Source organism: Ruditapes philippinarum, unplaced genomic scaffold (assembly GCF_026571515.1).
Source record: "Ruditapes philippinarum isolate M1 unplaced genomic scaffold, ASM2657151v2 ctg662_1_1_1_1, whole genome shotgun sequence".
Lineage (NCBI taxonomy): Eukaryota > Metazoa > Mollusca > Bivalvia > Venerida > Veneridae > Ruditapes > Ruditapes philippinarum.
In genome coordinates this window covers 9840-117432 of record NW_026865029.1, presented here as the reverse complement: position 1 = coordinate 117432, position 107593 = coordinate 9840, and the positions used below count along the sequence as shown (strand labels likewise).

The window sequence follows — 107593 nt, the reverse complement described above, 5'->3', positions numbered from 1 at the left end:
GTACAAAGGTTGATCATTATGTCAGCCATTATTGCAATGATTTCGTTGTCATTTCATTGTCAGGTAAACGATTTTAAACTTAAATATAACTTAAAGATCCTGTATGTTGTGATCAAAGTGGTTAACCACACTTAGTGAAATTATATATGTGTACATAATTATGCAAATAAAACAATTTTCAAACATCGAAGAATATAATAAAATATGTACTGTAAATATGTGTGCATATTATGTAATCATTAAAATATATGCATTCATTTCTTAATGCAAAATTTGACTTAAACTTTATAGAAAATAATCGTTTTATTACCTCCCTTTATTTACATGAAATGTTAAATTCGGTAATAACTTTATAAATAATGCTTTTTGAAACCTACAATATTAATTAATCTTAATTTGAGCATCATACTTATGATTTAAAACCATATAAATTGTGTTACAGGATCTTTAAGAATATCTATAATGTTTTTATTATCATTATTTTATGTTTTGACAAAATAAAATAATAAACAAAATAATGGAATAAAAAGCTGTCTTATATATTTCACTTTCTTCGCTATTTTGCAAGGTTTGCTCCATTTTATCACAGTTTAGTAACATTGACATAGTTTCATAATTGGATTGCCAAAACTTGCAGTGGTGGTAACCAGTCTAATAATATGTCAGATGTTGCGGTTCAGATCGATAAATCCGTCCCCAATGGCATCCCATGCCAGATGATACTTCCGGCATGGGTAGAACTAACGGAAAACCCAGTCTGATATTCAAGATTGTGTAAAGAAGAGTTTGTGTTGTAGGTTAAGAAACCTAACAGAGTAAACACTCCAAAACAAAATGGCTGGCTCAAAACCTCAGCAAGCAGCCGTCGAAGAGGTGAAAAACTGTTAATTTACATATTTCTTTCGGAATTCATTGAGTAACCGAGTTTCTGTTCGGTCTTCTCGCTGCTGAGGCACTTGTACATGATATCATTAAAAGAGTTGCAAATAACGTGGACTGGTTAGGTCCATTTGGCAAACTCCGAAAATTTAAGGTTGGAAGCTTGACAGAAAGAACGAGTATAGTTAGCCAGATGAGTTTGATTTACTTATTGTAACTCACCAAAAAAGGGTCAAAGTTGAACGCGTGTGTAAATTGATAGAGGGATTTGCGCATGTGAAAATAATTGATCAACGCATTTAGTCTCTATGGAAACCTTTTCTTCGCGGGGGCTACATGCAGGGATCGTTTAGCCATGATTTTACAGGAAAAGTAAGTGAATTATATGGCTATTCAAAATTAGGAGGCAGAAAATGGCTGCGCAGAGACCCATTACAAAGTGAAAGTTCTCAGAGTCGTTTGAATCCGTTTAACGATAGTCTTGCAAACGCATTTATGTCAGAAGTCGTCGACGTCATTAAATTTTCAGGAGATTTAAAATGTATTAGAACCTTGGTTACTCTTCGTGTAGGCAAGCATGTTGTAAATCACGGCCCAGCACATATGACAACATTTATTTGGGAATCAAAACATAATAGAAAAATGACGATTAATAATGATATGACTTTACCAATAGAAGTAAACATGTCACGACAAGGTAAGGTGGTTGCAGAAAATGAAACATTTCATTCAGGAGTGTGGGAAAAGCTCATCAGGCATATAAAATATAGGCTTATTCCTTGTAATGAGTCAACATTTTGTGATGCAGGCTTTGTTTCCATGTAACATTTACGGAGGCAGAGGTCGAGCTTGTTCGAACCTTAAGCAATAGTCACAATGAATGCTACAAGCTTTTGAAATACATCTTCAACAGCAGAGGAGGATATTAATGAACTCACTCTGTGCAGCTGTCATTGGTATTCTAGTCCAACAGATTCCATTCAAATTCCTATCTCCCATCTAATGCATTCGAAATGCTTGTGATAAAGCATGACTTTAACTGTCGGGGAAAATGCAAATCTGACAGTTGGGTTTAAAAGAATATCTTAGCGTCTTTGCTGTACGAAAGTTCCAAGCTGAAAAGGAAAGAACAAATAGAACCAAGCAGGTTGTTAAGATTATTTATGCCGGAAGAGAAATTCAAAATAAACATCTCCAGTATTTTCATCAGAAAATATACGATAAACAAGATCATCAAGGAAAGGCGGCGTCCAATGAACGCAGCCCCCACCCGACCCAGTAACAAGTGCCAGTGGCAAGGAGCCCAGGAGGACCCCAAACTGTGTACAGATTGCCTTGACAATTATTTCAGGCGATATGGAAGAAGACGGTAAAGCTTAAAGCATGTACGGTATTGATTCTCTACATTGATCGGGAAATTCTAGATATAGAATATGACAAGTCTTATATTTGCTGTTTATGAACTGTTTTTCTGATTCTAAATTTATCCCCCTTTTGACCACATATTGGTGCATTGTATTTAGATACTTGAGGTCAACTTGGTTATACATTAGAAACAGACAAACATTTCACACGTAACTAATACGAGATTTGCCAATAAGAGAAATCCATTTGTGTACATGTCGCAGTGTTGTTTTTTAGAAACTGTGGTGCCCTGTGTTTTGTGTTCTGCATCTATTGTATTTTGTTTGTATTGTAATGTACGTACGTCTATGAAGTATTGCCAATATATCACACCAACATTGTTTGCCAATAAAATGTCATAAATATACATTTAATTTTTATTCAACAAATGCTTTCAATTCTTATGCAGAACATTAACTCTAATTGTAAATATTTACTAACTTACTAATTTTTTTCTTTTGCTTTTCTAGACAACAATTATATCTTAATTCGTTTCTTATATTTTGGTCACGAATTTACCTGTGCACGCAATTTTTGGTCTCTTTCTTTTATTTAATTTATCAGAAACTTTAAGTTACTTACTGGTGCAAATACAGATGCTTTGTAACTCCGATCCGTTCATGTATTTATCTTTGTCAATTTATGTTAAAATAGTGTACTTGACAACTTTGTGCGTTAGCTTGTGCATTGTTCGTCTCCTTTTAAGAAATTTTCAAGTTTGAGAAGTAAAGATCTCCTTTATGCTTAAATGTGTCATTTTGCAAACAGAGAAACAGTCATTTCAATCACGTCTTTCACATGCGTAATCATATTGATCATGATATACATAAGCGTTCATCCTAACTGTTCTACAGGAATCGATTCGTGTACGGGAACAAATAAACTAATATACTTTGTGGAATTATTTGGTTGATAAAATATGCAAAGCATAAGCTAATCATTAAATTAGTGCACGAACAATTAGCTTTCTTGTGTCAGGTTGCTCAATAAGAACACATTGGGAGAAAATGTCGCGCAATATGAACAGACATTTAATTTAACAACAACGACAAGACAACAGACTTGCTTGCGGCCACACAGATATTATACGAGAGTTTATTCCGGAAACCATCCAAAATATCTTCATCTAATTGATAAAAGACTGAGTCAGGAGCGTTTATAGCCTTAGAATAATGCTGCAAATTTTTGATGACAAAACCATTGTACTTATCTATAGGCTTACAGCGTCCATTCTTTTTTGTTTAACTCATCACTTCATACAGACGTTTTTTCACGCCTTTTTACCCCCTCCCCTTTTGAGACCTCAAAAAGTGAGAAAAAAACTCCACCTAGACCCCTAACACTAGTTTTCGTTTGAGAAACTTTGTTAAAAAAGTGATCCGCGCCATCCCCTGCCAAATAGATACATCAATCGGTGCCAGAGGGGAAAAATGCCCCCTTCCGATCGGGGGTTTGAAGAAATCAGCCGACCTCCTCATCTCCAAGAAAATTTTGCACTTGTGAGAAACTAGAATGGCCTTTGGTCGACCTTAAGGTAACGTGTACCCAACGCTGTAAAGCCTTTGACTCTATCTCAATCCATTAATAAGTTGCTCTTCTTTGAAATCAGTGTTGATGGGAAAATCAACGCAAAATAGTGATTTTTGGCAATTTTGAGATTTCCCCGCGTTGCCATGGTAACAGGAAATTTAAGATTGAGTATGCCGTTACAAAGGCTATGATCCAGTCATCGTTTGTGTCACGTTTGAACAGTTGGAAACTTTTATATAGTTTCATAGCAGTTTGAACATGTAACAGAAGGGTTTTCAATGAGAACTTGATTGCTTATTGGTTACAAAAGGCAAAGAACTAAAACAATACGGTACTTCTCCTATCTTTACCAAAGAAAGAAACAAATGGCAGGCTTTTTAAGGCGTGCAATGTCTAATAGACCAGTCGTTATTTTTATAGAAATATATCTTTTCCATATCGGACAAACAATGACTGTGGCTCACTTTTTTATAAATATTAGCAAATTTTGCAGTGCCAATATTTATTTAATTACAGACACACTACAAAATCAGGAAAATGCATCATCTGTGGTTCCGTTCCAGTGTGTTCCTATTTAGGCTTCCTATATAAATTAGCGAATATAACCGAACTTACGGTGATTTTAGACTGTTGTAATATGATAAATATTTAAGTATATTACTGTAAAATGTAAGCTGGTTTGGTTAGGTGTTTAACATATATCAGTCTGAATAAAAGGTAATGCTTTTACTAATTTTACTTAATCCTTACAGCAAGAACATTAATTTTCTTCATTTTTTCTATTTGTAAACATGTGAAAACACACTAACAGTTATTACTTGTACGTGCGCATCACAACATTGTGCACCGCAATTGCGCTTACTTGTCCTTCCCGTATGTAAACATTTATAAACCTGGATTGTTTCGCTATTTTTATGTCACAAGGAACGTTCTACGAAGCATAACTATTTCTATAAAACTTATTTTTACAAAGTAAATGACTTCGTTCGTTCTATAAAGTATAACACTAGCAAACTACAAAATAAATGTTTTTTTTTTGGCCGACAAACAAAGTTGACTACTAATGTTCAAGCAAAACCCAATGTTTCTCCTCTCTTTAAATCGGGTGACCCTTCTTTAGTTAATAATTACAGACCCATATACCTAATTAGTACAGTCAACAAAGTCTTTGAAAGAATTATATTTAAACACACGTTTAATTTTCTGAGATCTAACAACATTATCACATCTCTTCAATCTGGTTTTGTTCCCGGAGACTCCACTGTCAACCAATTAACATATTTATATAATATTTTTGCACAGGCCATTGATTCTGGTAAAGAAGTCAGAACTGTCTTTTGTGATATAAGTAAAGCGTTTGATCGAGTCTGGCACAAAGGACTTATTTTCAAATTAAATTCGATCGGCATATCTGGTCGTCTTTCTTCTTGGTTTTCTTCTTATCTCAAGAACAGAAGACAGAGAGTCGTTCTCCCTGGTTGTAAATCATCTTTTAGTTATATAAACGCTGGTGTGCCGCAAGGGTCTATTCTTGGGCCACTGTTGTTTCTTGTTTATATTAATGATATTGTTATCGATATTAATGCAAATATAAGACTTTTCGCTGACGATACAAATCTCTTTATTGTTGTAGAAGACCCTATCACTGCTTCCACTATCCTAAACACAGATTTGCAAAACATAACTTCTTGGGCCGAAAGGTGGTTGGTAAAATTCAATCCCCTTAAAACAGAATCATTATTAATATCGCGTAAAACAAACAGACTTATAAATCATCCTCCTATTTTTATGCAAAACACACAAATAAAAGAAGTACGTAATCACAAACACTTAGGTATAACTTTTACTCATGATTTACGTTGGTCAACACATATTGAATACATTAAAAATAAAGCTTGGAAAAGAATAAATGTCATGAAAAAACTAAAATTTCAACTCGACAGGAACTCACTACAAATCATATACCTATCATTTATTAGACCGATTATAGAATATGGAGATGTATTATTTGACAATTGTAATCAAAATGATAAAAAAGAGCTCGAACAAATTCACCAAGAAGCAGCTAGAATAATTACCGGAACAACTAAACTTGTGTCTATTGATAAACTCATGAAAGAAGTTGGGTGGGAATCCTTGGAAAAAAGGCGTTACAAACATAAATTGATTCTTTTCTTTAAAATGAAAAAAAGTCTTACCCCTCAATACCTCTCTGACCTTGTCCCTCCGTCTGTTGGTAGTGAGCATCGGTACCCACTCCGGAACTCAAACGACACACAGAATATTCACACAAATACAGATTATTACTATAAATCATTCTTGCCTTCTGTTATCAGAGATTTCAATTCTCTTCCACCTCAAACGCAAAATGCCCCAACCTTAGCTTCTTTTAAGCGCCTTGATTTGCCAAGTGTGCCTGCTTATTTTCTTTCTGGTGATCGCAAACTTCAAATTTTTCACACAAGATTACGCACTCACTGCAGTTCGCTTTCTGCCGATCTATTTGAAAAGAATATTATCGAATCTCTATTTTGCGAATGTGGTCCGAGAGAAAATGCTTATCACTATTTCTTGGAATGCCCTAAATAAACTAACCTTCGACCAGAATTAATAACGGCTATTTCCCAATTTTGTAATCCTTCTTTAAATGTCATTCTTACTGGAAACACTTCTTTATCTTACGAGTCTAATGTAACTATCTTTACAGCTGTTCAAAAATACATCCGAGAAACGAAGCGCTTTTAGCGCGTACCCCAAGTCTTACTTACGCTTGTTCATCTAAACATACATAGTTACTATATAATGCATCTTTGTTTACTCCTGCTGCTTTATTATTGTTCATCCACCACTCCTTTTCTTTCTCAATTTTTTTGTTTTTTTTTGTCAATATTAGCTGGTAGTTTTTTGTTGTTGTTTTTTTCGTAATTACATAATTGTACTTTATAACTATCAATTAAGATTCTTATTACATTCTTTTGTCTCCGTTAATAAACAGTGTCTTTTCGATTGCACATTCCTAGGTGAAAATTAAACGGCGACTTCTAACTAAATTAATCTCTGTCATATAATAATTTATTTTTTCACCTCCATTTTGTTTCATTTTTCTTTTGCTTTTTTTTCTCATGACCATATATTAAGTATTTATTAATTGCAAAATACATATTTTTTGAAAATGTCTTTGATATATTTTCAACTAAATGAATTTTGTGCATGATAATGCCATGAACTGTATATATGTAAATTGTTTAAACTGGGACAGGACACTCATAAGCTTTCATAGCTTTCTGCCCAATCCCAAATGTATTGTGTAAATATTGTTCATCGTAATGTAAATATATAGAATAAAATATGTTTAAACCAAAACCCAAGCGATATAGTTTGTTAATGAATTTATATAAAAACATTTTCAAATGTCAATTCTACAAGTTGGTCAAGAAAACAGATGCATCCGTATCATACCATTGATATGATTTTGCGAGACATATCAATCTGACCTTGTTATTGTTGCAGAAGCTGGTGTATTTAGTTGCCTTCCAGATAAATTATTCATTTCAGCTTTTCCATAATCTTCAACACTATCGTCGCAAGTAACATCGAAGGCATGAGTGGATGTGTATGATAATCTGCTGCTTGCAAGGTATTGCCATATTTCATTATGGATAAAGCCTCATTTTTAGTACAGTAAAGCAAAGAACAAAGTAACCTTCATGACATCAGTAAATAGAAAATAGCACCCGCGCGGTTCAAGTGCACTTAAAACAGGACAAATTGCTTTTAAATGACTCCACTAAAGTGTTTGACATGCACATTAACACGTTCAAAAGTACTGTACAGTTAAACCAAATAAATCATATAATATTTTTAAAAAAAACAACAACAAACAAAAATAAATGAAAACATCAATATTGCCCAAGTCGCAAAGTCAATTCAAATGTAGTTTAAAAAGTTAAAAGGCCTGCATAAAAATTAATTACAGTTAAGACTTAAGAATTAGCTAAATAAGTGAGTTTGAAAGGGACTGTAAATTATTTTTTTAATATTATTGTTTTATCTAATGTAAGTCTGACCAATAACATGTTTCCAAAATAATCATTCGCGCACTACGTTTTTCTAGAATAATTATTCTTATTTTTAAAAGACGACTCAAATTATCGCTTTTTCACACAAAACGATTTTCAATTTATTTGTGATATATATGATTTCTTATTTATCTGTTCTATATTCCTCAGCTGATGTAAGAAATTCAAATCTAATAATTGTGTGCTTTTGACATCAACAGAGTTCCTTTAAATTTGATCAGGAAAAAATCATTTATGACCAACTGTAATTACTCAAAAAGACAATCATTATTTTATCATTTTTTATTCTAATAGACAACCAAAGGTCTTTAAAACTGTAATAAATACATACACAAAATACTTCTATAAGTACAATCACTTCTGTACATTTGTTACAGATTTTGTTATTAAATTTAATAATAGAATATCACTTATTCTTGCATCTCAGACAGGATTATCTACCGTTTACACCGGTGCTAGAAAACTCTGTCTTACACCCCCCCATGTAAGACAAGTTGCGTGCTTTAAATGACGTCATTGACGCGCGCCTTTTATGAATGAATCGTGTTCTTAGGATGACGTCATTTTTCCTTATGAATGAAGTTGTATGTTCCTACGCTACTATAAGAAAAAAGTGCGTAATGAGAATATCAGTTTTCATAATTTCTGTTCCGAAAATAATTGACATACAATATGCAAGAAAAAGAATCAAACACTGGCTGTCGGTACAGACGGGAATATCTAGCTCTCGGGTAACTGTTTAGCGGAAACTCGGCAGAGCCTCGTTACCGCTGTAAACAGTTACCCTCGAGCTAGATATTCCGGTCTGTACCGGCAGCCGGTGTAAGATTCTTATATTCTTGCATCTCAGACAGGATTATCTACCGTTTACACCGGTGCTAGAAAACTCTGTCTTACACCCCCCATGTAAGACAAGTCGCGTGCTTTAAATGACGTCATTGACGCGCGACTTTTATGAATGAATCGCGTTCTTAGGATGACGTCATTTTTCCGTTATGAATGAAGTTGTATGTTCATACGCTACTATAAGAAAAAAGTGCGTAATGAGAATATCAGTTTTCATAATTTCTGTTCCGAAAATAATTGACATGTAATATGCAAGAAAAAGAATCAAACACCGGCAGTTGGTACAGACGGGAATATCTAGCTCTCGGGTAACTGTTTAGCGGAAACTCGGCAGAGCCTCGTTACCGCTGTAAACAGTTACCCTCGAGCTAGATATTCCGGTCTGTACCGGCAGCCGGTGTAAGATTCTTATAGTATTAAAGTTATAATACATGCCTTGTTATAAAAGTGTGGGATATATTCAACGTTTTTTACACCACTGATTAAATACAGAAATGTGTATGATAATGAATTTATGACAAATATGTATTGGTAACATGTTATGGTTGATTGATATTAAGCATATGGAACACAATTATCTTTCCTTCGTATGGAAAATGCAACTTATGCCCATTTTTGCCTCTATAGTTCATTATATAAATAAGTTATTACTTATAGCTCATATTGTCATGTTATACATGGATCGAGTATGAAGAAGCCTTGAAATCTGCACCCCGAACATTTGTCATTAACTGATTAAAAATGCATCCCTTCACAGCTTGTAGAATTTATACAGATAACAAGGTTAATAAAAAAAGAGTTTACAAAAACTAGAAAAACGGCTCTTAACTGTACATTATATATGCCTCAGAAATATATAAAGGTTTCCTTCTCACGAAAGGGCAAACATCAATCTTATAATCATTTATGTTTAAATATCGGTTTCAGGGAATGTTAATATTTTTACTACTTCCGTACGAAAAACGAATTCACTACATGTATGACGGGACTTTTTGCCAAATTTCAACCGATGAAAAAACTTACTGCCAAAGCGCCACCGATTAAAAACATGGTTCAAGTATTTGGCCAATGAGTAACATTTTGGTATTATTATAGAACGTCAAAATAAAAAAGCTTAAGAGAAATAAAAATAAAACAATTGTTGAGGCATTATGGGTATTAAAATTAAAAAGGAAAACAAAAGACATTTTCTATAGCACTCTGAAAAGAATACATTATTCCATATGTTTTGATTGTCGTGACATTTTCATAAAAAAATACATTTCATTTTTTAAATATCATCTTACATTTTTCAGAAATCATATCCCAACTTAAACGTGTGTTTATTAAATACTCCACATTGAATCAGCGCATCAATTTTTATGTAACTGGAAATGAGTATGCATACTAATCACAACTATATCTTTATAATATATTTTCATTGAAGTAGTTCCCGTAGCATTCATAGCATTTTATAAATGTTAATTCTTTTTCCTTTCTGAAAAATGGAAATGTTGATAAGTAAGCCTCAACACCAGTAAATATGCTAGTAACTATATCAAGACTTTCGTCGTCGTCATTGTCCTCTTCCCTATAGCTGATTTTTTCGATCGACTCTAACATAATTTCGATTTCCTGCAAAAACTGTTCGCAAGGAAACTTGTAATTTTTGCTGTATAGGATGTTATGCTCTTTAAAAAAGATGCTTGGGATATTCAGGGAAAATCTTTTTCCTAGCATTAAAGCTCTTGCAAATCTGCTTGGTTCAATCTTTTCTTCCGTTTTTCGGTTAAACAGATAGTGTAAACATGAGGCTACTAACGTTTTGAAACAAACTGCTAGATTCTCTTCCTCTTCACAATGACAGTTATGTTTAAGGACAAGCGTCTTCAGAACATATGAAGGGAGGAATGTGTAGCCACGACCATCATTGAAAATATATTTCAAAAGTTTGTAACATTCTTTATGGTGCTGTCCCATATTCCTCACCAACTCAACTTCGATTTCGGTAAATACCAAACACATGCATAGCTTTGCATCACAAGATGCATTATCACGACAAGAAATCAACATGACTTTTCCATGCTCTTTAACCTTCCTGAAGAAAAGTGGATCAAAAGTATCTGTTTCGGAAATAATGTCAGGTGTAAGTTCTACTTCTATTGCAAGTGTGATATCAACTTCAATAGTAATCTTCTCATCACTATTCTTCGATTTCCAAACAAATTTTGGTGTAAACGCTGGACCGTGCCTTTTAATATCGAGGTTTAAAGACGATTCTGGTTCGATTTTCCCGATTTTAGTTCTATACACAAGATTACTATGTGCGTTATTCATGGCATGGTATATCTCATCTTTAAACGCATTACCTAAGCTGTCAAAATAGCCACTTAAAAAGTCTGATTGTCCACGGGTAAAGTCGCTGGTCAAGTATTGACCGTTCATCCACTTTCCCCAAATCGTTTTCAAATTCGGATCAGCAATTTTAACGTGCGCGTAACCTCTTCTTTTTGCACAAGTGCGTTCCACTTGAACACTACCTGCTTCAATTTTCAGAACTGCTAGATAATCAAATTCATTCGGACGACCAACACTTGTCCCTTCAGCCATACTTCCTACTTTAACAACTCGTGAAAACTGGAGCCATCCAACCTTTGACGAAATAGTAGCCACTAATGTTTCAACTACAAAGTCGACACTGCAAATTATGTCACACAATTCTTCCTTAGTAAGACGAAAATTGATCTCTCTTTTAAGAAGACGACGGAAATATTCGGTCAATTTGATGTTCTGTTCAGGTTCAGACGTTTTGTCAAGATCTTTACATCTTTTAGACTCTGCCATCTTATTTAATAGAATTGCTGTTGTTCTGATTTTACAAACGCGGTATCTGAATTGGAAATAAATGTTTGTTTTTGCAAAGACATAAACGGTGTGACAAAAGAGTAATGCTCATCAAACTAGCAAAGATCACAATATCCTTAACATATTTTGTACATAAAAATATGATTATCTCTGAAATGGTTCTCCTCCTTTACACCCCTAACTACCCCACACCCAGTGTTTTGAAAAGAAATCCTATAAGGTTAAAGATGAAGAAAATACATCAGTCCAGGGGTTATAAAGAAAAACATCAATACAGCATACGGCTGTCTTCCATTGATTATTCTTTTTAGCTGCAAAAATAATCGCTAAGCTTGACTGTTGTTTATGAAACTATGACATACCGGTAAAACGGAAGTGTATTTTTAAGACATTCACTTTTTATACAAATGATTTTTTAAAAGTTAATTTTCGCAATAGTTCTTTAAGACACTTTACCTTTACCGAGTACTAAAAATTTTAAAAGCATTGATATGAGTCCATGAAAATAATGATATTTACTGATAGAAAAAACTTATGAACTTATGCTCAGTTGTACAATACGAGTAATTTCTAAAGAATGTTTACAACAGATTTATGAAATAACTGGTTTTCTAGTTTAATAAGGATGAACAGTTGATATTGTTAATCCGTTCAAATATAATCACATATAAAATATGACTTTGAACGAATAGGATTTATTACGAGCACTTACCACATGAGATATCAAAAGACATCAAAAATTTAAAAGAAGTAAAATTATTATCATGCAATGAAATGAGGCGGTAAACATTGAAAATTTATAAAAAAAATAAAGTTTTCACGCATTCACATAGACCTTTGGCCTTTTGATAAAAATATTGGTGTTACAGGCAGAACTCATTAAAATGCATCAATATATCAGCTTCAGGGTGATAATAAAGTTATTGGCCATAAAAACCAGTTGATCTTTTGACCTGAAAATAGGAAAGTTCCTGTGGCAATGCACATGGTTTAAATGGGGGGAAATGGTTTGATATAACAGATCCCTGTGATTTTGACCGATAATGGGCATGACAGGTACAGTCGCCAAGGGAAATCTTCATTCACAATTTATAATTTATTGAACAGTGATTTAAAAGATCCGTTGTACTTTTATTATTACATGTTCATTTGACCATGACTTTGAACTTTTAATCGCAACTTTTCGGCAATTTAGTATCGACATAAATGTCCAAGAACGAACACTTAACCAGAAAGGTTAATTAAAGCCAACGCCGACAGGTGGGTTACAACAATTCATCCGCTTTTACCTCAAAATTAAAACCAAGTAACAAGTCTAACGGAATGGGTGCATAGGACTATACATATGCCTACTGTTAGCATCTTTTTATAGTGTTTAGCTTTTTATATGTATTCATGGTAGAGTCTAAGTGTTATGTATTTCTTCTTAGATTCATAATTAATTATTCGTTCAAATAATCGGCTAAGTTAATTCTTTTCATTTATCGATGTGTGGATATGTTTTCACAAACACAATTTTCATGACTTACTATAGGCATCCATAAATGGTTATTCAACGCTTGCATTTCTGCCATTGAAAGAAATTGTAGCTGTTTCTATATCAAAAGATACATACAAATATTCTACTAAATTGAATATTTATAGAAAATATATTATCGCAAATAAACGACCGCACGATAGATTCATAACATAAATCACAATTTACTGCTTTACATCACGAGAGCAGGCGGGCATGGCGTATCAGTTCAGAACTCAGGTAAGCTACCCATAATATAAATGTAATGTAATGCAATATAATGGTTTGATGAAAACGTTTTATTAATGCATGTATTTCGGGAATTTCTGTCCTGCGTCAATAATATATCACAACGCGCCATAGAAATAGTGAGTAGGAATAGTATTGTGTATGCGGTATATTAAAAAATAGCGTGCATAGTTTGACGTCAGTTTTATATAACGTTATCTCGGTGACCTTTTTTGCACTATGTTTGTTCTCTCGTGTACCTTCTGTTTAATAGAAAGATATCTGTTTGTAATGTCTATCACATTCATTCTCTACTTTGGCAACATGCCAGAAGACGCAGTTTAATCCTTTGGAGTAGATAAAGTTGTATTTACTTATGTATTATTTATGATGGTTTTGTAATCGTAAAATATTCGCATTTCTGTATCGCATTTCCACGCGATGTATTTGATAAACTAGTTTGATAGGCGAGTCACTCGTTATGTTTTAAAACACATTTTTAACATTTAATATCTTGATCAGTGCTATGTTAAGGGACGGTAAAGGGACATTGTGTCTATAAATAAATATTTTTGTTCTTCTGTAGAAATGGTAAAGATGTTATCTATAATGATTTAATAATAGATTTAGAACATGTGCGATACATGTATTTAACACTTGAAAGAATGAAAATGTTGAATTTGAAAAAGTATTGATTAATGTTGCAAAACAAAAACAAAATGGTATTCTAACTTCCAAATACTAAATCACTTAAATTAGTGTAATTATTTCCAAAATGCAAAAGAATTAAAAGGTGGCTCAGGAAAATGGCTAATGAGTATTTTTTGTACACTGTAATAAGACAACGAAAATAAAAAATGTTTGAAAAAAAATACCTTTTGACATTTTATGTATAAACTGCGATTCGATTTAGAACAAAGTTATGTTTTGGGTTTTCTCTCATTTAGGTTTTCTAAGCCTGGCAACAATGCCGTCTTTTTTTCGTGTTGTGAGACTTGGAAAACGCAGTCCTGTAAACTGTTTTTGAACTGTAAGACCTTACATCCCCTTCAATGAGGTCTAAAGGCCTAAAAACATAAAATTTGAAAATCTTACAAATATCAAGTAAAGAATTAAAGTGGAAAAGATAACAAAGAAATATGTTCATAATTAAATGGAAAATCAATGTGTGTGTTTTTTTAGCCGGAATTAAATGATAAGCGTTGCGTTGCGTTGAGGGTTATTTTAGACAATGCAAAAAAAACGTCAACGTACTGACTTAAACAAATAAAGTTTACAAATTTTGGCCGCTTAATTTTGACATTATATAAATGTCAATACAGTATTGACCTTTATTTCTGTCCTCTTCCTACAACCAGTTTGGCCTACTCAAACATGCCTTAAACATGTTTTTGTTACATTAGAGGGCAATGGTTTTTCCTACAATAAGGCAACACTTTAGTCGATTTCTTTCTTCTGTTATAAATAATATGGATAATTGGTAGAATTTTGAGATTATGCTTAAATTGAAATCATGTAAATTGGACGTTAAAAATTGCCACGCATTCAATTATGTTTTATGTATTCTTTTACTTTTTTGTTCAATCGTCAACATTTTTTGTTTCTGTTACTTATATCTTAAGAAATAACTGTACTGTATATTAAGTTTGACTTACCTTTATTGACAACTTCTAATGTTAATATTTCCACGCTTGAAACTTTAAGCAGTTTGATTATTATTACCTTAAATAACATAAAATGTTTAAGTGTGTTAGCTTTGTCGTAAAAAATGTTTTGCACTAGTCATAATCCTAATAATAATTTATTAAGATAATGATATCATATTTCGGATATTTCAAATTTTATTCAGTGACAATATGTTATTCGTTTTAAATTTTAATGTATAAAATAACTGTGTGATTTACGACGAAAGCAATCTGTGTCAAATCTTTTCTGAATAAGGAAGTAAAATGTATTTCGTTTTATTGGAAAAGAGTCATAAAGTAAGTCACCATAAATATATTCAAATTCTGCATTGCCTCTTAAAGTCAATTATTAATCGCGGTTGTGTAGGGTTGTTTGTTTTGTTTTGTTTTAGGCGGGTTTGTTGTTGTTGTTTTTGTGGGCTTTTTTAATTTATTTTAATTTATTTTAATTTATTTTGCCCTTTACATTTATTTATTCGCATTAAAACCATTTAGGCAGATATTTTTTTTATACCTTAATGACCAAAAAAGACAAAATAAGAAAGATCATTGTTGCTATTTTTTCAAGCGGAGATTATTTCCACTGCCGGTATTCATATTTGGCTGTTCTTTCTCGCACCCATCTGTCGCTAAGGTTATAAACAAAATAAAAAAGTATGTTTTATTTTAAAGGATTATAGATCAGGAAAGACTGTTGTTAACTTTAACATAGTGGAGGAATAGGGATGGTGGTCTGTAAAATTTGTCTTTGTAAACTTACCTTTTCTAGCTTTTGCCTATATCCCTATAAATGACATACATGACGACTCTACATGAGATACGAAGTTTACGAAGTGTGCGAGAACTAGTGACACTAGCTTGTATGCAATGCTTTGAGACCAGCTTCTGTAGCCTACTTATTCTTGTTAACAAAAGGAATTTTCACATACCAGGCTTGTAAGGTTTCGGTTGTCTCTCAAACTTAACAGATTACACGTAAACTTTTTTTGAAAAAAAAAATCTTTTGATGAGAAAGTGAATGTCATGCGTATATTAAAAGGCGCTGATTTTGGAACGAGGTAAAGTAGCATTATATTTCTATATAATCCTTAATGTTCAAAAATAGAGTGGGTTGCACAAATCTATTCTAGTGTTAATAACAATGTTCTTAAAAAACTAGATATTATTCAAATCACTGCCATAAGGGTGGCACTTGGGGACCTGTGGCCTACAGCAACTCGGGACCAAGATGTTGAGGCTGAAATCAAAAACAGACCCTAAAACACCATACCCGGATTAGGTCCAATAGGATAAAAAAAAACAGGTGTATCGCATTCTTTGATTTTGTGGCATTGCTTATTCCAAGTTTAAAGAACCCCCCCCCCCCACTCCCCCTTCGTAGTAAGTTCTAATCTGTTGGTGAAAGACTGAGACGTGAAAGATGTCCCTACTTCCGAACGACGACCAGCTAGAAATATGCCCTCGGCCCTTATGATTCCGGTTGTTGACACATCTTTAACTCATATAACTAATAATTCTGATTTGCCGTACCTCCCCAAATTAATATAACTATTATTTGGTGCCCAGCACACATAGAGATAGCCGGAAACTAAAAAGCAGACATGGTAGCGAAAGCTGTTCTAAATCTCACCGGGTTTCATTGAGCCTGTTTCAAACTCACCCACCGATGCCTTATATATAATAAGACAATATGTAATAGATAAATGGTAAACAAAAATTCAAAATAGCTGCCATCAAATTAGCATAACAATTCTTCAGTGCGTTTTAGCCAATTACTCTCAAAACATTAAGATTGACAAGGCTATTACCTGGCTAAGACTTGGAACAACTTTCTACCAGGGAAAAGGGTTAATGGATTAACCCGGGGTATCCCATTGAAGAGTGAAATTTGACTCAGATCAACCTTTTCTTTATTGCCAACAGTATTATAAACAAAAATATGATTACATCAAAAAAAATTTTGATCCGCTTATATTATTAGTCATAAAGATTTTGACAGGTTTTGTGGCCCTATATAAACGGTTGTATTGCAAATATCTGTTTATATACGGCCATATATTCTGTCAGAAATATTTAAAAAGAATTTATGATACATCATATATATATTTTATTAGCGAGAAAAGTTTAACCCGTTTAACTCACAACGAGTGAAAAATGTCAATCGGTAAAAATGTTGTGAGCAACTTCCGTTCCTCGTTGTGAGCACCCATCTATGACGTGTGACACGATAAACAAGGTGAGTTTTTCATAATTTTTGAAGATTACAGACATTTATGTAAAAATATCGGAATGCAGTTAGCTAGCGATGTGTTTTCCGAGTATGCACATGTAAAGATATTGCCTGTTGGTGGACAATTTGATGGAAATACCGTGCGGTGCAGTCACTCGGGGTAGCTGGAAAACTGGAGACAACTTCTCTTTGGACCTAATTTAACATTGAAAACGTCGATTCTGGTGACGTTTTGTGCATTCTAACATAAAACAGATGCCCACAAGTCTTCAGCGTAAATTATTATCTGAAAGTCTTCGTAGAAACGAAGATATACTCTTTTTTGCTTTAGTCCTCGTTGTGAGCACCATAACCTCGTTGTGAGCAAGACAAGCGCAGTGCTTGTCTGGTTTTAATATGTAATTCAAATGGCAAGAATACAATTTTCAATCTACCAAAAGCAATCAAAACGTTTTTGTACAATAGTTTTTCTTTGCAATAGTTCTTCTTTTTCTTTTTTTGAAAATTATTCTTCCTATTCACAAGTCATCAGATTAACAGAAGAACTAATCAGTGGAGGTAAACCAGGTATTTTATTTCGTATACTTTAGTGTGGCACGAGTGAACATCACGGGGTTTTTATGAATATTTCAACAATTTCACAATCTGTGTGATACACACATACATGTGTTTATCCTGAACTGAAGACTGACAAAGTTATGTAAAACAAGAACTATCACGGTAAGTTGACAATGCCCTTGAAGTGGTGCTTTGTCCTTTGATTTATCACCGTAGGGAACGTGTTACAGTATTGCGTTTTTCGGTTACAGTATAGAATTTTCAAGATGAAGGATTATTTATGGGAAGAGAGGTAGGTGATTTTTATTCCGGTCCATGCGATACTAGTAGTTTAGTTTCTAAAAGATGTTTTTGTGCTTTGCTTGTAAGGAACAGAATCCGGTATTTAGTCATATATTTCTTCAGACCCTGCACCGCAGATTTATTTCTATATTGTCTCATAAATGTGCAGATTTGACGGTTTAAAAATTTGAATCGAGAGACCAACGCATTTTTCTCCCATTCCGACATTATTTATGCATGCCTAGGTAAAGTAAATCTACAAAACTTTAGTCCTTAATGTTTAGAAACGTTTATAAAAGTAAATGACCAGTTGAATCTATTTTCCTGTTGGTAAAATGCGTTTGAAAAAATAAACAATGTTACAGTATATGGCGTGGTTAATTTTGAAGGGTTACAGCATAGACCTAGCGACTTTCATCCAATTTTGTTACAGTTTATACCCAGATTTCTGTTACAGTTTAGATTCTTGCCAAATTGCAAACAAAGTTCGTGTATCCATTATTTTTATGAAATAACTCATAACTTTCTATTAAATACATTCTTGCAAGGTTGTACATGTATTACTTTTTTTCTTCAGCAGAAAAGTTATAGTTTGCTATTTTTCTTACTTTAAGTTTCAGATTGAGACTTTTTGCAGAATAGGTAATGTCCTAATGTGACTGTTTTCACGACAACAACAGTAACTTTTATCGAATTGTATTGAGAGAAGAAAGATTATTGCTTGATATCATTACACATTATAATATTGCCAATTAGTAATAAAATAGAGAAAAAATAATCCTTAACAGAAGTCCAACACGGAAAACATGAATATGTTGCAGGCTCAGCTTGATTAAACCTGTTCATGGACGGTAGTGGTAACTGCAAGCTACCGTCCACGTCTCCTAGCACCGGCTTCAGCAGAATTCACATTACACATGAACTGGTACACTTCAGATTTTTTAACATCTGTGGATGTGTTCATATGGCGGTTATCATGGAACCTTCAATGTTACACGTTATTGCCATTCTATGAAAAGCGGCATATTACCCCCAGGTTAAAAATTGCGAGTGCCCTAAGCGAGAAAACAATGAGTGAAACTAAACAAAATTAAATTTTGAGAGGGAATCGGAGGTCATGAAGCCTGCATACCATAGATAAGCTGTCAAAAGACACAATTAACAGACAGGCAGTACCCTTAGAATGATTAAACAGTATTTAAGTGAGCAATACTGCAACCTTAAATTTTATTTTAAGTTAAAATTTCCATCTACCATAATGTATTTTGTAAGTGTTTAAAAGGGTTTATGAATATTTTCAATTTTGTTGTGTTGGAATTTCTTTAGGGATTATGTTTAACTCTATTTTGTTACGTTTGGCTCTCTTGGATTTTAAGTTTCAACGACACTGAAGTCATGTGAAAACATTCCTGCTTTAGTGTAAAGAAAGACCCCAGATACCCTTTGTGAAACATTAAAGACACGAGCAGGCACCTGACTAGAACCACCGACCTTCCGTAAATTAGCTTGATAGATTCCTCACATACAAAGAATCCAAAGTCATGATTGGATTTCAACTACAGCAGTAAATGAAAGATGATTTGAAGTCGACGGCCTTATCCCGACTCTGCCACTATTATGTACCTCCATCAGACTCACTAGAGAAAATATTGTAATTGTCTGACCTTAATTTATACTCTTTAACTTTCAATATTATTTTCTTTTTCAGAAAATTGAAAACTGCTATACAGGATGTCTGAAATAAAGAAAAACGACTTTTAATTTAATAATGACAAAATAATCGTAACTTCAACAAAGAAGCATTCGAAATGACGCCATGATCATGATTTGATTTGAATGCTTTTGGTTCGAGATGAGAAGGGTCTTTAAACATTGCCTTTTTTCAAAATCTATGTTTTGGGTTTTCGTATCCCCGATTGCAACCGAAACCATTTGAACAACTTAATTGGTAGAAAGTCATGTAAATTTCATCACATTTAGTCAAGTAGTTACTGAGCGGATGAGATTGCACACACATATGTACGACAGACGGACGAATAGCCATCGGGCCAATAAGCTCACAGAGATTTAAAAGTCTATGTAACATTCATACATTTTACCTAGTATATATAGAAAATATCGAAGTCTAAACTGTAACCGAAATCTGGGTATAAACTGTAACAAAATCGGATACAAATCGCTAGGTCTATGCTGTAACCTTGCACAAATTACCTCGCTCTATACTGTAACATTGTTTATTTTTTCAAACGCATTTAACGAACAGGAAAATAGGTTCAACTGGTCATTTACTTTTATAAACGTTTCTAAACATAAAGGACTAACGTTTTGCAGATTTACTTTTTCTAGGCATGCATAAATAATGTCGAAATTGCAGAAAAATGCGTTAGTCTCTCGATTCAAATTTTCAAACTGTCAAATCTGCATATTATTGAGACAATAAAGCGATAAATCTGCGGTGCAGGGTCTAAAGAAATATATGACTAGAAACCGAATTCTGTTCCTTACAAGCAAAGCACAAAAACATATTTTAGAAACTAAACTACTTGTAGTATGGACCGGAATAAAAATCACCTACCTGTCCTCCCAACAAATAATCCTCCATCTTGAAAATTCTATACTGTAACCGAAAAACGCGATACTGTAACACGTTCCCTACGGTGAAGGGGAGTTGTTTCAAAATATGAGTAGAGTCCGTATACTAATAAGGAAGTTATGACCAATTTTTAAGTTTTTGGACAATTTGACCTTCAAGGTGAAGGTCATTCAGGGGTCAAGGTCAAAAGAATATAGGATAGTTGAAAGGCCTTGTCCAAAGATGTGTTGTGCCTAAACATTATGCCAGGACATTATGGCCAATCTTAAATGTTTTTGGACAATTTGACCTTCAAGGTAAAGGCCATTCAGGGGTCAAGGTAAAAAATACAGGTCCGTAGGAAGGTGCTAAGGGATGTTGTGTTCAAATATGAATCAAATCCGTTTACTAATAAGGAAGTTATGGCCAATGTTAAAGTTTTCGGACAGATTGACGGACTGACAGACGGACAGTTCAAAACTAATATGCCTCCCTTTGGGGTATGCACAACGTCTTGCAAAGAAATGCTGCTGTGCAAAAACGTTTTAATTGCTGTGGTAGATTGAAAATTATATTTTCACCATCTGAATTACATATTAAAACCATACACGCACTGCGCTTGTCTTGCTCACAACGAGGTTATGGTGCTCACAACGAGGATTAAAGCAAAAAAGGGTATATCTTCGTTTCTATGAAGACTTTCAGATAATAATTTACGCTGAAGACTTGTGGGAATCTGTTTTAGGTTAGAATGCACAAAACGTCACCAGAATCGACGTTTTCAATGTTAAATTAGGTCCAAAGAGAAGTTGTCTCCAGTTTTCCAGCTACCCCGAGTGACCGCGTCGCACGGTATTTCCATCAAATTGTCCATAATGTAATATCTTGACATGTGCATACTCGGAAAACACATCGCTAGCTAACTGCATTTCGATATTTTTACATAAATGTCTGTAATCTTCAAAAATTATGAAAAACTCACCTTGTTTATCGTGTCACACGTCAAAGATGGGTGCTCACAACGAGGAACGGAAGTTGCTCACAACATTTTTACCGATGGACATTTTTCACTCGTTGTGAGTTAAACGGGCGTGTAATAAATTGTTATTGTCACATTTGTTGTTTTGGATACAGTCATATACATTGTATCTGATTTTAGTATGTATCGTATATTTACTACCCTGCTCCTTTTTAGTATTTGACTCTAAATGAGGCAATGAAACGATGTTGTATATATTTTTAGAATATTATACTTCAGAGATTCAGTTTTAAATAGTAAACAGTCTTACGGTCATCTTGTGGTCATCTTGTGGTCATCTTTATGATTTGGAGGTACATGCTACATGATGCCCATAATGTCTGCAAGACACGATATTGTACATATCTTCAATGCCACCCCATGTGTTCCTTTATCTATCTTATTCCTTGCGAATATACCCCTGAGTTTAGCAGGCTATCTGCAATGTGTACATATATGGAGTAAACTCTAATTTTTGATGCACACATTTTAAAGCATGAGATCTTCTTATACATGTATAAGTTCAGGTCAGTTCTGCAATTCTACAGTATAATTATAATTAAAAGTTTGAAATTCATTCTTCAAACTTTTACCATCAATGATTGCCAAATAAACATCTTGTCTCATGAATCTCTGATATTTATTTTCTAAGACAGAAATAAGAACACATAATTAATGTATATTTTAATAGCAACACATAAGATGCATATTCAACAAAATCAATCCCAGCCGAATTAATAACGATACTTATAAAATTTTATTAAAAACAGATAATTAAACATAATAAACATGGCTGACCTGTAATTCCTTTTAACAGCTAAGTAAACTGATTACCTATCAAACTCTGAACTTTTGTCTTAAGTGGGACATCAGTTTTGTTATTCTCGGAATCGGGTGTTAGTGTTGCAGTGTTAGATCCTTGAAAATAAATCAGGTAAAACTACGGTAAAACGCACACTTACTTGTGTAACCTGTGTATCTTGTCCTATTGGTCACTGGTATATTGCGTTCTCCGTGAAATACTGTGTCTGGTTTGTACGAGTATTTGCTTATTTGTTGTGTCTTCGCTTGTTTGTTTGACTGTACTGGTGACGGAACCGTTGTTAATATAACATAGATCAGTGCACTTCAGATAAGTTTTGTTGTGTGTGTTTGGATAGTATAAAGCTACTTATTGAAAATGGTATTAGCAGTAAGACGTTGTAGTGCAGTGTTATCATACCGATACGGGTTTAAACCCCAGCAGTTCCATTTCTTTAAAATAATTTCTTTTTTATTTCAATGCACGGGTACTTCGTGTTTGTGTCATGTATGTAAATTGCACCTACATACGACATGGGGTTAGCTTTTGATTAAGCCACTTGGTGAAAATTTCACCATTCATTTCTTCTTGGTAATCACCTTTTGAGGTCCTCGCTTGTCACCGTAGACGAACTCGCCACCGCAAGCGCGACTGATAGTGCACTAGAGGTTGAAGACATTGTTTGAATTTCTCAATTGAGTTTTATTGTAACTAATGTAATATGCTATAGCATTGTCGTAAATAAAAAACATGGAAAATATATATGAAATAAGAAAAAATAATAAATAAAGAAATAAAGAAATAAAATAAAAAGTAAAAGTAATAAATAAAATAAAATGGTCAAATAAAAGTATTAAAAGATACACAGATTACACTTTACTTACAAATTCATCAATCTATTAACACAAATATAAATTCTTTCAATTTAGCAAGATATCAGTATTGTCTATTTCTTTATTTGTTGACATTTAATTAAGAAACTCTTATTTAATTTCAGATTCCATCATTTTTCTGATATATATAATGGGATTATATATAGACAACTGGTCGACTGATTTGCATGTAAATATGCATGCTTGCTTTATCAAAAGTATTGTGTATGAGTCCAGCAATATTCCCATATTGTACCTGTTTAATATTATGGAAATACGACTGCTGCGTTCGTTGAACGCCGCCTTTCCTTGGTGATCTTGTTTATCATATTTGATATTGTTATTGTTCGATATTGCATCGCTCCAGTAGAATTCATTCAGGTCCTTTTGTCGTTAACGACTTTTATCATAGACGTTACATGGAAAAGACCAAACGCACTTAACTGACCAATATAGGATAATTACAGCGTCCAATTTTGCTATATATTTGATTGAAAAGTAGTATAAGTTTTTTTTCTTATTTTTAGGGACTGGATTTTAACAATTGATATAGAATAATATGTTCGTGAAGTTTACAGCCTAGCAGCCTAGCTGCCAAACAACTTAAAGAAAACTAAGAATATTACAAACATGAAAGCGGTCGGAAATGCATCTGTAGAACATCCTCAAATCATTCCACGCAAGTTTTCAATATCGTGATCTTTATTTCTTAAACTGCTGAACTTTTTTGTATTCTGAAGCTCCGAAATATGTTAAGTTAGCAGCCTAACAGCCTGGCAGCTTTAAGAAAATTCAGGATATTACAAACATTAAAACGGTCGGAAATGCAGCGGCAGCATTTCCTTAGGTCATTCCATGCCTTTATTCAATGTCGTGATCCTTTTTATAAATGCTGAACTTTTAAGATTAAAAAAGTACGCTATAACTGAAAATTGATATATAATAATTTAAATCTAGTTAATTGGATTATTCTTGGCAAGGTTGCTAGCCTGCTAACTTCACAAATTTCGAAGTGTGTCAGAATGAAAACTTTAAAGTGCAAGATCTTATAAAATAAAGATCGCGAAATTGAAAAAAGGCACGGAATGATCTTAGGTGGTGCTACCAATTCATTTCCGACGGATAAAATGTTTTAAATACCCTTAATTTTCTTCAGGCTGCTAGGCTGTAAACTACACAAATTTCGAAGATGCGTCAGAATGAAAAAAAAACTATAACGTCTTAAATAATAAAGATCACGATACTGACAAAATGCGTAGAATGGTCTAACAAAGTGCTTCTGATTCATTTCCGACGGATATAATAATTAAAGTATCCATAGTTTTCTTATAGCTGACAGGCTGCTAACTTCACAATTTCAAAGCGTCAGAAAATTCAATATCTTAAAAAATAAAGATCACGGTATTTAAAAAGTCATCTAAGGAAGTGCTACTAATGCATTTCCAACGGTTTTAATGTTTGAACTATTCTAAGTTGGGTTGCTAGGCTGTTAGGCTGTTAACGTCACGAACATTGTTAAGAAACATTGTTAAAAAAATATTATTAATATTGAATAATTTTATATTGTTCATGAAATTAACTTTCTTGTGTTTTTAAGAATATTGACAATATTTTATACATGTTTGGTATTTTTATGCACTCGATTTAAAATTAAGCGGCCTTCAGCTTTTTTGTCATTCTGTGTTGTTTCAAATTTAAGAAATTATATCTCGGAAAAGTTGCATCATATCACTGTTAAGCATTCAACCTGAGAGCTATTAATTTAGAGTTCGTTTCTAAAAATAGAAGATCGTGGCTTTACTAATTCACATTTAGAGAGCGGACGGGTAGATTTGAGGTATCGAGGAGTTTCCTTATTGTTTGTGTGTGTTAATCACTTCAAATTTCATTTTCTACCTTTATTCTTTTGACTTGACAATTATATGAAACGATTTATCTAAAAGAATAACATATTTAACATTTAGAAAAGCTAAAGCCGCTTTATCACGTTTAATTTATTTCACATAACATTCCTGATTTAAAATATATCTTAAATTAGTTTTCCAGTGAGTAGTCTTTACATTGTGACTATCAAATAATATATAAATTTCAACCACTTGTTTAAATGTTAAAACAAAAGTATTAATAATACATGTATAGCTTATAAATTTGCATTGTTCATGCAGTAAACTTCTGCTATCAATGAAATAAATAATGTCAATTGTCGATTGAGCTGAAACACTGTAATAAATTCACATAATCGCACAATGACATTGCAACTTTTATTATTATCAGCATATATGATAACTTAATTTTCATGTCACCTTATCTCTTTTCCCGTAAATCTGAATATACTTTACTTCCTTATCAAGATTTGATCTCAAGCCAAACTTTTTAAGTTTGTCTCAATCATACGGACAGGTGATCGATAAATGAACAATACTTAAAAAGTGCGGAACTATTTTATTAATTCTGGTACTCTTTTATTATTTTTTCTTATTATGTTAACCAATATATCAATATTTATAAGTATTACTTTAAATAATAACAAGATAAATATTTAAAACTTGTCAAATATAAGAATAGATAATAAGTTCTAGGATATGAACAATATAACGTTAAGTACACATAACAATTTTCAATATCTTCTTTTAACATTGCTAGCAAGTAATGTATCACATTTAGAAAACAAAACCATTAGCGAAGTCTTTTATTTGAACATTTTGAAAAAAATCTAATAAAATCAAATTATAAATTGAATAGTTTTAACGTGTATTCTCGATTTTAAGGATCCTTAAATTTTAATCATTCCTATAGAGCATGATGAACCGCGAAACGTTTTCTGATAGTTATTTAGTGGTACAATTATTTTGTTTAAATACTTTAAAAGAATTAGTTTGTACATATCTCTTTAATAATGTAGACATTGGGCTACAGGAAAGATTACGGGGATATATTTTTTTTTCAAATAGTTGGAATACAAATATTTTTTAAAAAAGGTAAAAAATACATGGCTAGGTTGTATATATTCTTATTTCATAAACTGAATTAAAAGAAATACAAAAATTGCATTGTACTAATTTATTATTAGATTTATTTATCAAAATGTTTCGCTTATATATATTATATTTTCACAATTAACTTATTTACATATTCATTTATTCAAGAATAAAGCTGTATAATTTAAAAAAACACACACATCTTAAACAAATAAAATGATATCAAATAGGGAAAATAAGAATCCCTAAAGAAAGCTCAACACGGCAAAATTGAAAATGTTCCAGGCTCGGTTTGATTGAGCCTGTTCTGTAATCTAAATTGGTACTGTAACGATTCGTCAAATTAAGCTCTTGAAACTTTCTTTAGGTGGAATACACATAGATAAGATGTGGCATTAAACCATTTGTGACAAGCATAAATATATAAAGCAAGTACGTCAAGTCCGTTATAAATCATGGAAAAGTAAATATTCAATAGGCACTCAAGATAACAGAGATATTTTATTGTACAAACATGAGCTATGTATTTTATGTACTATAAATAGGAACAAAGACGTTAAACTTTGTCAAGAAAAGAATAATTAAAATTGACAAATGTTATAAAAATTAGAACAACTAAATGTTACTGATCATCATGTTGGTTTTTATTGCTATGATTTTGTTGTCATTACAATGAAGTGTCAGGTAAACGATTTTATGTTAATAAGTTAAGAAAATTTACAATGTTTTTAGTTCACCTGTCACAAAGTGACAGGGTGAGCTTTTGTGATCGCTTTTCGTCCGGCGTCCGTCCGTCCGTCCGTCGTCCGTCCGTCCGCACAAACATGTTAGGTATATGAGCTAACTAACAGTACACTGGGACAAAAGAGAACAAAGGATTTCATTCCGTAAATAATAGTTAGCTCATAAGGAAACAATAGTTAGCCCACAAGGAAACAAAAGAAAAGAACAATAGAAATAGCTCATAAACCTGAAAAATTGGTACGTCCGTCCGTCCGTAAACTTTTACTTTAAATGACATCTCCTCATTAACCACTAAGCCAATTTCATCCAAACTTCACAGGAATGTTCCTTTGGTGGTCACCTTTAAAAATTATTCAAAGAATTTAATTCCATGCAGAACTCTGGTTGCCATGGCAACCGAAAGAAAAAATTTAAATATCTTCTTTTAAAAAACCCAAAGAGCTAGAGCTTAGATATTTGGCATGAAACATCTTTTAGTGAGTGTTTACCAAGTTCGTTCAAATAAAAGCCCTGGGGTCAAAATTGGCCCCGCCCCAGGGGGTCATTGATTTTCCCTATATGCATATAGTAAAAACTTAAAAAATCTTCTTTGAAAGAACCCAAAGAGCTAGAGCTAAGATATTTAGCATGAAACATGTTCTAATGGGTGTCTACAAAGTTTGTTCAAATAAAAGCCCTGGGGTCAAAATTGGCCCCGCCCTGATGGTCATTGATTTTCCTTATGTGTGTATAACAAAAACTTAAAAAATCTTTTTTGAAAAAATCCAAATAGCTAGAGTTTAGATATTAAGCATGAAACATCTTCCAGTGAGTGTCTACAAAGTTTGTTCAAATAAAAGTCCTGGGGTCAGAATTGGCCCTGCCCCGGAGGTCATTGATTTTCCTTATATGTGTATAGCAAAAACTTAAAAATCTTCTTTTAAAAAATCCAATGAGCTAGAGGTTAGATGTTTAGCATGAAACATCTTTTTGTGGGTGTCTAAGAAGTTTGTTCAAATAAAAGCCCTTGTGTTAAAATTGGTACTGCCGGGGGTGGGGGCAGAGGTCATTCTTTTTCATTATATGTGTGTAGTAAAAACTTAACATCATGAAACATCTTCTAATGGGTGTCTTCCAAGTTTGTTCAAATAACAGCCCTGGGGTTTAAACTGGCCCCGCTCCGGGGGCCTATATACAGGTGAGCGACCTCAAGGCCATCATGGCCCTTTTGTTATATTATTTTATATGTTTTGACAAAATTAGGGGCGTAAAAAGTAAGGTTTGAACGTTATTATTTTTACTTATTATTTCTATATTATCTTAAAATATTATTGTAAAATACGAAAAAATATTCCTGATGAGGAATAAATTTGTTGACAAAATATTGGACTAAAAATCTGTCTTAAATATTGAGCGCCATTCGCCATTTTGCAAGGTGTGCTCTCTTTTCTCGCATTTTTAGTTACATTCATATATTTTCATGATAGTATTGCCATAATTTGCAGGGATGGTAACCAGACTGTGTAAAAAAAAGCTTGTGTTTTCGGTTAAGAAACCTTACAGTGAGTAGACACTCCACAACAAAATGGCTTGCTCAAAACCTCAGCGATCCGCCGTCGAAGAGGAGAAAAACTGTAAACTTACATATTTCTTTCGGGATTTATTGAGCAACCGTGTTTCTTTTCGGTCTTCTCAGGATGAAACAAAAGACATTGTTCTCGCTGCTGAGACACTTGTACATGATATCGTTAAAAGAGTTGCAAACAATGTAGACTGGTTAGGTCCATATGACAAACTCCGAATACTTAAAGTTGGAAGCATGGCAGAAAGAACGAGTATAGTTAACCCTGATGAGTTTGATTTCCTTATTGTAACTCACCAAAATGGGGTCAAAGTTGAACGCGTGTGTAAGTGGAGAGAGGGATATGCACATGTGAAAGTAACTGATCAACGCCTTCAGTCTCTATGGAAACCTTTTCTTCGCGGGGACTACTTGCAAGGATCTTTTAGCCATGATTTTACTGGAAAGGTTACTGAATTATATGGCTATTTTAAATCAGTAGGCAGAAAATGGCTGCGAAGAGACCCATTACAAAGTGAAAGTTCTCAGAGTCTTTTAAATCCGTATAACGATAGTCTGGCAAATGCATTTATGTCAGAAGTCGAAAAAGTTATTAAACATTCAGGAGATTTAAGATGTAGTAGAAACTCGGGTACGTTAACTGTAGACAAGCATGTTGTTAATCACGGCCCAGCATTTATGCCAACATTTATTTGGGAATCAAAGCATAATAGAAAAATGACGATTAATATAGATATGACTTTAGCAATAGAAGTGAACATGTCACGACACGGTAATGTGATAGCAGAGAATGAAACATTTCATTCACAAGTGTGGGAAAAGCTCATCAGACATGGAAAATATATGCTTATTCCATGTAATGAGTCAACATCATGTGTTGCGGGCTTTTGTTTTCGTTTAACATTTACGGAGACAGAGGTCGAGCTTGTTCGAAACTTAAGCAATCATCACAAAGAATGCTACAAGCTTTTGAAATACATTTTCAACAGTGGGGGAGGATACTCTTATCTTCCGTCTTATGCATTCAAAATGCTTGTGATAAAGCATGACTTTAACTGTCGAGAAAATGCAAATCTGGCAGTTTGCTTTAAAGTCATATTGGCATCATTGCTGTACGAAATTACCAAGGTAAAAAGAGTGGAACAAATAGAACCAAGCAGGTTGTTAAGATTTTTTATGCCGGGAGAGAAATTCAAAATAAACATCTCCAGTATATTCATCAGAAACCACAACATTCTTGATGGCAAAGATTACAAATTTCCATGCGAACAATTTTTATCGTCAATAGAGAGAATGCTAGAATCCTTAGAAGAGATCAATGAACAGGACAGACCCGATGATTTGGTTCTGAATATTGTCAACGGCCATAAAACAGGGGCTCGAGCATATGCAAATCTAATGGTACCATTCATGAGAAAAGACTTCAGACTTTGTCAAAATTGCCTTGACAATTATTTCAGGTCATATGGAAGAAAACGGTAAAGCTTTAAGCATTGACTCTATATTGATCGGGAAATAATAAATCATATTGGTGCATTACACTTGGAAACTTAAGGTCAAAAATTCAGAAAATACTGTTTATAGATTGCTTATATAACATTCGTCAGTAAGAGAAATTCATTTGTGTACATGTCGCAGGCATCTATTGTATTTTGTTAACTATTCTAATGTCAACAATATATCACACCAACACTATTTGTCAATAAAATATCATACCTATACATTTAATTCTTACTCAATAAATGCTTTCAATTCTTGTGCAGAACATCTTACTCTTACTATTTACTTACTTAATAATTTGTTTGTTGTTGTTTTTTGTGTTTTTTATTTTTTTTTGACAAGCATGTTGTTTTTTTTTTTTTTTTTTTTTGGGGGGGGGGGGTTTGTTTAAGTTTGTCTCAATCATGAAGACAGGTTATCAATATTGTTAAAAGGTTTAACTAAGGAGGACTATGTTGAAACATTTAAACATTGGAATAAACGTCTGAAATTTTTGATAAATTTATTAACCATATTGCATGACACCCCACTCCTTACAACTAATTCCCATGTTTTACTCCGATTAAAGCATGAGCATGTGCAGATAAAAAATCAAATTGACTTAAATGTTAAAACAAGAGCTCTGATATCAACTGCAGTTACATTGAATTATACAACGAATATATGCATTGACAAAAACTTCCAGAATAACTTAGTTTCAACTTGAGTTTCGTAAAAACACACATACCAAAGAGAAAAGAAAACGCAATATAAAAACATAGTAAAAATCAAAATTTTAGAATATTATAAGTTCATTCTTTTATTGATTGACATTTAATTGTATTGAAAATATATTGAAAAATAAACGTTGCAATGCGGGGCAATATACGCACGAATGTAAGAGTAATATAAAATGAGTAATTAAAAATAATCTTTCAATTAGGGAGAGACCCAATCAAGAAACTTTTCTGAAAAACGTTTTATCTTAATTATGCCTATGATAATATATGATTTCTAAGGTGGGGTTATATATTTACCCTTGGTGCATGATTAGTAACACTTTCGAAGAAGTCTACTAGGCAATGTCATATGCCAAATATAAGGGCATAGTAGTTATCCACAAAAAGTGAGATTTGTTTTCCTTTTACCTTAACCAAATATTTAGCTCTTGATATTTAAGTTTCATTGTAGTCTATATAGTATATGTCACCCCGGGTGTTGGGCCAATATTGACCCCAAGAGAATGATTTATATCAATTTTAGGGATCAACAAAGACAATGCATCCTTGACAAATATTTAAACTCTTTGCATTGTAGTTCACAAAATAAGACTGAAATGTGATTTCCCTACAAGAGATAATCAACTTAGTGACCCCAGAGGCGGGGCCAATATTTGCCCATAGGGCATAAACAATACCAGTTTTGTAGAGAGTCACAAAGCAATGCGACATGACAAATTTCTAAGCCCTAGGTATTGCAGATTCACAAAATAAGACTTGAATGTGTTTTGCTATACAAAGCTATTATTTTAATGAAGTAACCCTGGGGTCAGAGTTAATATTTACCTAAGGGGTATTATTAATACGATTTATCTTATGGTCCACAAAATGATGTTACATGCAAAATATCTAAGCTTTGGGCATTTTAGTTTCACACAGTAAGTCTTAGATGTGTTTTTCTAATAAAAGTCTTTATAAATCAAGTGACCTCCTTTAGCGGGGCCAATATTGAACCGAGGGGCATGATTCATACCAGTTTTGTAAAGGTCAATAGGGCATTGCTACATGATAAATAGCTAAGCTCTAGACAGAGTTGTTTCACACAGCGAAACTTATATATGCTTTACTATATAATTTTGATCTCAGGAAGCTCAAATTTGTGTTCTGTACATCGTCTCATAAGTAATATTTTCCCAAATAGTTTTAAATTCTTTCAATCGGTTCTAAGTTAAAAGGTTAGCTGAGAAAGGTCAAACCTGCGCTCTGCACACCGTCTCATTATGGTTTACATTTCTGACAAGTGGTATCCATTTCCTTCCACCGATTCAAAAGGTACAGTCCGGACACGAATCTGCTAACAGGCGGACGGACAGGTGCATAATAATGTACGCCGATAATTTTTCGGTCGTATAAAAATGATTTTCATCTTTAATATTAATAAAGAACGAGAATTATATGACAGTATAGAGAAATACAAGCGAAATTTTAGAGAGCTAAAACTTTGAAAAATATGGAAGACTATTACACATCAATTTGCTTTGTTTAGTAAGGAAAGTATCATGTGCACAAGTAATATTTGATTTATTTGAGAACTCGCTATGACAGTCTGATTAGGGAAGTGTTCATTTGATGTCGCCTACCCTTGTTCATCTTACTTTTCATATTACTTATTATGACATTATGCTCTTTATTTTCGCTATCAAGTTGAGCTCAATTGGCTACTATAAAAATCGTTGACCAATAATAGATAATGAAAAATGTTTAGGATAAAATTAAACAACTGTCGTTTTTAACATAAAAAGACTGTTCAACTATTTTTATGGATTGACCATTAACGATACATTCCAAATGATATTTATAAACATTTCTGTGAGTCAACATGGGAGCTGGTATCAGGCATTTCTCTATATATGTCACATTAAAACAATACACTTGAATAAGATGTCTTGAAATCTAAAATTATCTGAGGCTAATAAATCAGGCACAATAAAAACTGTCAAATATAATTATATTACCTTGGTGTAAGGTGTTATTAGTATTTCTTAGTCTGTAAACGGCTTTGTTTACCGTTCAAAGTTCTATCCAGACACAGACCGCCGGAACGCACGCGCCGGGGTATTTACAGTATCAGGGGTCAGATCTACGTCATATAGCCGATGACGTCAGTGCATAAATTTACCCCGAGTCGGCTCTGTGAACGAATAAGATCGTTCAGCACGACATTATTGTTGTGCTGGTAGTATTTTTAGTTTCAACTTTTTGGCATTTTCTAGTTGGGTGGTTCCAATATTCCTACTTGAATAATGTTGAATCACCCTTAGGATATGTTGCCTGCTTTTTAAATTTGTCTTTTGACGTCTTATCTGTGATACGCAGGCTTCATAACCTCTGATCCCCCTTCAAAATTCCATTTTATTTAGTTCTGCCCATTGTTTTTTCGTTTAGGGCGCAAGCTTTTTATTACTTGGGGACCATACGCCGCTTTTCATGGAATTGCACTACTGTGTCACATTGAAGGTTCCATGATAACCGCCGTATGAACACATCTGCGGATGTTTCTAAATTCAAAATTTTACTATTTCATGTTTAAATGTTGAATTCTGCTTAAGCCGGTGCTAGGGGGCGTGGACGGTAACTTGCACTTTCCAGTACCGTCCATGAACAGGCTCAATCAAACCGAGCCTGCAACATTTTCAATTTTGCCGTGTTGGGCTTTCTTTAGGGATTCTGTATTTATCTAATCTATGCTATATTCGCAATAGCTTCAGCCGGCGCTGTTCGAACAATAAAGTCCGTTATGTAGCCTACATTTGGAATCGCTGCAGCCGGGAAACTAACTGATAAATTCAACGTTTTTCTCACGTAGAATATTAAATATCTTATGGATATAAATTGACATTGGTCTATAAAATTTTTCGCATCAAGTACAGTGACATAATTATATATTATGTAAAAGGTATTGATTCATGTTGCCATTAATACGGAGACCGGTGTTCATAGTGTTGTAGTAGTCGGATAAAATTTCTTATTCGAAAATTATCAATGAGCTTGGCGCTTGGTCGTTACAATGTGAATAAAATTAAACAATATTATCGATAATGCGGCACTAGCTTCAAAGGGAAGGATATGGCCTTTAATTTAGTACAAGTGCAGATAAGCATGGTCATTTCATGTAATCATAAGGTTAACACAAACAATGTATGTAACGTTATGACAAATTTTTTTCACTTTGACCTGTGCGCTTACCATTTGCATTTGAATGGGCATATTCTCACTTTAATAGAAATATAGATAAAGGAAAGTATTTCTATGACATAACTTTTCATCGAGGTAATGTGAAAATGATCTATAAACTATAGCACTAATATACGACTAATATCAACACCAAACACGTTTGTAAACGTTAATTTGTAAATGGGAATAAAATTAAACAATTATTGACAATGCGGGATTAGCTTCAAGTATATTGTATTTTACTTCAAATGGGAAGGATTTGCCAAGTGCAGATGATCATGGCCATTTTCATGTTATCATAAGTTAAACAAACAATGTACGTAACATTCCTTTACACTGATGTTAGGGACAATGCAGGGGGTATGATATGTACGTAAACATTCCTTGACAACTTAGGCGATATGATAATTGGGATTCCTACTCTTACGTTATCTGCTTTTTTTTTTGAAATATCAATATGTGACTAAAAACTTTGTTTGAAACTTTTTTATCATTAAAATACTTCTGTTGTTTTGTGTTTTTTTTTTGTTTTTTTTTGTTGTTTTTTTTTTTTGTTGTTGTTTTTTTTTGTAATTCAGCAATTTATATTAAGTAAACAAGACAATCCACTCTTATCATAAAAATGTAGAAATATTTTCGGATAATTATGATATATTGGTAAAAAAGTCGAAAATACGTGTAATAATTTCCTTGAAAATGTATTCATGAAAAAAATGATTAATATAACTAAAAATATCATAGTACAATGATAAAGGTGATGTTTGTACTATTTTTTGTACTATTTAAACTATGAGATTTAAATGTAATTATTTGTAAAGTTCTTATGTTGTGAATATACTTGATGACTTGTATGGCTCTTATCTATATCCTGTAATCTAAAAAATATATTACTATATTTAGAAAGTGATTTAATCATAAGCAAAACTTAGATCATCGCAAACCTTTCTAACATTATGTTTTGACATATTTGTTAAAATCTGCGGAAATATTTGCTGTCTTCAGGTAATATATTGTTTAATTCTGAATCGTTGTTATTAGTACATATGTTAGTAAATGCGAATATGATTAGTTTAAGGGGTATTTTTAAAACAATATAATTCGAATAAACAAAATTTTGAATATGTACGTGATACTGTATAATTTGCACTATCAAGAAATAACCTTTTTATCGGCAAAGATCTTTTACTTGGCTAAATTTCATTCTTACGTTTGTTCTTCCGGAATTATAAAACCGTTACATACTTTAGTTTGAAACTAAAACTAGTTAAAATGTGTCAATAATCAAGTTGACTGTTATAGACAGGATTCATTACAAATCAAGCCAATGAGTTCTATACATCATTATACATGTGGCTTACTATAGAAATGATCTGACTATGAAAGGAATAACTTTCTAACCAGTTAAAATGATTACCTGCAGAGGATACATTTTAATGATTTAAAGACCAGTTTTTAAAAAGCTCTGTTTCTAAATTGTGGAAAAACGTTTTGTATTGAGGGACGCCTCGTATATTTGACAAGAGGCCGATGCAATAGAAAGGTCTTTGAGACTATGGTGACTGTGAGACTGTAGCCTGAAGAAGGCCAGATTAGAAGGATCGACGCGCGTCTTGTATGCAGTCATAGGAATGGGCGTATATTAACGGATGATGGCGTGTTTTGTTAGGTTTTTCTGCATGTTGATAAGATGAAATAAAGAACAATTATTTGCTGTATGAGAGTTAAAATGATTAAAGTGATGGGTGATGAATAAAACAAGCTACGCTATCATAAAGAACGAGCACAAATGTTTTACAAAAGATGTTTGTGATTAGCTATATTTTCGTAGTCTCAATAGCTGATCTTGAGAATACTTTATCGGTATTGCCATGAGTTAAGTCCTGATTTTTTGCGAGACATGACTGATAGCAAATTTCGTGAAATCTTGAACCTGGTTTTATTTCTTCTTTTTTCCTTTTTATATTTTTTATTGTGCTTTGTGTAGGAAGGTGTGGTGGGTTGCTTGTTCTTTCAAAAAACTACTGAATCGTTTTATTTACGAAGAATAGGACCAAGGCTCATTCCCAAATGCTTAGTGAGAACTACGGTGCGCACAGATGATGACCCGGTGCGGCGTATATTTATTATATATGTCGGGTGGTCTACGTGAGTTACTAAGTCACATTAAACTTGCATACAGTGTCTTGTAGGATCAGTGTTTAACGTGATCTCCCAGCCAAGGCTCAATAGATGCAGACTTTAATTTTTGACCTAAGATATGCCTTTGTTGTTAGGATTGAATCAGTATGTACATAACGGCCTGTTAACCCTTGTTCATAACGAGTTAACTTGAGAGGGGTTAATAAGCCCTGGTTTATTTGTAGTGTGTGGTGAAGAGAGCGAGTTGCCCGATTTGCCAGAAGATGACCTTCTGAGGTGTTTGAGGGTGGGTAATTCAGGTCCCAAATGGTCAAGAGTTACCAGTGACTAGCTTGCATGTAAAATTCCATGTCTGATAAACTAGAGAGGAAAATAGGCCATGTTGGTTTATATGAGAGCGCGTAGTATGTGGCATGTGAGGTGTGTCAATTGATCAAGTAGGCTGGCAATTGATAATGTTTGAGCGCATCTGGGTCAAACAATTAAATGTAAAATCATTGTCCAGTCATATAATTTTATATATAATAAGCACTGTGACAGGGCAGGGTGAAGTATGGGTCAGAGATTGGCACATGTTCTAGTTAACTAAAGACAATTCAAATATAAAGTGTTATTTATCTCGTGTGCACGACTAAGTAACTTCGTGTTTACGACATGGTAACTCGTGCAAACCCACTTAATTATCTCGTTCCACGACTAAATAACAGCTGCGTGGCCACGACATAGTATCTCATGCGAACAACTGAGTTACTCTTGTCCTACGACATAGTTATCTCGTGCCACATGACTTAGTAACCTCGTTTTGCCAGATGACATAGTAGCTAGTGTCCACCACTTAGTTGTCTCGTGCGCACGACTTAGTTACTCGTGGCCACGAAATAGTATGTCTGCGAACCACTTAATATCTCGTGCTCACGAGTTAGTAACTGCTGGCCACGAGATAAATAAAAATGCACAAATATCACCACTGTGCCAGTAGAGAACCTAGTAAGGTATATGGTACCTTTGTTATGTTTATTTTTACATGATCACTCTTGTGTTTTACATATTTCACCTTTTGTAACCTTACACACAGTTACTGCTAGAGATTTCCAAATTTCCCTTGGTGTGGTATTCGTTTTTAAAGTTTATTATTTACACAAATTCTCTCGTTTATTGAACCTGTTGGGGCATTTAATGAGGTTTAGCGACCATAAGCCGATTTAAACTAAAGATAAACTTATACTGTGGCCAAGCTTGCCTGACCAATTTCATTTTCGTAAATATACGTACTAATAAACTTTTACCTATACTAATAAACTAATTTGGTTATCTAGTATTGGTAGTACCTAAGATATTATTCTTAAAAACAAAAAGAAAATGGAACAATAAGGCATCTAAATTGTGCACAATACAAAACCCTTTCAAATAGAACGAACGTGCTTTAATTAATAAACTAAAATAAGTTAAATTTACCTAGTTAATTCAATGGGGATTTTTCATACATGAACTGTACAGAATTTTAAAGAAAAAACAATTAGAATCAATTGGGCATCGTTGCTCTACTGCATTTGAAGTTCCGAAATATGAGAAATTGTTCAAAATAGATGTTGCTATGTTTTTAATATTTTAATGCCAATGTGCTATATAAATACTTCGAAACTTTGAATTACGAACATACTTTAGAAAGTATGCAAACAAAATATTTTAGCCAAAATTTATACCTTTAGAACTGTAAGGACAGCTATTTAATCGTAGAAACGTCAATATTTAATCTACAAAAAAATAGATAACCCGTCTTATCTAAAACATTTTTATGTCATTACCAAATTAAAGTTTTTTAACAATGCATACTTGACTAGTGTGCTTGTATATTATTTTGGTAAGTATAGAGGATATGGAATATTTGAATTTGACAAGTTATAAAAATTAACTTGAATTCTCAAATCCAATCTTTTCACGATCATGGCTCAGGGGTTTGGTGCGGTGTTCTGTGTATAGATTATTTCTTTCAAAAGACCTAACAGAGTGGGTCATATATTAGAATAGTAAGAAGAAATAAAAAAGTTGCAAAGTGTGTTATAACGCGAATAAAGCGTTATTACGCGAATCATAAAGGGGCGTGGTAGGGCAAACGCAGAAGGTAAAGGGCAAATTAACGCAAGAGCAGAGTGTTATAACGCGAATTGAAATAGGCATAAGTGTACGCGAGAGATCGAAGGGAAGCGGTAAGGTAAACGCGAAAAAAGGCTTATAATCGCGACTCTAAAGGCCGTAATAACGCCAATATATACAGCGTGTATAATCGGCCGAAGACAAAAGGCGTTCATAAAGAATGGCGAGAATTAAGGGGATAAGTATACCAGGATAACAAAGATAAAGAGAAATGAAAATTAAGTCTTTACTCGTATGAGGCTGACATATGTAAAATCAATGGAGTTGTAGTGCATGGTGATTGCAGACAGTAATACTGTTTTTGAATACAGCCCAAGTGAGCGCGGTGGATTGAGAGTTCGTCGCAAGCACATGTAGAGATGACGAATGAATCAAGAGGTGAGTGTGAGGTGATGACAAAGAAAAGTTGCGATGATACTGCGTGAAATGGAATGATGAGTTAGTAGAATGGATATTTGATAGTTGAGTTCCATGAGCGAGTTGTAAGTGGCTTGAGCGCAGATAGAATTGCCGAGTCAATGATTTTCTTCGCTTGGCGCGGTAAAGTAACGTAGGGGCATTTGATAGTAATGGAGAGGGTATGGCTATGATGAAAGTGTTGCGATGTATAATGCGTTTGTAATTTGCGTTATCAAGCGAATTGGAAAACCTAGCGTTACTATGCCTTTTTCGCGTCACTACTCCTTTTGATTCGCGTTATATCGCCTTGATTCGCGTTATTACGCCTTTGATTCGTTTTATAACTCCTTTATTCGCGATATTAATAACGCCTTTTGATTCGCGTAATTATGCCTTTCAATTCGCTTTATAACGCCTATATTCGCGTTACTTCGCCTTTATTTGCGTTGCTTCGCTTTTTTCACGTTATTACGCCTTTGTTCCACGTAATTACGCCTTTTGATTCGCGTAATAACGCTTTTATTCGCGTTATAACGCCTTTTTTAATTTTATTTGACACTATTAGGCTTTCGTAATTTCTAATAGCTTGTATCTTAATTAAGTTTTTTCTTATCTTAATTAAGTTAATTATTCTTTTTCATATCAAGTATCAACGTCTTGAAAGAAAAAGATCATATCTTCTGTAAGGCACCTGCTACTAAAATATCCACTTCCGAAATGGCGTGTTCGTCTGTCGTTGAAGAAGAGAAGAACTGTAAACTAACGTACTTCTTCCGAGATTTACTGAACAATAAGATTAAGTTTCAAATACCCCCGGATGAAACAAAAGACATTGTTCTTGCTGTAGAGACACTAGTACATGACATTGTTTTGCGAGTGGCAAATAATGTAAAATGGTTAGGTCCATATGACAAACTCCGAATACTTAAAGTTGGAAGCATGGCAGAAAGAACGAGCATAGTTAACCCCGATGAGTTTGATTTTCTTATTGTAACTCATCAGGATGGGGTGAAAGTTAAACGCGATTGCAGCGGAAAAGAAAGAGAAGGATATGCACATGTTAAAGTTTTGGATCAGCGCCTTCGATCTCTTTGGGAACCTTTTCTTCTCGGGGACTACCTGAAGGGATCTTTCAGTCATGATTTTTTCGGAAAGATCACTGAATTAGTTGGTTTTATTAGATCAGTTGGACGGAAAGTGAGAAGAAAAGATCAACGTTTTCAGAGCATTTTGGATCCTTGTAACGACAGTCTGTCAAACGCATTTATGTCAGAGGTCGTAAAAGTCATTCAAAGTTCAGGAGATATAAGATGCAGCAGAAACACGGGTACACTACGGGTCGATAAGGATGTTGTTAATCACGGTCCAGCGTTCATGCATACATTTATATGGGAATCAAAAACCCGGAGAAGGCCGAGACGATAACTATTGATATGACTTTGCAATAGAAGTAAACATGTCACGACACGGAAATGTGATTGCAGAGAATGAAACATTTCATTCAGGAGTATGGAAAAGGCTCGAAAGACACGGTAGATATATGCTAATTCCGTGTAATGAGTCAACGGCATGTGATGATGGCCTTTGCTTTCGTATAACATTTACGGCAGACAGAGGTCGAGCTTGTCCGAAACCTAAGCGATCATCACAAAGAATGCTACAAGCTTTTGAAATACATCTTCAACAGCGGAGGAGGATATTCATATATACCGTCTTATGCATTCAAAATGCTTGTGATAAAGCATGACATTAACTGTCGGGAAAACGCAAATCTGGCAGTTTGCTTTAAAGTCATCGTAGCGTCTTTGCTGTATGAAATTAGCAAGGCTGAAAGGAAAGAACAAATAGAACCAAGTAGATTGGTAAGAATGTTTATGCCGGGATGGAAATTCGGAATTAACGTATCCAGTATTTTCATTAAAACACATAACGTTCTTGTTGGCAAAGATTTCAAATTTACACGTGAACAGTTTGTTTCTTCAATAGAGAGAATGTTAGAATCTTTAGAAGAGATCAATAAGCAGGAGAAACCTGATTACTCGGAACTGAATATTGTAAACGGCCATAAAACAGGGGCTCAAGCATATGCAAATCTAATGGTACCATTTATGAACAAACATTTCAGACTTGTTCAAAATTGCCTTGAAAATTACTTCAGGCAATACAGAGGAAGACATTATATGAAAAATCATCGAACTGGTTTCGATCAAAACATGTATAGCATTTAACTGCCCAGCCATATGGTTTCACATTATATATTATGTAGGCAATACTAGCTTGCATTATCTTTTTAACATGTTTTTTTCTTGTTGTGGATAACCTGAAAGGTTGTAATTTATTGACATTTTTAGTCATTCAAAGGGCGTAGTAATACATGCATAATTGCACTTTGTTCAGAAAATTTGATTATTTTTCTATATTAAGAATAAGTCACAAGATGAAAATGTCAGTCACTGTGTCTGTTTTAGCACTTTAATTTGAAACCTTGATAAAGTGTGATCCTTCGGAAGCATTAATCACAACAAAATTACATGAAAATTGCAGACTCGGGTTGTTTTGTCTGTACATAAGGGATAATGAAAACATGCAACATCCCTCATTTATAGACCTATCATAGTTTATCTTAACAAAATTATCTACTTTATTGAGTTTGTAAAGCCCGGTACCTAATATAGATCTGTGTTAGCATCAAATTGATATGGATGCAAATTTATTTATTATACATACTCACAGCAATGATAATATTTTAGTCGTGCATTTTTACCGTACATTAAACCTTTAAAGCAGCACAAATTCAGATTTCTGTTATTTGTATGAAAACACGAAGCTGATTTAATGTGTAAAAACTAAAAATACAGTAAAGTGTAAAATTTTACCCATTTCACCATTGGAATGATCGAATCTGTTTAACAAAAACACATAAACCTGAAATCATTGATTTGTATTAGTGTTAATATGAAATAGTATAATAACTAGATCTAAATCTGATGCGGCGATATTGTCATACAAAAACGGTTTGGCAGAAAATAACCGAGCGTTCAAAAATATAACACTTAATACATGTTATATACAAGAAAAGCATTGATGCAAAGCATCAAAGGGCGTCCAAGCAAGAAATGCAGCAAGTAAAAATGAACTAGTAGATATATGATGACAAGATATTCTTATAAACTTTTCAATGGTTAATTGGTTTTTACCAGAATTGTATATCACTTATGAATGAACGGACGAAAGACATTGTTCATTATTAACTTTGATTAGCATGGTAGAGATTAGAATATTACTTGTTATTTCTTTATGATTGTGGTAATTAATAGCAACGGATATACATGTATACAATCATTTATAATGTTTTTTACGTTTACTACTATTTTAAGAATTCAATTGTCATATTGACCGACGATTATAAGTCAAAACTTAACTGGAAAAAAGTCAGTAAAATATGGTTAATCTTTCAATATACATTGTTTATTCTTAAACCATATACATGTACATTTGTATTTTTCTTTATCATTTTTTAAATTATCAATCAATTATCTAATTTGTAACTGTGAATAATTCCTCGGCATCTTTACTAAACACGAATCACATATTAAATAAAATGTTTCAAAGTTGATAGTGTCATATTAATACCATAAAAATGTACCTTTTTTCTAAATTATTGTACATATGTATTGTTTTCATCTCATATTAATAAAATAAAACATGCTATTGTTGTTGTTGTTTTTTTTCGAATTGTATGTTTATGTATAATAATGATCAATAAATTTGAGAGTTGATCTGTGTTTATTAATTATTGCAACCAAACTAAGTGACAAACATTCATTTTGAAAAAAGCTTATTTATCTGTAAAATATTTGTTCTGTTCTGTAACGATATCAAACATCTACTCCAAAATCGGGAGAGACCGGACAATAAATGTATGGTACTATTCGCCGGTCACTAGTGAATCCCGGTCAAAACCGGGAATTACCGATAGGAGTACATCCCTCTATAAATAGATTTTCGGAATGTTTAGGTCATCAACTCATTATTCTATTCAGCTTTCGGATACATGTATATAAATAACGTACCATAATAACCCACTGTGTATTACAAAATGATATACTAATTGAACGTTTATCTTCACATTTCATATAATATGTCGATAAACAGATTATTATGTTTTATATAATTTGGTAGATGTTGACGGTTTTGTGCATTTTTACTGTTTCTAGAAGATAAATGAGCCGCGCCATGACAAAACCAACGTAATGCGTTTGCGACCAGCTTGGATCCAGACCAGCCTGCGCATCCGCACAGTCTGATCAGGATCCATGTTGTTCGCTATCAGTTTCTCAACTTGATTGTAAGCGAACAGCATGGATCCTGATCAGACTGTAAGCGAACAGCATGGATCCTGATCAGACTGCGCGGATGCTGGCCGTAAACGCATTATGTTGATTTTGTCGTGACGCGGCTCAAATTATTACTCGTCATTTGAATGTTTAAAATCTATTGTTTGTTATTATAAAATGTTAAGGTGTACAAAAGTGTTTGTTTTGTTTATATGTATACATTAATAATTGAGTTTTCAATGAATTTAGATAACCTAATTAAGTATGTCACAAAGCGTAAAACGTAAACAAGTTAGTAATTAATCAAGCAGTTTAATTGTCAAAATCATAAAGTTCAACAAAGTTGAACGAACTATTTGTATAAGTACAGTTCATCTTAAAGTACTTTTGACATCAAAAACAAGCTGGCCGTGTCGATGCAATTGTTGTAAACATATTTATGTCCTCATTGGTTTTGTCAGTTATTGTCATTTCTCTGTCACTTACATTGAGATTTTAACAGAATAAAGGTAAAATCAGTGTTGTTATCATTCGTTATTTTCGATCCTATTTTGTTAACTAGAATAAGTCATTGTGATAATTTTCTGTAAGTTGTTCTTATCATTTTGATGGTTCAGTATGTTGGTTTGTACATGTACATTTGTATATATAATTACATTTAATTGATATGCAATTATAATGTTGCAACAGTTGTTCTTTATAAGTTAGGTCTCAAGATGTCTGTCCTCGGAGTTTACAAATATATATATTTTATCAGGATTATTACTAAATAAAGATATTATGGCGAAGAGAGACGTTCAATGTAAACAAGAATTTATGATACAATTTATAATTTTGACTCTTTTAATGAGCATTAATTTCTTTGCGTTATTCAAATTTACTGTTTAAAAGTATAATAAGAATATTATTTCTGACAGATATTAACTCTTTCACAAAAAGCAACAACATAACAAGATGGCAGACAAAAAGCCCGACAAAAATTCTGAAAATGAAAAGAACTTCAAACTGACGGAATATTTCCATAATCTACTCAAAAGACGAATTAATTTTCGTTTAACAAAGAAAGAAATGTGTGACATAATTTGCAGTGTCGACTTTGTAGTTGAAACTTTGGTGGCTACTATTTCGTCAAAGGTGGGATGGCTCCAGTTTTCACGTGTCGTCAGAGTAGGAAGTATGGCTGAAGAAACAAGTGTAGGTCACCCGAATGAATTTGATTACCTAGCTATTCTAAAAATAGAAGCAAATGGTGTGCAAGTCGAGAGAGCATGTGAGAAAAACAGAGGATATGCTCATGTTAAAATCATAGATCCGGGTTTGAAAACCATTTGGGCAAAGTGGATGGATGGTGAATATCTAAAGAGCAATTTTACGAGAGGTCATTCTGACTGGTTAAGTGGTTATTTTGATACCTTAGGAAACGCATTTAGAGAGGAAGTGTGTAACTTCATGCAAAATGATAAACTCGCATGTAAAACTGATATTGGGGAAATCGAAACAGATTCGTTTTTTAACTTCCATGTCAAAAAACACGGTCCAGCGTTTACTCCTAAATTTCGTTGGAAATCCAATCGCAGTGGTGAGATAATTACGATAGGAGTTGACATAACACCTGCAATAGAGGTAGAACTTACGCCTGACATCATTTCCGAAAAAGATACATATGATCCGCTTTTCTTCAGGAAGGTGAAGGAGAATGGAAAAGTCATGCTGATTTCTTGTCGCGAAAAGGCGTCTTGTGATGCAAAGCAATGCATGTGTTTGGTATTTACCGAAACTGAAGTTGAATTGGTGCGGAGTATGGGACAGCACCATAAAGATTGCTACAAACTTTTGAAATATATTTTCAATGGTGGTAATGGCTTTACATTCCTCCCTTCATATGCATTGAAGACACTCGTCCTTAAGCATAGCTGTCATTGTGAAGAGGAAGAGAATCTAGCAGTTTGTTTCAAAACGTTAGTAGCCTCATGTTTACACTATCTGTTTAACCGAAAAGCGGAAGAAGAAAAAATTGAACCAAGCAGATTGGCAAGAGTTTTCATGCCAGGAGACAGATTTTCCCTAAATATCCCGAGCATCTTTTTTGGAAAGCATAATATTCTAAGAGGCAAAATTTACAAGTTTCCATGCGAACAGTTTTTGCAGGAAATAGAAATGATGTTAGAGTCAATTGACAATATCAGCTGTAGAGAAACGGCAGAAGTAGATGATAAAAGTTTGAGGATAGTAAACAGTAGATCAACTGGCGCAGAGGCTTTTGTATCAACATTACCGAAACTTTTACCATTTGTTAGAAAGAGCACAGAATTGACCAAATGTGTCGAGTGTCACAGAAACTACTTTAACGTGAAGATATTATAATTGAAATGAGACCCTTCAAAGTACGGTGGCATGTTTTTTTTTTTTTTGGGGGGGGGGGTGTTTTTTTTTTTGTTGTTGTTTTTCTGGGGGGGTTGTGTTATTTTTGTGGCCACGTGATAATGAGGTTACATCTCGTAAATTTTTTAGACACGAGATAAATAAAAAACGGATATGTCATATGTCCATCGTACCGATGGATCGTTAATAAAGTAAGACTGCATATGGGAAAAAAATATTTCAAAACGGTGTTACTGTTTTTATATATTGTTGTTGTTTGTTTCTTTGTTTGTTTGTTTGTTTTTGTTGTTGTTTTTTCACAATATCTCAATTAATTCCTTTTTCCTGTTATTGGCTCTTCTTTTAATCCAAAATCAAAATTACACACAATGTAAAAGAATATTCAAAAATGCACTGTTATATGGGGACCATGAACGTATAAACATGTAAAGAAGTAATTCAAAAGCTTTATCAAGCTTTTTTTCTGCATTAATGTAGTGTTTCATTGTCTCTTTGACTTTTGGAATATTGTGTCAAGCTAGCGGACTATTAAAGATTTCAAGACAACAACATGTTAGTTTGTTTTTCTGGTTTTTACGCCGACCATTAACACATCGTAAAACTAGTTTCTCAAACAAACAAACAGCAGATATTTACAAAATATAATGAAAAAAAAATGTTTACAAGAAATGAACATTACATACAATCTAGTTGCGGGTTGGTGTTGGAAACGCCGTTAAAAAGTCGTTAACGTTTATTTTACAGATTTATTTCTGTAGATATACTGTGTGACGAATTATTATGGAAAGCCATGACTGTCTTATAATTGTGAAAATTAACGTTGTTGTGTCACTCTTTCTTTATACGATGTGCACTCATGAATATATTATGTAGATGCACCCTTATATGAAGTCAACTCAACAATATATGATGTCAATGTGTCTTTATATGATGTCGACCAATCATTATACGATGTGCATTTATGAATATATGATGTGGTAGAATCATTATATACAGTCAACTTATCAATATATTATGTCAATCTTTCATTATACGATGTGCATCTATTGTTATACGACCGCTGCTTTATATGAAGTGCAAACATCATTATATCGTGTGCTTCTGTCATTATACTGATGGGGTTAAATTTACCGGGTTATATCTCACTATGCACCGTTCGTGGCGACAGCGGGAAAACTCAAAGTAAATTGTATCATATATTGTTAAGCTGACTCTATATAAAGACAATTCTACATAATAAAGTGTTGTTTTGACTCTATATAAGAATGGTTCCACATAATATATTCGTAATTGCACATCATATAATGAAAGACTGACATCATATAAGGACACATACACATCATATAATGTTAAGTTGACTCTATATAAAGATGGTTTCACATAATATATTCATTAATGCACATCGTATAATGAAAGATTGACATCATATAAGGACGTGTTGACATCATATAATGTTAAGTTGACTGTACATAAAGATGGTTTCACATAATATATTCATTAATGCACATCGTACAATGAAAGATTGGCATCATAAATGGACGTCTTGACATCATATATTGTTAAGTTGACTCTATATAAAGACGGTTCTACATAACATAATGTTATTTTGACTCTATATAAAGATGGTTCCACACAATATATTCATTAATGCACATCGTATAATGAAAGATTTACATCATATAAGGACACATTTACATCATATATTGTTAAGTTGACTCTATATAAAGAAGATTGTACATAATATACTGAAAAATGCACAGCGTATATTAATAGATTGACATAATATAAGGAGACATTGACATCATATTGAGTTGACTCTATATAATTATTATTCCACATAATATATTCATAACTTCACATCATATAATGACAGACTGACATCATATAAGGACAGACTGACATAATATATTGTTATTTTGACTTTATATAAGGATGGTTCCACATAATATATTCAAAAATGCACATCACATAATGATATAATGACATCATATAAAGACACATTGACATCATATACATGTATTGTTCAGTTGACTACATATAAAGATGGATCCACATAATATATTGAGAGTGCACCTTGTATAAGGAAAGGTTGACTCAATATATTGCTATTTGGACATAACAATGTTCAGGTTTATAATTATAAGACAGTCAAGGCTTTCCATAAATTATTCTAGATTATTGATGTTTGACCTTGATGGTGTTGAAAAAAGTAGCTTTTTTATACTATTTAAGTTTTATATGCCTGTTTAGTAAATATCCAAAATCAGCTTAGATTTGATATTTATTTCAGATCATATGTGGACTTGCATATCAGGAATTATATGTTTTATGATACAAATTGCTATAATATTATAAGAGGTAATTTCATAGAAAGCTTAGATTTGATATTTATTTCAGATCATATGTGGACTTGCATATCAAGAATTATATGTTTTATGATACAAATTGCTATAATATTATAAGAGGTAGTTTCATAGAAGACTAGTGGAAATAAAAAAAGCAAAGGAAATTTATACACATTCTTTTTAATTTCAAATAACAATCTTTAAATATGAGCATCAAATTATCTATATATCATTTATGACATTTAACAATTTCAATACGATCTTTGTCCTGTGGATTGTTTACAATTCCTGCGAGGTATTTTTTTACAATGCTAGCACTGTCTCTCGTGGATATTTCAAAAGCATTGCAATATCTGTCCCTAATATACATTAAACACTTCCTGCATGAACTTTGTATCGTGGTAAAGTTGCAATTACCATTCCTGACTTTCATCCTGATTTTGAATTCTTACAATTTCTTTAGATCGAGGGTATTTCATGGTTCCAGCAGTATATTTGCATCATGAATTCTTATCATTCCTGCAAAGTACGCCATTATAAGTTTCTGTACTTTGACTTTGACTTCTGATTGTTGTCTACACATTTCAATATGTTATAAACTGTCCATATCAATAAATTATATCATGATACTGAATTTGTGAGTCTGTATTTTTCTGGCTTTATAATTGTAGTTAAGGCCCTGTCTAATTTTTTCAGATCATCAACTCTAATAATATTTGTTGGTCTTTCCATATAGCATTAATATAGTTCCCATTCTTTTGAAAATGTACGGAAACATTATAGACATAAAATAATTGTCAATATGTTTGCAATAAAATAAAACTTCAAACTGTTGTTCAATTCAAATCTTTCAAAAAGTATCATGTGGAATCATTGTGGTTATCTAATAATTTTATAATCTTTCACTCGTGTTATATAATCTCCTTGTTGTCATGTTATCTTGACTTTTACTTTGTTTTGATATTTTGTTTGCTTTTCTCCTTGGTTCGGGAGTTTTTGTAAAACTCAAGTCTAACTTTAGTTCTTGTTGCAATTTCTTGTCTTTGCGTACAATTTCAGCGTGTCCAGACGTATAACCTTTGTCTAATTCAATGTCACTGCAGTTGCTATCAGACCGGTCGTCTACAACATTGACTTGAATAACTTCAGTTTGTTTTTGCACCTGCTGATGTTCTTTAATAGGGGGAAGAATATGATACTTAGATTGAGGCAGTTGTGTGTAGTTGTCGTGTACTGCCATATGACGTTGCCATGCGGCGTTACCATGTGACGTTGCCATGTGGCGTTGCCAAGCGGGGTCCTCAGACATTTCGTATGAAACAAATCTGTTTTCCTCCCTGGACTTGTTTAACTTTTTCGTGTGTCTTTTCTTGTTCTTTTCTTCTTGATCTGTTTCAGATGCTACTCTAGACCCCTGGTTTTCTTCGAATTTAATCTTCTTATATTTTCTCAAAGACTTAACCTGTCGATCTTTTGTCTCCAACATAGCTTGTCGCTTCTTATCTAGCTCTATTTCTCTCTCAGCACTTCTTTGAAGAGGCATTTCTCTTACTTGATAACTTGAATTTCTAAATTCATCGGAGATTTCAACTCCATCGCTATCAATGGGGTGAATACATCTTTGGTTCCAATACGGAACTTGTCTTGCATTCACTGTAATATTATCATAACCACATTTTTGTATAACCTTTTCAGCAATTCTTTGTCGCTCTTGACAAAAATTTAAAGGTTCATCGTTTCTTTTCTTTGAAGCAAGTTCAGCTTCTGAAAGATAAATGATACCTTTTAATAAAAAAAATATTAGATCTCTACTCGTATTAGAAATATTTCTGTCTCTAATAAAATTTGGTAAATAATTTTTAAATAACTGGCACAGCTGTATATAGAGAAAATTACTTGTATAACATACAAAATCTGTCAATTTCAAGGTAAATAGGACACCAAAGGAAAAAAGGGGTGGTAAGAATTCAATATTTGACACTACGATCTTTCCAACACACAATTTATTTCTGAATTGCTCTACTTTATATTGCACAAGTGGTATTTGTATATGCATTTTGAAGTGTTTTTCTTTTTCAATTCTTTTTTGGCAAATGTATGCATGCCGTTTATCCAAATTTTAAAGGTAACATTCCAGTACAATAAATGTATAAGTACTTTAAATTCGTATACATAAGAGATAAGCATTCCATTCATATGGGTTTTTTTTTTTCAAAAACATTCTCACCTGTGATCACTTTACGTGCATCCAATTTGCCACAATTAGTTGTGTATGTCCTTAACTTTGGAAGTTTGGGTAGTTTTGGTAACTGCGGTACTTCGTCATCTGCAAAGACAGAAACGATCTAAAAGAATTTCTCACAAAAAGAATGTTAAGGTATCTATAAAATGCGTAAATTTACGGAGGCACAAAGGGAACATGCCACAAGGTAATAAAGAAGAAAAAGTTAGGCTCTTGACCACTAGGTAACAAAAAGGGAAACTACATAATGCAAAATGCCAGTTCGTGGCAAATTGTATGCGTATGTATATGTAAAAAAAGAGAAAATAAAAAATTGTTTTGTCGCCTGTAGATAATTATATATGTGCTTGTATTTTTCCGTCATTAAAACTGAAACAGTATGACAGTCTGTCAGGTTTCATTTCTGGTTAATAGGGTATAAATTTTGGAAAATAAGTATTTTAATCATTTAAAGTACATCATTTTCAAATTTCAATATACGTGTGTTTTCATCTTTGTTTACGCGAAATAACTTTAAAAACTAGTGTAAATAACAGACAAAATATTTGAAGTGTGCTCTATTATAGTAGATCTATTGCTTATTGATACCACTAGATAATTTTTTTAACTGTTTTAGTGTTTATGCATATACATTTACCTAACTCTGCTAGTTAACATTATTTAGCTGTTTTAATTCGTGTGTTATATGACACACTTCGGAACTTAAAACCTATTAATAAGTTTAAAACTAAAACATTTTTGAAGCACATTAATTAATTAATTTAATGTAAGTCTCCATCTTTGCGTAATTGAAAAAAAATCAAAATTATTTTTCAATTTAACATACGCAATTTAAAGGGTTGATCAATATAGTGTGGTTTATTACATCAGGCACGGCACGGGAGTGTGAAAAAAAATTTAAAATGATATCTACACGTACTAGTGTAATACCATTTCAATAACGTATTGTCATTTGCATTATACAACATGTATACACACAAAAAAACAACATGAAAGTGCGCCACTATACAGGTTTAGGTTTACATTGTTTTACCCCTGACAATTGTGTTACCATTGACAGGTTTAAGTTTACATTGTTTTACCATGACAGACGCATCAAAGAAAAATAACTCTCTTAGCTGTAAACATAGTGTAAAGACGAGCTAAATGTTAGCGTTATACTATAGACGCGTCAATGATGAAAAATGACTCTTATTTCACTTTAAACGGTCTTTATTTTGGTTATGTGATAAATAGAATATTAAATTCGTGTAAGTTCATTACTGAATTTATTGCACTCGTTGAATAAAATAATATTATGCTCGCCAGAGGCTCGCATAATATAATTTTATTCAACTCGTGCAATAAATTCAGTATTGAACTTACACTCATTCAATATCCTCTATATATTCGTGTAGATTTGTGTAGATTCAATACTATATTTAATGAACTCATGAGCCAGAGACTGTCATAATATAATTTTAATTATTCAACCCGTTCAATAAATGCATTTATCACACACCCGTGCCGATTTTGCGACTCCGTAAAAATGGTATTGCACGGCCGTGCATATATTTTGACGTGACGTCATAAGCGTTATACAAACATAGTGTAAAGACGCGCTAAATGTTAGCGTTATACTATAGGCGCGTCAATGTAAAATTACTCTTATTTCACTTTAAACGGTCTTTATTTTTGGTTATGTGATAAATAGAATATTAAATTCGTGTAAGTTCATTACTGAATTTATTGCACTCGTTGAATAAAATAATATTATGCTCGCCAACTCGTGCAATAAATTCAGTATTGAACTTACACTCATTCAATATCCTCTATGTAGTGTTATATCTACACTTATTCAGTATAGATAACCGTGCCCCTTTTATTCAGCAAAAATGGTATTGCATGTCCCTGCATATTATTATATTGACGTGATGTCATTTGCGTTATACAAACATAGTGTAAACCCGTGCAAAACGTTAGCGTTACAATTTAGGAAAATTGATTATTTTCACTATAAACAGTTCTTTTATAGGTGTGTTATAAATAGAATATTATATATTCGTGTAGAGTCAATACTATATTTATTGAGGCTAGTATTTTATAATTTTATTCTGAAACTTTGATTTTTTGATGAATTGAGTCATTCAGTATCCTCTGTTTATTACATGCCAGTGCGGCTTTTATTCAGTAAAAATGGTATTGCCTGGCCGTGCATATATTTTGATGTCTCATACAAATATCGCGGAGAAGCGCGCAAAAAGTTAGCGTAACACTATAGGCGCATCAAAAACGAAAAATTATTATTTTCTCTGTAAACAGTTCTTTTATAGGTATGTGATAAATATATTTTAATAATCGCGTAGATTCATGACTCGCAAGATTTGTTTTTATTCAACTCGTTCAATAAATTTAGTATTGAACCTTCACTTGTTCGATATATCCTCTGCCATTTATGTTTTATTATATTTTTTTCCAATCTTGTTTTTCAAGTAAAAGTATGCATTTCACGTATTGATGTACTATGCTGTTGTTTGAAATTGTTTCCATAGCTTATGATTATAAAATATGATTAATTTATAAGTTAAAAGTTTAAAGCAGCATGCCCCGAGATTCGTGCTAATTTTCATAAAAATTTTGAAACTGTATATAAAAGTATAATTAGGTAAGGGAACAAAGAAAGTGATTTATACATCGCAAACGGCACTTACAATCCACATAAATTACCAGAAAGAGGTCAAAATACGAAGCAACAGCTTTTACTGCATTATTTTAAGGTAAATACTGCAAAATCAGTCATTAAACGCACGTAACACGTATAGATTATTGCTTGTACTTTGTTTCTTAAAGTCTTAATACATTTTTTTCAAGTTTGATTTTCTTGAAATATTTTGGCTCATCTGGAGGCGTGCAGCTTTAAAGTGCATATATTTATAAATTACGCAAGTATATGTTTGTACTTTAAGAAAGCAGATTTTTATAAGCTCGGTGCATATTTTATAAGACAGAGAAATGAGTAAATACTTTTATAAGCTCATGCAGGGTATAACTAGTCCAAATTTTTAGAAGTTAAGAGTGAGCGTGTTAATAAGATTTTAATGTAAGTGAAATATTAGATAAGTTAAGAATACAGATTTTTATAACCTAAGATTACAGAGTTTTAGAAGTTAAAGTGCATACTTTTATAAGCGCAGATTTCATAATTTTATATGGTAAGAGTGCAGAATACTTTACGTTAACAGTGCATTATTATTTTCGTAAGTTAGAACCGTATAATTATATTTCTAAGTTAAAAGTGTGCTTGTTAAAGAATAACAAAAGCAGATTTTTATGAGTTAATAAGTGTTTGTAAGTTACGATGTGTACTTGTTGGTAGAGAAGATCATATTACAAGTGTATATGTTTTAAGTAAATAATGAATTAAGGTGGTGCAGGTAACAATTAATCAAGAGTAATTTATATGTGTTCGTACAAGTCCGGCGAACTCCGTCAAATTCGTACCAGTCTAGTTCCAAGATAGGCTGTTGTTCATGTTCAGATACGTGTCTCATTTATACAAGACACGGAAATGGCAAAATATGCATGTATATATCCAAAAGTATTTATGACCCGGATGAAAATATCCATTCTATATCACAAGTGATAAAAAGGCGACTTTACTTTATACTGTACTTATAAATGAAATATTGAAATAAAATGCGTATTTTCATTTTCCGTATTTCCACTTTTCGCTGCAATGACACATAGTTTTACCGGACTACTTTTTACTAAATTCTGCCAATACACATAATGTAAGATGAAGTTTTTCAAATTGTAATATCAAAAAAGAGAAACATGTATATATTAAACAGAAAATTCAAGTTTTTTCTATAAATACAGGATTTTTTTATCGAGTGATATGAAAATAACTATTTCATGACTGGCGGTAGCTCAACTGTATAACAAGGGATAGGACGCAAGAAATATGTTCACACTTTCAAGCGAGCAATATGATAGCAAACTTGACAAATTTGCGACTGTCTTATCAGAAAAAAAATCACATATCCTAGAATTGTATCTTATATTATGTATGATTTTTAAATTTATGAGTATAATGAACATGAAATGTTTATGGTACACTTATATGTCATAGCGTAGACATTTTGTTTTGTTATTGAAGTGACTTCTCTAGCCATCTTTTGTCATTGTTAATTTCATAATAAAAATATATACTCTAGCTTAACCAAGTGTGAAGCCACTTCACGTCCTGTTCATCGCAAAAGAAACTTATGTAAAGGCAAGTACTAAACATCAGTCACCATATTTAAGAAAAGACATATATAAAAGGTGCGTGTAAGGTACTTACCTAATAAATTGGATTGTTTCTTCTCCCGTCTATTTTTATGTCTGAAATAAGAAAGAAAAACATTATTACACTTTAGATTGTTATGTTGTGATTCTCCTAAAAAATAAAACAGGTCTTTTACTGTGATGCGAAAAAAGATACTCATTACGGATGCAATTGATACTATAGTAGATCCTTACTCTGACCTTTCATTTGAATAACCATAAATTTACCCACAAACATTGACATGTGCTCTTTTGTTAACAAAAATGTTGTGGTGAAATTCTTTTTGTATCCACTAATCAGATAATTTTAAGTGTTTATTTTAATTGGAATAAATACGAATAACATTAATTCCGGTCATTTATAATCACTAATACGGATGTTACAAATTTATTTGTAGAAGAAAAATGCAGCAGACTGAAATATTCAGCTAGTCTACAGGTAGGAAAAGTACCTCAAATGATCAGATGTACCAGGGTCTTTCAAATAGAATTTGAAAGATGTGCAGATTATGCGGCAGATGGGAGATAGTGTCCATACATTAAATAACGCAATGTCACAATATTATTCGGAGTCTTTAAATTGTGGAAATGTTGCGTGAAAGTGAAGGGGTACAGTATTCTTCGTTAGCTCAATTCCGAGTATTGACAGTTAACAAATATGTTGTAATACAGTTCAGTCCTTCAATCATGAACGTATTATAAATAAAAAAAGATACTGCAGTTACATCTAAATTTTATACACATCCCGGGTTCAAGTTAATTCATCGTCACATATAAGTGTAAATAGTATAAAGTAAGTGGGTTTTTACCTGGACATATCTACGATGCCAATGATGCAACTGTTGTTTTTTCTTGAATAGCTTTCTATGCAGCGTCCGCAACTTTCGAAGCAGCGTTGTTAATGACGTTGTTAACTAAAGACGTCGCTTAGAAACGACAAACAGTGCTGGGACGCAGACGTCAAATTTGCTGAGTTTCAATTGGTCATTTAACAAGACAATTTAAATTACATAATTTTAATCTTTATTCATTGAAAAGGGAATGCTAGCGCAAATATTTGTTCTTTATTTATTTTTTACCATTTACTTGAACGGTGATGAAAATAATATTTGAATCTTGTTTAAAACAGTTTCCTTCATAATGCAGGGAATTACTTTTGTGCTTTACATCACAAACAATAATAATTATGGTGACAAAAGGAAAATACTCTATACTTCAAGATATATTTGAATAACTGGCAGTGAAAGACAATTGTTTTACAGAAAATGGCATCATCCCTTTATTCACGCACTCAAAAGTAAATTGTATATACCCACGTGCAAATAATAGTAGTCACATTATATTACTTTTGTCTTTCTCTCTAGGACCAACTTTACTTGTATTAAAATGCCCTCAGGGAAATAAGAATTTTTACAAAACAACTAATATAGCTTTGCCGTTTCTCTAACAAAATATTGTATGTTCTCTGAAAATTTCAACCTTAAATTAACGCGGAAAAACTAATTTCTTTCATCTAGCACGTTCTACTCGGCATCAAAACAACTTTCCAACATCCTTATCTACCAGAAGCACAACACATTGAACATGTTTTTTCGCCGTTGCTGTTTTAAGGTTTTCTCAAATGTTGTCAGATCAACAAACTTTAATCTAAAAAATTTAGGGACCATATGTAACTGGTAATGGTCTTTCTTGATGGTTGTATATTTTCTAATCCTTATTCAAAGCGACTTAATGGAATTTCTTTAGGAAGTCAACGGAAACTGGCGCTTAAAGCATAACCAGTTAAACAGATTCCAGAGTATGGCGGAATAAATACCAAAACAAGATCATCGTAAAGGTGGGTAAATACACGCCCGAATGTAAATTTAGTAATCAAAAATAATCTTATATTTAGGTTAAGACTAGTCTGAAAAATATTTTATCTTATCCTTATCGTATAAAATGACTACTTTCTGTAATAAAAGATTGCATTTGTGAAAAATGCTATGCCACCGCATTAATACAACACTAAATAGTAGTGTAGGAACAGATTTTTTTGTTTCTTTACAATTGAAGATTGTCATATAATGTATAGATCCCTGACCTATCTAATTCTTATTATCAGATTAGTGGTTAAATCTACTGTTATTCAAATAAAAGATCAGAGTAGGAATGTATCAATGCAGTTGAGTCTAGTGAATTTGGTGGTGAAGGTCATATTTCACACAGCCTAAATTTCATGACTACATCAAAGGACAACACAGTAAGGCACTAGGTCAGCTGATATCAAAGTTCACTTTACATCTTAATATGTGCACATGGTTCAAATTTCATAGCTGTGCATGAAAGGACAAGAAAGTAGGTCACATCATCAAAATCTAGGTCACCTGATATCAAAGTTCAATTTTACAACTAAAACTGTGCAAATGGTCAAAATTTCATTGCTGTACATCAAAGGACAAGAAAGTAGGTCACTGTCCCCTTGGGCAAGGCAAAATTTTGACACAAGGGTTTAATTCAAAACAATATTGATACAGGTCCACCAAACAACAATTCATGTCAAATATCAAAGCTGTAGCTTTCTCCAATTCAGAAAACATTTGTTTTAGTTTCTGTTTTTACTATGTGTATATAATGAGAATCACTTCGCAGTCTCATGTCAAATATTTAACCTCTAGCCTTTGTCAATTCAGAGAAGATTTTCAAGTTTTTGCTTTATACATATAAGGAAAATAATCGCCTCTGGGGCAGGGCAATTTTAACACTAGGGGCATAATTAAAACAACTTTAGAAGAGGACCCATAGATGATATTATGTACCAAATATCAAAGCTCTAAGCCTTGTACTTTCAGACAATAAGATTTTTTTAATTTTTTACTATATAAACATAGTGAAAATAATGACCCCCGGGGTGGGGTCAATTTTGACCCCAGGGCTATATTTTGTACAATCTGGCTAGAGGTTCACTACACAATGTTTCATGCAAAATATCTAACCTCTAGCCTTTGTCAATTTAGAGAAGATGATTTTTTAAAGTTTTTACTACATATATATACATATCAGGAAAACCTATGACCCCCGGGTTGGGGCTAACTTTGACACTAGAGGTAAAATTTGAACAACTTTGGTAGATTTCCTATAGATGATATCATACACCAAATATTAAAGCTCTAAGCCTTGTACCTTCAGACAATAAGATTTTTTACTATATGTATATATGGAAAATCAATGACCCCCGGGGCAGGGCCAATTTTAACTCCAGGGCTATAATTTGAACATCTTGGTAGAGGTTCACTACACAATGTTTCATGCAAAATATCTAACCTCTAGCATTTGTCAATTGCTAGAAGAAATTTTTTTAAAGTTTTACTATATACATATATTATAAGTATATACATATAAGGAAAACCTATGACCCCCGGGCGGGGCTGATTTTGACACTAGAGGCAAAATTTGAACAACTTTGGTAGAGTACCTATAGATAATAACACATACCAAATATCAAACCTCTAAGCCTTGTACCTTCAGACAAGAAGGTATTTTAAGTTTTTACTATATGTACATATAGTAAAAATCAATGACCCCAGGGCTATAATTTGAACAATCTTGGTAGAGGTTTACCAGACAATACCTTATGCAAAATATCTAAGCTCTAGGCCTTCTCGGTCTTTACAGAAAGATTTTTTAAATTTGTTCTTATAATTCCTTTTGGTTGCCATGGCAACCAGATTTCTGCATGGAATGAAAATTCTTTGAACAACTTTGGAAGCCCTTCATCCAAAGACTAATCCTGCCAAGTTTGGTTGAAATTGGACTAGTTGTTTTTCACAAGATTTTTTAAGTTCACTTTATAATCTATAGAACACACACACAGACATCACAGGTGGCAGTATCAGTGTTTGGACACCCCACCCCTATCTGCCCTGGACCCCTAACTACAACCCTGAAAAAAAAAAATAATTCAACACTCTAAGGCTTACTATAAGGTACCAAATACAAAACCACCGATGAAATTATATAAAAAAAAAAAAAATTTCCACTATCAAAATTATAGTTATAGAAAGGTGAAAAGCCTCCTATATGTTCATTTGCCAAACAATGTGGAACACGGGAATCGTCGTTTCGGTGACTGAGGCGCATTCCGGCAGGATTTCGCTGCATCGTTCATTAACATTAATAGAAAGAACTAGAATTCCACAGCTTATCTAATTCAAGTCTTACGAATATCACTATCATTCCGATTTTTTCTGTTCACGGTATTTTTGAATTCGTCGAAGCCATCTGAACCTGGGTCGAAGCGATCTGATTAGACGAGCCAATTTGACTTCAGATCGCGTCACACAGAGGTATCAGAATCCAAAATGGCAGCGACAAGTCAAAAATTACCGTTGAAATAGAAAAAAATTTTAAATTTGTTTCTTATAATTCCTTTTGGTTGCCATGGCAACCAGATTTCTGCATGGAATAAAATTCTTTGAACAACTTTGGAAGCCCTTCATCCAAAGACTAATCCTGCCAAGTTTGGTTGAAATTGGACTAGTGGTTTTTCACAAGATTTTTTAAGTTTCACTATATAATCTATAGAACACAAACATAGGTGAATTGCTATATGCCACCGCATCAAATGCTGCGGTGGCATAAAAAGTTGTAATATACAGGCTCCCGAAGTACAGCAAGCGGAAGTAACATGTTCTTGTTATCGCAAGTATTGGAACACATTGAATTGTATAGGCTTGCAAGACAGGGCACAGGGATTTCGTCCACCTTGTCATTTTCAATTTCTTCTAATCATCAATCGGTTCAAGATACAGAGCCAATACAATTTTGATATTCCTACAAAGGCTGACCTTGACCTGCGAAAGGTCAAACTTGCGCTCTACACATCGTCTCATTATAGTGAACATTTTCTGCAAATTAGTATTGATTTTCTTCCATACAGAGGGGACACACTGCTAGTGCTAGCAGACAACCAGGTGCTATCAATATACGCCATTTTTTTCTTGGTGGGGAGAGGGGGGTGGGGGGTTCATTCGGTATGGGGCAATAGCAAATTTCTAACTAGCATACTGAGAAGTTATCATCAATATGGGATTACAATATAAAACAAACACAAGATTAATGAATAATGTTTCTATTTAGAGCTCCTTTGCAGAAAAAAAACTTAAAATAATCTTTTATATCAACTCCCATTATATGGAACATAATAAAAACATTTCAGCATATCTAAAACATTATTATTAGGGCAATTGTTTAATTGTTCATAAAGCATTGTGTCAAACATTATAACAAGAACAATAAGAGAGAAATATCACCTGATCAAAGAAAAGTAAAATGGTAAAAAATGAACATTTTTTATTCATATTATACAAATCATATTTTTGCATGACCTTGAACCATTATCAAAGTCCTAGTGTTATCTACATGATAATTATTATTAATTGAGCTTTTTTTTTATAAGAGCTGAAATTACAAAATATTGAAAATTGTTAGCTCAATGTCACAGGAAAATTAATGCATTTGATGAATTTCAAGACATAATTTAAATTTTGAAGAAAAATATTTGGACTGTTATTTTCATTATTTCACATAGTATTGAAGAATGATCAACAATAAAAACATACATTATGAATGAATGGTCAGAAGTTATAGGAAAATTTCACATACAGATCTACGTAAATTATAACAAACGACAATTTATTCTATTATCATGTACATGAACAATCTGAAGAAAAATAGTACTACTACTTTCTTATCATTTAAAAAAACAACCGAATTTACAATTGACTAGTTTGCAAACATTTGGTAAAAAAAAAATCGAGCAAATAGTGCAAATGAAAAATACGTTTCCAGCATAAATATTACAAACTACCATAAATCAGCAATACTGCATAAATCCTAGAATTCTAAATTTTGATATGAATATTGATAGTAATAAGAGAGAAAATTATAAAGGTAATGTAAGACTGCTTTTGAAACTAAATTTTCAATTAAATAGTTTTATTTTAGAATATATGCTTTTGTTAAGCATAATCATAAGAAATACCAATAAAGATATGAATTCACTTTTAACACAATACCTTCACAGGTTAGAAAGGCAAAGGTATCTTTCCTCTTAAATGGGGGAAAGAAGTTTTGTCACGAAAGAACAGGAATTTAATACTCTCAGTGAAATGTCGTATTTAAAATATACAGCTTCACTACACACTAAGGTAGATAATGCAAAAAGGGGAGGTAATTATGCAAAAAAGGGAGGTAATTATATTTATATAATAAGGACAACAGTGAATGTTGTTAAATTAACGCAATTATCAGAAGCACTATGAGCATGATGTTAAAAAAAGAGAATAATATTTAAATATAATAACAAGTTTCAATGTTTATATTTATAATTATCAATTATTAATAGATCTAAAGTCATTAAAAAAACAATAAATGGTGATCAATAATTATCATAGAATCAACACATTTACACAGGAAAGAAAATATATGCAAAAACATCATACAAATTAAAGTAAACTACAGGTGAACAATTATCATAAAAACAGGCCTATTATCATTGCAAAAAAGCTACATCATAGCAATAATGTCAATAGAAAGATTCTTGTTATGGCATTTTTCAAAAACATACACATCTTTTTGATTTGATATCAATTGTTTTTATACTGGTGTTTTCTTATGTACAATATTAGAAACATAAAAAATAGAGAATGACTAATAATGGTACAGTAAAAATGGACATAGCAAATTTGTAATCATTTTTCAAAGTCATCATATAACATTATGCAGATATATAATTTCAAAATATTTTCATACATAAAATAAGAGACAAATTTCAAAAAGGAAAAAAAGGGAAAATGTAATATAATTTGCTGCCCTATTCATTTTTTTAAAGATAATTCTGGTACAATTCAAAGCAAATATCAGGAGTATTACAAGATGCCATCATTTCTATACTAATGGACATTCACAAAGAACATTTTTCAAGACATAATAACATCAGATTTTTTGCAAGTTTAACAATGATTATTATACATGTACACAACATCTTACATGTTTTAAAACAAAGATTTTCAATAATCAAAATAATGGGGAGTAAAATTCAATAGCTGCTTCTTGGCATATACAAATTCAATAGTCCTCTATGCGATAAAATTCAACACAATATCTCTCTTAATTCCTATAATACATACAATAGTACAAAAAAAGTTCAATTTCAAAAGAATGCAAATTACACCATGCTGTTCATAGAACAACACAATGTTAAATCTTTGGAGAGGAAAAAAAACATAAAAATATTCATCATAATATTGTATGATCATCAATACTTTAAGTCAAAATAACATTCTTGAAAACATTTTAAAAAATAATCAAATTTATACGATTAAAAAAACACAGAAAGATGGCACAGTTTACAGAATACAATGAAATGTCTTTTCGTCGGAAAACTATCGTACATAAATCATCGAAGTTAATATTTCCTATCTACGACTAAATACAAAAAAAAATTAACCCGACAAGAATGGCTGACAATAATGCTTTCATCTCATCAATTTAAAATGTTATCATATTGTTACATATTGCAATGCATTTATAATAAAATTGAACAATGAAAAAAAATCACGAGATCGTAAAAACCATGAAAATCTTACGGAGCATAAATATTGATCAATGATGGAGCATAAGGAAACATATTCATAATTTTTCATTTTTATATATATATACATAATACACAAAAAGGGTCCCACAGACAAAAAAGGAGAGAAAAAAATATGCAAGAAATGTTCAACTAACCAACATTAGCAAATAAAGTAAAAACTTGTGATTATTAATATACAACAGCACACAATAATAAGACCTTCTTAATGTAACTAGCAGTGAAATAAGAGGGTGTTATAATTATTGTTCTCACCCGGTTACAACAGCAACAAATACGTCGAAGCATTAAAGATACACATATATATTTCAATTAGTAATAAAAAATAAGAATTAAAATACAAGTGTCAATATGTGACTGAAAAAACAAACAAAATCACTCGATGATATAAAATGTCAATTCAATAGCGAACAATATGCAGTATCCTGTTTATTATAACATTCTGTATGAATGTGGCCACCACTATCTACACCCTTCACTAACAGCCAACACTCGGCAAATGCAAGAGCTATCTCATATCTAAATAAATGTTAAATCACACAAGAACTATGTCCAACAATACACGATTCAGATATACTCCCCCCCATTTACAGGCACAGAACCTCTGATTAACAATTTCAAGTATATATATGTAACATTTCTTAAAATAAAACCCCCGTTTCATCTTCTGGGGGAAAATTCTTTCTTGATCCACATAACGTATTTTCATTAAATATTAACCACAAACCAATATACGTTTTAATCTTAAACACATCAAGACCATTTAAATCTTGAACATTATATGGAAATGAAAACACGGAGAAAAAAAACAACAACGTATTATGATGAAATGAAAATTAATCAAATTTCTGCAACATGGTGAAAATGTTATTCCAAAATATCTAATGTAGATTTATACAATACAGTTTTTAATATACGTCAATTATAATTATTCAATACAGAAATGAATGACCAATACTATTTCTACATAAACAAATACAAATGGCATTCTGAGGATGTTGCCAGCTGACATGATAGCAAATTGCTATCAAGTAAATGAGGTAACCAGTATTACTATGAAGACCTTTAAATTATCAAAATTTGCATCACATCAATTTTGTTAATCATTTATTCTTGCAACTCCTGTCAGAAAATTCAAGAGTAGCAAATTTTGTGAAGGAATAAAACAAAAAAAAGAAAACAATACTGTTGGAATGTGAACTACTACAAAGCATGTAATGTATGATGATAAAAATATATATTTTAGGATGGGCAAGGATTAAAGAACAAAAATAAAAAATTCATTATAAAGTGGTATAAAAAAAAACTATTTTAATGAAAACTTGAGATACAACTTTATTTTTTCTATAACTATACAAAGATTTCTGGAACTTGATTGCCCTACTCCATGCCATTATGATCTTGACACTAATAATCAACTGGGTTTACTTGGGGCCAGGATCAGTTCTGTTGTCTAATCCATATAAATGAGCACAATATACATATGATGATAAAATAGCAAAGGTTTTTGTTTTATTACTTGATGATATCAATGTTTTGACATACTATTTATTGTCACAATACATACTTGAAAACAGCAAAATCTTCATGAAAACATCATGTCCTGTTAGAAAATACAAAAAACAACAAACATTCTAACACTGGTATAAAGCTTGTAACTATTGTAATGAAAATTTTCTTTTCTAAATCTACACACATTTTAATTATCTTTTAATATGAATAAGTACAGTATAGTAATGAAAAATATAAAAATCACCTTTTAACGAGGTGACTTGATAACTTTGTTATTAATTGGACAACAAACCTAAGAACACATTTAATACTAGATATTTCTTAATCAACATCTGTCAACTTGTTAAAAACTAAAAGGTATACTATACCTGCTTGAGCAACTATTATTCACTATCCCAGTTTGCTATGTTCACCGATTACTGACCAATATGCTCTAAATCACTTACCTTCAAAACTAATACCATAACCATTATGGCTTTGTGACGTTCACGCATTTCTCTCGAGACACCATCTTGCACGAGTTATATGATACATGACTGTCAACATTGCATTTAATAAACATACACAAAAAGAAGAAAAATTTATTTACCTGAACTACTTACCTATTCTCCACGAGGATTGAATCATATACATTTATATATCTTTACCATTAAATACAATGATCAATTTCAAAAAATAGCATAAAATTTTCATCATGATAAAAAAACGTTTTAATAAAAGAGAACATACTAAATCACTACTCTCAATGTACATTCAGATAAGGTTAATGTCTATGCGATTTCAAATAAAATACATGTTTATCGTGTTTTCATAATATATAGATATATATATTTATATATACACACTTCAATGTATCACAGAAACGGAAAACTTATAATGCAGAAATCACATCTGATACAAGAGGGCACATTATAAACATGGCGAATGGAATAAAACCTATATATTCAATGTATGCACCAAAGTTTCAATTTAATTATAATACACATCAATATCATGATCATGCAAATCGGTCAACATATAAATTGTTTTCTATTTTACAGCATCTATGGTAATAAAAACGAATAGCAACAAGAGTCTATAAACGTTTATAAATATCATAAAGTCAACAAGTGATGAATCTCGGCTTTGGAACTTCTCAGACCATATCTACACAGTAAAATATGCATGGACATTTCAAAATATAACGTTATCATTATGCATGAAAATATGAAAACACAAATTCAGTTTAAAAAAGACAATTTCAATCATAGGTAATTAATAAGAACAATGCAAGATCATCGATTAAAAAGCAACATAGTAACACGAATCGCAAATAGACAATTTTATGGCATATAAAAACAATAGTAGTTTTCGTTTCAAATTTCGCAAAACAAAAATATGTTTATAATAATAATTACGTTCAAAAATGGTATGTAAAAAATTTCAATGTTTCAATCCCCCTGTAGTCTTCCTCTTCAGTGAAGTCGTCCTGTAATCCGTTTGTCTGAAAAACATGAGACAATGAACAATAACTCTTCAAGCCTACCTCTCCCCTGAAACAATTTTCATAAAGGGTTGAAACTGCAGATTACTGTTGGGGAGGTTGTGCCCCTGGGGTTTGTCCGCCGCCACCCTGTTGTTGCTGGTGCTGGGCTAGTATAGCATTGGCTTGTTGAAACATTCCTTGTTGGCGGTAATATTCCGCCCAAGCTTGGGAATAATCTGGTTGTCCTGTCTGTGGGTTAATACCTAAATAAACAAGGGCAAGTGTTGTAAAAGATGCAAAGTTTAGCATAAGAACTTCAAAGGTCTCAATATATAACAAAAGATACAATTGAACTGTTCATTTAAATATAGTAATCACTTTATTTCAGTGTAAAGTCAACAAAAAGATCATGGAAAGTGATTTCCAATTACTAATTTTAAGATCCAACATGTCATTAATAAAAGTTAAGTTTTTAATGCTAAATTAGTATCATCATCAATATATCCTTTTTCACATGCAAAGATTAATTTATTTACGCAAATTAAAGATCGTTTTGTTTGGTTTAATGGTGTTACCATACCAACACAATTTAGATTATATGGCTCCAAAACAGGAAAGATGATTTTGGCTAACCTCTGTGTTACAATTTTAAGCAACACCAAAGGTCAAAACCACCTAACCTGCTGGAGTTGAAGAGGCACATTTAGACGCCTCTTTAAGATCACGCAGGGATGAACAGTGTCGGCAATTCTGATGCCTTTAACCCTTAAAGGCAACCCCTCAGCAACAAGGGGAACAAATTAAAGAAATAAACAAGTCTGGTAGGAAAGTTCGAACATACTTGGTTGCTGTTGTGACTGGGGCATGGGTTGTTGTGGCTGCTGTGGTTGCTGGCCATACTGTTGTCCCTGCTGTCCGTACTGAGCGTAGTACTGGGCATAATAGGCAGCCCAAGCTGCAGCATTAGGGTCCTGTGGTTTATCTACACCAAAAAAAATTAAAAAATACATTTAATGAGAAACTTACTATACAAAGACGGTAATGTTTTACCGAATCTGAATACAACTGTTCAATCCCCTGCGAGACAGGAAAAGTTACACACTCTTTTTTTTTTCAAGACTACAGTCCTTTTGCGTACATTAGCATTTATAAACGCATTAAATGGCAATAGCCAAAAAGGTACAATGTCATGCAATGAAAGCTATTCACAAATGAATTTACATATAAATCACTATCTAAGTTCAAAGATCAAGATGTAACTTACTAGGGTCACCACCTGCTGGGGCTCCTGGCTGTTGACCTTGACCTGGGAACTGTTGATTATAACCAGGCTGAGCTCCCCATCCTTGTGGTGCTCCTCCAAACCCAGGTTGGTTTGGTCTAAAGGTAAGAAAGAGAAAAATAACATACTGTAAAAAATAATCTCATTTGCTGTAAATTTCCTCCAGACTTCTTTGTAAGACTACATTTTTATATTACATCTATAATTCAATTTTTTTCTTTAAACATGTCTACCAGGGGTGTGGAAATCCTATGCCCGACTTGTCCAACTCGGGACATAATGCCTGCGGACAAGTAGATTTTTTCCATAGAACTTGTCCTTAAACAGGTGAAAATTTGAGCCAGTAGAAAAAACAGAATAATGTAAATACAGTATTTTTGTTTCTTATCAATGGGGAGCACTTATTTTAGTAAGTTATGATTCTTGGTTAACTATAAGAAAATACACTTTTTCATATCAATCATTTCAACCCATTGGAGAACTTTTGTAGGGAGGCAAGCTCCTTGATACATGTAGGCCACATGGAGGCAACCACTCTTCAAAGTAAATTTTAACATGCTCATTTGGTAACAATTGTAAAATTGTTTTGGTTCAAATTTTTACAATTGCATACATTGTGTTATTAGAGCTGGCTTTTCTTAGCTATGTGACAACCAAAAGAATGAGAGAGTCTCTCAACAGAGAAATGTTCACATTAATAGTAACAAAAGGAAAATGATCAATGTTTAAATTTATGTTCAGATTTAATAAGCTCCAAAAGGATGATAGTTTGGACATCATGCATTGCCTTATAAGATTTGTAGATTGTTTCCTCAATTATAGAAATGATGTCTGGTCTTTACTCAGCAAAACTGTTTATACCTTACTATGAAAGGACACTGCTACCTCTTATTAACTTTTGTTTAAATATATATGGCCAATGTTCTGTATTTTTATATGGGCAAGTACAGTTAAGCTGCGGACAAGTAAAAATTTCTGCCCAACTTGTCCGTGGGCAAGTGGCAATAATTTATATTTCCACACCCCTGACTACTGTATCAAGATTATCTGCAGTCACTACAGAAGGTGGCGATTTAAAACGCAGGCATCTTGATTTACTATAGCATCATTTCGACACCTACAGTTCAAAAGTAGAAATGCAGGCTCTAATATGTGCTCCTCCAAACCCAGGTTGGTTTGGTCTAAAGGTAAGAAAGAGAAAAATAACATACTGTAAAAAATAATCTCATTTGCTGTAAATTTCCTCCAGACTTCTTTGCAAGAGACTACATTTTTATATTACAACATCTATTATTCAAACTATCTCTTTTAAACATGTCACCAGGGGTGTGGAAATCCTATGCCTGACTTGTCCGACTCGGGACATAATGCCTGCGGACAAGTAGATTTTTTCAATAGAACTTGTCCTTAAACAGGTGAAAATTTGAGCCAGTAGAAAAAACAGAATAATGTAAAATACAGTATTTTTGTTTCTTATCAATGGGGAGCACTTATTGTAGTAAGTTAAGTTATGATTCATGGTTAACTATGAGAAAATACACTTTTTCATATCAATCATTTCAACCCATGGGAGAACTTTTGTAGGAAAGCAAGCTCCTTGATACATGTAGGCCACATGGAGGCAACCACTCTTTAAAGTAAATTTTAACATGCTCATTTGGTAACAATTGTAAAGTTGTTTTGGTTCAAATTTTTACAATTGCATACATTGTGTTATTAGAGCTGGCTTTTCTTAGCTATGTGACAACCAAAAGAATGAGAGAGTCTCTCAACAGAGAAATGTTCACATTAATAGCAACAAAAGGAAAATGATCAATGTTCAAATTTATGTTCAGATTAAATAAGCTCCAGAAGGATGATAGTTTGGACATCATGCATTGCCTTATAAGATTTGTAGATTGTTTCCTCAAACTATAGAAATGGTGTCTGGTCTTTACTCAGAAAAACTGTTTACACCTTACTATGAAAGGACACTGCTACCTCTTATTAACTTTTGTTTAAATATATGGCCAATGTTCTGTATTTTTATATGGGCAAGTACAGTTAAGCTGCAGACAAGTAAAAATTTCTGCCCAACTCTTCTGTGGCCACGTGGCAATAATTCATATTTCCACACCCCTGTCTACTGTATCAAGATTATCTGCAGTCACTACACAAGGTGGCGATTTAAAACGCAGGCATCTTGATTTACTATTGCATCATTTCGACACCTACAGTTCAAAAGTAGAAATGCAGGCTCTAATATGTGCTTTAACAACATTTTAGTACATTTTTTTTTATTTCATTTCAAATTCTTAAACAAGACATTTTATTTAGCAAAACAATATACACTTGATTTTTAAGAATTCAAATAATACTACTTAGTATTTGTCCTAGCTAATATTTCTGTCCCTCAACCATAATTCTATTTTTTTTAACAAAGTGCAATCACATATAAACAGTTTTGAAAGTGAGATACTTATGCTATTACACTCTCTTAAAAAATGACTATTATCCTAGGTCAATATTAAATATAGTTGAATTAAACACAAGACCTCCCTGTAGTGACACCTTGAATACAATTGTTATAATTAAATTTTAAAACCTTCATGACAAAAATATTGTTACACTTACCCTGGACCTCCCTGTGGACCTCCATACTGTTCAAACCCACCTGGTCCCTGTGGACCTGGGCCACCATACGGGCCACCGGGTCCACCCTGAGGAGGTCCTCCGGGACCCCCGGGGCCACCTGGACCCCCAGGACCACCTGGGCCTGGAAACATGTCTCCACTGGGACCATCCTGATAAATAAAACAATTTCAAATATTGGTAAGATTTTTACCCTTTATATGATTTTTTTCCCTTTTTTAAACAAAAACAGACTCGATTCATGTGCAGCAAACGTATTTATGCAGTTATTTTAAAATATATTTAGGAATGAGATTTTTTTACAGGAAAAGACCATCAATGTATATTTATGAAAACTTTCTCATGACTTTGGGTGTAAAGTGTGACGCGAGACATAACTTAAGCGTCATAAAACTCTTTTTAATGAACCTCGAAACAAAAAATGTTAAAGACACTTACATAAGGAAGGCCTGCTTTTTCACAGATCATTTGTATAGCATGCTGGATCTGGCTTGGCTCACCACGGATGTTAAACACCTTCTCATTAGGGTTCGGGCCAGGATGTCTCTGTAACTCTACATGGGCACCTGATGAACTGTTGATATTCTTTATGGTTTCACCACCTGTTGAAAGAATTATGACATATAAGAAATATGAAACAGTATCATGACAATTAACTGGGTATTTACTAAAACCTGTATCACCTTTATCCAATCATAATTGTTTGTGTACACACAACTCCAACAAAATTACATACAAATGGTTTACCCACAAGTTACGTCTTTTTTTTCCCTTTCCTACAGACATTCTTTCATTTTAACACCACTGTCCCTTGTTTTGTTTTTATATCATTCATACATGAACAATATCATTTCTTAACTAGAAATGTGTCCATAGGACACGGGTGCCCCCACCGCGCCACTGTTCTGTCAATCTTTTTACTAAGTCAAGGGAAATAACTCTACAAATACTGGATAAATCCACAAGCGAAACCCCAGGTGCAACTCTAAATATGCTGAGCAACCTGCCCATAAGGTTTAATGACTATGTCAAATCCTTTTTGAGTAAACTTGCGACACAAAGTTGAAAATTGCAAAAATTTTCTAAGTGAAGGGCAATAACTCTAAAAATACTAATAATAAATCCAGACAAAAATACCTGGTGCACAACTGCACATGCTGATCAATATTCCTGTAAAGTTACATGACTCTAGGTCAAATACTTTTTGAGTTACGTGCGACACATGTTGAAAAATTGCAAGATTTTACTAAGTCAAGGGCAATAACTCCAAAAATTACTAAAAATATCCACACGAAAATACCCAGGTGCACAACTACATATGCTGATCAACATTCCTGTAAAGTTTCAATGACTCTAGGTCTAATACTTTTTTGAGTTACGTGCGACACAAGTTGAAAATTGCAAAATTTTACTAAGTCAAGGGCAATAACTCCAAAAATACTAAATATATCCACACGAAAATACCCAGGTGCACAACTACACATGCTTATCACAACATTCCTGTAAAAGTTTCATGACTCTAGGTCAAATACTTTTTGAGTTACAATGCGACACAAGTTGAAAATTGCAAAATTTTTACTAAGTCAAGGGCAATAACTCTGAAAATACTAAAAATATCCAAACGAAAATACCCAGGTGCACAACTACACATGCTGATCAACATTCCTGTAAAGTTTCATGACTCTAGGTCAAATACTTTTTGAGTTACGTGCGACACAAAAGTGAACGGACGGACGGACGGACGGACGGACGGAAGGACGGACGGACGGACGGACAAGGGTAAATCTAAATGCCCGCCACTAACGTGGGGGCACAAAAATATAGATAGTTATTAGATACCCTACCTAAATAAAGAATTTCTGATATTCTATAAATGAAATGCTTACAATTATTATGTAATGGAAAAGTTTCATATATTACTTTTAATAAACTCATTTTCATACCTTTTCCAATGACTAATCCACACTTGTCAGCTGGTACAGCAAACGTTGTCTGATCTTGGAAGTTTCCACCATCAAACCCGCCTGGTCCACCCATGCCACGACCTGGTCCCTGGTTGAATCCTCCTCTGCCTCCACCACGGCCACCTCGGAATCCAGGACCTCCACGACCCATACCTCCACCATACTGCAATTTAAAATCATTTACCTGTTGAACGCTCCAGTTTATTATCATTCAATAGTTATTTTCAAGATTTAACTTTTGATGTTTCAAGGTCTACTATCAAACTCCACCCACAATAGAATGGTGTTAGCGAATCCCTGACTTTATATCGCACATTTATGACACCAGTAGTCTTATATAAAGAAAAACTGGCTCTTAATATATGCTTTTAAAAAATTCCTATTTCAATCACAGTTTCTAACTTCTTGTAACCACCCCAAAAGAATAGAACATGCAGCCGATTAAAACAAAAGTTAAAAATTACCCCCTCTAGTTGAAGAAAACTTGTTTAAAAGGTCAACTGAAACTACTTAAAGATCAATATGACTAATCAAATACCCTTAAATACACTAAACACATGAATGATATGAAAGGCAGGTGGCATTTTTCTTCAAAGCTAGCAAGTTCTGCCTATATCTTTTCCCTCTTTTACAGGGAGGATGGAGGAAATCAATATGCTTTTGAGCAAAAGCATGATAGTAGTTATTTTCTAGAAAAATTACTGACCCTGCCATCAACTAAACCTAATATAAACTTATGTATCTCTTTATAAAAATATGCAAACAGAAAAGTAAATTACAAACCAAACTTCTCTTAATCTACATCAGCAAAAATTATATGATATCAGTTAATGTTTCAGGGTCTACTATCAAACTCCACCCACAACAGAATGGTGTTAGCGAATCCCTGACTTTATATCGCACATTTATGACACCAAAGTTCTTATAGAGAAGATACCTTGGCTCTTAATATATGCTTCCAAAATAATTTCACTTAACTTCAAACATTGTAACTCCTTAAGTTTTGCAAAAAAATGCTCTTTTTTTTTTTCTTCAAACAAAAACACTGAATAAAAATAATGTTCTACCCCAGCAACTTCATTATAAGCTTCCAGATTTTCTACTCAAAATATATATGAGCCGGGTCACGACAAAACCAACGTAATGCATTTGCGAACAGCATGAATACAGACCAGCCTGCGCATCTGCGCAGTCTGATCAGGATCCATGTTGTTCACTTACAAACGGTATAACAAGTAAAGAAACTGATAGCGAACAGCATGGATCCTGATCAGACTGCGCGAATGCACAGGCTGGTCTGGATCCATGCTGGTTGCAAGCGCATTATGTTGGTTTTGTCATGACGCGGCTCATATATAGGTACATATAATTCAATAAAAACTTAACATTCTAACAGTGAACTTTCAATTAGTTATGAAGGTCAGACTTTTTGAAATGTGTCTGACCATTGGACATGTTCAACAAAAATGGTATTGGTCCAGTAAGAAAAGTCCAGATAACTTCAAATCCAAGAGCATTAAAGTTATCATGGACCATTCAATAAAAGCTTAAAACTTACATTTGAGTTATTTAGAAGATTTTGGATCATTTCCTGAGCATCAACTAAACCCAATATAAACTTATGTATCTCTTTATAAAAATATGCAAACACACAAAAAAACTTCTCTTAATCTACATCAGCAAAAATTATATGATATCAGTTAATGTTTCAGGGTCTACTATCAAACTCCATCCACAACAGAATGGTGTTAGCGAATCCCCGACTTTATATCGCACATTTATGACACCAAAGTTCTTATAGAGAAGATACCTTGGCTCTTAATATATGCTTCCGAAATAATTTCACTTAACTTCAAACATTGTAACTCCTTAAGTTTTGCAAAAAAATGCTCATTTTTTTTTTCTTCAAACAATAACACTGAATGAAAATAATGTTTTACCCCAGCAACTTCATTTATTACAAGCCAGAAAACTAGCTTCAAGATATTATTTACTCAGAAAGATATAGGGACATATAATTCAATAAAACCTTAAAAACCAAACAGTGAACTTTTTTTTTAAATGTTATGAAGGTCAGACTTTGTAAATTGTGTCCAATCATTGGACATGATCGATAAAATAGCTAATACTCCGGTCCCATAAGAAATCGAAATTTTCTAGTCCAGATAACTTCAAATCCAAGAGTATTGAAGTTATCGTGGACCATTCAATAAAAAGCTTCAAACTTACATTTGAGTTATTTAGAAGATCTTGGATCATTTCCTGAGCACAATTGACCTTGTCAGGTGGACCTGTGATACAACACACTCTATCCTCTGACTGACCATCATCTTGCTTAAACTGAACCTTTGCACCTGTGTCTTGCTGTATCTTCTTAATCATCTCTCCACCTTTACCAATAACTATACCAACAGCTGCACGAGGTACAGGGATGTCCAGCCCACCTCCTCTACCACCACCACCACCAAATCCTCCCATACCACCACCATTAGGAAAGCCACCACCCTGTAAATACAAAATGAAAGTTAACAAGAAATACAAAAACTTCATACAAAAGTATACTGAATTTTTTATGCATACAGGCTTCGTCATTAACATGCATGTTTTATTTAACCTGGAATTACTGGAACAATGATAAGAAGTCTTTCGAGAAAAGTTTTCATGTGCACTCATTAATGAATCAAAAAAAGACACAAGAGTATTTTTAAATCATGCATCAACAAACTGGCATGCAAAGGGAACAAAATAATATTTAAGTTATAAGATTAGAAAGCAATCACTTTCCATTAAAAGCAATGACTTTTTCCTGTCTGAAATGACATTGTATTAGTTGGAATTAGTTTCTTTATTGCAACATCAACTAAAGAACTTCAGATCAAGCAGTGAAAATGGCAACATAAAACAAGTTACTGTTTCAACACTCAAGCTGTATTTAATATTTTTTCTTTTAAAAAAAAAAAGCAAAAGTTTTATAGAATTATGATGAGCCATATCAACAAAAACATTGTGTTTTTACCCAACACTTGTCTCTTGTCATGTGGTTAAAGGCCAGCTGGGGAATTCTGGATCCCATTAGTGCAAAGGTATAACAAAAACATAGAGCTTGAAATCAATCATCCATACCATATCAAATCCTACCATGTCATTGTCTTTAGAGGCCAACAACTCCATAACCATTTCTTTTGCCCTCTGACATTTCATCTGGTCACCGGTAATTCTCAAAGGTTTATCAAACGCTGTTGGGACGTTACTGTCCTGGATCATCACCATTTTAACTCCTGTTTTCTCCTATAATACATCAATATCAATGTGATAATGACAAAATGCATGATTTGTTTGTTTGTTTCATTTTAGGCCTTTTCCGAACAGTATTTCTGTCATATAGGCGGGTAGTTTCCTAACCATCGTTCCTGGAGAGTTACACCAGTACTAGACTACCTTCCTCCGCGCTAAACTACCAAAGCATCTCCCGGGGATCGAACCTACACCAGAGAGGTAACTGGATTAGAAGTCATCGACTCTAACCCCTCGACCACAGAGGCGTTCAAAAAGCATGAAGAAATTGACAAAATTTATCAAAGAAACAGCTGTAATAATTCTATTTCTGGCAGACAGTGTTTCATATTGAGAAATCTTGCATTAGATCTTCATACTCAGTTACAGAAAGTTTCATTTTTCTGACCATTTAAATAGTTTTAATGTATTTTGAGTAAATAATTAATTACTTTAATAATTTCAATAAATTTCTGCAATAAAAGTCTAGTACCAAAAGATGAGCAGAACATATCTTTTGTGAATTTAGAATGTCCATTATTACTTAACAGAGTTTCAGTATCGAATTAATCATCAGCAAGCATAAGCTTTTATTTATATACAATAGGCTAAACATCAAGACCATCAGCATTTCGAAATTTCAACTAACCTGTAATTGTTTAATAGTCTCTCCACCTTTACCAATAATGAGACCAACTTTGTTTCCAGGTATGGAGATCTCGATGTTCCCTGAATTATCACCAAATCCTCCCTGGTCTCCTTGCGCCCTCTGAATGATCTTGTTTATTTCATCTTTCACTTTACTGCAAATTTATAATAAAATAGCATTACTATCAAGGCAGATCATGGAAAAAGAGTTTTTTATGTATTAAAGCAAAATTAAATTTTAAAGGGCATTTACACTTGTGAATATACTGGAGTTACAGCTTTTTAAATAGTTTGCTAAATTTTTAGGAAAGTGCAATAGCTTTTGTAATCCAGCAATAAGTTTTTTTTGTATCTTAGTTTGGAAACCTTTCTTTTAAAAATGTTTCAGAGTTAAAATCATATACCTACACATGCACAGTGCATTAATTGGAGTGTAGGTATTAATTGTCTGCACTCCACAGCATGCTCGTTGATTGGCTCATTATTGTTTTTTGGTTTTTTTTTGGGTGTGGGGGGTACAGGGAAAGTGGTAACAATAGAAAAGTCTATTAAGTGGTAATTCATAATGTGATGACAGGGATTGTGTTTTTTAATTTTGTTTGTGAAACAAAAAGAGAAAAACATCAAAACAATCGACAGTCCGATTTATCTTCTTGTTCAAATCAGATATCCTCCTGTTTCCATGCTCTTTCTATTACTAACTGTACTGTATAAAAATCCTTATGTGGGGGCAACACTTTAAATACTGCAACACAAGATTTAGAGCGAAAGACATGGCTCAAAGTAAGGCAAAAATATCAAATTACTCACCCAATAGCTTGTGGGGATCCTGTTAAAGTTGTTGATCTTTCAGGCATACCGTTGCTGTCTGTAACAAAAATTTCAACATAATGCTTAGGAACTAATTGAACATCTTCAGAAAAGTCAAAAACCCAGAGCACTGCGAAATATCCTAATCAAAATTGCAACAGGCATTGTAACAAAGCTTATAAAGCTAATAAATAAGATTCTACAAAGATAAAATTGCAAAATAATGTTTTGCCTACATAATTTTCAGTATTAAGGGTCAATTTAAGAGCAGTGATAGTTTAAATTTATATATTTTTTTCTTTTCTTTTTTTTTCTAGGAGACAAACTTTGTGTGTCGATGTTGCACTTAAACCTTCCCACCTGCAATACCTGTTCACTTAATTGGGGTGATGTTTGTTTTATTTCCATCAAAGATATAAATATATATTTTTGATACTTAGGTGTTAAAGATAAACAGCACTTTGTTCTAATTACGAATTTTAAAATGGCCAAATAAAATCATCTGTTGAGAAAGAGTGTTTTTGTTGGGGTTTTTTTTGGCGTTTTTTTTTCTGCTGTAGAGCTTTCTCGTATTTAGTCTTGCAGAAGGTATTCAGATCATCAAGTGATGGAAAGAGGCCTAAAATTTCTCTTACTTATTTTCCCATTAGTCAGAAATATTATAAAATATAATTATTATTGGAAACTGGTAAAATTTTGGAGTTTATACAGTCATAGAATACAAAGCCCCCATTTTCCGACAATATTTCACCCCAAATGTGAACTAGTAATTTCAAAGTGTGACGGACCAAAACAATGACCAATATCTTGTGTGCAGCTTCAAATATCTGCACATGTTAGGATTGTTATAAACTCAACATACCATAGCCGTCACATTCTGAAATATCAATTATACACATGTATAAACAAACACAAAAAATGAACAAATAAATCTATGATGTATAAATTCTGATTCAAGCCAAACAAAAGTAACTTAATAGAATGAAGACATTCATAAAATAATTTGATAATATTAAAAACAAATGTGAACAAAGGAAAAACAAAATTGTCCAAAAAAATCGACATGTGTACTTTCTTTAAGCCCAAGGAATAGGTTTCTAACAAGAATTTTGAAGATAATTTCTTTACACCCTGCTTTGTAATATTGTTGGAGCATCATCAAAAGCATGATAATTTGCTTAAAAAAAACTCTGTATGGCTTAAATCAGCAAATAAAAAACAAAAACAAAAACCCAAGCCCAACCATCACACAGAGTTGTCTTCTCATAACAAAATACACCTTAAATTGACCCTTTTTTGTAAAGACATTTAGTTTTTATCAAATTCAAACAAAATTTGACAGAAATGTTTGAAATAAATTATAATGAGCTTAACAGCCTACAATATTTTTTATTCCTTGGGATGCATGCATTAGTAGATGGAAATGGCCTGAAATCATACTTTTCCCTACAGGACTTCTGCATCTGGAAATTTATGCAGTAACTCGGAGCAGAATGCCCTTATTTTTTCTGACCAAAATACTACTGAACTATGTATAGTGGTTAAATCCACTTTATACTTGTGTATAGAGAATTGTAATAGAAAAACTTGGCTATAAATGACTACCTGGTGCAATCTGTATTTTACAACTGGTCTCTGCTTGCAACCTTGTGATTTGTTCACCACCTTTACCAATAACTGAAAATAAGAGAAAATGTTTTTTTTACAAACTTAGTTAAAATGCAACATATAAACATTCTAAACACTTTACTTATTCTCTTACTTTACTAATTCTTTGTCATAAAAGATAGTCATGTTTAAAGGATAATGTTCATATGATATAAATCCATGAAGTAAAACTTAAAATAGGCTGTGAAACTTTATCATAGCAAGAAATACAAAGACAGGTCTTTTTCTGCTGTAAACAGTTCATTTCAATATGTCTCCAAAATGAACTCTACTCAACATGTATCTTTATTTTTGCCTATGACAAGTATGTTAAATTTATAAAGCTTTCTTTGTATATATAAAATCTTGTAGCCCAAATTCAGACGCAACCTTTAAAATCCTTTATCTGCTCAATGTCGAGTTTAAATATACAACTTAAAACTGCCAAAATAAGAAGTCTTTCTTTTACGAACTAAGACAAATTGTCTGTTAATATTGCACAATGCTAGACCAAAACAGCCAAAAGAACAGCTTAGCCTCCAAGAGTGCTGCATACATATTTTACAAAACTAAGCATTACTTTCTCCTGAATAAACCAAATCATGCCAATCTTCAAAACATTCCGTAAAACTTGTTATGTATACAGTTTAACAAGACACAAACAAAATGAGCACGGTATCTTTCTCAAACTGAAATTTAATCTTGCACAATGCTGAACTTCTATACAGTTCACAGAACTGCAAAGCCTCCGAAAGTGCCATTATTTCCTCTTAATTGACATAAAACTAAAGTTTGTTTGTTTGTTTCATTTTACGCCTTTTCCCAACAGTATTTCAGTCATGTAGGCGGGTAGTTTCCTAACCATCGTTCCTGGAGAGTTACACTAGTACTAGACTACCTTCCTCCGTGCTAAACTACCAAAGCAATTCCCGGGGATCAAACCCACGCCAGAGAGGTAACTGGATTAAAAGTCATTGACTCTAACCCCTCGACCACTGAGTCGGTAAAACTAAAGACCCAATTTTCAAAACATTCTGTAAAATTTGTTATGTATACAGTTTAACAAGACACAAACTAGATGAGTTAGGTATCTTTCTCAAACTGAAAGTTAATCTTGCACAATGCTGAACTTATATACAGTTCACAGAACTGCAAAGCCTCCGAAAGTGCCATCATGTCCTCTTAATTAGACCCAATCTTCAAAACATTCCATACAATTTGTTATGTATACAGTTTAACAAGACACAAACTAGATGAGTTAGGTATCTTTCTCAAACTGAAAGTTAATTTTGCACAATGCTGAACTTATATACAGTTCACAGAACTGCAAAGCCTCCGAAAGTGCCATTATGTCCTCTTAATTGACAAAAACTTAAGACAGGTTTTCTCAGTATTTTCCAAAATTTTACAGTAACATTTATGAGGAAACCATCCAAAACCAAATAGTTTGTCTTCCAAAATGTTCCAGTTTAGCAAGATAAACAACTAAACAGTCTGCAATCTTTATCAAACTGTATGTTTACTATGCATACTGCTAGACTTGAACAATTCACTGAATTATATCAAGTGTCCGAGTGTGCTCACCAGGGTTTCTACTAGGAATTCTTATTTAAGAGTCCCAGGGACTCGTGCTCATAAAATATGAGGGTCCCAGAGAAAAATATGAGGGTCCTAATCATTTATTACCCCAAAGTAAGGTATAACTTATATATATTGTCTAGGTTTAATTCTTTACATTTATATACATTGTTCAACTACATATGCATTTTTATTGACCTTGTTAAATAAAATAAAAAATATAAACCATTTATTATTTATTGTTACTTTTTCATTTCTTTCATTTGGCTGAATGTTTGTGCAACTTGCATAAAGTCGAGATCTTTCACATCTGGTCCGACTAATTTTATCAATTGTTAAACTGCATATACGTCTTGATGACGGACAAATGTATCTACTATTTTGGAAGTTCAAACATCCATTTTCCGAGGCAAATGGATTACATTTTTTAGTTGAGACGCAATGGCTGCATTTCATATCTGTGGTCGTCTCGTTTTGGACGAGCCACGGGTAAGTTAACTTAGCCACTTTTCATTAAAATTTGGGGAGCAGCCGACATGTTTTACGATGTATTTTATAACAAAAAACGCATAGACTGGGACGCTTTTTTAAGGTCGACTAAATTCTAGTATGCGCCGTTTTATTCCGTATTAAACTGTAATTAATTGAAAGAAAGATAACTCTGCTGTGTTCAATATTAGAACCCGTCTACCAAATTACGTCATTTCATTTAAAGAAGGGGAAGGAATTTCCAAATAATATTTACGGAGGAAAATTTAATTTGCGTCCCCATGGACGCACACTTAGAGTAATTGAGGGTCCTAGGTTACTTTTTTTGCGTCAAGGACGCAGGAAATGTGCGTCAATAGAAACCCTGCTCACTATACAAAATACTGAATGATACAATAAAGGGCCCTGTAACCATACATTGGAAGACTTTCTGAGCCAATTTCCTCTTGAATATCGAAATATGTATCCCATTCAAACAGAGGTTGTATTCTTTCAAAGAATGACCTAATAAGCCTACATTCATGTGCCAAAAAGAGATGCAATTCTTCCTTAAATCTCTTACTTAGGTATTGTTTTTATTTTACAATATTTTTGATTTTTATCCATTAAATTCTCATCATTGTATTACTGCTAAGTTTTCCTAAAAATTTCATCTCACAAATTTTAACAACTACCCTTGCATCACAAGATACTGTTTTGCATGTCATTGTGAACATTCTATACATTTACTTACTAAGTCCGACCATTCTGTCTGGTACTTTATACTCCTCTGTGATGACCATACCACCACCGAGGTTCATCTGATCATTCTGTTGTTGCATCATACTGCTGTTTGGTGATGAGACCCCTAGTTGTTGATTAATTCTTGCTGCGGCCTGAGCTGCTGCTTGGGCTGCTTCTGTGTTTCTACACGAGACATATACAAAATAGTCTAAATATAACGCTAGTCATTTTTCTTTTTTCTTACCTTTAATACATTCACTCATTTCACTGTCAGCTTTACACAAATCTACCCCCTTAATTATTTTTTTAAAGGAACACTCACAAAATGAAAATTAAATTTATCAAGCCTTAAAAACCTGACTAAAATAAAAACATAACCCTTATAAATAGATTATCAATAGAAATCAATTTCTTTTTTCAGAATTAAACTTAAAATATAAACAAGTATGGGCTATTCAATTGAATAATATTATGCACCTTTCACACTACAAAACTAATTTAACTTTAACAAAGGTAGGTATAAGTATGGGAATACGCACATGTTGTATTCATTACGTCAATATTGAAAAGCTGTTTACTCAACTGCAGTATTATATTTCTTTTAAGAGTAACTGCTCAATGTTTACTGTGTACAAAATTATTAATTTTACTCTTTTTATCAATTACAGCAGACAAATCAAATCAATTTAACACTGTTACTAAGACTTGAATTCAGAGCTTTCCTCAGTTATTTTGTAAATGACCAAAGCTTAGATTAGTGACACCTGTTCCAAAAAAATAATCTAAAAATAAATATGACTAGTTTGACTAACATGTATGACCATATAACAGGGCTGCCAACAGCAAATTTCAAAATCAGCGGAAAATATGCCGGGGGTCAAGGGGGCTGCACAAGCCCCCTTTGCAGGTCCAGGGCAGAGCCCTGGTGGGGGTTCAGGGGGCGAAACCCCCTAAAGCTCCTGGATTCTGATGATTTGGTATGCCCTAAAATCAAATTTCCTGGACTCTAAATTTGACAAATATCCGACATTTTGACGCATTTTGACAACAGACAAGAGCGACAATGTAAACTAAAATTTGATTGGTTATTCTAAAATAGAATGCCGGAAAAGACTCGATATGACCAATGAGAAAAGCGCTTACAGACGTACCATAGGCGGCTAGCGTAACGATAAAAGCCGAAACGTGCCGGTTTTTGGGTACTGTATAAAATATGACGAATGAATTTATTGTCTTTGTCGAATTTACATCGATCTCAAAAATGACCCAGGAGCTCACGAAAACCGCGGATTTCCGCGGAAAATCGGCAGCCCTGATATAACCAGTTACTTCTTTTAAAAAAACAAATCAGGACAGTTAAATTTGTCCAATAGGTTAAAACAGTGTGCATGTTTTTCAATTAGGGATGGGCTGGAATGAACATGCTTTGGGGTCAACACATTTAGGATTATCTTAACAAACATGTGTTTGGTAACTTCTAGATGCACAGCTATAAATTTAAGGTTAAATACTGTAACTTAAGAACACCTACTTAACATGACAATGTGATTAAAATAGAACTGTTACGAGTCATAAATAAAGCTAAATACATACCTTGGTTGATTTAGTCCTGGATATCCTCCTGCGGCTGAAATCACACACAAAAATAGCAAATCACAACCCTAAACATACAATTGACATCAGCAGTACAAGGAACATGTGTTACATTCAATCAATGGACTTAAATCTTTTATCTAGGTGAAATTCATGTACATTAAAAATGTAGATAAACATAACTGATATAGTTGCAATGTGTTTCATGTTAGATAAATCCAAACATTTAAACGTCATAAATTGAAAGTTTTCAAAACTGAAAATCTGTTTCTTTTCCGTTTCCTAGGAGACTTGCACTGCAAAAAATCTAAGACTAAACCGATCAGTAATTCAATGGAGTCTACTTTTATGAGACAATATTCATAAATAACATTTCTATATTTACAACAATAAGACATACTTTCAGATCAGTGCAAGAACAGTTACAATTGAAGCAGTGCTTGATATCTTAAAGCCTAAATTAAACCCTTAATTGGTTTGGTTTCTTGTCGAAGTTCAGAATTATTGAATATCATTATGTAACTATGGTGTCGGTTAAAGAACATTGACACTACGAAATAAATCTAAACAGAGGATGTCAGAAACAAGAAACTGGGGTTTGAATATTAAAAAGAAAACTAAACAAAAACAGAGGAGAAAATTATAAAATTGTCACATCAAAATAACATCTGACCGACATACACGAGTGTATGCACCGATATGAAAATAGTACATTATTGTAAATATATACATGTGACATAAGCAAAATATATATCGTCAAAACATGTACAATCAAAATATAGGCATTACAGTTTATCAAAAATCAAATTAGGCATTACAGTTTATCAAAATCAAATTAAAAACTATCGGAACAAAATTGGGATTTTTCACTCCCATAGGCATGCATATATGTGTTATTAATGTGAGAAATTAACGAAATTACAACTTCTCATCTAAAAAGCATGTTAATAAATTTGGAATATAGTGATAAACAATACTGTACATCTACACATTTTCATATAAAAATTTTGAGCTGGAAAAATCCCAATGTATGTTGACAACATTATGAATGAGATAATGACATGAAATAAAAAGGTCAGAACATGGCCCGGTATAATTTTCTCCTCTGAAAAAGAGTATAGGATGACACATAGCTCTATCAAAAGCAGATTGTTGGTATTCCTTTATAAACTTGAAAACTTTATTGCAAAAAAAAAAACAAAAAAACTTCTGAAGATCTATCCATCTGTAAACATCCCTATTTCATCTCCATTTTTTTTTGTTTTTTCATCACTAACAGAATTATGATCAAAATCTACTTTCCATTGATACCAATTTCAGTTATGTCAATTATTAAAGTACCTTTAAATTTATTTATTTGAGACATTATCTGTAAGCCTATATCTCAGTTTTACAGTAAATCTGAAACTTTTTGTTTTTCAATGAAATTTATTCTATAAAATTAATTAATATAAAAAGTTGTTCTTTTCTTTAATCGACAATGAAAAAATTTCACACAGTGAACTTGGTATAAATCTCCAGAAGTTTTTGTTGGGTTAGTTTTTTTTTCTTCATGAACATAGACCTGTAGAATCCCGTAGAACCCAAATCATAATTTCAAGTACCCCTTTATGTCAAAACATTAATGTCACTCAAATTGCAATTAAAATCTTAGCGTAATGCTCAAAGCAGAAACAAAACTTTCATATTAATTATATCGAGCAACCAATTAGAAAATGATAAGTTGTGAATTGTTAAAATAAATTTCTTCTTGTTAAAATTAATATGTTCTTGCATTGTTGCATCTACCACATAATTATGCTCCTTTTTTAATTTTTATTTAATCCAGGGCAAAAAAATTTTGTCTGTTTTTATTTAAATTTAAAGCAAATCTTCAACGCTAATTATTAGAAGCTTATTTTGCTTATTCATCAAGTACAAAGACTGCTTTGGTATCCATAAATTTCATATCTGTTGATCAAATTATTTTTACAAATACTTTGTGCTAACCCGCCCCCCCCCCTCCCCCGCACCGCCCACTTAAACTGCCTGACACAAAGTTTAATATCAAATCTATAGACATCCTAATTTATTTGCATAGCTTAATAAAGCAACATTCATCTAAGTATTACAAGATTACTGATTATCAACAGCTATCATTCAAATGAAAAACACATTCAAGTAATACTTGTTCAACATAAAACACATGAAGAAATTATATGATAATATTAATAGTTCCTTCCCCTTGACCTAACAAGTGAAAATAACAATCAATGTTAATTGCGCAGCGTGACCCCCATTAAAAGGGTCCCAAAGTGTAGGTTATAGCATGTAAAACACATACGGTCCTGCAAGAAAGGGCTCCTCTTTGATTCTGGTTCGTCTGAAACAAAACATTTCAACACCTTGCTAACAAACAAATCATGCCTCAAATCACTTGTAAAGTAATAAATAAGTACTATTGTAAAGTTTAGCATAAACATTTCAATGTTCAAACTGTTAGTTGCAAGAAAATTATCTTGACAAATCAAATTAATTTGATATTCAGTTACATTATTTTTCAAAACTTTTACCCACTTTCAAACTATTTTATTTTCAAAGTTTTGTTCATTGTTTTTCTCACATCAAGATGCAGTAAAGATTCCAAAATAAGTATTTTTAGTTTAAGCATAAAGAATTAAATATTTTTCCAAAAATATTTGTTGTAAGCGCAATTTTATAAATAAAGCAATCAATTTCTGTTCCACATGATAGGCCTTATGCAGGGCCGGCAAAATCTGATTTTGACTTACTTGTCCGTTTTTATGTGAAGCATTTTTTAACTTGTCCGTATGATATTGACATAGTTAATTCTTGAAAATTTTCACTTGTCCGTACAGGCTGTCGGACAACCTGGGCAATACGGACAATTGATTTTGCCGGCCCTGCCTTATGCTTCTGTCTATTAAAGGAAAACACATGTGCACGATACACATTAAAGTACAATTTTTTATGTTGTAATCAATTTTGCAAAACAGATGCTTTTTTTTAAAGAAATAGGAAGGGGGGAAATATCCATGTATAGAAGCCAATAAGGGGAAAATGCATACTGTGTGGACATAATTTTCTATGATTTTGAATTTTCTGTAGGCATTTTTATGATATAAATTTGTTGGAAATTTTTTTTTTATTTGGAAATTTTTTTTTTTATTATGAAAAATATCTAAAAGTGAAAAAGGTACAATTCAATATTATATGGCTATTTTCTTTCATGGCATATCAAAACTAATTGCCTCTACTTACAAATGGCCACCCCTCTCTAAGTAGATTTTTTTACTTTGAAAATGGGTAAAACAAATTTATTCAAAGGGTAAAACTCATAATTAATCATTTTTACAATGTTAACAATAAATAATTTCAATACTTGCTGATCCAAATTAAAAAGAGAAAAAAAAGAAAACTGTCTTCATTAGCAAACCTCTTCCTTCGCATAACACACTAGACTCTTCAAGAGGACTATCACCTTCAGTACTTTTTTAAAAGTGTTTTTTTTTGCAGACAGTGGCTGAATATTTATAAACCACTTCAAAATTGAGAATTTGACATGTTGATATGGTCATGAAAAACATTGTATTATAATAATTTTACATTTAAAGGCATTGACTTCACCAGGAAAGGTAAGTTTGAAAAGATTTTTTTTTTTAATTTAACAATGGATACCAAATGTATTGAAATTGCCCATGATAACCACATTCAAAATTTCCCATTTCAAAAGGCAAAAAGCTGCAATAAAATTAACTTCATACAGCCCTTAAATACAGGCAGCTCCCCATGCAGATTTTGCTCTGTTTTGCGATTATAATAAAATAATGCTTTTGTGAGACTTTTCTCTCTTTCCTCAGTTTACTCTGGTATATGGAATTGTTCACATTTATATATTATACTACACGTCATACGAATAAAAAAAATGGGTCAAAGACAGAAAAGGCCAGGTTGCATATGTATACAAAATATCATGAGGCTGTGAATTGTTATTTAAATTTTCTACCACTGACCATTAATGTCGAAAATTTAACTAAGTTGGCAAACAGGAAGTGGATGAGCGACAGACCTGAAATCAAATCCTACATTATGGGACCACAAGTCATGTTAATGCTGTATGCCAAATATCAAGAGGCTGTGATATGTAGTTGCGGAGAAAACTGTTACAAAAAATTTCCTACCATTGACCATTAATGTCGCAAAATTAACTGTCAGCAAACAGGAAGTGGATGAGCGACAGACCTGAAATCGAATCCCTAATTATGGGACCACATGTTAATGCTGTATGCCAATGCTGTATGCCAAATATCAAGAGGCTGTGAGAAGTAGTTGCTGAGAAAACTGTTACGAAAATTTCCTACCATTGACCATTAATGTTGAAAATTTAACTAAGGCGGCAAACAGGAAGTGGATGAGCGACAGACCTGAAATCGAATCCCACATTATGGGACCACATGTTAATGCTGTATGCCAAATATCATGAGGCTGTGATTAGTAGCTGCTGAGAAAACTGTTTACGAAAGTTTTTTCCCCGCCCGCCGTCCAACATTCACCATACTATAACCCAGGTTTGCACCTGTGCAACCCGGCCAATAAATAAAATAGAGGATCCCAATTTCTGTTATTTTCTTAAATTTTAGCCATTACACAAGAAAAAACAAACATTTATATAAAATTTAATTTCCAAAAATCAACAATGGTCAAAGTAGGTCTATATGTTTACTTTGCTTCATTCTTTTTTCTCAATAATGTTAACATGTACTTAAAACTTCCATTGACACCAACAATTCTATTTTCATTATATCTTATCACAAAATCTTAATTGTAATTGCAGTTAATATTCCAAAACAAGATATGTTTGTAAAACATGTATGCCCCCTATCAGCAGCCAATTATTCATGTGATAAGGTAATTATGCATGACTTCTGACCCAGTGATCAAACAATTAATAAGGGTTATCAAGTATCTACTGGTCATGACCTTGACCTTTGACCCCTTGACCCAAAACTCAATAGGGGTCATCTGCTGGTCAAGACAAATCATCATACAAAGTTTGAAGTTCCTAGGCCTAAGCGTTTTTACTTAATTGATCAGAAACCGTTTTTACTTACAAGGTCAATGTGACCTTGACCTTTGACCCCTTGACCCCAAAATCAATAGGGGTCATTTGCTGGTCATGACTAATCACCATGCCAAGTTTGAAGTTCCTAGGCCTAAGGGTTCTTTTATTATTGATCTGAAACCGTTTTAACATACAAGGTCAATGTGACCTTGACCTTTGACCCCAAAATCAATAGGGGTCATCTGCTGATCATGACCAATCACTATGCCAAGTTTGAAGTTCCTAGGCCCAAGTGTTCTTTAGTTATTGATCAGAAACCGTTTTTACTTACAAGGTCAATGGGACCTTGACCTTTGACCCCTTGATCCCAAAATCGAAAGGGGTAATCTGCTGGTCATGAAAAATCACCATACCAAGTTTGAAGTTCCTAGGCCTAAGCGTTCTTAAGTTATTGATCAGAAACCGTTTTTACTTACAAGGTCGATGTGACCTTGACCTTTGACCCCTTGACCCAAAATCAGTAGGGGTCATCTGCTGGTCATGACCAATCACCATACCAAGTTTGAAGTTCCTAGGCCTTAAGGTTCTTTAGTTATTGATCGGAAACTGCTTATACCTAAGAGGTCAATGTGACCTTGACCTTTGACCCCTTGACCCCAAAATCAATAGGGGTCATCTACTGATCATGACCAATCACCATACCAAGTTTGAAGTTCCTAGGCCTAAGGGTTCTTTATTTATTGATCCGAAACTGTTTTTACCTAAGAGGTCAATGTGACCTTGACCTTTGACCCCTTGACCCCAAAATCAATAGGGGTCATCTGCTGGTCAAGACAAATCATCATACAAAGTTTGAAGTTCCTAGGCCTAAGCGTTTTTACTTAATTGATCAGAAACCGTTTTTACTTACAAGGTCAATGTGACCTTGACCTTTGACCCCTTGACCCCAAAATCAATAGGGGTCATTTGCTGGTCATGACTAATCACCATGCCAAGTTTGAAGTTCCTAGGCCTAAGGGTTCTTTTATTATTGATCTGAAACCGTTTTAACATACAAGGTCAATGTGACCTTGACCTTTGACCCCAAAATCAATAGGGGTCATCTGCTGATCATGACCAATCACTATGCCAAGTTTGAAGTTCCTAGGCCCAAGTGTTCTTTAGTTATTGATCAGAAACCGTTTTTACTTACAAGGTCAATGGGACCTTGACCTTTGACCCCTTGATCCCAAAATCGAAAGGGGTAATCTGCTGGTCATGAAAAATCACCATACCAAGTTTGAAGTTCCTAGGCCTAAGCGTTCTTAAGTTATTGATCAGAAACCGTTTTTACTTACAAGGTTGATGTGACCTTGACCTTTGACCCCTTGACCCAAAATCAGTAGGGGTCATCTGCTGGTCATGACCAATCACCATACCAAGTTTGAAGTTCCTAGGCCTAAGGGTTCTTTAGTTATTGATCGGAAACTGCTTTTACCTAAGAGGTCAATGTGACCTTGACCTTTGACCCCTTGACCCCAAAATCAATAGGGGTCATCTACTGATCATGACCAATCACCATACCAAGTTTGAAGTTCCTAGGCCTAAGGGTTCTTTATTTATTGATCCGAAACTGTTTTTACCTAAGAGGTCAATGTGACCTTGACCTTTGACCCCTTGACCCCAAAATCAATAGGGGTCATCTACTGATCATGACAAATCACCATACCAAGTTTGAAGTTCCTAGGCCTTAAGGTTCTTTAGTTATTGATCGGAAACCGTTTTTGCTTACAAGGTCAATGTGACCTTGACCTTTGACCCCTTGACCCCAAAATCAATAGGGGTCATCTACTGATCATGACAAATCACCATACCAAGTTTGAAGTTCCTAGGCCTTAAGGTTCTTTAGTTATTGATCGGAAACCGTTTTTGCTTACAAGGTCAATGTGACCTTGACCTTTGACCCCTTGACCCCAAAATCAATAGGGGTCATCTACTGATCATGACAAATCACCATACCAAGTTTGAAGTTCCTAGGCCTTAAGGTTCTTTAGTTATTGATCGGAAACCGTTTTTGCTTACAAGGTCAATGTGACCTTGACCTTTGACCCCTTGACCCCAAAATCAATAGGGGTCATCTACTGATCATGACAAATCACCATACCAAGTTTGAAGTTCCTAGGCCTTAAGGTTCTTTAGTTATTGATCGGAAACCGTTTTTGCTTACGAGGTCAATGTGACCTTGACCTTTGACCCCTTGACCCCAAAATCAATAGGGGTCATCTACTGATCATGACAAATCACCATACCAAGTTTGAAGTTCCTAGGCCTTAAGGTTCTTTAGTTATTGATCGGAAACCATTTTTGCTTACGAGGTCAATGTGACCTTGACCTTTGACCCCTTGACCCCAAAATCAATAGGGGTCATCTACTTGTCATGACCAATCACCATACCAAGTTTGAAGTTCCTAGGCCTAAGGGTTCTTTAGTTATCACTCGGAAACCATTTGGTCTACGGACCGACGGACCGACAAGTGCAAAGCAATATACCCCCTTTTTTTCAAAAGGGGGCATAATTAAGAAACTACATATTGTCCAAAGTATTTTTCAAAGCTTTGTTTTTAATTTAATCCTCTCAAAGAGTCTTGTGACCTTTGCTCCAGTTATTTGTGAGCACACACGAGTACTCACCAAAATTGTTTGGATCAGCGTCTAATGGTCTTTTACCTGGTGATATACCATCCCCTGCACCACACTGGCCTGGTTGATTTATTTTAGCAGCGATCTGTAAAGTAAATTAAAGACAATAAAAATAAATCATTGGTGTGGCAACTGGAGGGTAGAAAATTCAAATATTGCCAAGATATAAGTATAATTTCTACCAGGTACTTTAGTATTCAAAATTAATGATTAAATCTAGCAAAACTACCTTTAATATTTTTCTACATTAGTTTTGTACTTCCTGGTTACAATCATCAAACTTCTATTGCTTGATTTGATATTGCTTCCAATGCTTTTTATTCCAAAACAAAAGAACAATAATCATCTAAAGCAGGATTGGCAAAATTTCCTTCAAATTGTATGAGAAAGTTACTGTAAAATAACTTGTTATATACAAGAACCATTATGTTTTAGCAGTGAAATAAGTATTGTAAGTTTATTTGTTTTCTATATAAAAAGTTAAAGATGGTTAAAAAAACAAAAGCCCAAGGACAGACTTCAGGGCATTTTCACCAATTGAAGCATCAAGGGCCTGAGTATGTCATGAAACGGACCTGGTATATTACAGTGTTTTTTTTCTTTATATAACTACTACCCTAAAACAGTATTGTTCCCAATAGAAAATAGACATTAAAATTCCCAATTTCCAAAGTTTAAATTCCCAAAATGGCTGTTCAAAATTGCCACAAGGCAAAGTAATTTCTCTGAAATCATTTAAATACAATATTTTTATATAAATCACCACGCAATAGTTCTACCTGGACAGTGGAAGCTGTAAGCTATCTTTATTCATGATGACTAATCTTATTTGTAGCTGAAAAAATGCATGAAAAAAATCCCAATTTAATTCAAAATAACGCATTTTTCCCAATCAGTCTGGTACCAGCACCATTCCCAAAGTAGAGAAAAACACAGACACTTGGGGTTTGGATTTCAAAACGCCTTAAAAAATCCAAATAAAATGCATATTTGTCAATCCCAGCACACGTACTGATCATATATATCAAAAAAACTTAATATAAGCCGTTTTGAAAAAAATTCATATTTCAACATCTATAATAATACACAAGATAAAAATGTTCGCCGGAAAAAATCCGCACCCCTACCATCATAAGCACCATGTATTTTATTCCATTTCCACATAATCCTTTGGTCCATCAACACATAAGATATAATTCTTCGCGATGATGGTCAATTTTAAACTTCAACGATAATATAAACAATGCAACATCCGAAATAAACATCAAGATTATCGCCGGTTTCCTCCATTTACAAAATCTTTCGATAAATTCAAACGTGACAGTCGGCTATGAAGGAAACCATCCGATTATTTGGTTCCCAAACTTAAAAGAGCTGCGCATTTTGCACACGGCAAAGCTGGGGCCACGTTTGTGGTGATACATGGTGATTATGACGGTAGGGGTGCGGATTTTTTCCGGCGAACATTTTTATCTTGTTTATTATTATAGATGTTGAAATATGAATTTTTTCAAAACGGCTTAAAGTTTTTTTGATATATATATGATCAGTACATGTGCTGGTATTGACAAATATGCATTTTATTTGGATTTTAAAGGCGGTTTGAGCTCCAAACCGCAAGTGTCTGTGGAGAAAAAAACACTGTATTACCAGATTTGTTCGTGATGCACCAATGTGTGTAAAAACTGTGTATAATGTACCAGTTGATGTATTTGATGTCAGATGCACTGGAAGTGGTGTACCAGTCTATCATTTAAATCTTTGAGGACCAATTATTTGAAAGAAATGTTAGTGGATACTGTGATACATGCACTTACAGTAACAGTTACTACATATAATAATTATGGAACTATCCTGAATACAAATATGTTTATGTAAACACAGATTATTCTTGCACTTTTTAAATCTACATGGTTTCTTGTGTAGTTCCTAAGTGCCATGGCAGACTGTCGGTCATTTAAACTGATGTATCGAAGTGAAATATGCAATTTTATGACTGTACTTATAATTTAATTCTTTAAACTGAACAGAAAGTTATTTTAGGTAAGAATTGTTAGAATGGTATAAATTTGAGAATTAAGGAAGTTAAACAACAGTGTTATTCTGTATCTAACACAAAAGTTCATTTCATATTCTTTAATCCAGGATATTGCCAATACGTGCCACAATAAGCAACAAGGAAACTAGTATTTGATTCCTTGGCTTGATGTCTAAGGTGGAGTAAACCAGGGCTTCAATTTAGTTCCAAAATTTTTAAGTCAGAGACTGCAAAATCTCTGAAATTACACTATAAACAGGTCTAGGATTTCATGATATTTACGGACAGTCTGTAAATTTTTGGACAATCCATAATTTTACAGATTTTCTTATCTGTAAATTTACAGACATTAAGTAAGAAAATAGTAGAAGTTGCATTGAAATTTAAAACCGCAGGTTAAAATGAATAAGGTTAGGTATTATATGATTAAATGTAACAGTTTGCTAAGATTCAGAACAGTTTGACGACTTTCAATTTTCACTTTTAACAAAAATTTCAAAATCATCATACAAAGATGAAACTCACCCCATTACCTTTGTAAATATAAACAATCAATAAAACAACTTGTCTTTAGCTGCGGATTTTATTGTAAAACTAAAAACAGCAAATTTCACATTGAATATCTGTAAATTTATGGATTGAAAAATCTTTAAATTTCTAGACTGTCTATAAATTTACGGACAGTCCATAAATATCATGAAATCCTAGACCTGATAAAGGTAAAGAAGGAAAAGCATTACATTTTAGAAGTCGCAAGCCAAAATGAACGACCTAAATTAAATATGTGGCCAACATGATCCTTAACAATAAAACTTTTTTAAATATTTCAGGATCCCCTAAACTAGGCTGGTGCAAATGAAAAAATTTCCACGCTTCTGACGTTCGGTTATGATTCCGTCCGACCTCCAAATATTGCAAACTACTGCCGCGTGCTCACTCTTCAAGATATCCACTAAACATTTACGCTAGAAAGTACAAAAGAATAACATTGGACCGCATAAATTCAGCTGGAAAAGGTTGAAAGAAATAAGCAACCACGAGGCTTTGACCGCGTGCGTTCCGCCAATATTTAAAATGCATTCATCTGTGTATTTAACAGTTTAAAATATTACTGAACGCTTCATTTAAATAAATAAAATACTGAAAATTGTCATTAACCTAATTATACCTGTCTAGCACGGGCAACAGCGTCAGCAAAGGCAGCTTGTGGGTCCATTTGCCTCGATCCCTAACTATTCGTATCACAATGGCGGCGCCTCTTGCCCTAAAGATCGATTACGGGTTGACGCGATTGGTCGAAATAATAGCGTCTATAAATTTGTAAAATAAAAATAAAATCTGCCTTAGTTAAACAGTCGATTAAAAGAATCGGAGTTTCTTCAAAAACAAAAATAAAATAAGTGGATAATTATTCAATCTCTTTAAAAGTGTTTTTGTTTCCTTTTATATTCAGCCCGATATTATTGGTTAAAATCTGTTTCACTTTTTTCAATTCCGTACATTCCGTGCCCCGTCTTTAGACAGAAAATAGCCTTACACTCCAATAACACTCGAATTTGTACATAGCGTATCTTTCCCTTTTTTTACCTATGAAACAAAAATTCATAGCTATATTTCTGTAAATTGCTCGCCGCAAACCGACTGTCACCATATAATGATAATTTAATTTGCAGATCTATACAGTAGGACCTGTAAAATTTGTAATACAAGACCATCTAGGAAGGATCGACAGGGTTCAATGAAAGCAACCACCACACGACCAAACACGACACATACTACCGGCAAGGAGCCCAGCAAGAAAGCAAATAATCGTAGAACAGGGCACAAGGCAAAGACATAAAACAAAGACGTTAAAATAGGTAGACAGACGTTACACTATTGAGACGTTTCACACCAAGACGGTTCACACCAAGACGTTTCACTCCCAAATGGGAGTGAAACGTCTTGAACACTAAAATAGATTTTAAAATTAATAAAAATGAACTAAAAAAGAGGATTTCACTTTTTGTCTTTGACTTTAAAATCAGTACATTATGTTTGTATATCATAATTGTTACAGTTTTGTTTGTTCTTTTTGTTTTTTTTTACTTGATTGAAAGGATCTTTGATCTCTTTATGTTGGCCCATCTTTCTTTTAAGTTAATTATTTTTTTATTTTGTTTTGAAATAAAGATAATTTTCTATTCTTTGATCAATAAATACAATTATCACATTAGTTCAATTAAAGAAATTATATTTTTTGATTAAAGGACACTTTCACATAACTAATTGTTTGATCTCTTGTAAACATGGACTTAATATGCACGTTTTATTCAAAACGTTGCAATCTTGTTACAAACATTTAACTTTGAGTAAACTTGTTTTTTCTTTAAATAGTGGGATAAAAAATGTTAAATTATTCATTGTTAGTATAGTGCTTTAGCAATATATGTCAATATATGTCTCTATATATTTCTAATTGAAAAGAAAAGGATATTGAACTAATTACTATTAATAAAACTTGTGGAATACATAATTTGTAGTTGTGTTATTGTGAAAAGTTTATTATCAAAATGTTGGATAATTGTATAGTGTGTGATTTGACTGTACGTAAAAAACAACAGGCTTTTCAATGTGATGAATGTAGTTTTTGGACACATCGTACATGTGGAACAGGTAAGAATGCATTATTTTTGTTATCATAAATATTTATATATTTTATAAACAATTTTTTAGGAAATTTTCAACCCTGTATTATGTATGCATATGTTTAAACATTTACCTAGCAGCAACTTTAAATTTAATTTATCAGAAAATTCAATTTGGTACTTTTTCAATAATTGTTATGTATAATGATCATTTGTGATAAAAAAATCAATTTTGGAGAATTGTATTAAAGATAAATGAAAATAAAATTTGAGCATAGTATATCTTTAAGTTAGACATTTTAAATAACAATAAAGCTATATATAATAATATTAAATAATAGAGATGTTGAAAACAAATTTAAACTATTATGTTCTTGTTAATTTAATTCTTTCCTTTTTGGAGCATGGGGGGATTATTTGTTTGACGGAATATAAATATGTAATAAACGAAGTACTTGCAGGACAACAGAGTTTTTACTGATTATGTCAAGTTTTGTATTAACAATATCATTTCCATTGCAGGCTGGCATCATAGATTGAACAGGAAAGCAGGGTACCAACCACTCACATTTTATAGATTAGTGCCAGCACTGCGAAGTGAGGCAGAGTCAATTGCGTATGAAATTCGCCATTTCAGTTGAGCAGTTGAGGAGAAAATCAGGGCTCTTTGGGAACAATATTGTGCAAACAACATCAATACCAGTGAACTTCTAAACAAATGTGCAGATGCCTATGGACCCCAATGTGAGAAACCTCCATCCACCAGTGAAGAGTCAGTTGTAACTAGGCTTTAAGTGAATCAGTGTCTGATTGAACTGACATGCACCATGAAACAAGTAAATGTTAACACGTGCTTATTCAGATTAAGCTTCGCCTAGTGAAAATATGCTAATTACAAAAAAAGTGAGTGAAAAGTGATATATTTGTTGTACATATTGTCATGTCTTTATTGTCTGTTATTGAAATATATTTGTTGTACATATTGTCATGTCTAAATTGTCTGTTATTGAAATATATTTGTTGTACATATTGTCATTTTTTTTTTAATTTGATTAAATTTTCTTATTGATAATTAATTAAACAAGTATCATTTCAATTGCTATTTTTTTTTTAAATCTAATAAAATAATATGAAAATGTGTACTAAAGTAAAATTTCTTAGTTATATCAAGTAAATTTCATCATTTCTTTGTTAAATCATGATCAACTTTCTATTAAATGAAACACTTTTTGCTACGATTTTTATATAACAATATTGATAACTGTAATGGTAGTGATTTCAATATTCATTGATACTGTTGTTTATAAAAATTATCATTTCTATGTTATTCTTTTAATTATTTATAAATAGAATTTTCTCATGTTGTTATTCTTACAATAAAAATTAAATTTCAGAAATTTGTCTTTCATTTAAACCTCTTATCATCCAACCCATAATTAAATGAGTAATCACCTAATAATTTATCATATGCATGAAACCAATATATTCACTCCTAATAACAGGAACAATTCAACAACACTGTGTAAACAGATCAAAATTAACTTTTCTGAGCTGTTACTATACTGTATAGATGATATTATTTACGCATTCTTTAACATTTCATAAAAAAATATTTTTACCTTCAAAGTCATAAATTATTATTAACAATACACCCAAAAGCATTAAAATGAAACATTAAATTAAATTTCCCCAAAATAATGAAAATAAAAATGATTAACTTTTCCAGTAAATATCTAGAAAAAAAATGGGAGTGAAACGTCCATACAAATGACAAATTGGGAGTGAAACGTCTAGGTGTGAACCGTCTTGGGAGTGAAACGTCTCAATAGTGAAACATCTTGGGAGTGAAACGTCTGACATTCGTTAAAATACATGTATTTATATGTTTCTGCTGTAAACTGACTATCAACAATTGACATGTTAATTAAGAGTAAAAGTCATGTGTTAATAATGAATGGTTTGATAATGATTGTAAAGTTGTATGTACTAGATACCATCATGAAAAAAATATTGTAGAATAATTAAGTCTATAAAGAACTATTAAAGGATGTTATGTAGTATTACAATTTATAGGAAATCTATGAATACAAAACTAAGGTTATCAGCAAGATGTAAGCTTAAAAATGTACGGTCAAGTGACCCTAAACCTGCCAGCCCGCATAGCTCAATCGGTTAGAGCGCGAGACTTGTAATCTAGACATTGTAGGTTCGATTCCCGGGCTGGCCAACTAAAATAATCAGTCTTTCGGACGAGACTTTAAATCTAGGTCACGTACGTGTATGAGCGCTTAAACACTTGGCACGTTAAAGAGCCAGGAGAAGCTTTTGAAATCGGGGCATATTTCTGTATCTGTATCTTGCACTATCCTACATCTAAAATGACTAATACTCTTCTGGGAGACTCGCCCATATGGGCAACCGATGGCAAGTATAAATAAACTCAAATACAACAACAACACCCTAAAGCTTTTTGAAGTTTTCTTTACAAATACTCGTGTGAAAGAATGAACGTTTTAAACAATATTTTTAGTCAATTGTTCTTTGAACATTTTTTTTAATGAACACGGTTGAGTCTTACCAGGGTGACACGGAGTCAGATTTTGATGCCTTCTAATTAATATTGCTTTAAATATTTTAGATATGCAAACAATGGTCATCTTAATTATATCTATTATTTGTAAATTGTTCAACAATGTTTTCAGACTCTGGAATATTCCCATATGTTTGTAGTCGTGGAATGATATTACCATTGTAAAGAAAAAAAGGTGACAAGAATGGTCCAAATAATTATCGTGATATAACTATTTTAAGCTTTTTTGGCAAATTATTTGCCAATGTTATAAATACATGGCTTAACTCTTACTCAGAATGTTATAAATTACTTAACGAGGAACAAGCAGGATTTCGCAAATCTTATAGTGCAATTGACCATATATTCTCGTTGAAAATACATATATTGATAGTTATCTCTGTACTATAGGCCCTTTGCATGTTATTGTTATGAAATCTATTAATAGTAACACATTGCTGATAAGAGATACAGGTAATTTTCGGATGGTTGGCAAAAAAATGGTGGCTGATAAAATGCAAAATATAGTAATTTTATATTTATAATAAAAAACTTATTTTTCATGAAACAGCTTAGTATTTTATATCATTAGAAAGGTCGTTTTACTCATATTTTATATATTAAAAAATAAATTAACAAAGCGTTTTCATTTTTTCTTGGTAAGGAGTTAAACTTGGTGCTAGAAAACTATTGAAATAACAGTTGAAAAATAGCTGAGCTTTATTTTTTAAAAGCAAAAAATGAAAATCCGCTTATATTTTAAAAATATGAATACAAAGAACTTTTAAATGATATAAGAATCTAAAAAATCGATCCACAAACAAAAAAGTTATAAGAATTTAAAAATTCTGCTGCTATATAATGTTTATAAATATTGGTTCTTCTTGCCAACCGGTAAATCTGCTAAATTCTGGTAGCAGGTGCTTGTGATGTCATTGTGCAATGGGTCTATATGCTGCTGTCAGTTATAATAAGCCCCGCCTCCTATGTATAATGCATGCATGCTCTGCCTCTCTGATACTTGTAGTTAGTTCTTATAATACACATGTAGAGTAAACATTAAAAGCTAGAAACTATCCTTCCGGTCTGTGTTATCAAACAATCCCTTTAAGGTTCTGGTTATTATTTAAAACACTACATGGTTCTGATAAGAAATTGTATTGTGCATTTGCGGACTATAAAAAGGCTTAATCACTACCGTTCATGAACAGGCTCAATCAAACCGAGCCTGCAACATTTTCAATTTTGCCGTGTTGGGCTTTCTTTAGGGATTTTGTTTTTCTCTATTTTTTAATGTGACTCTATAAATCAATCACATCTGTGGAGCAAACTACTGTCACATACAATTGACGGCAAATGTCTAAAAATAATTTATAACCTATAAACATAAATGATAAATATAACATATTTTCTCATGTGTTAGAGAAAATAACACATTGTCATTTTTGTCACAAGTAATGCTGGTGTCCGTCAGCGTGAAAACTTGTCTCCTGTGTTATTTTTAATTTTCTTAAATGACTAAAACATTTCTACTAAGTTTAAACATCTAGTCTCAATGCCAAGGAGCACTTTTGAAGGTCTTAATACTGATCATGTTGAAGCATATTTAAGAATAATTTTGTTATTTTATGATGACGGTACCGTTTTGCTTGCTGAAAGTCATAGCAATCTTCAAAATGTTTTAAATGGCATGTCTGAGTATTGTACACTGTGGAATTTACATTGTATTTGCATGTCTTAGGACAGAATGGCCGTTGTATTGTAGTGCATTCTTGTATATAGACCTTTTTACAGTACGATTATTCCATAGCAACCGATGTTGCATTTCGCGCATGCGCATTCTGCGAAGGGCAAAAGTGCAATATAACGATAGACTACATTTAGCGTACTTGAAGGCTATAAAAGACGTGATTGGTGATTGGCGGACTGCATGTGTACTGTTGAAATCTTTGTTTTATTTTGTATTTGCCACTTTAGTTGAACTTTGAAAATCGTTCTTGTTCACATCTAATGCATATTATATGCCTGACAAATGAATAAATTTTTGAAATCTTGGATCTTGACAACTACTTGCACATGCTATATGAAAATGCAGTTTAATCAAAGTATATCGCAAAATGTGTTAGTAGAAATATCAGCAATGTTTTAGTTTTTAGATTCATTTCCGAATGCAGGATTGACCATGTGATAAATATATAAATGATCTAGGATCTGAGAAGACGGACACTGGTTTACCGGACAGAAAAGAACTATATATATATATATATATATTATATATATATATATATATATATATATATATATTATATATATATATATATATATAATATATATATAAATTATAATGTTTAAGAAATAACAAACTCTATATGTAAAATCGGTAGCGCTTTCAATGCTTTCTTTGCATATCTTCAGCCGAAACTGTTTAATAAACATATAAACAAATGACGTAACGTCATGAAAAAAAGCGGGAACGTTAAATGATAACGTATTTCCCGGCAAAACACAATATGGTTATTTATACTGAAAAATAGAGAATACGGACATTGAGCATAATCCGTACAATCTGGCAGTGAATAAATGACATTTATTAAAGGGAGGTAATTTAAAATTCACAAGTTAATGATTTTATGGCCACAAATTGTATGGTAATTAAAAATTTTTACTCAATAAATATTGCTACATAAACGAACAATTGGCCTGAATAAAATCGCAATCATTTCTTTTCATAATTTAAAAATGAAGAGATTGTAATAAATATGAAAGTACTTGTATATATATACCTTGTTAAATGATTTTAACAATGAGCATTTAGCTGTGGTTTTAATAAAACTTGATTAAAAGTTTTTCTTTTTCTTCTCTAAAAATTATCACTTTCGATTAAATATCTTAAATAGAGGGAAAATGCTAAATTTACCTCCTGAACAATTATGTAAAGTTTATTTACTTGTAACATTCTGAGTTTCTTCAGTGTTTGTTTGTTGCCTATGTAAAAGTCATACGTTTACATAATTCATTTTTGTTTGGCCAATATAAAACTGTTCTATATTGCAATATAGAACACGACGTATTTTCTGTGATTGTGTCATATCAAGGTAAAAAAAATTTGTTATTTGAACTTATTTAAATATTAGAGGCGAGTTCAGAAGTCTCAAGAACCCAAACAATGAACAGTGCTCAAACTACGGGTAGATTATATGGTTTTTATCTGATGGATTTCGGCCAGTTACAAGCGACCAAATACGTGCTAGACATTCAACAGGTTCAGTGGGTTGGGGGTGACCTTGAACATCCTATGGCAACCGAGTTTGGAAGCTTTGAAAACTTTTGCCAGTTGACGGAAAAGTTGAATGTTCTTCCTAGAGGTATGTTAAATCTACAAAAACTTGAAAACAAAAGTTGGGAAAATACAGAAAAGTATGTTTACTATAATTGTAGTGCTGCACATATGGTTAGTGAACCAACGACTCAAAACTGTCTAGAATATAAACAATTTAGATATAGAGGCCCTTCAGAGGAGAGGTTAATTTGATTTTCTCCGGTATCACTGAAAAACATGGGAGAATGGGCGAATGCTAGAGTCCTTGATTGTTCTGAAGACAAAACTCAAACTTGAGAATTTAGATTCAATATAGTTGCGTGCATATCGAATGGACAGTATAAGAGGCCAACGATCCCGACAGGAAACACCGAAGACCTCGTGTATATAATGTAACATTCAGTGATGTAAACTCAAGTTCATGATATTACTAAGCCAAGCAAAGCAATTAAAAGGGTTTCTACAATAAGCACCCTCTTTTTGACTCCCCCGGGAAAAATGCCAATCCCAAGGAAGTCTCTCTGGGCCAAATTTTAAAATTTGCGGGCCAAAACATGGGGGCCGCCCAAATGTAAACTTATATTCCCACACCTTTTACTAGAAAGGCCTGTTTAAAAAAGACTTTTTCCCCAAAGATTGGCACCCCGGTACTCTCACTTTCCCGGGAGTCACTAATTTTAATGATAAAATTATAAAAATCTTTTAAAGGGGACCCACACCGTTTGGGAAGCCCGGAAATTCCTTTTTAACCTTTCCATTGTTTGCGAAAAAAAACTGCCGCCCCCCCAACCCAAAACCTTTCTTAGCACCGGGCCAACTGTAGTTTTCCCAGAAAAACCCCAAAAAGGAAAAAACATAAATTTTCCCGAGGCAATCACATACGCCGTACGATAATTTCTGGTAATAACACCACCGAAAGTGATGACACACTTTAAAACTATTACACACTCCCAACGATAATTTTCAAGCGGAAACTCCCCCAACAACTCACCTCGTGGTCATCTTCATCGTAGCAGATCAACATCCCGACGCACACGCGTTCCTATACGTAATTTATCACCCAGAATCTACAAGTCATAGGTCGCCATCTATCCAAACAAATTCCTGTGAGCAGTTCAATTCTTAGTCGTGAACCTTCAACTACTCGCCACGTGAACAACTGACACAACAATCAAGTGTAACATAGGCCAAACAGGGGCCAGTGAACTCAAATACAATTAACCTTAGTCATAAAACGAAATTAAACGACTTGAAAATTTTGGAACCTTGAACGTATGTGGCATAAAAAAATAGAGTTAATTTTCCTGATTTTGTAGAACTTATATCAAAATATGATGTTTTTTGTTGCACTGAGTGTAAAATAGATAGTTTATGATGAAATTTTGTATTTGATAACTACACATTTTTAAAAAACACCAAAAACCAGGGCCTTTTTTTGCGGAACGATCTTGGTGGGCTTGGGGTTTTTGTAAAAGACGAGTTGCCTTAAATTGTTGAAGTAATTGAATCAAAAATCTGATTACGTTTTCTGGATAAACTTAAAAACGATGTTTTTAACCCTTGTCGTTATTTAGTAATTGGTATAGTTTATATCCACCAGAGTCGTCTAATTATTATAAATCTGATGAGTTGTTAATATTTGAAAATGAAGTTTTTTTGAATCATGTAATATGTATGACCATGTACTTTTTAACTGGAGATTGCAAATGCTCAATATCGGTCTATTAAACAAAGGTTTTAATCCGAACCAGATAACAAAATTTTTTATCACGTCCCATTTTGATTTTTGATGACGAAATGATAAACTTTTTTAATCAAGCTGATGCTTTACAAAACCTAGGCCATACCTATTCAAAGAGTATCAAAAGGATTTAAAACATAAATACTACTGGAAGAATGTTAATAGACTTATGTATAAACAATAAATTTTGTATATTTTTAAACCGGTCGCTTTGGCCAAGAAGTAGTTTAGAAGGTGCGCCCAAACCCATTTAGAAAATTTATCAGTAATTAACTGTATAAACATCTGGCTAAGTTACTGCCTTTCCTTATAGATTTCAGCATAACTGAAGTCGACTGTCTTGGTACATCCGACGGACACTCGCTGCTTACAACTTGTTTAAATTTCGATAAAACGGAGTCAACTTCACAACAAAATGAGCCCCTACAAACTATCTCTCATCCTAGGTGGCAAGACAATAAACGTAATGATTTTTTACAAAACATTGACCAAAACATGGTGTTATGTGTTGAAAATTTATTAAATGAGTTCCCGTCAGAGATATCCGAACAAAAAAATGCTCTCGACAGAATAACAGAAAATATCTCTGTCATATTTCAAAAATTCAGCTGAAGTAACCTTTAATGTAAATAAAGACTCGCATGTTTTTACAAAATATAAAAATAATCAAATTCATAATAAGAAAAATAAACCCTGGTATGGGCCTCGGTGTAGAAATAAACGTGTTATTTACAATCGCGCAAGAAAAAATTTCAGTCAAAAACAAATCGGTTAATAAATAGAAGGTTACTCAACCGTGCGAGCATCGATTACAAACGTACAATGAAATTTTATATGAATCGCCACAATTTTATCAATGAATCAAAACTACGTAATATGCATTCTTCGGACCCGAAATCTTACTGGAGATTTTTAAATTCTTTGAATAGAAATAATTCAACAAACGTGCCAGATATAAAAGTTTTTTATGAGTATTTTCAAAAAGTTAATAAAGTAACGGACAATGAAGAATCTTTTCACGTTGATGATACAAATATGAACTTTGATGATGATATTTTAAATTCTCCATTCACAAACAGCGAAATTTCAAAAGTTATTAATAAATGTAAAAATGGCAAAGCTTTTAGTAGGTCTGACAATATTTCAAATGAATATATAAAATCCACAGAACATATAATGTTGCCAATATTTACTAAATTATTTAACAAAATTTTAGAAACAGGCTTAATTCCTACTACTTGGTCTGAAGGCTACAAATAATTCCTATTTACAAAGGCAAAGGTTCTACTTATTCACCTGAAAATTATAGACCAATAACTATACTTTCCTGTCTTTCTAAATTATTTACAAAGCGCTTTAAATGAGAGGCTGACAAAAATTTGTAGATACTTATAATTTATTGAACGAAAAATCAGTGTGGTGTCAGGAAAAACCATAGCACGTTAGATCATGTTTTCACTCTTAACTTTCTTGTAGAGTTATTGAAATCACAAAAGAGTAAATTATTTGTGGGATTTATCGATTTTTTCTCGTGCTTTTGATAATTTGCCGCGTGCTCAATTATTTCAGAAATTAATAAATACAGGAATAAACGGAAAATTCTTAAGAATAGTCCGTAATATGTACGACGGCGTCAAATCTTGTGTACAATTGAATAATAATGTCTCAGCAATGTTCTCGTGTGAATGTGGGGTACGTCAGGGGGAAAATCTTTCCCCTCTGATGTTTTCCCTCTCTTCTTAAACGATCTTTTGGAACATTTAGAATCGAAAAGGTAACACCGGTTTAACATTACAGTATGCGGAAGATGAAATTACTTATAATTTAACTATTCTGGCTCTCTTATTTGCAGACGACACCATCATACTAGCTAAAACGGCGCATGAATTCAAAAATGTTTAAATGATTTTGATTTGTACTGTAAAACATGGAAACTCCAGATAAAATACACAGAAAACAAAAGTTATGGTCTTTGGGTCAAATAGACGCGGCACCCGAAATATGAATTTTTCTATTAATAATGAAATACTCGAGATTACTGACGAGTATAAATACCTAGGTGTTGTATTTAGCCAATCAGGAAAATACAAAAAAGCGCGTGACCATTTAATATCACAGAGTAGGAAAGCAATGCACCTTCTGTATAAACGTATATTTAACCTAAATCTTCCTATCGATCTACAACTTAAGCTGTTTGATAATACAATTTTGCCTATATTAACATTTTCGTGTGAAGTTTGGGGAATAGAAAACAATACAGATATAGAGAAAGTCCACTTAGAATTCCTTAGAAAAATTACAAACTCAAGAAAAAGTACCCCGGCTTATATGCTTTATGGTGAAACGGGTAGATACCCAATAGACATAATTATTCAAAGCAGAATCATAAAGTTTTGGAATAAAATTATACATAGCGATCAAAATAAGTATTCAAGTATTATTTATAACATAATGGTTCATAGTGAACACCTATTTAGATGGTCAGAATTTGTTAAGAATATTTTGAACAATACTGGTCACTCATATTTGTTTTTGAATCAATCTTCCATAACTTCCAAAAGTATACATGTCTTAATTAAACAAGTACTCGTAGATCAGTTTATCGCTGACTGGAATGCAAAATTACAAGTATCAAACAAAGGTAAACTGTATTATCTTTTTCAAACAGCAGCACAAACGTGAAGAATATCTTACAATTTTACCAAGACAGTTTTACTTACCACTTCTGAAATTTCGTACGTCAAATCATAGATTGCCGGTAGAATTACTCCGTTATAACAATACTCCATATAATGAAAGAATTTGTATAGAATGCCAAACACTAAGTGATGAATATCATGCAATTATGTCGTGTAAATTGTTTCGAAATAAAAGGAAACAATTGATTCCAGAGTATTATTATAAGAATCCAAATGTCATCAAGTATAATCAACTTCTTAACACTACACATTTTGAAACACTAAAAAAGTTAAGCTTATTCGTTTCACATATCATGAAATACTATAATTGATAATTACGTATCATATAAAATCATCGTTGTTTTGCTCATGTCTACTATGTCAAATTGCTTTACGATACAGTTTCTAGTCAATGGCATACCTTTAATATTTCGTCACGTTTTCCCCGTGAGCTAATTCTCCCAATATTATTTATTACTCTTCACGCTTTACCCGTGACTCAATTCTCCTAACCTACTTATACGACACAAACACGGGCTCGATCGTCTGCACTATTAATACCAATGACATATTTTATTATTGTTGTTATTTTTTCATCTCTGTTAGATTATTTTTGCTTATTGTAAAAAGAAACAACAAACGAATAATATTAACAGTTGATAAAAGATATTTATATTTGTGTATGGAAAAAGGTGTCAATAACTTTTTTCACTGGTATCCCGTCATTCTGTTAGTAATATCCAGTACATGTATTTATTTTATAGTAACTGGTACGCTTAATTTCTTATAGTACTAATCATTTTGGTTTAACCCACATGTGTTAAAATAGTATAGTACTTTTGTAATGTCTGTTGTCATGTAATTGTGACCATTGACCAAATAAAAGGATTTTTGTTGTTGTTGTTGTTGTTGTTAATATTATGGAAATTTCGTTTAAACTTGTTTTTTAGCATAAAATAAAAAGAAAATTTGTTTGTTTGTTGTGTAAGATGTAATTTTATTTCATCTCGTGAACTTTAAAAACAGTATTCTCACTCGTGGCTACGCCACTCGTGAGAATACTGTTTTTAAAGCCCACTCGATGAAATAAAATTTCATCTTACACACAAACAAACAAATATCCTCTATGTGTTTGCCGGGAAATACGTTATCATTTAACGTTCCCGCTTTTTTTCATGACGTTACGTCATTTGTTTATATGTTTATTAAAGTTTCGGCTGAAGATATGCAAAGAAAGCATTGAAAGCGCTACCGATTTTACATATAGAGTTTGTTATTTCTTAAACATTATAATTTTATATATTTCAACACTGCACAAGGAACATTCATCACGTTTTAATATATATACCAATTGCAGCATTTAGAAGAGATAATAATCTACAAGACATTCTCGTTCATAAGAAACATAATAAACTATTTTTTCAACAGCCGAATTCCTGTGCTCCTTGCAGATCCAAAAAGTGTGCGATTTGTCCGTACGTTATTGAAGCAGACACATTCATTGGTGTGAACGGAGCCTCGTATAAGGTTCGAAATCAGATCACGTGCAAATCTACGAATGTTGTGTATGCAGTTTATTGTAAGCGTTGCGAACGTTATATTTATGTTGGAGAAACAGGGGATACGTTGTACCAAAGACACCTTCTAAATTTATCCAGAATACGAACCAAGTACAACGATCCGTTAGCGGCGCATTTTTACACGAATGACCACACAGTAAAAGATTTTCGATAATGGGGCTGGAAAAGCTATACGGGAATGACCAATACAGAAAAACAATAGAAAATTTGTGGAAAAATAAATTAAGAACCTATAGACCGTATGGAGTTAATACAAAAGAATAACGCGGCAGACGGCAACCAACGCCACGGCGGACGTCGTTCATTGACGTTACGTCACTTCCATTGTTTTGTTTGATATATTTGTATGTGAAATAAATGCTGCTGAAGAAGGCCGCAAGGCCGAAAGCTACGGCAAATTTAAATAGCGTTTTTGCTTATATATATATATATATTTATTATATACTTATAAATGAAATATTGAGAAATATTGATGAAATAAAATGCGTATTTTCATTTTCCGTATTTTCACTGTAAAAATTTATTTTTCACTGCAGTGAAACATATTTTCCGTATTTTCACTGGTGTCTTGCCGGACTACTTTCTTTTAAATTCTGCCAGTACTCAATATTTATGGGAAAGTCTTTCAAATTTTAATGTCCAGAAAGAGAAAAATGTATATAATAAACAGAAAATTCAAGTTTTTTCTATAAATACATGATTTATTTTCATCTTGTGGCATGAAAATTACCATATTTCACTCGTGGCTACCGCCACTCATGAAATATTTATTTTCATACCACTCGATGAAAATAAATCATGTATTTATAGAAAAAACTTGAATATCCTCTATTTATTTAATTTTACCCATGAAATATGGTGCTATATCAGTCAAATATATTTCATATTTTTTAAAAATAAATATGAAATATAAATATGAAAGTAGGCGGAGTCAAAACTCATATTTATTTTGGGGGACTTCTTTCGCCATTTTGTTTGAAAAATCTGATAAATACAAAACAAATTTTTGTTGAATTTTGTTTTGAAAACGGTCTAGAATGATAGAAAATGGTCTAACTAAGAAAATTAATCCGAACACCAATATCTTTTATTCAGTCATTAACGCTGTACAGACGTTTAAAGAGTTGTTTACGTGACGTCACAATGTAGCGCTAAATATCGCGTGCAAAAACAAGACAATAATTATATTATTACGCGCTGTACACTTGCAGTTGCGTAGCAAGCAAGGGGGTTCGTAACTTTTTTCTTTGATAATAAAATTAAATAAAAAGGTTATTTTTTCGTTTTTCGTGAAATATGGTATATATTTTCACTCAACATGATAAAATGCCAAATATTTTCACTCGCCGTCCCGGCTCGTGAAAATATGTGGCATTTTATCATGTTTCGTGAAAATATATTCCATATTTCACTCAAACGAAAAAATATCCTCTTAATATTTCGTTTTTAAGTATGAAAATTAATATTTCATGAGTGGTGGCAGCAACAAATGAAATATGGTAATTTTCATGCCACAAGATGAAAATAAATCATGTATTTATAGAAAAAACTTGAATTTTCTTTTTTATATATATATTTTTTTCTTTTTTGACATTAAAATTTGAAAGACTTTCCCTTAAATTTTGTGTAATGGCAGAATTTAAAAGAAAGTAGTCCGGCAAGACACCAGTGAAAATACGGAAAATA

The 107593-nt window shown here is 32.8% G+C and overlaps 6 protein-coding genes across 20 annotated transcripts; 3 read left to right on the top strand and 3 right to left on the bottom strand.

Annotated features, from left to right (window-relative positions):
- Nucleotides 1-8854: 8854 nt before the first annotated feature.
- Nucleotides 8855-11648, bottom strand: LOC132727629 (uncharacterized). The gene has a single exon (XM_060713202.1). The coding sequence runs from the start codon at nt 11559-11561 to the stop codon at nt 10143-10145; it is 1419 nt and encodes a 472-aa protein (XP_060569185.1). The 5' UTR covers nt 11562-11648; the 3' UTR covers nt 8855-10142.
- A 14054-nt stretch (nt 11649-25702) lies between these two features.
- LOC132727614 (uncharacterized) lies at nt 25703-30386 on the top strand. Of its 2 annotated transcripts, none has more exons than XM_060713185.1 (2): nt 25703-25799; nt 28552-30386. In XM_060713185.1, exon 2 carries the CDS (start codon nt 28632-28634, stop codon nt 30108-30110), a length of 1479 nt encoding a protein of 492 aa, XP_060569168.1. In that variant the 5' UTR covers nt 25703-25799; nt 28552-28631; the 3' UTR covers nt 30111-30386. The 2 variants fall into 2 exon arrangements, with proteins under 2 accessions (XP_060569168.1, XP_060569169.1); XM_060713186.1 differs by lacking the exon at nt 25703-25799 and adding an exon at nt 26884-27007.
- Nucleotides 30387-34996: 4610 nt separating this feature from the next.
- On the top strand, nt 34997-40177 carry LOC132727616 (uncharacterized). Its single transcript, XM_060713189.1, has 2 exons — nt 34997-35062; nt 39400-40177. Exon 2 carries the CDS (start codon nt 39470-39472, stop codon nt 40175-40177), a length of 708 nt encoding a protein of 235 aa, XP_060569172.1. The 5' UTR covers nt 34997-35062; nt 39400-39469.
- A 2783-nt stretch (nt 40178-42960) lies between these two features.
- Nucleotides 42961-45479, top strand: LOC132727625 (uncharacterized). The gene is made up of 2 exons (XM_060713196.1): nt 42961-43598; nt 44007-45479. Exon 2 carries the CDS (start codon nt 44044-44046, stop codon nt 45451-45453), a length of 1410 nt encoding a protein of 469 aa, XP_060569179.1. The 5' UTR covers nt 42961-43598; nt 44007-44043; the 3' UTR covers nt 45454-45479.
- A 99-nt stretch (nt 45480-45578) lies between these two features.
- Nucleotides 45579-55276, bottom strand: LOC132727627 (uncharacterized). Its single transcript, XM_060713200.1, has 4 exons — nt 55176-55276; nt 54383-54423; nt 50044-50142; nt 45579-49580 (listed from the first exon to the last, which is right to left on the bottom strand). Exons 1-4 carry the CDS (start codon nt 55181-55183, stop codon nt 48709-48711), a joined length of 1020 nt encoding a protein of 339 aa, XP_060569183.1. The 5' UTR covers nt 55184-55276; the 3' UTR covers nt 45579-48708.
- A 4184-nt stretch (nt 55277-59460) lies between these two features.
- LOC132727612 (far upstream element-binding protein 1-like) lies at nt 59461-92713 on the bottom strand. Of its 14 annotated transcripts, XM_060713171.1 has the most exons (18): nt 92562-92712; nt 89347-89440; nt 83938-83976; nt 81615-81648; nt 80032-80204; nt 77190-77261; nt 76447-76461; nt 75585-75642; nt 74776-74929; nt 73977-74141; nt 73083-73358; nt 70833-71016; nt 69328-69491; nt 68872-69041; nt 66241-66356; nt 65818-65964; nt 65037-65239; nt 59461-63602 (listed from the first exon to the last, which is right to left on the bottom strand). In XM_060713171.1, exons 1-17 carry the CDS (start codon nt 92607-92609, stop codon nt 65079-65081), a joined length of 2070 nt encoding a protein of 689 aa, XP_060569154.1. In that variant the 5' UTR covers nt 92610-92712; the 3' UTR covers nt 59461-63602; nt 65037-65078. The 14 variants fall into 14 exon arrangements, with proteins under 14 accessions (XP_060569154.1, XP_060569153.1, XP_060569155.1 ...); XM_060713170.1 differs by having other exon boundaries at nt 59461-65239; XM_060713172.1 differs by having other exon boundaries at nt 59461-65239; nt 65818-65958.
- Nucleotides 92714-107593: the final 14880 nt, after the last annotated feature.

Bases quoted from the DNA above. Each gene is read 5' to 3' on its own strand.
- LOC132727625 (XM_060713196.1), top strand. From the start codon at position 44,044: ATGGCAGACAAAAAGCCCGACAAAAATTCTGAAAATGAAAAGAACTTC.
- LOC132727616 (XM_060713189.1), top strand. From the start codon at position 39,470: ATGGCGTGTTCGTCTGTCGTTGAAGAAGAGAAGAACTGTAAACTAACG.
- LOC132727612 (XM_060713170.1), bottom strand. From the start codon at position 92,609: ATGGACCCACAAGCTGCCTTTGCTGACGCTGTTGCCCGTGCTAGACAG. The intron at 74,930-75,584 runs GTGAGTAATTTG...ATAAATTTGCAG, and splicing joins GGATCCCCACAAGCTATTGG to TAAAGTGAAAGATGAAATAA. The intron at 66,357-68,871 runs GTAAGTGTAACA...TCTTACCTTTAG, and splicing joins GGTCCACAGGGAGGTCCAGG to ACCAAACCAACCTGGGTTTG.
- LOC132727627 (XM_060713200.1), bottom strand. The intron at 50,143-54,382 runs GTAAGTACCTTA...CTGTCTTTGCAG, and splicing joins GAAACAATCCAATTTATTAG to ATGACGAAGTACCGCAGTTA. The intron at 49,581-50,043 runs GTGAGAATGTTT...TTTATCTTTCAG, and splicing joins TGCACGTAAAGTGATCACAG to AAGCTGAACTTGCTTCAAAG.
- LOC132727614 (XM_060713185.1), top strand. From the start codon at position 28,632: ATGGCTTGCTCAAAACCTCAGCGATCCGCCGTCGAAGAGGAGAAAAAC.
- LOC132727629 (XM_060713202.1), bottom strand. From the start codon at position 11,561: ATGGCAGAGTCTAAAAGATGTAAAGATCTTGACAAAACGTCTGAACCT.